The sequence below is a fragment of the Python bivittatus genome, unplaced genomic scaffold (assembly GCF_059951505.1).
Source record: "Python bivittatus isolate LINGU-HERP-01145 unplaced genomic scaffold, Pbiv_v1 ctg000570_np1212, whole genome shotgun sequence".
Lineage (NCBI taxonomy): Eukaryota > Metazoa > Chordata > Lepidosauria > Squamata > Pythonidae > Python > Python bivittatus.
Genome location: NW_028277097.1, coordinates 24,381,680 through 24,503,544, shown reverse-complemented (window position 1 = coordinate 24,503,544; position 121,865 = coordinate 24,381,680). Strand labels below are relative to the sequence as shown.

Here is a 121,865-nt window from a genome sequence, read left to right as displayed (position 1 = left end):
GCCTTGAACGGCCCACTTGATCATTTCCTATACCGAACCGTAACTGGGGGAGGGAGCCCCTGTGTGGGGCCTTGGCCCTATTCCTGGCCACGTGGCTGCCAAGGTCCGCGCTGGCTTCCCTGTTCTAGAACCTGAGCCCCCCCAGCAGGAAGACCCTACGCCTTTCCCTCTCCTCTTCCAGCGGCTGAGAGAGCGGAATCCTGTGGCTGGCGAGCACTTGACCCCTGCCACGATGGCCATTCATGACAGAAGCTGGCTGGCTTGCTGCAAGCCAAACCCTCCTATGGCTTCCCAGGATCCATGTCTGGGCTAAGGAGGCTTTCCAGGCAGCTCTGGTGCAAGCTGCTGGAGTGGGATGCCTAATTCCCGCTTTCAAGGAAGGAAGAACGTTTCTGGGACTGGAAAGCCCCTTTCCTTGGCATCGCTGACACTCATTCTCACAATCTCGCTCTCCCCTCCCCCCCCCCCCCCCGCTTTTCATTCTGCAGCCTTGGGGGAAGCTTGATCAGCAAAAAGCCGAGAGCAGTGAGAGCGTCTCCACTTTCTGTTCCGCTGGCTGCTGACTTAACCATCTGCTGAGATCTGGCTGGGAAAGCAAAACTAAACACCCGGTTCCAGCAAGGGCGGACAACTGGTGCTCCTTCCCCAAATGGCTGCCAGGCTCATTACAAACAGAAGTCGGTCCTAGGGCTCGTGTTCTGCCAAAAGCATGTTAGGGACAGAGGGCAACTGGAGTGAGAATCGCAGCAGCTAGCACGGGGCGCTGCTGCCAAGGTGTGAGCAATCGCCCCGCAGCTGCCAAGGTGTGCCGGGCGAGTCATTGTGGGTCCAGGCATTTGACTGGGGGAGTAGAGCAGTTGCCCTGCAAATTAGGCTTCGGGGTGCCAGAGGCATGATGGAGTTCAGCGCATCAGCTCGGGCGCCCCTCCCTCGTTGTGCTCCTGACGGCGTGAGGCAAAACCACCTCCACAGCTTTTGATGGGAGGAATTGCAGCCTGGCTCTGAAGACTCATCCGGCTTTTGCAAATGAGCCGCACCCCAGACGTGTACTGGAAACAAAGATGGTGCTGGAGATCTGTTCCACCTCCTTTCTGTATGGTCCCTTTTGTTGCTCTGGGCCACTTGTAGCCTGGGGAGGCACCAACCGAAGGTGCTTCTTGCCGTCTTCGATTGGAGGGAGAGCACTGACGGCCCACGGTGGCCTCCGGGGTCAGCGGGAGTGGGTTGACTGGCAGGTCCAGGTCAAGGGCTTTGAAGGGCCTGAGCCCTGGACACGGTGCCGTGTGGAAGTGACCTGAGTCAGAGGAGTCGAGGAGAACATGGCTTCACGCTTGGCCAGTGGGAGGCCTGGAGGCACCTTGTCCTGATGCATCCACTCAGCCTCTTCCTCCAGCCTGAAGCTCTGGATCTGCCAGATGTGCACAGAGGGCCCCGGACTGGGTGGAGTTATTCCAAAATAAAAGATTTTTCTCTCCCCCACCCCCACCCCCACCCCCACCCCAGGCACGTGCTGCTCTTCTGCTGGGGGGGGTCTTCCTTGCTCCACTGACGTTTGATTTCGAGGCTGCTTTGGAAAGCCGTAAGAGTCTGCGCAAGGGAACCAGATCAGTGCTTTCCCAGCACGGTTTCTTCCACGCGCTGAAACGCAGCCACACGTATCTCAAGAAAGAAATGCCCGCTCATTCCCATCTGAATTAGGAGAAGGGACTTCAGCTTCCTTTCTCCCCAACTCCACCCACCTCTGGCGCAGCAGCTACCCCAAAGCACGTGCGGACGTTGCTCTGGAGCAGAGAAGAGTTCTGCCCACGCTTTACTGGCTGGATAACGTTTTTCTTTTCTTTGCATTTCACTGCCCTTGGTCCAGCCAAGGGCTGAGGCCGTTATCCTTGGGTGGACATGAAAAAGTCTTTCCCGCCCCAGAGCACTTTCCTCTCCCTATGTCTGCAATTCCCAAGCCAGGTAGGGGGAGGAGGGAGGGCAGGAATGGAATGGAATGGAATGGGCGGCCTCCACGCAGCCATGTGTGGGGCAGCTCCTGGTCCCCCTTTATGCGCTCCGAGAGGCACACCAGGAAGGCTGGATTTCTTGGAGGGGAAGGATGTGCACCCCGTGGGGTGGATGGATCAGCAGGGCTGGAAACCAGATCTCACCGCTAAACCCTCCACCACATGGTCTCCCTGTGCTGGGGGTCTTTTTAAATTTTTCTTTATTTTCTTCAGAATGAAAGCGTAGTCCCGTTAACTCAGGATCCATTGGTTTTGCTCCCAGCATCACTCTCCTGATTTGGAAAGTCAACCCAGAGGTCTCACTCAAGGCCCAAATGGCCAGGCTCAAATTATCCTGCTGCAGACACGTTATACGAAGAAGACCCAGCTCTCGGGAGGGGCTCTGATGCTGGAAGGGTGGAAGGAGAGGGAAGGAGGGGACCACCGGCGGCCAGGGGGACAGACTCGGTGGCAGCCGCAACGAATGCGCCGCTGGAAGATCCGAGGCAGACGATTTTTGTTTTTTTGTTTTCCCAGAGAGAAAAAAGTGACTACGGCACTGTACCTCTTTCCCTTGTTACTAACTATGAAGGGTGGCACATTCACAGTCTGAATTTAAACTTTTTTTTTTACTTCGCTGCCAACAAACCATAGAGAAACGGATAGAAGTACAAATGGATGAACTCTTGTGTAGGTTTGCTTAATTCCTAAGATTAGTTATCAAGCGTACAAAAGTTCAGCATGCTGGCACCTGCTAAAGCTGCAGTCCTCGTGCAGAAAAAATCCCATAAAACAAATGCAAAGCTATCAGAATTAAACCAATCTGAGACTGCTGTTCCCTGCATAACCCCACAGCTTTAGTTCTGGATTGCAGAAGTCTACCCTCCCCCCTGTTTCCCCAGGTGGAAAGCTCTAATCTGGGTGCCAAAGGGTCCTATAAGCATCAGCTGGGCTGGGAAAGGGCCCAGACTGAGAGCTTGCTGAGCCACTGCATGTCGTGGCATCCTGGGGTGGGCCGCCTCACACCATGGGCACAACAAGACCCTTGAACCCATTTGGTGTCCCCATCCAGGGCCAGCTTCAACCACAGTCACTGAGAATCAGCAGCATGGTTTTCTGTCCTGTTGAGTTAAGAAGCATGCGTGGTCAGTCTGAAAACAGGCTAAAGGTTAAAAAGACGCAGCCTATCCTAAAACTCCCCTCCAAAACACAGGAAAAAGCAGAAAATCTTAGCTTTATCCACTGACATGGCAAGGCCTCCCCCACTTGACATCACTGATCTGCCCACGGAGGTCCTTGGTCACCCAGCTCCAGGCCAGACCAGAAGCCCCACTATGGACAGACAGTACCCAATGTCAACTGGTCACCTGGGAAGTTCTGGGAAGAAGCCTGTCCTCCTCCTACAGCCAAATCTTGTCCTGCTATGCAAAGGAGGCCCATCAGCAGCCTTAGAAGGTTGGAAAATGTGTATTATTATTCCCACTGGTCCCAAGGAAGGAAGAGCGCTAATCCAACATTCATCCTGCATTTGTCCTCCTCTAGATTCAGCATGGAAATTATCCACATTTGCTCCTTGCATGGAATTCTTTCCAATTTCTATTAAGGCAGCTTCCTATGCTCCAAATCTAATTGCATTTGAAAAGGTGCTGAACGAAGTTGCTGTTAATTCCAGAGCAGATGGAGGCTCTAAGGAAACCACAAAAGTGCCCATGGAGTCCTAGAGATGGGTCTGGCTGGAGGGCATGAGGCGGGCAGTGGCTGTGGTGGAGAGGTGAATGCAATGGGCCTCCGATGCATCACCAAAGAAGTCAAGCGAGAGGAGATGGCAGGTGGGCAAGACCTGCATTAGATGGGTGTCACTCCTCCTGAAAAAGCAGGTTTTCTCCCTGAGAAGGTCTCTTGCTCCTCAGCTGTCATGGGCGTCGCAGGTGCAGCTGCAGTGAAGAGCACGTTGAATGATTTGTATTTGCTGCCCCAGCTGCACCCCTTCCCAGGGAACCCATCTGGGCCCTGGTTACATCTGTCTTGAATACTGCAGCTTGCTGTATGTGGGCCTACCCTTGGAAAGGGTCCAGATGGAGCCATTGGTCCAAAAGCTGGACTGTTAACTGGGACAAGCTACAGAGATCTCAGGAAGCTTGTCCCAGAAGATCTATGCTGGTTGCCAGTTGCTTATTGGGCCAAATTTAGGGAGCTGGTACTGCCTTTAAAGCCTTAAATTGTTTAGAATAACTAGCTTAGGTCCCTTAGAAGCAACCTAAGGGACCCCTCTCTGCATCTGTCCAGAGGGTCTGGAGAGGGTCTCTTGCAGGTGTCCCAGGGCTGCCTGTCTCTCTGGCACATGGGAGAGGCCTCCTCCCGTTTCACTCCTTGCCACAGAAGGTGACCGCTCAGCAGCTGCGTTGCGCCTGCCCTCCCTCTTAGGGCAGCCTGCACAACTGGATGTCTGTCACCAGGCATGTCATTATTAAATGATTTTAGAATTTATTTTATGTCTAGCGGTGTTACGTTGTGTTGTGTTTTTAAACTTTGTGGTGCCTTGAGTGCTCACTGGAGTGGGAAGCTGGGATGGATATTGAATGAATAAATCGGCCAGAAGAAGCTACTGGGAGTGGAAGAAACAAACAGAAGAAAAAAGAAATGGCAATAAAAGGCAAACTGGGAAAAAAGTGACGTCGTTCCTGCCATAGAACTGGAACTCTGTGCAGAGCGGAAACTCTTGACAATGGAAATGGCAAAATCAACAGGAGGAAAACGAAGCAGGAGGCTCACTCCACGGAGGGAGGGTGAGCACCAGAGAAATTCCGCAAAGGAGCTTCTAGGTCTGCAAGCAAATTGCGGCTTGAGATGGGAGAGGAAATTCCCCCTAGTTTCAGCGTTTGACCCGGAGAGGCGAGAGCAGCTCTTGGAGAATTCAGACGACACAGGGAGGATATCCTTGCGCTGCAGCTGGCGCAAGTGGGAGAAACTGGCGACGCAGGAGATGCCAAGGTTGCATCTCTCCAGAAAGGTGAGGTGATGAGGCTGCAGGAGCCCAGGCCCTGCAGGGGAACTCTTGCAAGCACCGATTTTGCAAAGCCCTTTGGGGTGGCTGAAGCCGCTGTGGCCGCCCCTTCTGAGGCCAGAGGCCCCTGGTTCTTCAGCCGTGGGGCGCCTTGCCTCTCTGCTCGGACCTGAGCTTCGCTGCGGCACAGCCCGGAGGTGCCTTTTGCTCCCTTCAGTTGAGAGACAGCGAGAGGGCCGCTCAGGCGGGAGACCCCCAGGAGGGAGCGCATCTGGCTTCTCCTGCGGGGGCCAAACCAACTCTGCCCCCAGGTTTCTGGGTAGGACATCCTTTGTGGCCTGAGGCTGCAGAGGTGTGAGCAGAGGATGGGGGTCCGGAGCAGCCGTGCTGGTGGCCCATCTCTCTCCAAGGGCGGGTTTCAAGTCCCACATTGCTTTGGCCCCAGCCCCCAAAGGGTGGCCTCCCCCCGCCAGCGTTTTGTCTGTGCCTGTCTTGAGTCCATCTCTCTCCTCCTGCCCTTCCTGACCCCCTGGCTTTTAATTAGCTGCATGATGGTGACGTTTTAATCGTCTGGCTCCCTCTCACTGTCTTGTTCATTTTCATCATTGATGGATGCTTTTCATTGTGTTTTTAAAGTTTATTTTATGAATTTGTAATTAATTGCTGTAAAGGCCAAAATCAGGGCAAATAAAAGCATTTGGAGGGATGTTTGGATTAGGAATTCCCAGATCTGTTTGCACTTCAAGCTTAACCGGGTCAATTAATGATCTTGTGGCCGGCTGTGCAAGTTGAAGAGAACCCTGGTGAATTTTAACCATGGCTGATTCTTTTGTGGCTCAGGGTGTTCCACGAACCCATGTGTTTAGCTGATACTTCAGGGCACTGAGTGAACCCGTAAAATGGCCCGAGAGCAGCCTTTTTTCCCATGCTAGACGAACTGGCAGAAGCCCCCCCTCCATGCTCAGGGAGAGGTTAGACCAGCAAGATGGTGGTAGAGAGAATATGAGAAACTTCCCATATGGTATTTGGGGGATTGTTAAGTTATGTTGTATGGAAACAATGGCACAGAAAACTCTTTTTCTCTTTTTAAAAAGGACCTCCATTTGAAGACTTGGAGAAAAGGTAGAGAGCTAAGCCGCTCACCAAATATCCCTATTCAAGCTTGGAATTGTGGGGTTTTGAACCCAACTGATCTGGAGGGCACCAAGTTGGAGAGCTCTGTTGCAGAACCAGGTGCCAGAAAATAAGACTCCGGGGCTTGCTTCCCGTGGGCCGGTGGGCCTAGAGCCCGCGGGGAGAGGGTCAGCTGAGCAAGAGAGCAGGCGTGGGAAGGTGCCAGGCCAAGCAAAGGGAATGCCCAGGGCAGCGCCAAAGAAGGATGCCAGCCTGCCTGGGCCATGAGGCTGTCTGTGCTGCTGGAGTGCCCGTCCCACTCCCAAGGCTGAAGTCAGCGTCGCGTTCCTGCTCAGAAGAGGAGCTCCTCTCCCCTCCAGCCAGCCAACTTTGGAAGATCCCATCTGCTCTCCAGCTATCTTAGAATCTGAGGAGGGGATGGAGAGGAGGAGAAGCTGCATCCCTTGGAATCTGGATCGTTTCTTTTTAGGACTGAAATGATGGTATTTACTAGAATCAACAATTAACATTGAATAAATAAGCACAATAAATTATGGTAAGAAGACATCGGCTTTGGCAGCTGCACAAAGTATCTGGTGGTTTTCCCAAGAGTAGCAGGACAGTGCCAGGAATCCTCTCCATCCTCCCACCCCAACGCAGTACACAAACTGGCAGGAAGGAACTGGCCCGCTGCCAAGGGAAGGGAAAAAGGGAAGTGAAAGGAGGCCGGGCGGTATATAGGGAGCTGCAGAAGACAGGAGGAGGCAGTCCAGCTCTCCTGACAACCCTCGGAAGACCCAGCCCCTGACTTCTGCCCAGGATGATTCTCGGTCTGCGGCTTGCCCTCTGCCTCCTGGCTGCTGGTCTCAGCATCCTCCAAGCCCAAGGTATGTGACCTCACCCCCGTGCCCGGGCAGGGCTCTCTCCGTGTGCAGGCATAACGCTTAGCGCCTCGCAAAGTAGGCTAGAGCTGAAGCGGGTCTGGCAGAAGCAGGTGAGTCAGACACGAGGGCTGGGATAGGAATTGCTTCGATTTGCATCTTAATATGGAACAACTTCCTTCACTCTTGCCAAAGAGATGGGAAAAAGAACAGCCTTTTCCTTTTTTTTAGACTTTTGCAACTCCTCCAAATTTTCCACTATTCCAGAAACATGCTCTAAAATGCAGGCATTAAAGAAAATAGAATGCAGCATATATACCACTGGGAAAACGGGCTGCAAAAACGCACACATGGCATTGTGCAAAATTAAGTACAAAATTACTCTCCCTGTCATTGTCAGGTGTGTGTTTACGATAGCGCACTTGGAAGTGCAGTGCCCACTTAGAGCCTGAACTCTCCCCTGCAAATGATGCCCCGTCCCAGCAGCTGGGTGGGCCGCACTGAGGGCAGCCAAAACAGCTCTCTGGAAATGGAGGTGCAGGTTTGCCAGGCCATCCTCAGCTCTGTGCTCCTTCTGCCAAATGCTTGTTTTGGCATCCTGCATCTGAGACTGAACACTGTTTTCAGCCCAGATCTGGTCAGCTTCTGCCTCGGTGCAACAGAAATTTAGTTGCCACCTTTTAGGACTGAATTTGCGTTATTTAATTTAGGATTAAAACATAACCCACCTTAGCAGGTTCATTGTCCTTAGCAAAGGGCAGCAACAAGCAACCCCTTCCCTTCTCGCTCTTCCTGCAAACGTCCACTCTCTTTTCGTCACGGGCACCCTGGGTGCTGAAGCCTTCGCCCTGGGGATCTTCCCCCAAAGCTTTTGCAATGCCCTTGGAGGGGTACCTGGGGGTAGGTTGATCTGAGCCCTGCCTGCGGCAAAGATTCAGAGGGACCTTGGACATCTGGCCCCCACTCAGCATAGGACCTGCCTTGCAGGGGCAGGTGAACCCCCCTGGCAAGTCGCTCCTTGGCCTCTGCTTCCCCTTAGACAGAAGTTATTGTGAGGACATCTCTCTTCTAACCATCTCCAAACTTCTTCTCCCCGCCCGCTGAAATAATAGAGGAGAACAAGGCAGCTTGACCTGGGTACCTGCTGGGCGCTGGAGAAATGGCCTCAGGTTGCCCCTTGATCCCCGTCTTCCTCGGAGCCTATTTTCAGCTCCTTCAGCCTGCTCCGGTCCGCCTCTCCCGGAGCCCTTTTCCGAAATGATTTGCGGCTCCAGCCCATTCAGAGGGGCAAAATTACCTCCTCTGCTCCGGACGGGGACTGCTGCTCATGCAGCCGAAGGGGATGCTTGCCTCCTCAGGTGCTTGCCCAGGGCCCAGCTTGGGATTCGCTGGGGCACTTGAATCTGTCTAAGGCAATGTTTCTCAACCTGATGGGTGGACTTCAACTCCCAGATGCTGGCTGGAGAATTCTGGGAGTTGAAGTCCACCCAACTTAACGTTCCTGAGGTTGAGAAACGCTGGTCTAAGGATTTCCTTCTCCCGAGCGGCATCATTCCCACCCTACTCTTGTGCCTGTGACTGCCTGTCCTGAAAAGCAGGGCACCCCATTTCCTTGGGCTGATTCCTCTTCTGCCGGTGCCAGTCCAGACTTACAAAGCCCTTTTGAACCATGGTTTTATGGCTTAGGGTTTTATAATATGTTCCAGCTGTAAAACTGATAGCCACCTCTTTCTGAAATACATTTTGAACCTCTCGCTGCATTTCCATGGACACAGTCAGACTTCATGATACCTCTTTTGCAAAGGGATGAAGTTAAAGCCAAAAAGAACAAGGAAACTGATCCAATTCAAACCTAAACGGTGATCTAGACCAAGATCTCCAAAGCCATTGCAGAGCAAACCCAGGGTCTTTTGCAAGCTGTCTGCTGCTTCCCTGGCTGCCAAAAGCTTTCCTGAAAGTGCCACATGTTCTCCTTGGAATAACATCTGCCCCTCCTTTCCCGTTTCCAGGCACTTTGAATAATGCTCTGGACTGCTGTGAGTCAACCCGCGACACACCTCTCTCCATCAGAAAGTTGCCGCTATTCCTGCGCTATGAAATCCAGGAGCCGAACAGAGGGTGTTCCATCAAGGCATTTGTGTGAGTATCCAAAATTGGGAAAGCCACAGGTCCTTGTAGAAGTGATACGGTGCTGGCAGGGCAGTCACATGGCACCAGCCGTGGGGACAAAGTCACCATTTGCCTTTACAGCGGAGGCGACCTTGTTTGGGATGGACTCTGGTTCCCGCTGCATTCACACAACACACTTATCCTGGTTATTGAGTTATTGAGTTAAGCCATTTGTCTGGATTTGAAGCCTATGTTAATTGCATGGGCTGGGTTCAGACAACATGGTAAGCTACAGAAAAGCTACAAATCAAACTCAGTATGTTGTGTGAATGAAGCCACTCAGTCACAACATGATCTGGGGTGTGCTGTGTGAACACTTACTCCAGAAGACAAAGCCTGCTGTCTTGAGCCACTCCTTCCTTCTGTGTGTCTCAGATTCAGCCTGTCCCTGCCAGAAGTTAAATCCTGGTGCTCCCAGTCTTTGAAGCAAACCAACCGTCTTGAGTTCAGTTCCTCATTTTATCAACTTGAATAAAGATTTAGGTTTTAGACCCTGGAGTTTTCTTTTGAAAGACAGCCTGCATCTTTGTCTTCTTGATCAGATATCGTTAGGAAGGCCAGGCTGAGAGTCAGGTTTCACCTATTTATGAAAACTGGAGAACAAGGAAATAGGATGCCCAACATGACAGATCTTGAAAGACACGGTATCTGTGACCTGGGGAAAACCCTGTGAGGAATTTGGGCACAAAGGTGTTGAGGTGTTGGGCTAGAACGAGTGAGAAAAGGTTGGCTAGGTGGAAATCCCCAGTTTGATATCTTCCATGAAATTGAACACGGGGAGATGAGAGGCCAGCTGAAGCAAATACATTTTCACCCAGCATGTGGTTCACCTGCGGAGCCCGATGCCAACAGTTGTGGTGATGGGGGCCAGCTGAGATGGTTTGGAAAGAGGCTGGACAGGATCATGGAAGATCAGCCCCCCAAGAGCTACAACCATTTTTTCCCACCTCCTGAATTGCCCCCAAGCAGCCCCCTCCTGTGTGCTGACCTTGGATGTTTCTTGCTTTACTAAGGAACATCAGCAGATGAAGGCCCAAAAGAAGGGCCTGGAGCACCAGTGGAGGAAGACCAGAGCAAATTGGACTGGAATGAGTGCGAGCTCACAGGTGGGGCTCCCCCGTGGCCATAAGGGCAGCAATAAGGGCTGACTTCTCTGCTCTTACTGCATCTGCAGACTGCCCTGGCAGCCCTCTTCAGGGTTACTTCTCCTTGTTGGAGAGCAGGAGACAGGAAGAACTATCAGAGGGCCAGGCTGTGCTCTTGGGGCAACCCTTCAGATAAAATGGCTTGCATTAGCTGTGGCTTGGGCTTATAGCTGGATGTGAGATTCCTGGCCCAGCATTTACTGACTTGTGATGGCAGTGATGGTTCTGTGGAGCAGAAGATAGTGGACAGATGGCTCAAACGCTATTCTGCATCTTCTCCTGACTCAGGCTAATCACCAGACATGGACGTGGACTTTGCTACCCTCCTGAATCCAAGGTGGCTGCGGTCTTTAAGAAGGGTCTGGATGAAAGGAAGGGCCGGAAACAGAAGAAGAGCATGGCATAAGAGGTAGGTAGGTGGTATCATCACCATCATCCCCATCTTTTTCAGATATATCCCACTTTTCTTCCAGGCGCTCGAGGCGATATATAAGTAGTTTTCCCTCCTCCATTTTCCCTTCACATCAACAAACTTGGGAGGTAGACTGGGCTGAGAGACAATGACTGGTTCAAAGTCAAACAACAGGCCAACCTTGGTTAATCCTCCCCTCCATTTTAGTGTGGCTTAGTATGTTGTACAGACTGAGAGAGCAGCGATATTCGGTGGTGCCATTCTCTGTGCGTGTAAGCCCAGAAAATGGGCTTGCGTGCTGGACAGGCACAAGGATTGTATTTCGGTTCTCTTATTGGTGCAGTCCTAAGCAGACTTACGTGAAAGTAAATTCCAGGAGTGTTACTTCCATGTAAATGAACTTAACGAGAACCAGACATTCATGTGAGCTTGTTGGTTTATTTTGTCCCGATGACATACATCAGGTCCCCTCTAGATATGAAGAAGAATAACTCCCAACATTTATTAATTGATTTATTTAAAATAACTTATATGACCGCCCATCTCACAACAGTGACTCTGGGCAGCTACAAAGACTAAAACCCCACAATTAAAACAATAACTCTTGGCACCCCGGGTAAATGACACCTTCCACTCATAAAAACACATCAACAACAGAGCCAGCCTGGTCCTAGCCTAAAGCCAGGAGAAGCAGCAAAAGGCTAATGGGATTGGGCCATCCAGATCTCCAAGGGGATGCTGTTCCACAAGTCAGGTGCTGGCAGAGAAGGCACACTCCGGGGTCCAGCAAGATGACATTGTTTTATACGGAAGGCCCTAGAGGAGACCCAAAGTGTGTCCCATCTACTAGATCTGGTGGGGTGAACAGAAACAATGGGAGGAAAGCGGTCTCACAAGTGGCCTGACCCTAGGCCATGGAGGGTATTATAGGTGACAGCTGGTGGGCAAGGATAGTTCTAGACCGTTGAAAGACCCCTATGGTATTCAAATGGATGGCAACTTGACCAGGATGGCCATTCAGCTGATGAGCTCGTAAGGTACGGGTCTTTCAAGGCCTGTTTGAGCTAAACTCTTTCAAAGGGGTTGAAGACTGATGTTCTCCAGATGTGTGGATTTCAATACCCAGGCACTGCTTAGGGCACCAGGTTAGGGAAGGGTGCTCTAGATCCACAGGTTCTCCCTGGACATCATGAAAAGGCTTTCTCAGGGCAAGCTGGCACGTGCTGGAGATGCAGCTGCTCCGTGTGCCCAGGTGGGCTGTCCATGTTTTCAATGGCTGCAGTGGGTACCACCAAGGTTGATAAACTCTGCCTCAGCCAGTGAGAAGCCATCTCCCAAATCCCCTAGAGCTGACACAGCAATTTGGGGTCTCTTAATTTTCAAAAAGGGATATGGTCCCAGTTGACTCTGTAAGATGATGGGTGCTGATGTCCACCGTGGGCCTGGGGGTGTGAAGTCTTCACTGATTCCAACCCATTTTAGTAACCTGTCTGATTTCTCTGAAAGTATTCTCCCTGCTTTTCCCTTCTGTGACAGCAGAGCATCATTCCAAAACCGGATCCTTCCCAGACTGAGCTCTGAAGGAAGTTCATCGGCAGAGAACAGAAACGAAGACAGTTGGAATCTCAGAGCGGTGGGCCTGGGTGTGGGAAGGAGCCCTACTAATTATTCTCTCAGGTTCAGTTTGCATATTTTGCCTCCTCCAAGAACTCCCCCCGCCTTTCCGTCCAGGGGCCCGGAGCTGAAATGCCAACCTGCCTCCTCCCCGGAAGCTGTGCTGCTCGGCCACACGGTGAGCTTCTCCTGCCACCAGAAGGGCCCCCGGGTCTCCCGCCAGCCAAGAGCGCGTCTCGGAGGCTCTTCCTGATGCGCCAGGCATTCCCCACAGCCGTCCGCAAGAGGAAGCCTCATCCACAGCCTAGACCAAAGCCCGCCTCCGACATGGGGAGGGCTTGGAAGACAACGAGGGGCTGGTCGGCCAGCCCCTTCTTGAAAATGCCAGTTGCTTTGGCTTTTGATCATGAAGCTCTGAAAACGTTGACAGTATAGATCTCTGTAACATTATACTGCCAATAAATGATGTATAAGTCACATTTCTTGCTTGGCTGTTACTATATAAAATACCTGTGCTGCCACACGCTTAATTAAAAAGGTGTTTTTAAGTAAAGCTGACTGGACTGTTTCATTCGTTCTCTTGACCCCGTGATCCCGTTCCGAGCGCCAGCCGGCGTTCTACAAGGGAGGGCGTATCAGGGCTTACTGTTTAAGCGACTCCTGCCCCATCATCATGCCAGCTTGATCCTAAACTGGCTTACCAAATCACGTCCTGACACTTTGGCCGCAGCTTGCAAGTCGCTCAGTCCAGACAGCAGGCTACCCCATCGAACCCCTAGACAACTCCTGTGCTGCTCTGCCCCCACCCCCAACCCCCTTCTCCTCAGGAAAGCAGGGCCAACTGCTTTGTTTCTTTGTGGGCGGGTCTTCCTGGACATATGTACATGGGTGTGTGTCTGTGTGTATCTCTATACCTTTATTTTCACACATAGTCTGCCCGTGTGTGTGTGTGTGTGTGTGAGAGAGAGATACTGTATATGCATCAAAATGCTCATTCATACAGCCCCAGCAAGCACCTTGAACAAGCAAACCTTCTTTACTGTCTGTGGCTTTCTCATATCCATTAACATGAATGCTGCAACAGGGCAATCATTAAAGAATTTAGTCTGTAAACAGGAGGTTGCAGGTTTGAAATGGGAAGGAACTGTTTTGTTTTTTTTAAATATTTTTCTTTCTATAAGCTTCCTATTTTTCCCTGTGCTTTTTTTTTTTCTAAGTCCAGCACAGGATCCTTTCTTCATTTTTCCAGTCACTCCAGGTAGAGGGGCTCCATCCCCATCATGGGCTATTTAGGACCTGAGTGTGAAACACCAAGGCCCCAGGCTTCTGTCAGATTTAAAACCGGCAACCTTCATTTTTCACAGCAGGAGTTATAGCCATGGTGGTCTTACACCACTCGTGCTAAGGGCAACGTAGAAAGGTACTACGGACAAGGGCAAGCGCTTACTCATTGGAAGGAGTGCTCCTGCTCCAGCAAAGTGGCCAATGAACTGTAAGTGTAACTGTAAGGAGTTTGCCCACAACCCTCCGAAGTGCGCTTCCTGAAACAGCTGGGAGTGCTTGCGACGACATTTCGTGTAAAGGGCACTTTGGAAGTGGTGCAGAGGTTGTGTGGATGGCGCTGGTGGGGTTCAGCAGACGGCCACTTTGTCTGTTTCTGCCCCCCAGTAGGAGGTGTGGTGAAAACATCACCTGTTTCTGAAGAAAGAATGCTTCATTCTTTCTTCAAAGACGAATTCAGGGCTGTAAGATGATGATGTACTACTCTCCCATTCTGTAGGACTTCTTGTCCTTTTTCCAAAACGGCCTTTGGCCGGTAGGACTTATGTAAGGCAAGGGCTGTGATTATACTCCAAATAAGTGGCTCTAAGAAGAGACTCCTGAACTGGGATCTCATCAGCAGATGAACCTCCCGGCCGCTTCATGGCTGTGCTGGGTGGGGATGGAGAGCCGGAGGAGGGGGATTCTTCTGTCCTGGGTCAGCCAGCTGGAAGTGCGAGCTTTGCCTCCATCAGCCAAAAAGCCCGTGGCTCTGAAGAAGATGGGCGGCATCTATTTAGGGCCTTCGCCAGATGCTGCATCCTCACGTGGATGGGCAACCTCGGCAGTGCCTTGCAAGTTGCAGGGCCTTTGTGCACCATTGCATTGAAATGCTGGAGAAACTAGCCATGGCCGGCTGGTGGGCGGACTCCAGGACTCCAAACAGCTGGGCTACATAAAATAAAGGATGATGAAGCAGCGAGGAAACGCCAAGCCCTGTGACAAGAAGCCTCTTCACTCCCCTGCCTGCTTCCCAGGGAAATGAGACGTTCCTCAGGGTCATTCCTACATGTGACCCTTTCTTCTGAAGAGGCAGGCTCTGGCCTGGAGTGTCCTGGGAGAGATGGAAGGAGAAGGAGAGGAGTGGTGGGAACACTGATCCCTCCCCACGGAGAGGCAAGTCCCAGCCGGACCCTCTGCTGTTTGCTCACCTTCCAGCCTCAGCAACCCGCTATTCCGCTCCCAGCCTGTCCACATTTTGGGGAGCCAGGCTGGAGAAGAGGATGCAACGGCAGTTGGATCAGGAGCCTGATGGCTTCTCAGCTGGTGCTTTCCAGGTCACCCCTGGCCAGGACAAAGGATGATGGGTGGTTGGTGGGTCTCTTCCCCATACTTAATTTAATTTAAATCCTTTAAAATTAAGGATTTATAGCACCAGCATCAGTTCTGTGCTTTTCTCTGGGAGGGGGCATTTAGTCCTGATTTCAGTTCAGAGCCCAACAAGGCCTTTCTCACTCTTGTCTCTCTCCCAGTAGCAGCAGTGAGTGACACAATGCAGAGACAACAAACTCAGGGTTAAATAATGTAGACAAGCACTGGTAATTAGCAAAAGATTTATCTGACCAAAGATATGAGCTGGTTGCAGAAATCAGGAAGTCTTCTCTAAGGACGTGTGAAGGAATGGCTTGATGAAGGCCGCGCTCGGGGAGATAAGCATTTCCTTAGCCCCCAACAGGAGCGTGGGAAGGTTAAGAGGATGAGACTGGCACCACCCTAAGGAATTTGCGGTGTTGTGGCTTGCTGGCTTGGGAAGTTTAGATTCAGTCTGGAGAGATTTCTGTCTTTGAGGTGGAAGCTAATAAACGCAACAGAACTGTATCTGTACTGTCTTGTGGAGTTCTTTGGGCTGAACCTGACAGGACATTTCCATTTCACATCAAAATTCTTTGGTTGGACAGTATGGCTTCCTTCCTAAACAGTGAGACCGCTTCCCCCATCTGGTTCCCTCCAGATGTGCTGGACTAAAACTCCAAGCATCCTGATCCTTCAGCTACGTGCTGAGTGCCAACTATGGGAATGTAGTCCAAGACATCTGGAAGCACTGGGTGGATGAAGTCTGTAGTAAGGGACGAAGGGTGCTCTCTCCTTCCATCCAGATGATCTTTGGACGACCTCATCTTTTTCTGGTCTCCTGTCATCTTTTGCAATACATAATGAACAAGATGTTCCTGGAGGTAGTAGCTCACCCTTCTCCTAGAAAGAGACTGATGGCTGGTGAGAATCAAAGCCACCAACAAGAGTCACCTCTAACATGTAAGGTTTGCCCCGTTCGACAGAGAAACTCCCGTGACACGTGTGGTTCACAAAAGAGGTTTACTCATGCGTAACGTAGCAGTCACAAGCAAAGCCAGGACTGGCTTGGTACAATTGCATCACTCGTTATATTCCCCCCTTCCCGCGCTTTTTCCACCCCGCGATCGCGTTACTGCTGCGGATTATCGGCCCCCCAATAATCCCTCTTTATTGTCCATGATGGCAGGTTCAGTCAGGGTCCATTGTCCTTGATTGCCAGTCCCCCTCCGGCTTGGGTTGGTCCCTCCCCGTTACGTGCAAGCCTGCGGGTTCTGTGCTGCGTTGCGATCTTGTTTCGCTGCCTGCGGCCCCGTTCATTGTTGGCTCGCGCCGTTATCAGTGTAGAGTTAAAACTTCCGCTGCGGTTTTCCTGTTTGGCTGGGCGCAGGTGGCCCGTTAATTAGCGGCGCTTTCAGTTCCTCTTTTCCTCGCTAGCTGCCGCCGGTGGAGTTCGCGTGGTCTGGCTGCGAGCTTCCCCGAAGCCCCGTGCTGACCGAACCTGACATACCGCCCCCCTGAAGACAACTCCCCCCCCGACTTTATTTCGGTTTCCCGGGATATTTGTTGTAAAAGTCCCGCACTAGGTCCGGCGCTCTTATGTGGGTTTTGCTTACCCATTCGCTGTGGGACTTGGGGAAATGTTTCCATTGCACTAGGAGCTGGACCTGCCCCTTGTGCCTCCTGGCGTCCAGTATCTGGTTGATCTCGAAATGCTGCTCCCCACCGACCATGATGGGTGGTGGCACCACCTCTGCTTTGTGCCAGGCGTTCCCCGGCTGGTGCAGCTTTAGCAGGCTGCAGTGGAACACCAGGTGGATCTTCCCGAGGCTTTTCGGGAGCGTCAGCCTGACGGTTACTGGATTGATGACCTCTGCGATGGGGAACGGCCCCACAAACCTCGGGCTGAGTTTTTTCGATGTCTGGTGTGTCTTTAGGTTTTTGGTTGACAAATACACCTGGTCCCCCACTTTCTACTGCCCCTCGGGGAGTCTCTTGTGGTCCGCGTGTTTTTTGTAATTGGCTTTGGCTCTTTGCAATGCCGCGTGTGCCGCTCGCCGGGTGGCGTCGATTTGGGCGAACCAGGCGTCCAGAGAGTTGATTTGGGATTCTGGCTGAGGCAACTCCGGCATGGGGACGAAGTCTCTCCCGGTGGCTACTTTGAATGGAGAAAAGCCGGTAGTTTTGTGGACGGCGTTATTGTATGCTACTTCCGCGAATGGCAGTAGCTCCGCCCAATCATCCTGTTGGTGTCCCACGTAGCAGCGTAGGTACTGTTCGAGCCCCCCGTTCAGGCGTTCCGCGGCTCCGTCCGTCTGGGGATGCGCCGCGGAGGAAAGGGCTTGCTTCGTCCCCACCCGCTTCAGGAACTCCCTCCAGAACCGCGCGATGAAGTTGCCACCCCGATCGCTGACGACCCGTCGGGGCGCGCCGTGCAGCCGGTAAATATGTTGCACGAACAGCCTCGCCAACCTCTCTGCCGTGGGGACTCGCCGGCACGCTACAAAGTGCGCTTGTTTGGAGAATAAGTCTGTAACCACCCAAATGGCGGTCTTCCCCTTACTCTCCGGGAGCTCTACTATGAAGTCCATGGCGATCTCTTGCCATGGGCCGTCGGGCTCCACTACCGACTGGAGTAACCCCCTAGGCTTGCCTTTGGCCCCTTTAGCCGTCGCGCACACCGGGCAACCCCCCAAGTATGCCTCCACGTCCTTCCGGAGCGTTGGCCACCAGAACTGCCGCCGAATTAAGTGGAGCGTCTTCACGAAGCCGTAATGCCCCGCGTTCCGGCTGTCGTGGGCTCTTTCCATGACCCCCCATCGGCATCCCTCGGGTACGTACAACTTCCCTTCGTGCCACCACAAACCCTCTTGGCTAGTTAGCGCTTCTCGGTTTTGCTTGAGCCAAGCGTCCCGCTCCGCCGCCTCCGCAAACCCTTGCTTTACCTCAGGCGCCGTGTCCCGTCGCTCCCCCTTGGTCTGGCTCCGGGTCACCGCCTTTGCAGCCAGCCTGCTGGCAGGGATGATGGAGTCCACGATCTCCTCTCGTAGGCTGGCGTGCTGGGGCATGCGAGACAACCCGTCTGCTAGGAAGTTGCGCTTCCCGGGGATGTGTTTTAGGGTGAACCTGAACCTCCCGAAGTATTGGGACCACCGCGCCTGTTTGGGGGATAGCTTACGCGGGGCCTTCAGGGCCTCAAGGTTCTTGTGGTCCGTCCACACCTCAAATGGTTCAGCTGCCCCCTCCAATAGATGCCTCCATGTGGCTAGGGCCCACTTGACGGCGTACGCCTCTTTCTCCCACACCATCCACCTTCTCTCTGTCTCTGTGAATTTGCGGGAGGCGTAGGCACATGGGTGGATGGCCCCCTCCGGGCTGGGCTGGAGCAGGACCGCCCCCGTTGCCACGTCTGACGCGTCTACTTGTATGATAAACCGCCGATCTGGGTCGGGATGGCGCAGGATTGGCTCCGCTGTGAACCGCCGTTTTAGCTCCTCAAACGCCCCCTGGCATTCCGCAGTCCACGCAAGTGTCATGCTGGGCTTGGGGGGTTTTCCAGTGCCCTTGGTTTTTAGCAAGTCTGTCAGGGGAAGGGCGATTTGGGCGAAGTTCGGGATAAACTGTCTGTAGAAGTTCGCAAACCCCAAGAAGCTTTGAAGTTGCCTCCGGGTTCGCGGCGCTTCCCAGCCCAGAACATCTTTTACTTTCGCTGGGTCCATCTCAATTCCCAACTGGATATCCGGTAGCCGAGGTAGTCCAGCTGCTCCCGATGAAACTCGCATTTTGATAGCTTCGCGTACAGCTGCGCCTTCAGCAGTCTCTGGAGCACCGTGCGCACCAGGCTCACGTGCTCCGCCAGGGTTTCGGTGTAGATGAGGATGTCGTCCAGGTAGACCAGGACGCCCCGGTAGAGTAGGTCATGCAACACCTCGTTTATTAGCTGCATAAACACCCCTGGGGCCCCTTTTAATCCGAACGGCATCACGGAAAACTGGTAGCTTCCGAGCGGCGTGTTGAACGCCGTTTTCCACTCATCTTTTGCGCGGATCCTGACCCTAAAGTAAGCTTCGCGCAAGTCCAGTTTTGTGAACACCCTCCCCTTAGATAGGTGCGACATTAAGTCCTTCATCAGGGGGAGGGGGTATTTGTACTCGGTGCTGATTGCGTTCAGCCCCCGGTAGTCCACGCACATCTGGAGCGAGCCATCCTTCTTCTCCCGGAATAGTACCGGGGCCGCTAATGGTGACTTCGCGGGTTGGATGAATCCCCGCGCTGGGTTCTTGTCTATGAACTCCCGCAGAGCCCCCATCTCCCTCATTGACAGGGAGTACATTTTCGGTTTGGGCAGTGTTGCCCCTGGCTCTAACTCGATGGCGCAATCACTGGGTCGGTGTGGAGGGAGCTGGTCGGACTCCTTCTCCCTGAACGCCGCCGCCAGGTCTCGATATTGCCTCGGGATTCCGCCGCTTGTCGTGGGTTCCCCGGACTCTGTCCCTCGTTTTGCAGTTGTTCCGCCAATCGCCGCTGCCTTCCCACGCCTCGGGATCGTTGCGAGTCTCCGGGGTTCCGGCGCTGCTGTTGCTGCTGTTGCCGGCCGGGTCTCGGGCTCCGTCTGCTCTCGTCTCGCCTCCCTGTGCCTTGGATCCTCCACTTGCCCATCTGTGGTTGCGGTCGCGCCCGTCGCCACGGCCTGGTCCCCTCTGCTCTCGCACTCCGCCGGCCTGTCGACCCCGAATTGCACTGCCTCTGCCGTCCAGTCGACCCGTGGGTTCCGTCGCCGCAGCCACGCCAAGCCGAGCACCACCGCGTAGTCGGCCACCGGGACCACCACAAATCTTAGTTCTTCCCAGTGGCTCCCGATCGTCATCTGGACCAGCTCGGTGTAATACTGAGCTGCCCCCCCCCGCCAGCGAGCCGTCTAGCTGGCTGAATGCAATGGGCTCCCGGAGGCGCCTCAGCTGTAGTCCAAGTCCTGAGACCACAGCTGGGTGCATCAAGCAGTGGGTGCAGCCTGAATCCAGCAGCGCCCGCAGCTGTGCCTCCCCTCTGGACCTCACCCCCTGGATGTGTATCCTCACCCGGAACGGAGGGCAGTCCTCATCCCCGATTGGGTCCGCGCGCCTTGGTTCCCCTGCTCGCACTGGGACGCCGTTCAGTGCGAGCGTGCCTCGTTTCCCGCTGGCTCCGAGTCCTCTCCGGAGGACGCCGTCTCCGGGGTCGACCACCCCATCCGTCCTCTTTCGGTCACCGCCGCCACTGCACTCTTCCGTGGTCGGTCGCCGGTCCTTTTCCCGGTAGGACGTGGGGGCTTGACTTCAGGCCGTGGTGAGGCTCCTTCCCGCTCCGTCGGGCACTGTGCCGCTCGGTGGCCTCTGCCTCCGCACCGGAAGCACAGGTTCGGGGTTCTGGTTGCCTCTCACCCCCCGGTGGACTGCCGCCGACTACTCCGCCTTTCCTCTGGGGGTCTCTCCCTCGGCCGGTCCCTCGTCTGGTCCCGTTGCCTCGCGCTTTGTTGAATCTGCCGCCACGCCGATTCCGCCGTTCCGGCCAGCCAGATCCAATCTTTCACTGTGGACGGGTCATCCCGTCCCAGTGCCCGCTCCAGGATCTCCGGATTGAGCCCCCTCTTAAAATACTTCACCCTCAGGGACTCCGGCCAGTCCATGAGCTTCTCTACCAACCTCCGGAACTCCAGGGCGTACTCCGATACCGACTTGTCCCGCTGTCTGAACTGCAGGATGTCATCTTCAGCCCGCTTGGCGCTCAATGTGTCCTCGAATCTGTCCCAGAGCGCCTGCATGAAGTCTGGGAAACTCCGCAGTTCCGCCGCGTTGGCGTCGTATAGTCCGACCACCCAGCTAGCCGCTTGGCTGTCTAACAGCTCGGCCACGTAGGATACTCTATCCTCGTCCCTAGCGAATAGGTGACCACCCCTCTGCATAAAACCCCTGACGTGCATCAAGAAGTGCGGCAGCTGTTCAGGGTCCCCTGAGAACTTCCCGGTGATGCCTCGAAGTCTCAGGGTGTCTGCCGCCCGTCAGTCCACCGACCGGGGCATCGTGGGCGGTGCCGGCTGGGGTACCGGGCTGCCACCCCTGTTGCTCGTGCCATCGCTCACCGCCGATGGTCCCGCTCTCTGTAGCAAGGTCTGGAGCATCGCCTCCACGGCGTCTAGGCGCCGCTCGACCCTCTCCTCTAGTCGGACAAGCTTCTTGTCCCGCTCGCGGTTCCGGGCCCCCGAACCCCGGGTCATCGTGACGCCTGAGCTGTCTGGCCCTTGGTTCACGTACATCGACCACCACTCCGTTGGAGGGTCCCCGGCCCTGGCCGCTGTCCCGTCACTCCCGGGTGGCTCTGACCGTCCCTCCTCGAGTCCGGGTTCCTCGTGCTCCAGCTGACCCATGGATTCCTCGTCGCTGGTCATGCCTGTATTAGAAAGGGAAACGCTCCTCGGTGGCACCGGGTAGCGCTAACGGTGAGTCCTGGCTTTATGTAAGGTTTGCCCCGTTCGACAGAGAAACTCCCGTGACACGTGTGGTTCACAAAAGAGGTTTACTCATGCGTAACGTAGCAGTCACAAGCAAAGCCAGGACTGGCTTGGTACAATTGCATCACTCGTTATATTCCCCCCTTCCCGCGCTTTTTCTGCCCCGCGATCGCGTTACCGCTGCGGATTATCGGCCCCCCAATAATCCCCCTTAATTGTCCATGATGGCAGGTTCGGCCAGGGTCCATTGTCCTTGATTGCCAGTCCCCCTCCGGCTTGGGTTGGTCCCCCCCCGTTACGTGCAAGCCCGAGGGTTCTTTGCTGCGCGCGATCTTGTTTCGCTGCCTGCGGCCCCGTTCATTGTTGGCTCGCGCCGTTATCAGTGTATAGTTAAAACTTCCGCTGCGGTTTTCCTGTTTGGCTGGGCGCAGGTGGCCCATTAATTAGCGGCGCTTTCAGTTCCTCTTTCCCTCGCTAGCTGCCGCCGGTGGAGTTCGCGTGGTCTGGCTGCGAGCTTCCCCGAAGCCCCGTGCTGACCGAACCTGACATAACAGCTATTAGGAATGAAGTCCCTATTTTGCCTCTAAAAAAATTTAGTTCTTCGGCAGCATGCAGTTCTGCACCCAGAGCAGATCCCCATGTTGCCAGTTCTACAACGCAGGGCTAAATTAGAAGCAATTGCCAGCAAAAAGTCCCTTGTGTACGAGGAGTGTACCCGTTTTGTTATTCCACATCCTTCAGTCTGCTGGATGGAATAAGGGAGATCAATAGAGGAGCTGCCTTGGGGATCCCATCATGGTTAGCACATCTAGCATCCCAAAAAGACTCAACCAGGAACAGCCCACGGAAGATGACCAGAGAGGAGGCCAAGGAACTTCTGACTGAATGTTGTGCATGGAGACAAACTAACTCTGGAGCAGCAGCTGCTTCACTTCTTGGCTTTTCTCAGTGTGGGATCTGAACCTGCCTGCTTAGCCATCCTGGTGGTCCCTCCTGGGACTTCAATTCTCCCCTACGCACCTCATGTGTGGTTGTGAACCCGTAGTTCTGGCTGGCCTCTTGTTTTGTTCAATGAATGAGGGCAGTGAAGTGCCCGTTGCAGTTACTGCATATGAAAGAGGCTCTCAGCAGGTCTGTGGGAAGCCCCTCTGCTTTGTTAACAGCCTGGTCCCCTCTGATGCTCAACTAGATAATGTTTGCTTAGGGCAGGAGATGGAGCCACAGCTGGTGTGAAGGACTTTCATGCTCAGGGAAATTTTCAGGGATGGGATATGTTCATCCAATTCCTTAAGACCTTAATGGGAGTCTGATATATGCAACGAAATACCGAATATTGAAATAATGAATAATGAAAAGTTCTTACGCAGACAAACTTTTTACACTTTCTCAAAGAACAACTTGACTCTGGAAACCTCTGCGGTTTGGTACCATGCCAACCTTCTCCATTAAAACATCAACCAAGGGCTATTATCTGAGATGCCACCCCGAGTTTTTTAAACACTGACATGAAGAGGATCATGTATTTATGAGATGAAAACATTGTCTTGCTTTGAGGCGTTGGCTGGCTTAGGAAGAACTGGAACCATCTCGACGTTGGGAGGGTTCGTATTCAGCTGTTTCTTTACAAGCGCCTCCCTTTTGGAACAAAGGTGTTAACTGATACCAGATCCTGAGAAGGAGGACCACACCAGCAACCTCAGACGGCAGCCCCCGGAGCTGGGTTCCCTTCCAGTACTGGGTTTCTTCTTTCATCAGAAATCGTACTAGAGAGGAATGTTAATAGGGTTCCCACTATTTTTCTGAAGAAGAAGAAGAAGAAGAAGAAGAAGAAGAAGAAGAAGAAGAAGAAGAAGAAGAAGAAGAAGAAGAAGAAGAAGAAGAAGAAGAAGAAGAAGAAGAAGAAGAAGGCCAGTTTGTATTCCTTCTGCACATATTACAGTTTGCAGGCTTCCTGCTATCATTCTAGTTCATTGCCTAAGTTTCGTGTAACCGAGATGACGTCCGCGCTCTGTGGCTTGCAATCAAGCATGGCTAAAAGGATTCTGCCTTCCACCTGCGAGCGCTCTATGTTTGTGGTGTACTGCACACAGCCCCTGTCTCTTGTTCATAGACATTTATCTGGCCCACTGCCAAGTCACATAAACCAGAGTGAAAGGACTTGGTAAGACGATATTCTCTTTGGTCAGGTTCATTTAAAAATAAACAAGAAGTTGAATTTCATGGACCATTTCAAGAGGCAGCGAATCTGGAATTCTGTCTGCTGAAGAGTTCCATGTAATTACACAGCTGGAATTCTCCTCTTCAGGTGGATGAAAGAGGGAATTTTGCTCCCCAGGCAACAGGAATCACACGTTGAGCTAAGTTTTGCCATGGTTTCTGAACAAAGCACTGTTTTATTTTTTATTCATTTATTACAGGTACTTTATGGCACTTCTGAGTCAGGCAAATCTGAGTGGATTACAGTAGAACATAAGATATCATTTGTCAAAATAAATACGAATGCAATGCATAAAATCCTAACATTCATTCTAATTAGTTCATAACATCATAATAAATAATAGTGCCACATACCTCCCAAGTATCTAATTAACCTGCAGCCAACACATGGGAACAAGAAGGCACATGGACCAAGATAGCAGAACATAAAGGGAGAATTAAGAGGTCAGGTCTTACAGTTTTGCAGGACAGACACAAGCTGGTGGTATTCAAGACCTCCGATGTTTCTACGGCAATGCACAGAGTATGGGAAATAAACATGGAGGACAAGAACTCTTTGTTCAGGAAGACAAATAAGATGGGATAGGCATCACTGAACTTGATGCAATGATACTCATGATCGTCACATAGCACTGGGAGGCTACCGTTTATTAAAAAGAAGCAGTAGAAAGGGTGGGGGTAAATAAAAAAAAAACTTCTGCAGAAATTCAGGAGTTGGAGCATGGAAACCCTGTTGAAAGCATTTGGGTAGAAATAAAAGAAGAGAGAAACAAAAATGATACCATTGTGGGAATTTATTATAGACCATCTGGGCAGGCAGAAGACACAGAAGAGGTCTTTCTGCATCAGATGACCAGGCTTTGAGAGAGGCATGCAAAATGATATTAGGAGACATCTGCTGGGAATGTAATTGGCACTCTGGAGAAAAATGATCAGATTATCCTCGAATTTGTGATATCCAGAGAAAGAGGAACTGAGAAGAGTCAGACTTGCATGCTGGGCTTCAGAAGAGCAGAGTGCAGTGAACTCTGCAGGAAGGTATATCAAATCCAGTAGTTTGAAATCATTAAGGAGGAAAGTATTCAGGTAGGATGAGAAATCCTATGAAATGAAATAATGAAGGCGCAATCACCAAGAATCATCACAAGGCAAAAAATACTGTGGGAGAAATCTAAAGAGGCCTGCATGGATATATGAGAGCTCACTAAAATGGTGAAGAGAAAAACTGACACATATAAGAAAATGGAAGGCAGGGAACATAACCAGAGAAGAATATAAGGGAGTCTTCGGCACCTCTAGGAACTTGGTCAGAAAGGCTAAAGGTCAGAATGAGTTGGGATTTTGAGATACAACAACAACAACAAAGGTTGTGGAATCCTTGCTGCTCTCTAAGCTTGGTTGTTATATGCAGATGTTTCATTGCCCGACTAGGCAACATCATCAGTGCTGGTAAGTGTGGGAGTTGCTCCCTGTTTATAAGCAGTGGCTCGCCCTGCCAGCGTTGGTGGGGGTGCAGTTTTCTCCTTGGTAGTTCCTTGATTAGGGTATTGTTGATTCTTTGTTGGGTGCTAATCCCTGCTTATCTGGGTGTTGGCTGCTGGAGAGGATGTGTTCTGGTCTTTTTGTTTCCTTCTTAGCTGTCTTATTGTCTCTTTTGAATGGTGTGTCAATGTGGTTTATCTCTATGTGTCTATTGACGGCTGATTGTCTGAATGCCAAGCTTCCTAGCACTTTTGGATTTAGTTTGGTCTAGGATGCTCACAGTTTCCCAGTTAAAACTAGGGTTGAGTCTGTCCATGTGTTGTTAGATTCCTGTTTGGAATTAATCTAAGCCATCAATTAAGGGTTCTACAAAATCCCAACCGCCCTCAGACATGCTGGAGAGCCTCTCAAAGTATGGGTGCAGAACGCCAGTTTAGCCCCTGCTGATTCACATGGGGGGAAGGGGGGGTCCTAAAGAGCAGAACAGACTCTCCAAGAAGAAAGGTTCATGGAGCAGAAAGGAACTCTCCATCTGCCACGCTCTCCAGACCCCCAGCTTGTTCAGAAAGTACCTAGAGACAAGCAATAAGCCCACCATTCACCAGGCAGCTTTGAGACCTCCTGGGGGTCTGGTGAGATCCCAGAAGACTGGAGGAAAGCAAATGTCAGATCATCTTCCAAAAGGGGAGGAGACAGACCCAGGAAATACACACCTGTCCACTTGACATCTATACAGGGCAAGGTCTTAAAAGAAATGATCAAATGTGAGCACTTGGGTAGGCACGCGACAATTAATAGAAGCCAGCACTTGGTCTCTTGCAAGCAAGTTGTGCCAGCCTAGCTTGATCCTCTGTTATGACAGAGTTATTGGCTTAGTAGATCAGGGGAATGCCATAAAAATAGTGTGCCTTGACCTCAGCAAAGCATTTGACAGTCTTGTGATAAAATGGTAGCATATGGGCTAGATGGCCGAATGACCATCCCCAAAGACAGTTCATCAATGGCTCCTCTTCAGCCGGGAGCGAAGTACGGAGTGGAGAGCTGCAGGGCTCTGTGCTTTTCAACGTTTTTATCAATGACTTGGGTTGGAGGAAGAAGTTGAGGGACACCCATGACGTCTGCACACAAGACAAAGCTGGAAGGGATATCTAATATTTTAAAAGAGATTTAAAAACATCTATATAGGCTTCAGCAGATTGAAGCTTCGCCTGGAGAAGAGCAACCACTGATCAGCAAAAAGAAAACAATACCTTGCCAGTGGAGTGAGTAACCTTCTGCTGCTGCTGGATCTGAATGTAACAGAGCCTTATGGCTGGGGCACAAAATTTAGCAATTGTAGAGGTGACTTCAGGGTGCTTATCTTCCAGGAAGAATGCTAAGTACCATTGGTCAGTGCAACTAGGCAGTCTACCTAAGGTCAGATTATATGGGAGCGCCATTCCTGTAAAATCTGCACTTCAGAAAAACACGTTTTAAGGTTCCGTTTCATCAGGGGCACAGGGACACGGAGGATCTGGTTCTACCACCGTCCTTGGTTGCAGAGGGAAGGCCCAGCGATGTTGGGAGATAGCAGGGAAGCCGCAACATGGCTCTGAATCCCTCAGGGTGGGCGGGGGTTCAACTTCATCCTCCCCCTGCTGTCACTGGGTCCCGGTCAAGGTGGCAGAAAAAGATCCCTAACGAATCTGGAATCAGGCAAGTTTTTCAGTATAAACGAAAGGAAAATGAAGGATTAGGAATACCGTATTTGAAATACTCTTTTGATGCATTTCAGCTGAGACAGTTTATGTAATTAGCAAGTCAAAAAATACACAATGCACAATCTGTTGGCCAAGGTCTATTATTCGTTTTGCATTACAGAATGTGATTGTGTTTACATATTTTTGACTTCTAGCTTGTGGCTCAGTGCCCAGAGTCTCTATGGACTGAAGTGGCCTGCAACTATTGTAAAACTTGGCATATCTTTCCATCTTTGATGGCAATCCATCAAACGATTCATCAATGTTTCAGGCTAAACGTTTTCAATTAAATTGAAAATGACTGAAGAACTTTTAAAATGGAATCCTGGCATAGATAAGCTTTCTATATATTTAAAACATATAAAATGCTTCAACAGAAGGAATAAATTCATCTTTTCTTGTTTGCAACCAGACTGTCATTACAAAAATCAGACAACAAAATCACATCTGTCGTCGGATCAGTGGGATTCTGAAATGTGGGAAATTGCTCTGACAGGAAAATCAATTTAGCAACAAAGTGTTTGAGAAATCCTGTAAAAAACACTGGATTTAGCCAAATATGGACACTGCAACTAATGAAGTTACAGCAATAAGGGTTTTTTTTCCCTGATAGCTTGTCCCCATCAGTACTAATTTAATTTTGGATATAAATATTAAAATGTTGAAATGTTTGTGCATTCTTCTGTCATACTGTACATAAACACATAGACACAGACATACATGCTAATAATTCAGTATTCCAGAGATATGTTTTTTCCTTCTTTTTGTTGTTTTCTTTCTTTTTAGTTTTGTAAGGTATCGTTTACAGCTTTATATTTTTTTCGTTGGATCTGCAAAATTATTATTATTACTATTACTTTGAGGTCAAAAGGCTTGTACCATTTGTAATTGGAGCTGTTGGTGTAATTCTAGAAGGATTCACCAAATATTCAGAAATACTGTATTAAACTTACTGAACTTGATACTGCTAATTTTGCAAAAGACTCCCCCTATTTTATGGAGATGTATCTATGACTCTTAGGTCCTTTGCTAAGACAGAATCACTGGAGTCAGTGCCCAGTCAATGGATATTACTACTACTAATTTCCTAATATGATGTGTTTTAACAACCTTTTCTCTTATATACTGCATGTTTCAAGATACTGGCGCCCTTTGGGGAACTTTGAATTTTGAATGATAACCTTCTGTTGGTGTGGGGGCTTGGAAATGCCTAATCAGATGCAGACATTCCCACGCTGCGCCGAAGGGTTTGCTCTGCCTCCCGTGCAAATGCTTGGTGCCCTCCCTGGGACCAGGCCATTCAGTTCGTGGGGCCTGCAGATGAAGGAGAAGTCTCTCTGCTGCGGCCCCACCCAAGGCCACCTGCTTGGTTCGTCACCCAGCTGACGATCACAAAGGTGCTGCAGGGCCCTCCAGCTAGCAGCCTCTGGGAAGGGCACTCTGGGCAGTGCCAGGGCAAGGTCCCCTAGCATGCTTGTTATTTTATTTATTTATTTATTTATTTATTTATCTATCTATCTATCTATCTATCTATCTATCTATCTATCTATCTATCTATCTATCTATTTATTTAATTTATCGTATTTATTTAGCCACTCATCTCACACAAAATGACTCTGGGCGGCGTACAACAATGAAAAAGAATAAATACATAAAAACAATTACAAATAAAAAACTATAAAAGCACCCGAAACAGGAGGGGATAAAATTAATAAGGGAGCCACTGCAAAATCTTCCCGGTCCCCTGGGACCCCCAGGCCTGCTCACCCAGCCAGGTCTTGAGGGACTTGCAGAGTGTCGAGAGGGACGGGGCTAATCTCACTTCTCGAGGGGAGAAGATTCCACAAGCGGGCGCCACGGCAGAGATGCCCGCCTCCTGGCACCCGTCAAATGGAATTCCCTGCCAGACGGGACCCGCAGCATGCCTTCTCTGCCAGACCTGATGGGACAGGCAGATGCAATTGGGCAGAGGCATCAGGTAACCCAGCCCCATGCCATGAAGGGCTGTAAAGATCAAAATCAGCACCTTGAATTAGACCCAGAAGCAAACTGGCAGCCGACACAGCTCACGGAGCAGGGGTGTGGTGTGTACCGCCCTAGGGGTGCACATAACTGCCTGCGCCACTGCATTTTGCGCCAGCTGAAGCTTCCGGATAACAAACTGCTTGTCAGCAATTAGGTGCCAGCAACTCCAGGAAACCAAAGTCTGAGGCTGGCGCAGGATGAGGCCTGGGAAAGAGCGACTGCTCTGCTTTCGGAGGCCGGCCTCTTCTTCTCAAGGGAAGCGATTCTGGCTTGCGAAATATGGCAGCCTCCAGAACCCCAGCCGTAGCATACTGTACAATTACGAGGAACGTAGCAGGTAAACTGAAGCAAAAAGAGACTTTCCCTTGGCACGCAGGTGCCCTGCAATTTGGAGTCAGGCATGCAGTTGGTGCATGAGGAGTAACCCAGGACCCAACTTGGTCTGTCACCCCTCGGTGCGCTTCAGGGGTGCTGCGGCCTCACAGTGACGCAGCTCTCCGTGGTGCTGGGTGGGCGTGGAAGAGGGTGCAAGGTGCCCTGGGCCCCTGCTCTGGCCTGGCCCTGGGCCTCTCTTATTTCCAAGCAGCCTTGCGCGGGGAAGCCAACAGTCCGAGACAGTCTGGCGGAGGAGGGCGAAGGGGGTGGCCCAGGAGTGGGGAGACCCAGGCTCAGCTCCCCCTTGGCCACAAAAGGTCTCCGGGTGACGCTGGACCAGCCACTCTTTTAGCCCAAGCTGCCTCCCAGGGGTGTGACGGGGGAACGGGGGGAGGAGGGGCAGTACTGTCTGCCTTGAACGCTTTCAGGAAACGCGGAGTAGAAACCTCAGCCCTACGGACGTGAAGCCGAGCCTGGCCAGAGAGCCTGTGGTTTAATGCAGCCTCTTCCCCAATGGCCTGCCTGGGTCTCCCGGCTATTTCACTGGCAGGTATGGCCTGTTACTTACAGACATGATTTATATCCCGACTGCTATGATGACAGCAAACTAAATTAAAACCAAAGAGATGAAAACAAGCTTGCCAAATTCACACGTCTCCAGAGAGACCCTTCTAGCAGAATCCAACTGCTCCCGGCTAGTTTGGTGGCCCCAAAGCCTCCCCCGAAAGCAAGATCCAGAGGGGGCGGATCAGATCACCAAGCGCTGACCCACGGCCTTGCACTGAGTTGCCCTCCTCCTGGGGGGCACTTCCCTGCCCTGGGCGCCACCAAGAGCACACCTTCCATGCTCCGAGCGAGGCTATCAGCTGGGTGGAGTCTCTGGAAAGGGTGGTGTGGAGCTGGAGGGGAATTCAAGGAGGTCGCTTGCCCCCCCCCCCCATTCTGGCTTTTCCTCCAAGCAGGGGCCCTGCTGCATCCTCTGGATCCAGGGAAAACGCCTTGCTCAGCATCACCTGCTTCTGCCCAGAGCCACCGTGGCAAAAGCCCCCTGCTTGCTCCTTTCTCCAGTCGCCTGCACTTGGGCCGCTCCCTTTTTCCAGCGTGGGTCTCTTGCCTCTTCGTGGGGGGGGGGGGGCTGGAGGCTGCCTGGGCCTTCCACCAGGGGCCTTCTGAGCCCACAGCCGAGTTGCCAGACAGCCTCGGCTACCATCCGGATCCCACGAAGCCAGCAGTCTGGGCTGCTTCCGACCACTCTTTCCGTGGCAGGTTCAATTCCAGCTTGCTTCCTGGGGGACCCTGAGTGACCGCCACTCCACTCCCATCCTTCCTCCAGGAGGCAAGAGAGGCCTTGCAGACCAACATTTTTGCAAGGGGAGGCTGTTGGCTCAAGAGATGCTAGCCAGGATGGGCTAAGTCGACCGCTTCTGCTGGTTTGTGACCAGCTTCCTCCTCCCAGCGCCCCAGGAGCCCTTCACAGGGTGCGCCTCTGCTCATCAATTTTCCCCCCATCCCTGTCTGGGCAACCCCCTCCCCCAAAGGAGCAGAGGATAGAGGCAGCTCGAGCTTTGGCGGCCCTGGAGATCAAGGGGCTCTTCCGGGAACATCCCCCACCGGATGGCCACATTCTGGGGAACTTTGATTGCCCCAGGTCTTCTGGCAGTCAAAGTAAGGTAACCCCCTGACGCGTCTTGTGGACAGTACGTGCCTTCAGCGTCCACCACGAGCGCCTGCTCCAACCTTCACCGCCTGGTTGTTCTCCAGAGCAGTCGGTTGGTGCTGATGTCCAGCCGGGCTGTCCTCTGCTGACTCAGGGACACGGTTATCCGAGTTGGCTTCGCATTCAGGCATAGCTATGCGAAACAAAAGGATGCCTTCTGTCGCTGCTGCTCCAGGAAAAGAGAAAGGTGTTTTTCTTGGCTGGACCCTAGGTGAAATCACTGCCTGGGACACCTTCCACTCCTGTGGGGACAGCTGATCTCACCTTTGTGTGTGACTCAGCAGGATGGGGCTGATGCTGTGTAGTTTTAGGAATAAACCCACGAAACCCAAATTTGGTGGTGGAAAGTACCTCGTCTCAACTCGCTCGCACACGCCCTTCCTTTTCCTGCACATTCAGGGCAGTGGCAATAATGGTGGAGCAGCAGACACGTACAGTGCACTCCGAAAGTATTCAGACCCCTCCACTTTTTTCAATTTTGTTACGTTGCAGCCTGATACTACAATCATTCAAATTCATTTTTTTCCTCATTAATCTACACTCAGTACCCCATAATGACAAAGTGAAAACAGAATTTTAGAAATGTCTGTAAATTGATTAAAAAGGAAAAACTGAAATATCACGTTGGCATAAGTATTCGGACCCTTTACTCAGTACTTTGCTGAAGCACCTTTGGCAGCAATTACAGCCTCGGGTCTTTTTCGGTATGACGCAATGAGCTTTGCACACCTGGATTGGGGGATTTTCTGCCATTCTTCTTTGCAAATCCTCTCAAGCTCAATCAGGTTGGATGGGGACCGTCGGTGGACAGCCGTTTCCAGGTCTCTCCAGAGATGTTCAATGGGGTTCAAGCCGGGGCTCTGGCTGGGCCACTCTAGGACATTCAGAGTTGTCCCTAAGCCATTCCTGTGTTGTCTTGGCGGTGTGCTTAGGATCGTTGTCATGTTGGAAGGTGAACCTTCGGCCCAGTCCGAGGTCCTGAGCGCTGTGGAACAGGCTTTCATTGAGGAGATCTCTGTCCTTTGCTCCATTCGGCTTTCCCTCAACCCTGACCAGTCTCCCAGTCCCTGCTCCTGACGAACACCCCCACAGCGTGATGCTGCCCCCCCCATGCTTCGCTGCTGGGATGGTCCTGGGCAGGTGATGAGCGGTGCCTGGTTTCCTCCAGACATAATGTTTAGAACTGAGGCCAAACAGTTCGATCTCGGTTTCATCAGACCAGAGAATCTTGTTCCTCACAGTCTGAAGGTGCTTTTTTGCAAACTCCAAGCGGGCTTTCGTGTGTTTTGCACTGAGGAGAGGCTTCCGTCTAGCCACTCCGCCATAAAGCCCAGATCGGTGGAGGGCTGCAGTGATGGTCGTCCTTCTGGAACCGTGTCCCATCTCCACACAGGATCTCTGGAGCTCGGTCAGAGTGACCATCGGGTTCTCGGTCACCTCTCTTACCGAGGCTCCTCTCCCCGATTGCTCAGTGTGGCCGGGCGACCAGCTCTTGGAAGAGTCCTGGTTGTGCCAAACTTCTTCCATTTGAGAATTATGGAGGCTGCTGTGCTCTTGGGAACCGTCAGTGCAGCAGACATTTTTTCGTAGCCTTCCCCGGATCTGCGCCTTGCAATAATCCTGTCTCTGAGCTCCGCAGGCAGTTCCTCTGACCTCATGGCTTTTGCTCTGGTACAGGATGCACTGCCAGCTGTGAGGCCTTCTAAAGAGAGGGGTGTGCCTTTCCAAATCACGTCCAGTCAATTTAATTTACCACAGGTGGACTCCAATCAAGGTGTAGAAACAGCTCAGCAACGATCAAGAGAAATGGGGGCACCTGAGCTAAATTTCAAGTGTGGTTGCAAAGGGTCTGAATACTTATGCCCATGTGATATTTCAGTTTTTCCTTTTTCATACATTTGCAAACATTTCTCAAATTCTGTTTTCACTTTGTCATTATGGGGTACTGAGTGTAGATTAATGAGAAAAAAAATAAATTTGAACTATTGTAGTATCAGGCTGCGACATAACAAAATTGAAAGAGGTGAAGGGGGTCTGACTGAATACTTTCGGAATGCACCGTAACATAGTCTTCCATGCAGTCTCTTTTACCTCCAGGTCCTTCTTGCAAATAAACAGCATCTCATTTTAGAAAACAGTATTTTTGGCTACTGCCATATCCTCCACTTCCGGGTGATCATTTGGGGGTCTCCGTGTCCTGGGATCCAACCCACAAAAGAGGAGCAGTGGGACCTGCATGCCTTCTGAAGGAGGAGAGCACCACTGCCAGGAAAGATGGAATCAGGGCCCGTTTATGGAAAGGGGAGAAAGGAGGTCCCCCTTTCCCCAGAAGGAAATTTGGGGTGTCCTTGCAGGACTAATTGGACTGGCAGGACCTTGATCATCAACTTGATGCCCTCCATATGTCATGGACTTCAGTTTCCATAATCCGTAGAGGCACAGCATTATGGGCTCTTAGGAGCTAGGGATCCACACCGTCCACTATTCCCTGTCAGATGCCTTGGTGAAGCTCACAGGCATGGAGAGAACGGCCCTTGTCCCTTAAATCTGCCCCTGCTGCAGAGGTCACAGAGCGCTGCTGTGACTGGCAGCCACCAATGGCCAGTGCTCCATGAATGGACCCATCTAACCGTCACAGGTTGGAGCAATGAAAAAAGCCCTTCCTTTTTATAATCCTGGATCTCCCCACATTTAGTTTCAGTGGGTGAGTCCAAGTTGTAACTTGAGCCACGACCAGAAATGCTCACGGGATTATTCCAAGTGTGGACCCAGCATATGAGGGCATCTCTATTGGCTGCTTGATATCCAGTTCCACCCCCATATTCAGAAGACGGAATTGGTTATTTTCATAGCAGCTGCACAGTTGCCACATTCACACAACAGACTTCACCTGTTTCTGAATTAACCATTTTGGGGTTTACACAATGCATTGGATTTGGACCATAAATTAACCAAACCAGATGGATTTTGGGTTGAATCACAAAAACCAAAGCCAGCTTTGACACTAATCGGGCTTAACCCACCATGCAAAAGCCAGGGTAGGTCTTTAAAAGATCTGGTTTGGCGCGCAGTGCAAAGACTGCCAGGGAGCTGAGTTTTCATCCTTCGATCTGCCGAGAGTCCAAGTTCTCCACTTATCTGGAGGCTGAGTCATGGCCAGTTGCCATGACAGCCTCCAGATAAGTCCACTTGGATGACAGAATCTTCATCAACAAAGTCTCCACTTGTTCAGGAAAGGAGAGCAGGGATCCCGACCTCGTCAAGAAACAGAAAGAGTAATCTTCTCGTGTGCAAACAAGCCCAAGGACTCTCTCCGGTCAAGCCCCCGGGAGGGAGTTTTTGTCGTTCTGGTGGCCTTAGGGCTTGCGTTTCTGTTCTTCTTTGGGGCACCCACTTTCCCTGAAACCAAAGTGGCCCCCTCAAGGCAAAACGCAGAATGACTAACCCTGATTCAGGCCAGGGAGGGAGAAAAACCTCTGGCTCTGACCAAGACGGTGGCAGGAAATGTCTCCTTTTAGGCTGTCTCGCAGCAGAGAACAGGAACCGGCTGGAAGAAATCAAAACTCTTGCTTGCGGCAGGGCAAGATCGGTGCGGAGGGAGGCTGGGAACAGGGAACCGCAGCCAGAGAACTCGCCCAGCCTTCCCCAAATGATGCCTCCTCTCAGCTGAAGGCCCGGATAACCAGGACAAGCCGTAGCCCTGGGGAAGGGGGGGAGTGACTGTTCCCAAGGGGGCCTTTGCCTTCTGAATAGGTGCATGCGCTCGGTCAAAGGGATGGAGGGCTACTCGGAAAGCCAGGCCTTGCCTTGGCAACTCTGGGGAGACAGGATCTGTGGCTGCTTCCGGATGGGGTGGGGTGGGGGGGCTCCAGAAGCATCGGCCTGAACTCCCAGAGATTCATTCCCTACCTGTCTGGTGGGCAACGGCTTGGGGGCAGCAATTCTAGAGGAGAAGCACTTCCAATGTACCAAAAAGCAGCAGGGAATTGAAAGTTGCCAAGTCAGTTCCCTGGCTGAAAAAGACCCTGTTCTTTCCTATGGCATCCTTGCAGAAGGTTGGACCATCCTGGCCATAGCACGCCCAACCTTTCTGGCATTGAAGGACAGGGGCATAAACTGCCAATGTGGGCTGAGAATCTGGCTGATGGGCAGCACGGGTGGAGATGCTGGTTCTACTATCCTGTCCAATCCTGAGGCGCTGAAGGCGCTCCTCTGTGATGCCCCCTCCTGACCTGGTGGAAAGCAAAAGGATCCAGCGTCCTCCCCCAGGTCAGAAGGGGCTCGTTAACTGGCTGAGTCGCAGTTGCCTCTTGACTGGAGATGCTGCTTTTCTCTTGCCTGCCTGCCTTTCTTTTCTTTTCTTTCCTTCCTTCCTTCCTTCCTTCCTTCCTTCCTTCCTTCCTTCCTTCCTTCCTTCCTTCCTTCCTTCTCTCTCTCTCTCTGTCTCTGTCTCTGTCTCTGTCTCTGTCTCTCTCTGTCTCTCTCTGTCTCTGTCTTTCTTTCTTTCTTTCTTTCTTTCTTTCTTTCTTTCTTTCTTTCTTTCTTTCTTTCTTTTTCTTCTCCTCACCAATCCATACCAATCTCACTACTTTGATGGAAAAAAAGAGGAAGGAATAAAATCCCCATTTGTGCAATTGTGTCAAAGCAAAGGTGGTTTACGAAATGGTGAAGGGAATTCCAGCTCTGGGAAAAAGTCGGCACGGCGGGAGCACGGACTGGCACGAGAGCCAACGGCAGAGCGTTCCTGCTCATGTCTCCGTCAGCAGGAATGAGCGAGGGCACCCATGTTGCCAGGGGGCTTGGCAGAAAGGAAGAGGTTCTGCACATGGGTGTGGCCCATAATGATTGTGCAAATTTGCCATGTTGCCATCAGTGGGTTGGAGTAAGAATTCGGGTTGAATCAATGTGTATATTTACTTTTATAAGGTGAATATTGCTGTGTTAGTCCAGAGTAGCCCCAAATCAGGAGGAGGCTGGTAGCACCTTTTCACACTAGCACGTTTCATTAAAAAGCAGAAGCCTTCGTGAGCTGCTGGTGCCTTTTAATCAGCTTCGTTAGTCAGAAAAGATTATGCCAGGCTCCTTGGTTTTTATGTTCATAAATGTCCTTCCCCGGACCTCTCATGTAACTTCCTGAAGAATGAAATGTTCATTCGGGTGCCAGTCAGTGCCTGTTTGTGACTAACTGGCACAGAACAGAGTTCGTGCCTTGAGAGGGGCGGGGCTCAAGGAGACGGATGGCCACCGCGCTTCCCTCTTCCTGCCGCAAATGCGGGATCAGCGCGTTAAAATAACAGCGAGGGCCTGGACTCGACCCACAGCTCAAAGCTGCTGTGCTGCATCTCTAGCGGGGCGGCTCTAATGTTTCCACCCTGCGAAGGGTGCCCTGGGCTCAGGGCCATCTTGGCTCCTGGTCAGTGGTAAAGCCACTTAGCTGGTGCCTGTACAAGCTGCAGAGGTCTTTGGTCGACTTGTGTAAGACCTTGGCACTTCTGGGTGCAAGTAATCAGGGATCTACTATAATCTGCTGACTTTGGACTAACAAACCATTGTTTGGACCAGTATTCTTCAAACTTGGCAACTTTAAGATGAGTGGACTTCAGCTCCCAGAATTCTGGGAGCTGAAGTCCACCTATCTTTAAGTTGCCAAGGTCGAAAAACACTGGTTTAGACCTTCCCCGGAAGAGATGTCTGCCATGACCCCTTAGAAGGGACTTCATCCTGCTCAGAGCAATGATTTATATGGCACATGAAGGACAAAGATTATATAAATGAAAGAATCGAACAGAGAACACCCAGCTGACTTGGTGCCAGAAGGAAATGCTCATCCCTCTGGATTTGGGCGGCAGCTGGGCTGCCCTTTGCACCAATCTGTAGGTGATCTTTGGGGACCAGCCCTCCAGGTGGCAAATTGCACATCACACAAGTGCCAGCCCGGGCAGGGAAGGAGGGGGACCAGGGGCAGGAAGATGCCCTGTTCAGAAGGGCTCTGAGAAGGAAGCTTACACCTACAGCCCAGCTCTTTCTAAAGGTGATCTGCAAAGAGGGTCCTGCCATTGCACGGGCACTTTGAAGCTTTCTGCGAGGCCTCAGAGGGATGAAACGTCACTTTTAATTCTGGAGGAAATGTGGAGGAACCCCAAGCCAGGGCCCAGCTGCCTGCCAGCTGTTCTCTCTTGGGTCCCCTTCTGGAGAAAGGGCCAGAAACCACTGTGTCTCTCAGTGCACCCAAGCACCCCTGGCTTTTCGTGCATCCAGTGAAAGGGACTGGCACCTTACCCCATCCACCCTCCTGGCTTTGGCCACAACGGCCAAAACGCTGCAGGTTACTGTGGGGTGCGGTTGGATGTGACCTGAGGCCCCAACCGTTCCCAGGGGTTCCTTCTGTGTCTTTGAAAGGAAAACCACGCCAGCTACGCGCCTCCATCCTTCACGGCAGCAGTGGCATTTTCTCTTCTAGCGGCCATTGCCGAAGGGCAAAAAGAACCTTTAAAAGCCAAATCATGAACTACTCAGATCCATCTCTAACTTAGGGGTGATTTTCTAATTACTTCCTACCGATCGTGTGGAAAGGAAAACAGTGAAAGGACCGAGCTGAAAAGGGGCTGGCAGAGAAAGCGTTAAGCACTCTCCTCTCCCTCCCGCCACCCCCCCAGCTTAATTGCAGCCTCCAGCCCCCAAAGGGATCTGCTGGATCTTCCCATCCACGTTATTTATATTGGCAGCAACACGGAAGCATTTGCGTTTGCAACCGAAGGGGGGAAGTGAAGTTACGGGCAATTCTGTGCAACATGTTTGTCTCTGGGATGTTGAACAATTCTTGGATGGGGAAAAGAGGCTCTTCAGCTAACCACCATGAAGCATCTTAATCCTCAGCTGGGCTGTGAGCCAGCCCCACCGCAAACACAGCAGCTCTCTGGAAAGGGGCCAAGGACGGCTCGGGAGGAGAGATGGAGCGCGTGCACACAAAACAATGGCTCCCAGGACCCTGGCCAGCTGTTCCCTACCTCCTGCCCTCCAGAGGTTTTGGACTCTGACTCCCATAATGCCTAAGGTAGCGAGAGCTGGGAGTGGAACTTTTGCACTCCGGGAAGGGAAGCCGGGCTAAACTAGGAGCTGAGCCACAGCCTTGAAAGGGCCCTGGTTCCTACAATGGGGGGCTGGGGGGCTGCCCCCACACGCCTAGCCTGCCTATTTGCACTCCAGCATGGCACAGGACCCACTTTCCTTTTGGCTCCTTCCCCACATTCCCCTCTCAATGGGGCATCTCTAGGGAAATCTTAAAAGTTCAGGTTTCCACACATTCCCACGAGCAGCGCCTTCTCTGCTTTCGACTGAGCCAGGTTCGATCCTTGGAGAGATCCATTGCTGGATCTAGTCAAGGATTTAACTGGGAGGGGTCATGGCCCTTCTCCCGAAGGCCCAGGGCTGTTTCTCCATCCCCACTCGATCCCCACTGAATCAGCCTCCTCAGCTGAGGGCTCAGCCAGCTGTGCTTGACCGAAGACCAGCCCCGCGTGGCCTCCACCAGAAAGGACTGGATCGCATGAATGGGGGGGCACTCCCTCTTTGAGATTTCGATCTGGGGGGGCAGTTGGACAGGTATATCACCAACCCTTATCAATTGACTGCACTCAACTGTTAAGCCCTTGACTGTTAGTGCAAGGGAAGCGTTCATACAAATCGTTACCCCAGGAAAGACACCCTTTGATGATTCTCACACCGTGCCAAGAGAACAGCTACTTCCCACGTGCAAATTCACAGCCCCTCTCTTGCTTGCTCTGGGGTGAGATGCCAGCCCAACCAGCACGGAAGTTATGTGTGGACCACTTGTCCAGCAGTTTTTAAAAAAATATCAACCTTGACTTGTACCCCAAGACAGACCAGTTGGTGAAAGCAGGCTGATCTCGTGCTTTGGGGTGGTGGGTCAAAGCTATGGGTGGAACCAGGATCTGAATCCCCTCTCCCGCCACCGATCACACGACCTCAGCCCCCGCCTCTCCTGGGCCTGGTGGTGCCCAGCCGTGGAACTCTGGGAGAAGTTCCGACGAGGAGAAACGGACGCTGGGAGCCATCTTGGGTTACAGCCCCCCGTGCAGCGTGTTCAGGGTGGGTGGCTGCCCGGTCGGAGCCTTTCCATCGGTGGAGCACCCGAGTCCCCTGGGTCCTTGCCGAAGGAACTGACCGAGTACCTTGGTGGACCAGGTAGATCTGGAGAAGGAGAACTTGGGGGACTGTCAAGAGTGGTCTGAGGAAGTGCCCACTCTGCGGTGCCAGCAGCAGCCTCCCTGGTTAATGGGGTGAGGAGGCAGCCCGGGTGGATTCCTGGAGTCCACTCCAGGAGTTAAAAAGGAGAAAGCTGTTTGTTTCCCAAAGGAGGGCCGGCGTGTTAAACGACCCCATCAGGTGTTTGCTTGCCTTTGGCTTAGCCTGGTCTTCGAACCCAACTCTCGGGATTCAGCTAATACACCATAGTTAGGCCCAATGGGCCAGCCAGGCCGGCATGTGCCCCTTGCCTTGCTACAGCTTAAGATGGTCGTTTCATTATTCTCTCTTCAGCAGTAGTAGTCTGCCCGAGGACCAGAGGCCCATGATATGCAGTCTGCCTTGGTGAAGTAGATTTATCTGTTTTCTGTATTTTTACACCGCCATATTTCTGAAGGACTTGCGCCATGCGCAATTAAACCAGCGCAGTTAAACTGAAGCTCCACAGGTATCCAGCCGGGGGCAATGAGACGGGGAAGGAGGCGAGAAGGTTGGCCGGAGGGTGGGGAGAAGGAGGGGAGTCCGAGCAGCAGCAGCAGCAGCAGCAGCAGCAGCAGCAGCAGCAGCAGCAGCAGCAGCAGCACCAGCGTGGGAGGGCAGCTTAATAGGACTCCCGGGAGCAGGGAAAAATTTTGCTAAAAGGAGATTCTGGAGTCAGACTGGGAGGAGGAAGGGCAGCGTGCCCTCAAGCCAAGCCTGACTCTTGATGACTACACTGAGGTGGCCACATGGTTTTCTTAGCAGCAACCCAGAAAAGGTTTGCTGTTGTTGTCTTCAGTTTATACTTACCAATAAAGCCTTCAGCGCTGAGATCTCCTAGTGGTCTCCCATCCAAGCCCTAACCAAGCCTAACTCTGCTGACTTTCTCAGAACAGATGAGGCTGGCCAACACAGTAGCGAGGGGAGGCCTGGGCAGGCCAGCAAGAAATGTGGTGGGGTTCTGCAGTGGGAAGGTGGCCTTGGACTTTGCCATCTGCTCCTGTGGCCGGCAGGACGGCCCCAAGCCGGTGGTGATTCCCAGATGCTTCTGGAGCCCCACCTCAGGTCTGGCTCCCTGCAGAGCAGGATGGCTGAGCCCTACGGCCACGAGGTCCCTGGAGGAGTCCAGCTGGCAGGGGCTGCAGCTTGTGGGTGCGAGATCCCACCTCGTGGGTGCTGCCAAGCCCAGCCCTGTTGCATTCTCCCCCAGGAGCTCTTGATTCCCGGGCCTCGCAATGGAGCCTCTCCTGACTGAACTGTACGGCCTGAAGGGTGGCCAGGGGCCCCCTGCCCAGGCGATATCTGGCAAGAGAGAGGTGGTGCCCTGGGAGAGAAGGGGGGACAGTCTCCGGGGAGAAGGCCCCTACCAGGTCAGTGTCCCCCCACGGCCCTTCCCCGGCATGGGAGTGGGTCGCCTGCCGGGGCCCCTTTGCCCTGCTCGGGCCAGAAGGCCCGAGCTTTCCCCTTCCTCGGTTATCCAGCCCAGTCGTCTTCGGAAAGAGCACGAGCTGGACCCGAGGAGCCCCCCCGCCCCGCCTGGAGCCCAGCGGGAGGGCTCGGCCGCTCCGCGTCTGGGATGCGCCGCTCTTCCACAGGCACAGCGGCGGCGGGACGCCTCCAGCGGCCGCGAGAGGCTGCTGGAGCCCCCGGGGGTGGGGCAGGGCTCCTGTTCCGGGGGGCACGTCTGCAGGTGGCCTCCCCTGGCACGCACCGCCAGCTCCACGCCCCCCGCCTCACTTCTTCCGGCTGAGGAAGACCCTGCTGCGTGCCCCCCCTCCCCCGCGTCAGCAGAGAGATCCGCTCATCTTCCGCTTCTCCGGCCGTCGGAGTCCCCCGACTTTAAGAGGAGCGGCTTGGCCGGGGGGCTGTGCATGAAGCCCCCTGCTCGGCCAACCCCCCCCCATTTGCACGGTAGAGCTGCTTGCCCCCCCATCCTGAGAGGGAGGGTCCGCTCTCACCCGCCCTCCGGCCGTGTCCTCTTCCTCCTCCGGTCTGCCTCCAGAAGAAGAGCGAACAGCTGGCCCAGCATCTGCTCGAGGCGCGGGTCTGCGAGAAGCCGCCGGCCGAAGGAGCGGAGCGCCCCGGGCAGGTAGGGCCGGCGGCGGGGCGGGGCGGGGCCGGGCCGGCGGGGGCCCCTACGGCTCCGGGCTTCGGGCTCCGACACTGTCCTTCCTCTCGCCCGCAGAGCGGCCGGGCCGGCCAAGAGGCGCCGCAGCAGCAGCCAGCCGGAGGGCGGGAGCAGCAGCGCCGCCTCCAGGCGAGTGGCCCCGCGGGGCCCGCGGGCAGAGAGCCCCCGGCAGGCGCCCCCGGCTCCCGCCGCCCGAATAGCCGCCAGGCGCCCGGGACGCTTTTGCCGCCTGCCTGCATTCTGCTGCGGGATTTCGCCCAGCGCCTGCAGCCCTTCTGCCCCCCCCCCGGTGGAAAATGGCAGGCAGGCCGGGGGGGGGGGGCGTGGGGGGCAAAGGAAGGAGACCCGGGGCAGACTCGGCCCCAGGTCCTTGCCAAGGAGTCTCTGACCCAAGGAATTGGCCGGGATGGGGCTCGTGGAGGCCCCTGGAGGATGTGGGACCCCCGCCCACGGGCCAGAAATGCTGTTCCTCTTGTGCAGGATGGAGTGGGGCTGGAACACAAGGAGGGGCTGCAGCCGGGCAGCTGGAGTCTGGACTTTGAGTCGGAGTCAGCCCACGAGGAGTGAGTACCAACCCAGCTGAGCCAGGGCCCTCTGGGTTCCCCACTTGCCTGCCAGGCCCCGCCCGCAGCTCCTGGACCGGCCTTTGTGGCAGGGGCCAACTGCCCACAAGCAGGCCTGGGGCGGTGGGCGTCTTTCCGGTCCTGGCTCTCCTCTTGCCCCCTGCCCCTCCCCTCTGGACCTCTGCCAAGGGTCACTCTGGGGGGAGCAGCAGGTGAGGGATTCTGGGGGACAAGGCTGTGTCCAGGAGATGGGGGAGCAGAGGGCTACAGCGTTGCGGGTGGGGCCCCCCATCTGCGTAAAGAGACGAAGCCCTCACCGTGGCCTCCTCCTCCCAGGAGCCAGGCAGGCTCTCCCTGGCCGACTCCAGGCTCTGTCAGTCGCAGGACGTCCGCAGCCTCAGCTGCCCCATGGTCACTGCCATCTGGACACTTTGGACCGTACCCTGCAGATGCCCCTGGCTGCAGTGGCCCCTGGGCCCTTTCTGCCGGGTGTATCTGCAGCCCCCAGCCTGAGACCCAGCGAAGCAGAGTGAAGCAGACCGGTTGCCTTCTTTCTGAGGACGCAGGGCTGTCCCCATGACGCTCCCTGCCCCCGTGCCTTGGCTTTCTCACCAAGGGGTGGCGTGGTGGGGGAACTGCCTTCCCCCGCCCCCCCTCTTTTCCAGGATCTACTGGGGCTGCTTCTATTTCTTCCCTTGGCTCCGAATGTGCTGGCGAGACAAAAGGGAGCCGTCCTAATCTGGTAGGTGGGATCAGGGCGTGAGGAATGGCAAAGGGCAGGTGGGGGGGGAGAATGCTTGCCCCTGGGAGTAGCAGAGAAAAGCAGGGGCAGGTACAAACCCAGCACTGGCAGAGGGCCAGGGAGAGGAGGCTCATGGTGCTGGGGGGCATGGGGGCACAGGGGTGCTGGCTAGAGCAGGCTCAGGATCACGGGGATCAACTCACAGATCAAGAAATGCTGAGCAAAGGGGCTGCAAGCTGTGATTCAGCCACAGTGGGGAGGGGGCACTGGGCTGAAGATCTAGCAACAGGCTGAAAGGCTGTGAGTCTGCTCATAGAACCGTAGGGTTGGAAGGGGCCTTCGAGGTCATCTAGCCCACCCCTGCTCGCCTCTAGCCAAGCCACACGAAGGCAGTCGGGGTGCTGGTGGTGGATGTTCACAGCTCGCCTGCAGGTCAGCCTTCCAGCCGTGCTGCTGCGCCACACAGAAAACTCACCCCACGTGCGAGGAAAACGATTGGCGTTAGCCGGAGAAACAGAACTCAATGCTGCTGCTTAAATCTGTTCCAAATTTAGTATAGTTCTGGTCATCCCTTCCCCCCAAATAAAAGCACTGTAAACATAGACGTGGCGTGCCCCACTCTCACACGCTCAAGAACTTTGCTTGGCAAAAATCTTAGCAGGTGCAGGCTTCTAGGTGGAGAAGGACCAACCTGAGAAGGCAAATGAACTTGCAGTGACTCAGGAGACCTTCATTTAAGGAACAACGTGGGAAGCAGGGGATGAGATGCCCCAGCCGGACAGAGGCTCTTACATCAGAGATCAACGATGCCTGCCAAGCCCGCGAGGCCACCCTGAGGCCTGTCATGGGGAGGGGTTGTGCCCTGGGGCACTTTCAACTGGCCTTGCTGCCAGAGACAGAGCCTGGGGCTGTTTGTGTGCAAAGCCACCCTTGGCAGGTCTTGATTCTAAGAATAATGACCAGCTTCAGCTGTGTTAGCCAGGGTTAGAGGGCAGCCAGAGGCAGGAGTGCTGGGCCAGGCTTCAAAGCAGAGCACGCGCCCCTTGCTCGGATCCAGAGCCTCCAGGGTCTGGCTGCAGGTCTGGGACCTGGGCTCGCGGGCGGTCGCTGGGGGCAAGATGTCTCCCCGCGGCTGGATCAAGACAGACATGACCCAGCCTGGGTCGGGGACAGTCACAGTGCTTGGACTGCTTGGCTGTGGCTGGATGGAGCAGAATGCCCACCCTTGCCCAACCCAGTGCCCTCTGGGTTCATTAGACAACAGCTCCCCCCTCTGAAGGCACAGCCACAGTCATCGGGGCGGGGGGGAGGCATGGAGTTGTGACCCTTCCCAGCTGGGTTGGGCTGCTCTGTGCCCGTGGTTGAGGGGTGCCTTGTGCCCTCATCTGTGCCATTTTTCCTCCCTCTGGCTTCTCCCAGGCAGGGGTGGGCTGGGGGCTGCTGGGGCTCATCCTGGGCTGCCCCAGGCTCCCTTGCTCCTGCTTGCCTCATTTTACGTGGATGAGGGGGATGTGCGCCAAGCAGCCACCTGTTTGCCTCAACGCGCCCTGTGCTCCTTCCCCAACTTCGTTTTCCCACTTTGGTTGGACCTTCTCTCCTCTGCCACTAGGGGGCGGTGCATCACAGACCTGAAAGGAGCCTTGATTCCGTGGCAAAACTAGCTTAGGAGTCGCCAGCCTAGACTTAGTTCCCAGCTCTGTCTTTGCCCAGAACTCCCCGTAAAGAGGATGGGGACATTCAGCCCCAAAACTCAGCACGGGAAACACCCCCCCCGCCCCAAGAGCAGGAGCCGGTGCCTCTAACAAAGTACTTGTTTCTACTGAAGAGGCGGCGGCTGGGTGGGCTTCTGTGCCAAGTGAAATGAAAGATCTGCCCAGCGAAGCTGGATTGCATCTGGCTGGCATGTGAGTGCAGAGCCACCAACATCCAGCAGCAGCCTGGGCCCACCGCTTCCCACTTCTCCTTGCATGTGCTTTGGGCAACCCTATTTGACCTTTTGTGTCCCTCCCCCCCTTTCCTTTTTTTACAAGTTTTGCACCAGTAGGGACTGGGGAACTACCAAATGAATTCCGAAATGCCCCAAAGAATCTTCTGCTAATTTCTTTTGTGGGGTGGGGGAGCTGAATGCACGAGCTCTTTATTATGGCCAGTGGCTGGCAGCTGAACATGCCCTGCAAGGATTAAAAAGTCCAGACCACGAAACAACAGACAAGACATAACAAGACATCTATTAGCATAATAAAACATAACCACATAACAGCAGGTGTGTGGGTAGCAGGACTACCTGCTCGGATGGGGACCTTTGTCATCTCTGCGGTTGGAGCTGGCTCTTTGCCCACAACTAGCAGGATGAGCACAAACTCAACTGGGTGGCCAGGGACAGTCGCCAACAGGCAGAATAAGTTTACTGTGCTGACACCTGGAGTATTTGTGGCACAAGAGGACCCACCTGGCTGTTCTGGTGACATGGGCAAGTACGCTCCTAGGAGGGTGTCCTACCAGATCTGCCTTCCCGTAGAGCGGATGGAGGAAGGCTAACTGGGCCGGAGATAAGCCCGTGTGGGCTGTTCCAGAGCGGAGAGGGGCCTGGCTGGCTGCAGCCTCCACTTAGGCTCTGATTTCCAGGACCTGAAGCTGCAAAGAGCTGAGCTCGACTCCTCTGCCGCACCACGCCCAGGCCTTGCTGCTTAGGAAGGTAGAGACAGCAAAGCCTCCCGAGGCGGGGCGTGGGCTGCTCTTTGGCCGGCAATTCCAGCTGAGTGGAGTTTGCCCAAGACCCTTATTTGGACAAACATTAAACATCAACAAAAATGACAAAATGGAAAATAGTATAAGCCTCCACTGTGGATTCCAACTGTGAACACCCTGGGAATTTGGGGTGAAGAGGTTCCAGGAGGCTGCGCTGAGCTATAGACCTCACTGGGCTCCACGAAGGAGTTGGGCTGGTGATGCGGCCTTTATTAATCCGGTAGCAGCAGAGGCAAAACGGTCTCCTCCCGCACAGAGCCACCCGGAGCTCCTCCGTAAATTGCCTGCACCATATTTTCAGTTGGGAGCTCTTATCTGGTGGATTTCTGAAGCATTCAGTGTGGAAGTTCCAAATGTTCATCTCCGGGCAAACACTGCAATCTTCATCTTCTAATAATTAATGAGATTAGTGGTGCAAGACAATGCTCTCCCCAGGACTCTGGGACAAGATCAACAGCACGTCTGCGTAGAGGTGGCGAAGCACTTTCGTTGGCTATCTGAAAGAACGGCTGAGAGAGATAAGTCTTGAGAACTAACTTAGAAGTTAATTTGGAGTTCAAATTCAATTTGAGAATTGAAAGGGCTCGCGCTCCTCCCAGCTAGATGCCATTCTGGGTTAGGATACTGCAAGTTGCCCGAAGGGGTGCATCTTAACTTGCACCTCTGTGTTCAGCTGTTGTACATAAGCAGGAGCAGGTCTTGCTAAGGGAGAGGCCTTAAGCCAAGTGCCTCTCTCAAGACTCCTCTTGAGGTAGAATCAAAGGGGCGCTTGAAACCCATAAATACTACGTTGTGGTGCTCTGGCCTTGTTGGAGTAGTTTTGGGCAAATTCTGGGAGTGGAAGTCCACCCGTCTTAAGCTGCCAAGGTTGAGAAATACTGCTCTAGACGGCTATCATACATTACCAAATTATGTGATACCATCAGCTAGCCCAGACGTGGCATTATGGAGCCAGGCCAGAATCAAAGGCTCCTGGGCACTCTCCCCTGGCACGTCTTGGGAGATAGCATGCAGGCAGCTTATCTTCAAGGGCATAAACTGGGGTGTGCGTGATGCTGTGAAAATCCTATTCCGGCATTGGGATTGTCTTAACAGCCAGAGAGATGGCTAAGCAATGATTAATCTATGTCTTCAAGCCAGCCAGATTTCCTTATTTTGGGGGTGGTATTTGTTTATTGGTGAGGTGTAATCAGCCCTCCCTTCCTCTGTCAGCAAGATGGTAGTGGCATTTAGCTTATCTTGCCAGTTCAAGGTCGGCACTGATCAGCACTAAGATGGGAGGGGATGCCGAGAGGCCCGAGAGGAGGGGCCAGGTGGAACAGTGCAAGAGCCCCTCCCCAGACACTGGGGGTTGCACAGGTGCTCCTCTGCAGGCATTAATGGCTGGACCCCCCACCCACCTTCCAAACCTTGGGGGGTTGGAGCTCCTCCAGTTCCTAACACACCCAGGACTTAAAACACTTCCTCTCCTCTCTGGATCCCAGAAGGAAAAAAAAGTCTGTCCGTCTTTCCCAGGACCAGTCTGTGGCTTTGGTGCAGCCCAGGCCTGCCATACCATGAAATGCACCACCAGTGCGAGTGGGTGGGTGGGTGAGAAGACCATCACCCAGAAGGCAGGAACAGCTTATATCCCACCCCTTCTCCAGAAGCTCAAGGCAACCAGGTTTGCCTTTCATCTTCCCCCCAAACCCACCCAACGCTGCCCACTGGACTGGAAGAGGGAGAAGCTGCCCCAAGCCTCTCTGGCTGCCCGGGGTTCCCCTCCTCCCTCGCTTCAGAGAGCACCCCCCACCCCCAGACTCTGGGTCCCTTCTGCTGCACAGAAGCACAGAAACCTCTCTGAAGGCCGAGCCGAGTTCCCCTTGAGCAGCACGAGCCTCACGCACACCTCCAGGCCAAGGCCCAGGGGCCCTCCTGCCCAGGCTGCATGAAGAAGTCCCGTCCTGCGTCCCAGCCCTCGTTCCTTCCTGGGCAGGACCCAGCGCCCCCTTTCAAGCACCTCCCAAGATGCTCTTCTGGGTCCTCAGAGACCCAGCAGCGCCACCCATTCCAGACGCAGATCCCAGAATCTTCCAATTGCGCACAGCAGAACCACCTTCTCCCACATTCCCAGCTGGAACCTCCAAATGTATGGAGACAAGAAGCCTTTCCACGTGCTAGTTGTTCCCTCCCACCCGTTCCCAGGGAGCCACCAGTTGGTGGGCAGGATGGCCGTGGCCCATGCGAGATTCCTGCCATGGCAGCCTCCCAGCCGGAGAGTCTTCCTGGCTATTTTTAGCCTCTCCTCCCATCTGGCGCTTGCCACCTTCGTCTCAGGAAATTTCCATCCTGCTTTCTGGCATCTCTCCCCACACCACTGAGCTCCCTGGCATCTCTGGACAGCCCCGGCCACTTCGGCACAAGCAGGGCGATGCGTCCCGCTCTCCAGAGGACTCAGACGTTTGGGCCCCCCGGCTGCTCCTGGCTGGCCTCTCCCCAGGGAAAGGGAAGGCAGGCCAGGGCTACCAGCACACCTCCCTAACTAGCCACTGGTGCACTGGGCAGTGCCCACGACTCCTCTGACACAGGAAAGCCTGGAGGCCATTGGCTACCTCCCCTCTGCTGAGCAAGGCGAAGGTTGGACCCTGCAGGTCTGCTGCCCACAAGCCAGAAAAGTAATCTGGCCGAGCATCTTGCTCCTGATGGGACGCCCGCAAGCCAGCAAGTTCTTTATTCGCACATGGTGTCTTAAGTTAAGCTGTTTAACCTGGCCTTAGTCCCAGCCCTGGGCCTCCGGCTGTGGCGCTCCCTGGTCCAATCTCCCCTTCAGAACTGGCTGAAGCAGGGCTCCGGGGGAGAGGAGAGGCAGAGCGTGAAGAAGAAAAGCAGCCCCCCGCCCCCCGTTCCCCATCTTCCGCGCAAGTCGAGTCTGGCTTGCTTTATGGACTTCATGCTGTTGAAGGTGCCTTAAAGGGGTTCAAGGCATTCAGGCCGGAGTCCCATTCCCTGAAGATCTGGCGGTGCCTGAGACAGAGAAGCACCCGTGGGGCAAACCACAATCCAGCCTGCAGGGGCTACCTCCGGTCTTCTGGCCAGCAAGATGAGACTCCAAATGGCCAGGTTGCACACTGACCATCCTCCCCGCCATGGCCAAGACCACCTCCATAGTGGACCCTCGCTTTTGTTGAGAGGTGGCCTTTCTCATGCTGGTCTGGAGGAGAAAGAGCCCCCTGCTCCCCCAGTCCCTGCAGTCACCCTTTGGGAGAGAAGCAAGCAGGGTGCCCAGCAAGCTGCCCCTCCAGCGTGCCAAAGGCCAGGGCTCCTTCAGGGCCCAAAGGTGCCCTCGGGTGCCCATCGACTGCCCTTGGCCCCCACAGGTGGCAGAGTTCCTCCTGTCCTTTGTAGACACGGGCCATCGCAAGAGTCAATGGTGGGTTCTCAGCCAGCCTGGCCAGGGAGCCGCTCTGGCCCAGCTGCCACCTGCGAGGCTCTCTTGGCAGAAAATGAGTCACCTCCTCCAGCGACCACCCATGTGAGGAGGGCTTGCACTGCCGAAGATTCAGTAAAAAAACCCAAAATTTGAAATTTAATACTCTGAACCAAACCAAGCGCAGAGGTTTCTGCGCGCACACAGACACACACACAGCTTCACACACGACTAGCATACAGGGAGATCTCTGCCATTGCCTCTGCTCTGCCAGGCTGTCCTTCCCCCCGTGCCAAGGCAGCTGCCAATTTCCTGCAATGCTGGTCTCTCTCAGCAAGGCTATCCGGGGCTCCCCGCCATGGCCGGGGAGGGGCCTGGTTCCTCCAGTCTGCAGGGCTTTAGCTTCACGGGAGAGACGGGGGTGTGAGGAGCAAGACTCGGCCAGTGCCACCCTCTGCCCCAACCAGCTGCTCCTCAGGTCTGTCTTTCCACAAGGAGTCCCTCGGCCACCGATGAGTCCAAAACCAGCAGCGTCTGGCATCCAGCCCGTTTGTGGCAAAGGAGAGGGGACCGGGCCGAAGCCACTGATGCCAAGGTCCGGTCGATGAGCAGCTTTTCCAAGGGTGGCAGGGAAGGGCGGGGTCATGTCCCTGGAGCATCAACAGGCAGCTGCGGTTGGAGAGGTCCATGGCGCCCTGGGTGGGAGAGGCGGCTGTTCTGCCAGACGGAGGCACAGCTGTGCTACAAGAGCTGGGCTCCTGCAGAGGAAGAGAGAGGCTGGTCAGGACAGGACGGAAGCCAACGTCTGCATCGGAGGCTTGCATCTCACCTAGGACAGAGGGCAGGCCACCGGTTGGACCCCCAGAATTCCCAGCCAGCAGGGACATCCTACTTTAGCTCAGGCTACCATTTGCTTTGCGCAGGGGACATGGGAAACTTCTGGCCACAACCTATCTGGGTACCTGGGAGGCCCTTTGCTTCGGGGCCTTTCCATTCATGTCTGACCTGAGCAGTTCACAGACTCCACAGAATAGCCATGACCCACGGAAGCATTCAACCTCCAGCACCTGAAGGCTGGACCACCCTTCCCATGGATTAGGACCCGCTAAAAGGAGTTGCTCCTACTGTTCAGATTCTACCTCCAGGGTCCTGTGCCCAGGAGGGTCCAAACTGTTGCGTGTGGAGCATCTGAACTGCCTTCTTGAGGGACACACTGATTTAGGGGTGTGTCGCTCTGCCCTCCCCAAAAGGGGCCAGGTGCTGAACTCACTGGGCAAGGCCTTCAGGTGGGTGGCAGCGGCGAGCAGGTCACAGTTTTTGTCGGCTTCTTTGCTCAGCTTCTTTGCACGGATCCTGTCAAGGGAAAGAGAGGGAGAAAAGATGGAGAGGGGTCCTTTGCAGAGGTTGTTCCCACTGGACCAAGGCTCCCTGCTGAGCTCTGCAGGCGAGCAGACATTTCAACCTGGGCATCCATGCCCAGGTTATCCACCTACCACACCAGAAGGGCAAAAAGCAGGAGTGCCACCAGGACAAAGAAGGCGAAGACGCCGAGCGACACCAGCACCGCTACCTTCTCCATGGAGTCACCGTGGCCTGCTGGAGGAGACAGAAGGGGCCCTGAGTGGCTGCACCCTGTGGGCACCTCTGCATAGACATCGCCCTGCCCCCTACAAGTCGAGACAAAGGAGCCTTGGGGGGCCCTTCCATAAGGATCTTTGATGCAATCTTAATTCTTAAAAACAACAATCCTGGGTCTGAAGAGCTAGCATTGGCCCAGCGGCCTTGGTCTCCATGCCGACCTGCGGCTTCTTGCCACCCACGTACCGACTGGCTCATCCTTGGGGGCTGGAGAGGGCTCCTCGGCTGGCGTTTCCAGCTCCGTGATAGCCGTGGCAGCTTCACCGGGCTCATCGATCTGCCCTGTGGGAGGAAGAGAGCAAAATAGGACGGCCTGGGAAAATGTTGGGGATGGGGGCAGCAGGCCTCCCCCACCTGGCCCACGGGCTGTGTGTGTGTGGGGAGGGGCTGGCAAGGCCAGGCAGGCGATCCTGCCAGGCCCAGAATCCCAAGCCCTGTGGCCCCACGGATCTGGAGGGGCCGGGCTCAGGTCCTGCCTCCTGCAACGCTTCATCTCCTTCGGGTTCAAGAACAGCTCTCCCCACATGCTTTCAGCACAAACGGCCGAGGAGAAGGAAGGGGGAGCACCCAGCTGGTGCTAGAGGCCACGGGCTGCATCTTCCAAGGCCCCCATTCTCCAGGTGGAAAAATGCAGGGAAAAGAAACAGAAAAAGGTGCCAGGAGTCCCCCTCCCGCTCCCTCTATTTTTTCTGAAAAACAGAAAGAAATTAAATTTTACAAAGCTGCCCTAATACTTTCTTTTTAAATGACGCATGTGCCATGTGGGTTAGGAAAAGTGTTCCTGTGTAGCTATCCAGCCTTTACTTCCCCAAATGATTTCCCCAAACAGGCGACAAGCAGACTCCCTGGTGGTCAGGCTCCCGGCAGCCTCAGAGCGTTACAGCTCCTGGGCTCGACTCCCAGAGGAGACCCCAGGCCAGCTTCCCACCGCAAGGACGGGGGGCCCAAGAGGAAGAGCTCAGCCCTCGGTTGCTCCTGGGCTCGCCTTCCCTGGAAGCTTTTGATCTAGAAGCCGTGTGTTGTGTGTGTGTGTGCGCGTGGGTGTGGGTCTTCCGGCCCTCCATTAAGCCTTGGAGCCTTGGTGCTAGAAGAAATCCTGGCAGCAGCATTACCCATATCTGCAGATAAGTCTCTCCTATTTTTAAGTCTGCCCAAGCTTCGGTCCCCTTCAGCCCCCGCTTCCAGACCTTTCGCCCTGCGCTGCCCTCCTGTGCTTCTGACCACGGCTCCTCCTCCGCGCGATGCCCTTACCAGCAGCCGGCCAGCCTCGCGCCTCCGGGCTCCAGTCGCTCCAGCTCCCGGCATCCAGGAAGTCCCTGGCGCTCACCTGGACCATGTGCTCCAGGCCCATGAAGGCGTCTGTGATCACCTCGGACACCTTGGCCGTCTCCACCTGCCGGGCCAGGATGCGGCCAGCAGTCAGTCCTTCCCCTGCCCCAGGCCAAGGCTCCGGGCTCCGTACATGCAGGGGGTCTAGAGGCTCAGCAGGACCGACTGCTCCCCTCCACCAGCCACCCCAAATGCCTGGGGCACAACCCTTGTATTTCAGAAAGGGCACAGCGGAGCCACGTGCACGAAAGCAAAGCAGTGGGCCCCGAGAGCCCAGCCCCTGCACTCCCTCGACTCACCACTGACCAGGAGTCGTAAAGGACGGGCCGATACCGCAGCCGGAACCGGAGCTGGAAGGAAGGCTCCTTGGGCCAAGTGGAGGGGTACTCCCAGCTCACGCGCAGCCGCTTGGGGGCCAGGGGCACCGGCTCCACCCGCAGGCCCTCTGGCGGATCTGGTTTGGCTGGAGAGGACGCAGAGGAGGGGAGGGGAATAAGCCCAGGGCCCTCCGTGTCTCCTGCCCTTTCCCCATTATCTGGGCCAAAACCCAGCTTATCTGGGAACGTAGCCCTCTTTCCCAACTTCTCATGAGTCAAGTGTTCCTCTGCCTTGCCTCCATCTGAGTGTCTCCCAGCCTGGAGACACAAGATCTGGGCTGAAAAAATGCAGGGAACCACAAAGGGCAGCAAGACACTTTCGCCCTCCGCATTTCTGCAGCTCAGATGTGGTAGCCCTGTTGCAGCCCTCCAAGCCTTCCCCCTTCAGAGCCAACGAGGGCTGCAACCATCGATCCCATTATCAGCTGGAAAAAACTTCCGATTGGCAACAGGTATGAGAAGAAGCTGCGGAGATGAGGAAGACACAGGCCCAGCTGCTAAAACAGTCATACACGCTGACTGAAAAGGACAAAACCCAATCGATTATGCATTTAGAAAGTCAATCTGCTTCACATGTTGCAGCATCCTCATGGTTTGGAATAATCATTCCCTACTTTTTTTCTTAGAACAGGCTGTCCCACCAAAGTTCAGGAGGCAGCAGGGCAGGAGTTTCGTAAAGAAGGAGTAATCAGAGCCCCAAATCAGCTGCTCCCTGGGACAAAGGAAATTGGCCCTGAATCCCAGGAACTGTTTGGGGAGAAGCTGGGGAGATAAACATGCCTACTGATGTTCTGTCCTGCAGAGGTGCCTTCATCTGCTGGACTGGAGGAACTTGGAAGTTCCAGCCAATAAACACAGGCAGTCCTCATTTAGTGACCATTCACAGTTACGACAGTGATGGAAAAGTAACTTTGCGGCCAATCCTCGTCTTTATGACCTTTGCAGGTCTATAAAGCAAAGGAGAGCTGAAGTCAGATCATAAGCACGGTCGTCGTTTCACTCAGTGACCACTTCGCTTAACGTCCGAGTGACCGGTCCCAATTGTGGTCGCTAAATAAGGACGACCTGTAAATAAAATCCCTTCCCTTCCCAGGCAGCCAGGATGCTCCTCTTCCAAAGGGCAGGACTTACTGATGGTTTGCACAGTGATGTCCAGGAGACTGAAGCTGGATCCCAGGGGGTTCACCTCGGTCACGTTCACACGGTAAGAGCTCCAGAACTGGGACTTGCTGACTGTGCAGGAGAGAGGTAGGGCAGGATCCTGGACACACAGCCCCACACCGTTGACTGGGGGCCTGCTTACACGAAAGCAAGAGAAAGCACTCACCTCGCAAAGCTCTCACAAAGGAGAGAGCGGCCCACCCTTCTGCAGAAAGAGGACCAAAATCCAGTGCCCCCAAAATCCCCAACGTATCTGGAAAGAAGTCGGGGGGCGCTAATCTACACAGGCTGATGACGTTACCGGGCTTGGCAATAAGCGTCTACAGGAAAACCACCGAGCTCCGCGAACACCAAGAACCCCACAGTCCAGCCCAGAGCTCTGGATATGCTCCACTCCTGATGCCTTTTGCATCCAAGCGTGTAAAGGAATCGCAAGCTCTTTATACTTGGGAAATGAGACAATGGAGCTGAGGAGACTCCCTCACTCCCTGAGATGCTAACTCTCCACATGCAGGAGACGGTTTTAATTAATGACAGAGAATTTAGCTTTCTCTTGCAAACAGGGACCCTCCCAAAGGGCTGTTCTGAGCACCTCCCTGGCTGAGCAAAGGGCTCCTCGTAGGTAACCCCTCGCTCATCCCGTTCAGTCACTCACTCCCATCCTAAAGTGGTGGGGAGGGCTTATGTGCGGCGTACACAAAAAGCAGGCAGAGCTTCGACCGCAGTTGTGGCCACCATCTTGACTTTTTTGACCATGCACTGCAGACGCTTCTGCCTACAGGGAAGTGCCAGAAGAACTGGCTTCAAGGAAGAAACAGATCCTCCCTCGTGCTGGGAGCAGGGAGAGATGCTCATCCATGTGTCCTCATTCCTCCAGCCTACCGACTGAGAAGAGAAAGCTGCAGCTCTCGGAGGAGGAGGAGGAGGAGGAGGAGGAGGAGGAGGAGGAGGAGGAGGAGGAGGAGGAGGAAGGAAACGAGCACAGAGAATCAACACGGCAGTAGCTGGAGACAGAGGGATCAAGGAGGAAGTACCAGAAAAAACAGGGAGATGTGAAGACCTTCAAATGGAGAGGGAGTGAATGTGGGAAAAGAGAGTTGTAGTGGTGGGTGCACTGGGCGCCGCCCCAAAAGTTCTGGAAAAGCTCTTGGAGCCGGTAGGAATGGACAGAACCTCAACTCTTCAACTACTAAAGGCTGCTTTGTCTGGAACGGTGGAGGCATTATGACAATATCATTAACTATCTTAGATCCTTGGGAGGAATCCAATAGTCAGAAGCATCAAATCCAGTCAGAACTATTTGCTGGAGGGTGTAAATAGCAATTCCAGCAACCACAGTAATAATAATACATAGTAATATATCGTCGTTCGATCTGTATCCTGGCTTTCTCCCTAACGGTCGCGATTCATGCCAGTTTCCCCTTATAAAAGAAATGGAAAAGTCCACTGACTGAGGGGTGTCCCGAGTTTATTACGCATGATGCTCTGAGCCCGTGACCCGCCCCTTGGGTCGGTGCAGCAATCTGTATGTGAAGCAGGAAACGTGGGCGGGGGGCGGGGGGCGTGCGGGATGCATGTGGGCCAAGAAAAAGTCAGACCAACATTTCTGGGCAAGATGCGAACTGCAAAAGGACAGGACGTACCTCTGCTGGTCAGTTCCGGCCGGCTGTTTTTTCCTAGGAAATGAGGAAGAGGCCGGTGAACTGAGAGAGCCAACTTTATCACGCCCCCCCCCCCGGCCTCAAGAGGAAAGGGCAAGACCCGCTCCCAGGAGGCCGACCGCCCAGCTGCGATTTCGAGCAACACCAGCCCCAGCCCGGAGGCCAAGACGAGGCCGAGAGAGGGCCAGCCGTGGCCTCCGACTGGCTTGCAAGCAGTCAGGCTGCTGCCCTCTCCTTTGGCTGGTTTAGCTCCCCCGGCACAGGAGGAGTGGGAAGCACAATGCTTGCGCACCTGGGGAAGAACTGGGGTGGCGGGTGGCGGGTGGGCCTTTGAGGAATCTGGCAATGCTACGGAGGTTGGACAGAAGACGAGTTCCTTCTCCTCCCCTTTGCCTATCTGTGAGTATATGCCCTGTATGTATGTTTTTCCCTCTTTCTTTAGCCTTTTCTTCCCCTCTTTTATGATTTTGTGAATACTTTTTCTTTTCTGTATTTAGCTAATTAAAAAAAGTTCCAAAAAAAGAGAGTTTTTCTCCTCCCCTGCAGCCGGACAGCGGGAGGATCACAGTGCAAGAAACAGAGGGAGGCAAAGGGACCCCAGGGGAGAGCAGCCCCCTTCTCGGCCCCCAGCTCCCCTCCAATATTCCCGTTGCCTTGTTGATCTCGACCCAGCATGGCCTCCCCTCCCCTCCCCTCTGCGGACCCCCACGGAGCCCTTCCCAGACCTCTTCAGCTACGTTGGCCGTGGTACGGTCCAGCACAGACTCACAGACGTACTGGTAGGTGGCGACGTATCTGGTGGGCAGAAGTGTCTCCACGCTGGGAGTCCAGAAGCAGGAAAAGTTCTCGTAGTTGGACGCTCTGCAGGAGACGGAGGGCAGCCCGGGGAGCCCTGCGGGCGAGGGAGTGAGCTACTTGGAGGGAAGCGCCCCGAGGTCGGAGCCCCTCCAGCCCCGCGTGTGCTTCCCCCACCTCGCTGCAGCTCACCACCCCGTGGCTTCCTTAACCCTGGAGAAGGCAGGTCTCATTCCCTCCCCCACAAGACCCACACTTACGGCCAACGCGAAGGGCCACGGAGCCCAGAAGAAGCCCGCTGCCATCGTAGCAGCTGTAGGTGCCTTCGGAGGAGAGCTCCACATGGGGCAGGAGAAGCTGGCCCTGCTGGGCGCTGGAGTCCTTGGGCAGCCCCGAGCGCCCGTCCCGCTGCCATTCCATCGTGGAACTGAGGGCAGAAGAGCTGCCGTAAGACCAGGGGAGACCACTGGCAGGAGAGGGCTCTTCTGGAGACCAAGGGGGGGTCCATCCCACTTTCTCAAAATACCTAAGGAGGAGACGCTGCAAGGTCCCCTCAGTTGACTGCCACTCTCTGAACAGAGCCCCCAACAACTGCCACCGATTCCTCCCGCCAATGCATTGCTGCTGGACCCCACAGTGAGGCCCTCCTCTGTGGCTGCCCTCAAGAGCAAGCTGAAATGCCAGCGTTCAGCAGAACTACACAAAACGCAGCGTCCCTTTGCAGCTGTCAGGTTGGAAGGCAGGGGGCAATGCCAGGAAGGGAGCTTCTTTCGGGGATGGGGGGCAGAAATGGAGGACACCAAGTTCAGGAGAAACAAAAGGAGAGTAGGAAGCGACCAAGGGCTTTTGCTGCGGGACAGCTTCTGTTGGCCTGCGGGTGCCAACAGTTGCGAAACAGGGGTGCAAGGACAAGGTGGCCCGCTGTTTTCCTTGTGGGTTTCCCATGTGGAAAGCTGGTTTTCCACCACAGGAATGAACGGCGTGCTAGGCCAGGCATGCCCCAGGCTGATCCAGATTGTGGGAATTTTCGTCTATACTTGAAATATAATGTTATTTTAGAAAGTTTAAAACTGGAATGTAGGGTTTTTTTTACCCCCCCCCCCAATGGTTTGTATAAAACAAAAAATCTTGAGGGATGCTTTAAAAAAGACGGACGTGCCTTTTTGAAAACACACTTTGAGACAACAGCAGGAGCTCAAACCTTGCAGGTCTGGGGAAGAAGATCGAAAGGCTTCCTTTTACAGAAGAGAATCTCCGTGGCTCAGGGCTGAACCGCGGAGCCCTTGGGGCTCTCTGAGCTTGGCTGTTTGCTTGCAGACGTTTCATTCCCCGACTAGGTCACATCATCAGTGCGAGGGAGGGTGGGCTTTGCTCCCTGCTTATACAGTGGAACCTCGGTTTACGAACTTAATTCGTTCCGTGACTCTGGTCGCACCCCGAATTGGTCTCAACCCAAAGGAAATTTCCCCATAAGGTTCAATGTAATTACCGTTATTCCGTTCTGGCGTGGAGGACAGGGAGGCGGCTATTGCTTGGAGGGAGAGTCCCCCTCCCTACGACCACGTGTCAGGGGCGGAAAATGGCCGCGGACCACGTGTCAGGGGCAGAAAAATGGCCGCGGACCGTGTCACAGGAGGGAAAATGGCCGCGTATCCTGCTCGTACCCCGAGGCGGAGTTCGCAAACCGAAGTAAATTTTTGCGGCCGGAGCTGGTCGTAACCCGAAAAGTTCGTTAACAGAGGCGTTCGTAACCCGAGATACCACTGTATACACTGGCTTGCCCTGCCAGTGTTGGTGGGGGTATACACCCCCAAATGCTACATAATTCCTGGAAGCTTGGCACTCAGATGAATCCGCCACTAATAGTCCCACAGAGGTAAACCACATTTACACACCGTTCGAAAGAGACAATTAAAAAAACCTAGGTAGGGAACAAAAAGACCAGAACACCCCTCCAGCAGCCCAATACAGATAAGCAGGGATTAACACCAGACAAACCACCAAAACAATAATCAAGGAACCACCAAGGAGGAAACTACGCCCCCACCCAAAGTGGCAGGGCAGCCTCCTGCATAGAACAGAGAGCAACCCCCCCGCCCCCGCGCGGATGAAGCTCCCCTGTTGGGTGATGAAACGTCTGCAAGCAACCCCCCAGGCTCAGAGAGCACAAGGGCTCCCAGGCTTCCTTCTGCTGGGCCTCCGGCCTCTTAAGAAGCAAAGGGATGTTAAGGGCGGGGGGTCTGGGACAGACCCGGTGCAGGATGCTGCATCGCAGGCAGCTGCAGTTTGTCAGCAAGGCACCCACAACTGCCTTAGGGATCACCTCGGGGAACCTCCAGCCCTCTGCTGTACAGACCTGGGCACGACTGCCCAGATGGGAGCAGGATCCGGCCTGCCCAAGCACCTACCTCGGACTTGCTCCGGGACATGTCAGGGCCATGTCGCTCCCCAGCTCGCCATACGTCACCCCTGGAAGAGAAGCCCCAGAGCGTGAGATTTGGCGCGGGGCTGCTTTCTGGGTCCCGAGGCTGCCGGAGGAGGCGCAGCCACGTCTTTGGCCCTACGCCTGGGGCCCTGCAGGCCCTGCCCAGAGAACCCCCCCTCCTCGTTACGGGGGGGGGCGTTGTTTCTGCCAGAAGGCAGCCGGGCGACTTAATGAGGCAAGAAGCGTCTTGGTCCCCACATGACACTCAATGTCAGCCCCACCGAGTAAGCCAGAACAGGAAGGCAACTCCACCAGAAGGCGGAAGCTCCTTTTGCTGAGATTGGTCATAACGGCAGAATCGTGCAAGTCTGATTGTGCTGCTCCTCCCCTGCTTCAGTGAACTGGGGAGGCGTCTGCCTGGGCCGCTTCCGAAGGTTATCTCCTTTCTCAGACTTAGCAACATTGCAGCCCCTTTGCCCAGGTAATGGTTCTTGCCTATTTCCACCAGGCTCGTCACACCTCGGACAGTGCTGGCAAACAGGGAAAAAGCCCTTCAACCTTGGGGCCAGTTGACAGCTCTGGCCCAATTCGGGCACCTGCTCCCCAACCTGAGCCGCCCCGATGCTCATAGCGCATCCGTGTCCACTCCAGACGGCTCACCCGCTGTGTTGGGAACAAGGAGGCCAGGCAGATTCAGCTGCCCCAACAGGCAAGGTGGGCATCGGTGCCCAAGCCACCCAGTCCAAAGGCTTTGGGCAGCAGTTTGGCCTTTAAGAGGTTGCAAGAACGGGAGGGGAGGGTGGGAGGCTGCAGGGGGGCCCTAATGCCGTCTGGGCTGCCTGTAAAGTTGCAGGTGGAGGCCAGCAGATTCCCTGGCAGCCCCAGACTCTGAGGGCAGAGCTGGGGCACCAGGGCAAAGCCCAAGCCCTGGCCTCCAGCCTCTCTCCTTGGCTTAAGCCCTTGGGAGCAGCAACCGGGATGCTCTTGGCACAGCCTGAAGGGGCCGGGGCGTCGGAGGAAGCGTCGCCAGGGCAGGATCATTAAGGTATTCTATTTGGGGGGATGAATCTGCTCCCTTCCCCCCCCATCTGTAGCCCCAGAAAGATCTGCATCTTGCATCCATGCAGAATGGACTCCCAGCAAGTGACACACATACCCCCTTTGCCCTTGGCAGGCAGCCCCCCCAGCCCTGGCCGAATGCGGGGCTCACCTTTTTCTCCCCACTCTCCTGGCATGGCGATGGATGCGGTTGCGAGCACAGAGGCGAAAAGGACCACCACTCTGCTCACCCAGCCGGTGATGCTCAGCATCTAAGGAACCAAAGGGCGGGGGGGGGGGGGGAGAGAAAAAGAATATCAGGAGGTTAACCCCTAAGCTGGGATGCTGTGGGGTCTCCCTGTTCCAAGCCAGCTGACCATCCAAGTCCCTTCTCCAGGATAATTCCAAGTCCTGGAATGTACAACTCGGCCTCTTGTCAAAAACCCAAAGTGGAAGAAGTGGAACAACTCAAGCGCCCCCCAGGAAAGAATCAGGGGACCAGCTCCAGGGTCTTGGAGGTGAGAACAACCCACCTCTGTGTTCTCTCGAGTCTTTCCTCTCCACCTTGAATCTGGGGTCTAGCAATACCACTGCTCTATTCATCTCTCAGCCCCTCCCGTCCCCTCCCTTCCCCTCCCCTCCCCTTCCAGATGAGAGGGTGAAGAGACCCACCCAAATGATCAGAGAGGACTATATTGTCCAAGGCACAAGTGGCCTGGCTCGCCAAAAGATGCAAGCTTTTAGCTGACTACAGTTCATGGAAAACCAAACAGCTGCTCCCCCGGGCAAATACTGGCACCAGCAGAAATCAGCGGCAGGAATGGAAACAAAGGTGCCCCTCCTCTCTCTGTGCAGGTGTCATACATGGACATGAGGGGGGCTTTGCCTTGAGGAGAGGGGTCTTCCCAAGCTGGCATTTGCACCTGGACACAGAAGGGCGGGAAGGGGGGCAGCGCAGCAAACTCTGAGGGACCGGGCACGTGCTGCTGGCAGAGATCCAGATCTGCCCCCCATCCATGTTGCCCGAGCAGAACTGCCGTGTTCCCTTTGCCTGTTTAGCCACTTTGCCACCATTCCTTGATGACTGAAGTCATGCACAAAACTTAGAAACAAAATAAGCCTATGCTAAAGAGGCAGCAACTTGGACTTCCTGGTCTGCATCTCCTCCTTCCAGCCCTCCCCGTCCCAGCTCCTGAAATCCGACGCACAACCTCCCCACCCCAGCTGGGATGTCAGGCCCCCCCTCCCCAGACCTAAGAGCTAGGGCGAGCAGCCTTGCAGCAGGGCGGATTTTCCTCTGGAAGCCCCCCACCACAACGTGCGCTCATGGAGACCCCAGTGCCAGAAATGCAGGCTGCAGTGACAGCAGGGACCGTTTGGATGATCTCGCGGCACCGATGCTGGAGGAGACGCACTGCAGGCAGGTAATGGTCCCAAAGACAAACGATGCTATCGCAGCCATCCCGCCTGGAACAGAGGAGGCCCGCTACTTTGAAGACCCAGAGGCAATCAGCGTCCACCGCCTGGGCCACTTTCCTTCTCCTCCCCCCGTGGAATTTAGGGCTATCCTGCACACACGTTAAACACTCGGGAGAGCTAAAGGCATTTGTATTTCCTGCAAAGCATCTGTCATTCGTCAGAAGTGGCGTGGCTGTTCAGATCCAGCAGCATCTTCAGGGGAGGCCAGAGAAGGACAGCAAAGAGCTCACCCCCCTCCTCTGATCCTGCAACCCCCCATTTCTTTTTGAGGACTACCTATTTCTCCGACTTTAGCCTCTGATCAGAGCCAGAGGCGTGAGTGGCTCCTTTCTCCCCTCCAGAATGCTGCTCCCACAGGGTGACAGTCTTGCCCCGCAGCCCCCTTGGCATGTTACAGCCGGCTGAGTTCTGCACTGCTCCACATCTACTCTGGCTTTCCTACGAGGACCCCTTCCTCCAAGTGGCAAGCAACCCAGCCCCTGATGTCCCGGCATAAACCGCTGAGCCCCGCAGGTACGCCCCGGTCCTCAGTGCCAATTCTGTGCACGCTCCAGGAACCGTGCACAGAACGAGGCACCAGGGTGGCGCCGTGGGGGATTGCAAAGATCGCTGTAGTAAACAAATAGAAGGTTTCGTGTTCAACAAGATGAACCAGAGAAAGGACTCTGGAGCAGGAAATGGAAATATTTCTGTAATTAGCTGGCTCTTGCCTGGGACTAAAGCTGAATTGTTCTGCCTTAATCATCTGCCCTGGATCCAAACGCTTTATTTTTTCGTCAATCGCAACACCAGACTAAGCACTGCTCTGGCCTGGAACTCCCCGGCCCCTCCCGAACCCCCAAACCACAGCGAGATCAGCCTGTGGGTCTCACTCTATCCCCCCAGGCAGTGAGAGGGAGACTAAACCCTTTTAAGCCTCTTTTTGCTGCTCCTCCCAAACCAGGCAGAAAGATTTTGGTGAACCAAGATGTCTGGAATCGTTTGACATGGAAAAAACAACACGTCTTCAGCCCATAATGGATTGGCGTGTTTATTTAGACGGAGATTCCACAGGCTGCCTGGAGTGGAGGCATGCAAAAAGCAGAAAATCCAAACGGGCAAAGGGCAGGCCAGCCTCCCGGCCCGCTGCTTCTCTCTTCAGAGACCATGCGGGGGGACTCAGAAGTAGGTGAGGCCAAAATGTTCTTTTCCCCAAATGCAGGCAGACGCCTAGGCATTCGCACAGCCGCAAAGCAGACCAAGGCTGGAGCCAGCCAGGGAGAGGCTGCAGGCCATCCGAACTGCCGCACCTCTGCGTCCACTGCAAGCTTGAGAGTCAGTCTGGATGCAGCTGCCAAGCGTACATGCCACAGCAACGGCCTGGCAGTAGCACCGCGATCTCCTGGGCCAAGGTGCCTGTGTAGCAGCAGGACCTGTGCTACAAAGTTTGCCTCTGCAGGTTACAATGGCTCTGCTTGCTCAATATCATCCTTGTGGCTCTAGAGGGGACAGGCAACATGGCTCACTTTCTTCTTATTGAGCTTTCTTCACCCCACGGGCAGTCAGGTTAAACACCTGTTTGTTTGTTTGAATGATTATTATCATAATGACGCAGGCGCATGAAGCAGGGAAATTAAAGCAGGGGCATTTTCAGAGCCCCATGAAAACACAAGGAGGGAACCACTTTGGGAGACCCCAGTGAGCAACCCAGGCATGTCCAGGGCTGGTCACCTGATTCCTGGGGGCACAGCTTTCACAAGAAATATTCTTCCCATCCATTCCTTTATTGCTCGGTATTGTCTCTGTTGACATTAAGCATGTTAATGTAATATCTTAATGATGTTCATTATCTGAATCAGCTCTCCGGATGCTGCCTTGTTCACACTTCTGTCCGAGACTGCCTTTTGGGCAACATATTATCTGAAGGCCAAATCAAACAAAGAAGAGACCACTCTAATGAAAACCAAATGTGGTTTCGCTTGGATCGCTTTCATACCTCTCAGGACCATAAATCACAGAACCAAACTGTCTAGCTGTTTTCTCACAGAGTTGGCAGCTCCGTTTGGCAGCTGCAGGACTCTGGAACTCAGTGCCACATGACACAGCTGGGCTAAGTCCAAATGTCTGGCTGGTTTCCCTGGGAGAATGAGACTGCATTAGGCAAGAAAGGTTTCCAAATAAACCATGTATCCCATTCAATTATTACTTAATGTATTAATAATGAACTGAATCCAAAACACAGGCCCAGCAAAGGGGGCTGAATCTTGCAGGAACAATTCCTTAGAAGAATTCACCCCCTCTCAGAAGCTAAATCCGCACTACTTATTCTGTGCTTGAGTCAAGATTCTCTCACCCAGGCAGCAGCTCCACCGAGCCTGGAAACTTCCTAGAAATTAATCTGCAAAAGTCAGGCTAACAAGAGCCAGGGCAGAGACCTTTTTAAGCTCCTTGTGAAGAAAAGGCACCAAGAGCTACTTGCAGAAGGAGCCGTCAGGCGCAGCCTTCAAAAGGCTTTTGCAGAAAAGGTCCCCAATGCCTCATGGGGAAACTTAGCTGCCCAGGAGCGTGGCCCCAGATGGAGGGGGCTGGATCTGGGGAGGCCTCTGCCAAGGACACGCATCCAGATGGTGACCTGGATGGATCTGGATCTGGCGCAAGGCAGCCAGCGTTGTTGATTGTCCCACGTGGCTCAGGGTGGGAGGGGCAGTGAGGAGCCCCCACCCCAAGGACCGCTTCAAGATTTGGCAGAAGAGGCTCTCTGTATGTTGGGCACAGATGGGGTCTGAGCTGGGGTGACCTGGAGTGAAAGTGGCCCTTCCACGCTCAGAACTGTTGCAGGGGACCTGAAGGTAATTTGCCAATATCGGAAATCTATTATGGGCCCATGCCTGGCATACTCTGTAAGTCTGGCCAGAGAAAGTGGAAAAGAACTACAAAATTATTCATTTTTAATTCTATGCGTTTCATTTTTTGAACTGATTTTTTGGCCGTGGAACAGAAACAAAAACAGAAAAGTACAATTCAAACGTTAAACTCGCTGGAGCAACTGCCTAAAGAAGAAAGATTACTGGACTTGGGGCTCCCCCACCAAAGCCAGAGAGGAACATATTAGGGGAGTATAAAATAATTCCTAAACTGCCCAACTTCTTATTAACGTGCTCCAAGAAAGCACATTCTACATCTTGGAGCGCTTGAGTTCTTCCTGATTTCCCTCCCTCCATCTCTCATGTGTTTTAAATCGATGTGCTTCGATTTTTAAGTCATTTTTCCATACAGCTTTTTTCTGAGACTTCTCGTGTGTTTGGCTGGACAGCACCACCAGTCCGATCCCAGCCCCTCAAGCAGGAGAAATGGCCTCGTTCCAAGACATAATTTCTGTCTCTGTTTCTGAATGGATTTTCAGAGGACAAGGAAAGAGAGAAGGGAAAAACGAGAGGGAGAGGCCAGACCAAGAATGGTCAGCCAGCTGGGGAAAGCCAGGAAAATGAGCCCCCCACTCCCCAACCCATCCTCCTCAGAGCCAGGGCAACAGCCCCCAACTCTGCCCCCATCATCCTCACTCCCGGCTCCAACTTTTCGGATAAGGTCTGGAACACATTTCTTCTGCCTGGTTATCTTGGGTTATGAGTCCCATCCTCCCCGGCCAGCCTATTATCTAACTCATCTGCCGAGAAATGGGCTGGGAAGCCTGGCAAGACTCTTCCGAGACAGGCAAGAAACGGAGGCCGCCTTGGACTCCGACTGCCAGGTCTGGGAGGGCAGCAAGAGACACACGCCCAAGGGCTGGGAAGTCCCGGGGGATTCTGGGGGCCCCTTCTGGGGGCTGGAAAGTCCAGCCATGCGGGGGAGACCATGTGCCTCCCCCTCCCTTCTCATGTTGGGCACGGCTGGCACTGCACCCGACTGGTCCCTGTCCCCCTTCCTTAGCAGCGCCAGCTTCGTTCCTTTTCCTGCCAGTGTCTCGTCCAGCTCCACGGAGAAATACCGGGCTATAAATCCTTGGCCTCCGCTTGCTTTGTCCATTCAAAGACATGAAAAACCCATTACTCTCCAGGGTTCACCCAATAAAAGTAAAATATTCTTGTTCGCTGCAACATTAACTAGCCAGCTTCTGCACTGAACTGTAACCCTGAAAGGAAAACTTTTGCATTCTTTAAATGGTGAGTTTTATTCCTCGAACTTCTCGAAAGCCAAAAAGCAGGCTGGAGAAGAATAACTGCCAAGAGGGGCTGCGGGAACCTTGCTGGGGGGGGGGGATGTGGGGCGACTGCAGGCTTCGGAGGCTCAGGCAAAGAGCTCGGCCCTGCACGGCAGGAGGATTCGGAGCTGGGCTCTTAGGAAGGAAGGAAGGAAAGGGGCGGCTTTTCCGCAGCGAAGGGGCCTGGCTTCCTGGAAAACAGCATCTTGGTCAGCTGCTCCGCAAGACAGGGAGGGTCTTCCAGCTTAGAAGCTAGGAGAGAAGGGGGACTTCTGAAATTCCTGGGGATATTCTCTACCTTGGCTGACACAATTTGGCTTAGACCTGGAATCCTTAAAATGATTCCCATTATTTTGCATTTTGAGTCCAGACAGAAATAATGACCCTGCTGGGATGTTCTTGGTTCTTGGGCTGGAAAAACTGAATTCAGGGCCCTCCCTGCCCAGTGGAAAAACCCAGCAACCGACCTTGCAGAAACCTGAGACCCGCTCCCGAGACAGACACCTTGAGACTGGGCTGCCTGGCCAGCACCAGGCCCCTCTGGCCTCAGAACTAACTTTCACCAGATTTCGCTCGCTCAGCCGATCAACTTGAGTGAATGACCGCAAACTATTCCCTAATTCCCTTGAAGGTTTTCAAATAATTTGCAGCGACTAACCTAGTCTCTTTGCAGTCCCTGCCCTGGAGCCACGCCGTCGCCCCCTTGGGTTATCCGCCTGGCTCAAAGGAATTGGCAAAGGGGGAACCTTTTGCTGCTGCGGGCAAAGCCTGCCCACCCGGCTGGCGCCCGCTCTGCTGCTCAGAGGCAGGGTGAGGCTAAACCTGGGTTTTCACCTGGGAGGGGTTTTGCTCAACGAACGGCCTCCGGAGCCACATCTCTGACGTGAAGCCCCCCTGTGTGATTTTGATCCCGATGGAGCTGAAGTCGGGCGCTGCGGTTCTAATACCATTCTTGTAACTGGCGGTTTTACTCTTGGTCTTTATTTTACTTTTATTTTTTTGGTATCGCAAACTGCTGCAGGCTGGTTTTACCAGGAGTGAAGATAGGCAGGACAAACGAATGAGACAGTAAAGGAAATGAGCCCCAGGCTTGGCCTCAAATTATTACAAAATCCCTTGAATATTAGCAGAGGGAGAGGGACGGCGAGGACTGCCTCTCTCGTTGACCCACCTGGCTCCGGTGCCCTGCTGATGCCCATCGCTCTTAGACACATCCATGAGCACTGGGGGGCTGGGGGCACCTGCTTGTCTGAGCTTCTGCCTCCTACTGACTGGCCCTCCCCTGGTCTCGGCAGGCGCTGGGTGGAAGAGCCTCCTCCGCAGGGTCAGGCAGGGCGTCCTCCGCTCCTTCGGGCGTTAGGATTCAGACGCCCTCAATCAGGTAACAGGTGGAAACCCCTTAAGAAGCCCCCCTTCTCTCTCACCCGGGGGGGCAGGGAGGAGGCCTCCCTTTGCTAAAGAGCTGCTGCTGCTGCTGCTTGGATGAAACGTTAAATAATCTGAGGCTTCTAACTCTGATATCCTAAACGGCAAGTAGTACTGAAAGAATTTGTACTTTTCTCCTTCTACATTCAACACTTTAAGCTTTTTAAATAATAGAATATTGATTGTTTTTAATCCTATGGAAAAAAACATCACTGCTCTGAAATCTGCATCGAAAAAGTACAATTTGTCCTGTTTTACAACATTACAATAAAAGGAAGAGAAAAAGCCGCCGCTGTGGCCTGTGCTCAGCCCCGTGCGCCCAAACGCGCCTCTGGCTGGGGAAGCACAAGATCCACCTGAACAGGGAACGTGCGCGATCAGCCCTCGTGCAGTTACAGTTGCTTTTAACCGTCTTGCAGCCCTGGTTAACTGTCGAGGCTCCCAGGAAAGGTTCGTGGCTGGGGGAGGCGGTGACTCTCGAGATGGGGTTAAAACGCGCCAGCAAAGAAGAGGGTCGGGCAGGAACGCCGGATGCCCGGGTCAGGTCGCCAAGTGCAAGGCTGTGCTCCCCAAAGCAGCAAAGGCCAGCGGGGCTTAAGCGGACGGCCTGCTTCGTGCAACCTGCGCTAAGACAACGGCCGGGTGCCCACAACGCACGAAGCCCCCATCCCTGGCCTCTGCCAACACAGCCAGTTGGGGATGGGGGTGAGGAGGGTGAGCTTTGCCGGGTCCAGCAATCCCATCTGTCGCGTCAGGGACGAGACATTTGTGCTTCTAAGCACCGGCCTCTTTTGAAGAGACGCGGGCCTCCAACCCCCTCGCCTCCCAAGACCTCTGTGCCCCCTCCCACCCCCTCCATCTTTCCTCTGATGGGAGGTCAAGGCTGCCCGTGCCGGGCTCCCTCCCCCTCCTGTTGGCTGGACAGAAGAGACCCCAGGTGGGCAGGACTGCAGTGGCCTTCCCACCAGGCTCACCCCTCCACCGAGACCCCTTCCTCACCATGGTGCCTGGTGGGACATTCCCTGAAAGCAGTCCGGGGCCAGAGAGGCTGGGAACAAGAGGGGCACCTCAAGGCTGCCTGCCACGCTGGACCCAGCCGTCCCTTCACGGGCCGGTGGCTGCAGAGGGCTCCATCCAGCCCCTCCAACCTGCACCCTTTTAGGAATGCTCCAGGAGAAGTTCCCAGCCCCAAATGCTGGGAGAATGTGGTGCTCACCGGGAGCAATCTGCTACTTTCAGCTCTTGGGGGTCTTGCCCGCGAGAGGTGCACTGCTGGACCCAAGCACAGCCTTGAAGGAAGCTGCAAGCCCCTTTCGTGAATAGCCCAACAACAAATAATTGCAGGTCATGAATGGCCACCGAGGGCCTCCTTCGGAACAGCTTCCCACTCGTCCCTAGCAGTTCAAAGCGCGCCAGTGTGTTTACTAGACTCAAAGGAGTCTGCGCAAACAGAAGCAGAGGCACGAGTGCTCATGAGTGGGGATTTGCCCATCAAAAAGGTCTAAGAAAATCTCTTTCTTACGGAGCATCAAGACCACTGAAGGCCTCTTTCAGTGGAGGCGGAACTGGGCTGACCGGAGGCAGGAACCATGTTTATGCGCCTCCGCACGAACAATCTCTCTCCTCCTGGGCACTGCCAGGGCCACCTCTCTGGTTAGTTGTCTGTATTTTAAATTGTGCCGGAGATATAACAGGGAGTAAATGTCTTCAGGAACAGAAAGTACGCCAAGCTGCCTCCTACGAGGCCCGGAAAGTAAGCATGAGGACTAGCGCCACTGCACGCTACAGAAGCCAGGCAGCTTCCCTTCAAGGCCGCGAACCTGTCTCGGGCAGGGGAGCGACGCTCTGCAGAGAAGCCAGGAGTCCTCGTCCTCGAAGCTCCTGAGGAAGATGCCGTCAGCCTTCCCTGCCCGGGGTGGCCCCTCCCTTGCCCACCGCTTAGAGGCAAAAGGGCCCAGGTAGAAACTATGAGAGGTGGAGCCGGCAATCGGAGCCTCCCCCTCCCATCCGGCAGACCCCCTCCCCGGGCAATCAAGCCACTCGACAGCATGCAGAGAAAGCAGCAGAAGGGAAAACGCCAGAGTGGAAAATGAGGCCAGGGTGCCAGCTCTGAATCCAGTAAACAACTTGCCTTTTTTAAAACAAAACCAGAAAACCGAGTGGGAACAGCCAAGGCCGTGCAGACGCAACTGCCGGGGCCGACCGCATCTCTGACCCTGGCCCCGATCAGAAGGCAAAGCAGCCCTCTGCGCAGACCTGTCCCCCTCCAGACCCTGACCCCCATGCCCTTCCTCTGGCCGGGGGGAGCTCCTATGCCCTCCTGCACCCTTTGCCCTGAATGCTTGATTTACCCAGAGGAACTCTGCTCATCAGCTGAGCCACAGCAGGGCCCTGCCAATGCTCCCCCCCACGTGCTGCTTAGGACCCATTACAGAGGGAAATGCCTGATGCTCCGTGGGGGTGCTGGGAAGAGATCCCCGCCGTGGCATGGCTCTGCAAATGCCTGCATAGAGCGGCCAGGGAGCTTCTGGTGAAATGCGCGTCCTGCAGGTGCAAGCGTCCCGGGAAGGGTCAGATGGCGCTCCTGCAGCGACCATGTCCCCCTCCCAGGGAGAAGAGAAACAGCCCTGCTCCCCCCCCCCCGTCTGTGCCCTGCTCATCCGCCTGCGGCTCCCGCCTGGTTTGGTACAGGGCCTGGCACACTGCCGTGGCCAAGGCCCTCCCCTCAGTTTTCCTGCCAGTGCCCGTTCTCCCTGGAGCAGCATCTGGGCTTTGGACCCGCTCAGCTCAGCGCCCCGCTCTCCTAGGCTGGAGGAGCCGGCACAGGGCGGGCGGGTTCCTGGAGGGAGGGTCTGGTCGTTGGGTTTCCCATGGGGGGGCTCCTGAGGGGCACCAAGGCTTCAGGAAGACCCTGTGCCAACAGGCACCTACTGCCCCGGACCACAGCTGCTCTGCGGGCTTCAGCCTTGGCGTGGGGAGTGTGGGCAGAATTACAGGATTCAGCAGCCAAAAAGACTTGAATTTGCCTCCAGTTTCTGCTCCATCTGAGAAATACCTCCAGAGGACCCACAGCAATACTGGGCAGATTTAGGGGGGACCAGTCCAGTCTGGGCCTCCCCCCCGCCCCAGTCTGAAGCTCGGCACTCCCTTTGCAGGCCAGAGCTGCTCCCACTGGAGCATCTGCAGGAAAGAGGAGGGCTGGGATGATGGGGAAGATCTGGGTGGCTCAGATTGTGTCATGAGCCACAGTTCAGAGCCTGACTCTGATTTGCTCCAGCTGAACCCGCGGAGCGTCAGCCTCAGGAATCGTTGAGCCGGGGTGCATCTGAGGCTGATCAGCCACAGGCCTCTCCTGATCGGCTGGAGCAGTCAGATGAGGCGGCGTGACCCCCAAGCCCCAAATCCAGATGCAGGCAGAGGCGAGCAGAGCAGCGTCAATCAAGGAGACTCCTCGCGAGGCAAAGGGGGAGGCCAGAATCGTTGCAGCCAGCCGCCCGCAGGGATTTACGTAGCTTGCTTTGCCTTCACCCTCCCAGAAACAAGAGTTTGGAAATCTAGCTTGTGTCCCTGGGTATCCTGCTCTTGCATTCCTGCCTTCTGGACCGGCTGATTACCCGATTTGGCTTTGTGACTTTTGGCAACATGACTAGACTGCTCTTTTGCTGCCTGGACTGCAAACGATACTTTGCTTTGCTAAGCCTTCGATTTACAACTTGTCTGCCCTTATCTGCTTCTGCTCCTTGGCAACTCTTAGCTGTCTGCTACCTTGAAACAGAACAGACTGAATCCCACCAAGACGGGGCTGCTGGTCCTAGGAAACGTCTGGGCACCACAATCACGCCAGTCCCAGTAGTTAGTCTGGGTGGCGGCAGCTGTGACCCGGGGCTCCTCCCAGACTCTCGGCCGCCGCTCAGCCCATGGGTGGCAAGCACGCCCGGGGGAGTCCTCGCCAGCTTCGCCTGGACCGGAGTGCCCTGATCACCTCCTGGCCGGTCTCCTGCAGCCTGTTCTACGTGGGGCTGCCTTTGGAGACAGCCCAGAAGCTGCAGCTGGCACAAAATAGGGGAGCAAGACCGCGGGTGGAAGAGCCCTGCCCGCCACCAAAAGGACCGATGTTCCAGACTCCGCATTGGTTGCCTCTCGGTTTCTGGGAGAATTCAAAGGGTTGGTTATGCACAAATGCCATCAGCAGCCCCTTGGCAGGAGCAAACCTGCCCACCTGGACCAGTCATCTAGAGAGGGGTGGCTGAGAATGGATGGGCCAGACTAAGTGGCAGGCCTTCTCTGTGCCCCCCCCCTTTGGACACCGGCCCAGGCGCAGGCACGGCCCATTCCCTGGAGCTTTCTATATACACTGAAAGCTCTTCAGGTTTGAGGTCCCCGAGGGCTGGCCCCTACAATAAGTGTTAATCTGGACATTTATACTGTTGAATTCATAATTTGTAATTTAATCAAATAATCAATTTAATTACAGTGGTGCCTCGGGTTACAAACGCCTCTGCTTACAAACTTTTCGGGTTGCGACCAGCTCCGGCCGCAAAAATTTACCTTGGTTTGCGAACTCCACCTCGGGGTACGAACCGGATCCGCGGCCATTTTCCGCCCATGCCACGTGGTCCGCGGCCATTTTTCCCCCCTTGACGGGTGGTCCGCGGATGCCGGAACGGATTAACGGTAATTACATTGAACCTTATGGGAAAATTTGCTTCGGGTTGCGAACAAATCGGGTTGCGACCAGAGTCACGGAACGGATTAAATTTGTAATACCACTGTATTTAAATTTCATTTCATTTAAGCCAGTTTACTTAACCCTCCTAAGCATTTCCCCATCAACCGCAGCTTCTGGCGCCATTGGGGGACGCTTGCACCTTCAGCTGCGCTCCTGGCTGGGAGGCTTCTGGGCCTTTGGCTGATGGGGAATGGGAACCGGTGCCCCCCCAACAACCTAAGTGCCCAACCCCTGCAAGTACGGGCACACACTCCTAGACCCTCAGCCGTGGCTTTGCTCTGTCTCATCAAAGGTTTTGCAAATGGTTGGAGAGGATCAAGACCCCTTCAAAAACAGAAAACATCTGGGTGCTCAGCACTGCCCCAGAAATGGGGGGCGGGTGACACTTCCATGCTTCTGAAAAGAGGGAGATTAATTTAATGGACTCTGGAAAACCCACCCTAGTTCTGCCCACAGAGCCAACCCCTGATTTTTCTTGTTGGCAATCCTAGTGCTGAATTTGAGACAAAGCACACAGCCATTCTGATTTAGCTGGTGGCCGGCTTCAGCAACAGAAGACCCCAGATAAAAACTCGGCTGGGATACGAGATCTGACCAAAATGCTGAGGCTCAGCCCCAAAGAGCTCTTCTGAGATTCTTTTTCCCTTGGGGGGTTGGGAGCATGTAAGAAACAAACCATGATGAAACCTCTTAATTTGCTATAGAAACTGTAGATCTCAAACTTCTGTGAAATCCACAAACGATGCATAAAGATAAACACAACATCGACTACCTCTTTGCAAGGTTTGGAAATTTGTGTCTCCTAGAGTATGTTGATTTCTGATGAAAATTCATCAGAAAATAGTATTTTGTGTTTATTGGACCCTTCAAAGAATGTTTAAAAAGAGATGGCTGTTAAATTTTTTGTGTTGGTGGTTCTGTAAGAAATCTGAAAGTCCCTTAACTCCTGTCTTGTCCAGCTATAGCCTTGTTTTGGTTTCAAAACACTACGTACAATCTTGGGAAGGCATATGATAGCTAAGGACCTTAATGTGAATGCTGAACTATATTCCTGAAACATGGAATTCTTCATCTCATGAAGAGCTTTGCTTCCATCCAGCCCAGGGCACAGCAAAGAGAGCAATTTTACATAATTGTAAAGAAACTTACCCTCCTCATTTTAAACCACGGGCCCAGGATATGAGTTTGTAATTTATTTTTGAAAAGTTTCTGGATTCTAAAAATGAAAGGACAATCCATTTGTCTCTGTGTCATCTACATTTAAGGATCAGTTTAAGGATTGGATTAATTTTATACCATTATATGTGGTTACTATATGGATCTTTTTTCCCCCTAGTTTATGTCAGTCACTATAATACCCTTAAGATTTCTTTTTTTCACTGTATAATCACTACCTTTCTGGTGGGGTATTGTATTTCACTATTAAATACACAGACACCCACAAACAAACACACTTTTTGAAAATCTTGTGTTTTTTTTAAAGGCCACCAAAAAAAAAAAAAGCAAAACCTGAATTTAAAACATTTAGCTTGAGTAAAGTACAAAGGTGGATACATAAGATAAACAGTAATTCTCATGGTATGCAGAAAGTCATTACAGATGGCATTTGTGTAAATACATCCTTCTGGAGAGGGATCAGAATTCAGAAGTATCGCATAAGTGCAAAATCTACCGCCTTTACGATCTGGTGGTGGGCCTGATCCACCTAATCCGCTGAATGCAACAGGGGATCCAGTCAGCGCCTGGGCGAAAGTTCACCTGCGCAGCCCCCTCTCCCACCCCGACTTTCCCAAGAGCAGAAAAGGCACAATGCAGGCAAGATAAACTCCCCGAGGTGCCCCAGCCTTGAGCATGGGCCGTGCCAGGCTGCAGCCCCCAGAGATCCTCTCTTGGCACACAGCAACTTCTTCTCTTTCCGTCTGAGCCACACGTGGCGGAGGGAGGGGGCAAAGGAGCCAGGCAAACAGAAAGCCCTTTTGGGAAACCGTTGCACGGCCCCCCAGAGCTGAGCTCTGACATCAGACGCCAGCCTGGCCCGGAAGCCCCGCTGGGCGGCTCGAACGGGAAAGAGAGAGGGGATTCTTGTCGTTCAGCCCAGATGGCTGGGAGAATGCCAGGTTGCACGGAACTAGAAATGGCCACTGGGTGACTGGGGGTGTTGTCCACCAAAGTTTCCGCCTGCACCAAAAGAGCACACGACCGTTTGACAACACGGCAGGAAATACCTGGCCTTGCTCAGAACTGCCTTCGTGACATCATCATCCTCCGATCGCTTCTCTACCCTTGCTCCGAAGGGCAGGACGATTATCCTTGCTTTGATGTCTTTCCTAACAGCGTCACAGCCCAGCGTTTCTCCATCTCCGCAACTTTAAGACGTGTGGACTTCAACTCCCAGAATTCCCCATGCTGGCTGGGGAATTCTGGGAGTTGAAGTCCACTCGTCTTAAAGTTGCGGAGATGGAGAAACGCTGACTTAACCACCCAGGATGGATTACGTGGCACTGAGAGAGCACGTAAGGAAGATATCTGACTGGCCGGATCGTTCTGTGAATGAGAAGCGCCAAGCCGAAGCAGGGAACAGATTTAAGGGCTCCCTTCCACAAAGCCTGCATGAAAAGCAGGTCCCTGCGGGGAAGGGCTCCTTTTTCCCACAGCTGCGAACGCAGTAGTAACCGTGCAGCAGCCCGGGGCCTGGTCAAGGCTTACGCAGAAAGGGGGAAGGAGGTCGCCCTTCGGGCCCAACGGCCCTCCCTCCTGCCCCGGGAACCTGCCAGAGACGGCCTTGAGCAGAGAGCCTGCTGGGGGTGGGGCGGCTCTTACGCCCCAGAAGCGTCCAGGCCTGGAGCCACTCGACAGCAAGCCTTGCGGTTCTTGGAATTATTTTTCCCATCATATTCTTTGTGGTGAGCACTGTTTTCCTTGGGTGTTTCCTTGGGTGGACAGCCAAGTTGCAACTCTGGTCTGCTGTGACTTTTTCCATCCCTAACAAACTCAAAGAGTGTGCACAGGTGAGGAGTGGGGAGAACTAAGCTGCAGCCACCTGCCTAGAAAGCGCGCGAGCAAAACCGCGACAGAAGGCACGAGGCAGACGCAACGGATACGGCCAGATCCTGAATTACACAATGGCTCTCTGGGCCCTCTCCGTTTCCTCGACTGGCAAGAGGCAGCGGGCTCACAGTGGGGAGGAAGGCGGGTGGGCTGGCTGCCCGCCTTAGGGACACGTCTGTGCCCAAGAAGCACATGCCTACACGCTTCCCCCTCCCCAGGGCAGAAAGCTCCCCGGGGAGGCCACCACCTCCAGCAACGTGGGCTTCTGTTGTTATGGCTGGCGCTTCCCTTTTCAAGTTGGAAGCCCTGCACTCAGGGAAGAGCACAGGAACGGGGACAAAGATGGCGAGGGGCCTGGGGAATAGGTCCTGTGAAGAACATTCCATCATTCCTATTCACATGCTTTCTCTAAGTCAACACATGTGAAATTAAGTTTATTTGTCACTGTCATATATTTCTCAGTGTGCTCTGAGAAGATGAAGAGCAAAAAAGAAAAAAGAAAAAAAAGAAGAGGCAGCTGTGGAAGAACTGTCAGAGAAGACCAATAAAGATGATGAAAGGCTCGGAGGCCAAATCCTACAAACAGCAATTAAAGGAAATGGGCGTGTTCAGTTTTCTTTGAGAAGGCCAAGGGGAGACAGGATAGCTGTCCTCCAATACACGGAGGGCTGTTGCTGAGAAGAGGCTGTGGATGCCTTCTCCATCATGTCTGAAGGTAGGACAAGAAGCAACAGGTGGAAGCCTTCCAGAGGGCGATCCAAACTCAAAATGAGGGATTTCCAGACCGTGAGAGCTATTCGGCAGGGGAACAGTCTCCCTCCTGGAGTCACGGAAGCTCCATCGCTGAAGGTTTTCAAGCAAAGGCTGGACAGCCATGTATCTGGGATGGTCTGAGGATTCCTGCTCTAGGCAGAAGTTGGCCTGGAAGACCTCCAAGATGCCTCCCAACCCTTGGATTCTAAGAAATGCCCCCTCTGAAGATTCGAAAAGTCGAAAGGTTCCTTTGCCCTCCCATATCCAAGATCTGCTTCCCCCTTGGAGTCCCAGGAGCAGCTCCCTGCCTGAGCCAGCAAGCATTCCTAGCCAGCCTCCAGCACCTCATGTCATCTCCATCCTGAGAGGTCTGGCCAAGTCCAGGGGGCCAGGGAAGCTGGAGAGCAGGGCCACCACACAGGAGTCTGGGCAAAGAGTAGGGGTGGCTGGCAAGCTCTCCGCCCTGCCTCTCCAAGCTCTTGCTGTTCTGCCATATTTCAAAATCTGGTTTCCCAAAGAGAAATTCCATCCCAGTCCCACTTCTTGAGAAGGCGCCAAACAGTTGGTGGAGCAGCCTGGATTTCAGAGCCACAGAAGGGACAGGACTCCGGAGGGTGTTCCGGCCTTAGCAACGGCGGACGGGGCTTCAGGACTAAGGGGAGGGGGAAGGGGCAGGTACCTCACAGCTCCTGCCTGAATTACTGTTCATCGTTTAGCACATTCTTTCTTCACCGGAACTGCTGCAGAAGAGTTCTTAATTGCAACCTCGGTAGCACATGAGAAACCAAACCCCAAATCTTTTGCGCAACGGCTCCCTGCTGCAGGGCACAACAGGGGGCTTTTGGAAACTTGGCACGAGACAAAACTATCCCAAATGGTTAGCTGTGGCAGTTGAACAGAGCCTCCATGCTCAGCGACGGTGTTCCTAAAAGAGAAGCAGATGGCCTGCAAGGGGAGAGACCCGCTACTGCTGGGCGGGCTGGCGCCGAATGAGGATGGAGGACGTCAGAGTCTTGTTGCGACCGCCTGCTGCGATTTCAGGCCAAAGTTCAAAGAAGTGACTAAGTGAAACTTGAGGCCAGGGAGATGGGTCCCCAAGGACCATTTCATCCAAGACCCCTTCCCTGGGCTGGGCATTATGACAGCAGGAGGCTGAAGGCCAAGATGACTGCCTGATACCAGCCAGAGGGAAAACCACTTCCAGGTAGCAAGCAGGGAACTATGCCCACTCCGGACTCCATGCCATAGAGGTTCTGTCACCAACTTTCTGGTTGGGCAATTTGTCTGTCATGAAACGTTCCCAAGGATTTCAACAGAGGCAGGTGCTAGAGGGGCAGATCTTCTCACTCAGTGGATGTGGGTGGTGAAACTGAACATCCGTTCCTGTCTATATCCAGGCATCTCCATTGTTTTCCTTCCCCCTGAAAATGCTCTGTGTGTGTCTGTGTGTCTGTGTGTAAGGCGTCAGCTTTTGTGGGCTGCATCTCACTTCGTCAGAGCAATGGAGTGTAGGATTTAAATTGGGAGGCTAGGAAGAAAGTGGCTTTGTAGATGCAGGTGACGTGCGAGGCAGACGACCAGCAGATCCTTAACAATGAACACCTATAATGAGCTAAAACCCCATGGGGTTTGGGGAGACCTTCTGAGATAGCCTGACATCTTTGGGTGACGTATGGGCTACGCCACCCAAGAATAAGGGGCAGCCTCTCTCACAGAGAGAAAACAGACTGGGGGGAGCTGAGCTACATCCACTTCTTCTCCTCTGTCCCCCTCCCATAAATACATTCTCCACATCAGGAAAAAGAGACCCCATGGGGAAGATTTGCTGCTGAGCTTCCTCCTCCAAAACACCGGCTTGAACTCCTGGCACATTTCTCTTTCCTGGGAGGGTACTCCACTGCAGCGCCAAGCAGCGTGTTCCACAACATGACTTCACCACCTCACCTGCTTTTGCAAGATTCATGGTTACAAGAGGGCAAGAAAACAGTCTGGCGTGTTGCCATAAGTTGGGTTATACCGGAATATCCAGAACCAGGAACGTTTCTTGGGAGCCCGCCAGCTCCTGCAGAAATCAAGGTGCCCGTCAGCCGAGAGTCCTGGCTCCACCCTTGACAGATGCCAGCCTCTCCTCCTTTTGTCACATCTGCCTCAGCAAATCAAAAGCCGCGGAAGGAGCAGGGCCTTTAAACTCCCTGCCTTTGAAACATCTCTTGCCCTTCTGCTAAAGGCTGCCAAGATGCCATTTCCTCTCCTTCGGTATTCTTGGAAAGTTACCTCATGGCGAATGCCAAATTTGCAAGTCGTTTCTGACACCAGAAGCCCTGCTCAAGCAGGGGACCCCACGGGGCAGCAGACTGCGGACCCCAGAATTCTGGGACTTCTATGCTGATATGTTTTAGACCACCAGGTTGTGGGAGAATCTGACTAGGATGTGCTCACAAACAAAGCACTGACATTCTGAACCCACAAAATAACGTCATGTAGAATTTGGGCACATATTGTGGCATTGGGTGCATTAAGTACCCTCCGGGAGAAAGATGGGATAGAAATTGAATACGCAAATAAATATTAACAGAGTCAGAGCAAACATGCTTCAGTTCCTGTCTCCAGAAGCCTGAGATACCTTAGCAACATACTTATTTTCTGAACTCAGGGACAAGCAGCCCCAGAAAACTCCACCTTTCACTACCTCTTCACCTGAGCTAAATCCACCCATTCAGCAAAGAGGCTAACTTTCTGGCCACTATTGGAAAAAAACACAGCAATGGAAGCATCACTTTACATAGGAAACCAGCTGACTTGACTGTTCTGGTGGGTCCTGGTATTTCCCCAGGACACACCACAAAACCCATTATTTACAGCTAGGACCTACAATGTATTTGCATCTGTTCAGGTCTATTTGATTGGCACGCCACCAAAATATCTATGCTGGCCATTTCTCAAACCACTGTACCTACTGGAAGAAGAAAAAGCAAATTAACAGGGCCACAAGGCCCCCCAGGGATATGCAAAGGAAACCTGGCCCCACCCGCCCCTTCTTCTCGCCGTCAACAAGCCCTGCTTATTCACTGCAGGTCACTGAGGGTTCCACAGAAGATCCCCTCTGCTCACACCTCCGTTTCTCACAAATATGCAAATTTCCGAACATTTTGTCGCAAAACAAAAAAGGAAAGAAAAACTAGAGTGTTTTAAAGGCATTTTAATGACTAACACAGAACACAGCCAACAGAAGCCTCTGCTAAATTATGGGCGCTGTCTTGAACATGCCACTGGCAGGAGACGCTACAGTTGGCTAACCGTATCTGATCTCAAAACAGCTTAGGGTCAGGCCGCTCAGTATTTGGATGAGAGGCCAACAGGGATTCCTAGGGCTGTAGGCTACTCTGAGAAACACAACAAAACAATTCCTAGGCAACCCACTTCCACTCCTTTACTCAGGAAACTACATGGACGTGTCCATCTGATCATCACCAGAAGCCAAGCGCAGTTGAAGGGAGTCTTCATCTTTTATCCTGAAGGCTCCTCGTGACTCTGGGTTGATTTAGTAAGAAAAAGCTAACTAAACATGGACCACTTTCCTACCACCACGTAGGAGGAGAGCCCTGTTACCCTATGGAGGAAGGAAGTCAGAGGGAGTCTGGTAGCCCTTTTTCCGACTTACAAACTGCAGCTGATGCCTTTGAATAAAATTCGTTAGTCGGAAAACGGACTACCAGACTCCCTCTGACTTCCTTCCTACCACAGGAAAGTGCAGTGACCACAGTTAAGTGGCTGCATTCAGACAAATGCTACTTTCTAAATTGCTTTTGTCCACGGTAGCCTGGTTCCAGCTCCAAGGCTTACATCTTCTGCGGCCTACAGCAAAGAGGCCATGTGGTCGCATAGCATCATGAGGACCAAGTTATGGCTGGACATGGAGGTAAGACTCTATCCCAGTGTTTCTCAACCCTGGCAACTTTAAGATACGTGGTCTTCAACTCCCAGAATTCAGTTCTGGGGATTGAAGTCCATGCACTGTATCTTAAAGTTGCCAAGGTTGAGAAACACTGCTTTATCCCATCAACTCCAAAGGACCATCTGAATGATCAAAATAAACTGTGATAAAACCGTATCTGTGGTGCAAGAAAATATACTTCCTAAACTGTAACCTGCCTCCTACTCTATGTCCTTGAGCCTCTTTTCCTTTTCACACAACCACACAGGGGTTTTAGAGGGAGGGAAGAGAGTTTACCACAACTCCCCCTCCCCCCCCGTTGCTGTCTGGCACACACTGACGCCCCCCGCCCTCTGCAAAGGAACCAGGGACCGCACAGGGGTGGGCGTAGGGCCATCAGAAGGGTCACCAACCCAAGCCAGCCCTTGGGATCCCAGCTGGTCTTGCTAGCAAGGCTTCTTCCTAACAGCCAAAATGAATTAACCGAATTTCTCTGCAGATGCTCCATTAATCTTTCCTTTCATTTGTAAGGTCAAGAACAGCTGACGTGAACATGCAGGAACGAGGCGCAGCTGAGCACAGTTGGAGTTTGTAAGGAAGCCACGCCGTGCGTCCCATTCAAGGCAGGGCAGCTCGGTATGGGTACTGTGGTGCCCCACAGCGCTTTCCACCCCCTCACCCCCGGGCCCTTAATCTCTGCGGAAAGCAAGTCCAGCATAAGCTCTGCAAGGGCGCTCTAATCCTCCCGCCAGTAAGCAGGCCGGTATTTCTCGATCAAGGGTCAGACTTCTTTGGAAATTCTTATCAGATTCATGCGGCCACATTTCAAGGAGAGAGGCAGGGAAGGAACTGAAGCAAGGAAACGCCAGAAGTTTCAAGGGTCTCTGGATTCTTCCGGGGGCTGCGAAACGTCTCCCTGCGAACCCTCCCCAGTCAATGTATCTGTTGTAGCTGCAGTGGCTTCTGGCCAGTACCTAAACGTTTCCAGGCTGCAGATCGGTTAGGACCCGGGATCAAGAGGCCAAGTCCCAGCGATCGAAAATGGGCTGCGTCAAAGGCCCGCTGGTGGGGGCGGCACTGCCCTTTGTCTCTCACGGAGCGCCGCCAAGGTTTCATGGAACCTCTAGGGCAGGGTTTCTTGAAGTGTGGCCCGAGGACCCCTGGGGGTTCCCAGGGCCCTCTCGAGGGTCCGCAAAATCAAAATTATTTGCCGTATGTTACAGGTGTTTTGCAAAAATTTAAAACCGTGTCACTCTTCTCATTATAAAGAGTCACCTTGTGTGAGATGGGCGGCTATATAAATATGATAAATAAATAAATATTTTAAAATGTTATTTAAAATATAGGGTTTTTTCATGAAAATATTTTATTTGTTACTATGTAATGGGTCTAGTATTGTTGTTTTTACATGATTCAGTAAATAAATATTCCAAGAATGCGTCAATTTTAATTTTTAATACCGTAAATGATGGGTTTATAGCATGGGTTATATTTGGGGGTCCTCCATAATTTTTAAAAGTGAGAAGGGGTCCTGAGAGCAAAACGTTTAAGCAACACTGCTCTAGGGCAACCACCCAGCCCTGCAGAGCGTTGGGGTAACTCTACGGTATATGAACTGCCAAAATGTTCCCCTGCACCATGTAGGCAAAAATAAATAAATAAATAAATAAATAAATAAATAAATAAATAAATAAATAAATAAATAAATAAAAAACAGGTGTCTGGTAGCACTTTTTCAATTAAAAGTTTTTATTGAAGGGCATAAGCTTTCATGTGGAAAAGGAGCAGCCAGACTCCTGATTTTTTGCCACTGCAGACTAACAGTTCTCCTCCTCCTCCGAGGCACCAAGTAGGAAGTGAGCTTAAGTGGACAAGTCATATTTTTAGGAAAGCCCGTCTCCCCGGCTGCTCTTTCCCCCACAGTCCTTGAGACATTTCTAAGAAACCCAGAGATTCCCCAGGACAACGTTCGTGCAACGCTGCCTCAGCCCGTTTTCAAACCGCCAGTAAATCAGCTATATTTCCTCCGGTGGCATGCAGCTGTAATTCAAACTGAAGGGGAAAAGCCCTGTCTCAGTTAAGGCACATGCTCCAGGGGTCTTTCCATGCCGTCACAGCCTGCCCAGCGGGGACACCATTCCCCCAGTCCTCAGACGCTGCCCGAGAACGCCAAGGGAGGCGAGCGGAGGCACCGCCTGGAAGGAACTTTCCCCGCCGCTTCAGAGCCCGGCAGCGGACCGTCCCCGAGCCAGACCGGCGTCCCCAGCAGGAGCCCGCCAGGAGGGCAGGACAATGGACGGAAGCGAGCCGAAGCCACCCACCGGGTTAACTGAGGAACGGCTACAGAAGAGCAGCGGAGGGCGCAGCCCCGGAGCCCGGAGCCGCCGGGCAGCTGAGAGATTCGAAGCAACGACCGACAGTCCAAGCCGTACAACTCAGCGGCCCTTCGCTCCGCGACCTCCCGCCCGCTTCTCCGCGCCGGCACATCGCTGCCCGGACAGTAAGAGCCTTCCCGGCCCCGGCCCAAGCCCCCGACGGACCCCCGCCGCGTAGACGCCTGCTCCGGGCCAGCCCCCAGCCCGCCCGAGAGCGGGCCGCTTAGCCCGCCTGGCCTGCCGCGGAAGGGCCGGCTCTGGCCCGCCGACCCTGGAAGCAGCGGCCGGAGCGCATCTGGAGGGCGCCGCTGGGGAGGGCCGAGGAAGGACCGCCGGCTCCGATGCGCCGGGGCCGGGGTTGCGCAAGAGGGCTGGCGGGGGGCGCCTCCGCTCCCCGGCCCCGCGGGAGGAGCCCCACCCGCCTTGGCAGCCGCGCATCTCCGACGAGCAGCGGCCCGCGAGAACTGCCGCCCCCCCCCGCCCCGGGAGGCTGCAACTTTTCCGCCGCAACGGGGCGGCAGGAAAGGGCCCGGCGGGTCGTGGGGAGGCTGAGTCCCCCCGCGCGGACGGCTGCCCGCCCAGCCAGCCCCGGGAAGCCCCGGGAAGCCCCGAGCGCCGCGAGCCGAAGGAGGGGCCGGCTGGCGGGCAAGGCGACGGTCCGCCCCCGCCCGCCCCACCTGGCCGCCCCGCCGCGTACCTTCAGGTCCGGCTGCTCCGGCTCCTGCCTCCGCGGCTCTCCATGGCCCGCGCCCGCCGGGAGAAGGGCGGCTCTCCCGCTGGCCGCCCCGGCGCCCCGAACGCGCCCAGCCCGCCTCGGCTCCGGGGCGCCCACGCGCAGCAGCCCGGCAGCGCGGAGGAGGCAGCCCCGCGCTCGCTCGAAGCCGGCGGCGGCGGCGGCTTGGCTGCCCGGCGCGGCGCGGGGCGAGACGAGGCGAGGCGGGGCGGGGCGGGGCGAGACGCAGGCGGGCGCCGGGCAACCCGGCCTCGGCTGGCGCGAAGGGGCCCCGCCGCTGAAGCTCCGGGCAGCGCGAAGCGTCGGGCTCTCGAGGCGAGCGGGGCTCGGCTCTGCTCCGCTCCAGGCAACGTTTCCCGTCCCAGCGCCGCAAAGCGCTCCAAGCCGGCGGTGACCCTCCTTCCGCCGCCCCCTTGGATGGCGGGGAGGAGCCAGCGGGGCTTCTCCGCCGGGCGGGGGGAGCGCCGACGTTGGCAGGCACAGCGCCCCCTCCCCCTCCTCCCCCTCCCCCCCCGGCCGGCCGCTCCTGGAGCAGCCAAACTTCCCCGGCCTTTCCGCGCGGAGAGAAACGGCCGCCGCCGCCGCCGCCGCCGCCGCCGCTCGGGAGAGCCCCGCTCCTCAGCCGCCACGCCGAGCGGGGCAGGGCGCGGGTGTGCTCGGGTCGCTGCGGCCAGAGCCTGGGCCGGGGAGGCCCGCGTCCCGTTGCGAGCTGGAAAATCCGAGCCGGGCGGCTTGGACAGGGATTCAGAAGACGCCTGTGACCAGAAGGCTTCAGGTCCAGTCCGAGGGTTCGGACTGCCGGTAAAATCTACCGCGTGCCCCGAAGTCAGGGCAGGAGCCCTGCACTCCTGCCGAGGATCAAAATCCTCCCACCGAGCGCCCCTCGTACTGCACGTCCCAAATGGACGTGTTGCCTTTGGGGCCACGCCGCACCAAAGCCAGGCGAAAAACAGCCTCGGTGCCCAGGCCGTGCCACTCGCGGGGAAAACCAGGATGCCAGATTGGTGCAGTTGCTGTGCATAGAAAGCTCTAGTTTCCTCTCATTCCTGCAGGAATCCAAGTCACGGGCATCCTAAGCTCCTTAGGATCTGCACGCCACACACGCAGCGGAATAGTGGGACCTCGGTTCCTAAGGATGCTCAACAGCCAGACACAGGATGCTAGTCTCAGGGGGGGGGGAAGGGGATTCTGCGGCAAACTCGGCCAACACCAGCCCCAGCCTTACAAGTATCGGGACGCTTCTTGGAGCGCGGCAGGCGGGCGTGCAGAGAAGGATCCCGAGGACAGCTCAGGAGATCCTTGACTCTACATGGGAGGCCTGGGAAATCATACGGAGGACAGAGGGAGAAATGTAGGGACTGTGTTCAGGTACTGGAAAGGCCGTCTTTTGGCCTCCTGCAGTAAGTGGCCCACCGGTACGCACTATCTGCACGTGGTCCCCGTAGCATTTAAAGTGTTTATCACCTGCTGGCTATATTCCCACAACACGGTTAACCGGGTCAGAGAAGGTCCTTGCAGATGCATTCACACAACACGTGAGGCTGGTTTAGTCCTGACCCTGGTTCGTTTTCCTTGTGGTTTAGCATGTTATGCTGACTCGCCCTGTTTGGTTAGGTTATGACTCAGTGTACTGTGTGGATCCGGAAAACAGGATAATTCAGCAGGCAACTTAAGTGCGCTTTGCAAAGGCAGCTATTGGATTACTTTAATCTTTACAAGCAGGCCTGCAAAGGTCAGTGTCCTTAATCCTGAAAGGAGCTTCCAAAATCCATGCTGTAGACAAAGCAGGCCATAAACCCACAGCCTCAGACTTCAAAGGAAGCCCTGCGACGCTCCCTCAGCGCCTGGCATAGTCCAGGGGCCGTGCAACACCATGCGCTTATTCAGGGCAGTTAAAGACCCAGCGGTGCTAGTTACACATGCTGCGTGTGGTTAGGCTTCTTTGTGCCTTCCCGTTTTGGTGGAAGCACCCTATTTGGCCAGAAGGGGGTCACTCCTGGAAAATGCAGTGCGGTGTTGACCCAGGCAAATAGCCACCAGCCAACTCAGGAGGGCAATATACTTCCACGGTTTTTGTGTTGGTTTGGAATGCTCCGAGCAGGAGATCCTCTCTTTGGGCACAAGGATAGACCTGAGTTTGGGGGTCTCTCCTGAGATACCTCTGAAATAGGGCAGGGTGTGAATCTCAGAGCTCTTGACAACCTCAGGAAGTGTGGCACTTGAGTGGCCAGGACAGCGAGCCACAGCTGGCCTTGGACCTGAGGCCCCCTCTCGGCACCAGGGAGGGCGCAACCCCGGCCCCCTTCCCAGGCAGCGGGCCACCTCCAAAGCAAACAGCCCACTGTCACTCCTGCATTCCAGCAGCGCACAACAGCCTCTGCAGCGTGCAGAGAGCCTGCTGTGCAGACAAAGGCCCCTTTGGTCTCCTTGGGATTCCAAGGGAACGTTGGCAGGAAAACCGGCCTGAAAAGGTGGGGAGGCGGAACGGGTTCAGGGATCTCCAGGGAGGAGAGGGCCGTTTAACCTCTTCACTCCCAAGCCCAGAAAGCAAAGCCTTGCGGAGGAAGAGGGGGATGCAGGATCCCTTCCCTCCCCAGCCGTAAATCTCTGTCTGCCCAGATCTGCCCTCGCCAAGCCGTGTGGTAGCCATCACCACAGCAACTCCTGTCAGAAACAAAATCACAGGCAGAAATAGGTGGCTTGTGCCCCAGCACCCCTGGCAATTAAGAGGCAGAAGCTTTCAGGAGTTTTCCTATTGAAGTAAATGAAAGCATTTCCAAAATCACTTTTATTTATAACTTGGCAAAAATATAGTTAGTCATACAAGGGCTACATTGTGAAGCACAATGGGTTTTTAATACATTTCAGTTGTTAACTGATAAGGTGCCAGTCATCTGCCTCCCATGTGGCCTGCATCTGCCTCACCGGCCTGTCTTCTCTCCCTCCACCCCCACCCAACGCATCAGTGAGCCGTCTCTGTGCCTGGCGAAGGGAGGCGCAGCCCACAAAAACTGATGCCTCTGAATAAAATGCCTGAGTCGGAAAAGGGGCTACCCGATTCCTCCTAATTTCCCCCCCAAGAGCCCAGGTACTTTGACCCATCCTGGCCCACCTTCTGAAGATAGGCAACTGAGTCATACCTCAGCCTACGCGATGACCCATCCTCTGCTGGAAAGATAATCAGCCCTAACTGATTTCATCTGCCCGTCCTACCAGATCTGGCAGAGAGGGCACGTTACGGGTTCCGACACCCAGGGAGCTATGTTTGGCAGGCCCCGGGCGGCGGCCTTTTCTGCTGTGGTGCCCGCGCTGTGGAATCTTCTCCCCCCGAGGCGAGGTTGGCCTTGTCATTGTGGGGCTTCTGGAGGTCCCTCAAGACTTGGTTGTGCCATCAGGCCTGACGGGCGATCTAGTGAGGTGGCTCCATTATTTTTAACATCTCTTCGCTTATTATCTTTGTTTTAGTTTGGTTTTTATATTTTTATACTTTTTAATGTATTTATTGATTGTTTTTTAACCTTGTTGTACGCCGCCTAACGTCACTTGGAAAAAGTGAGATGGGTGGCTAATAAATTGTGTAAATAAATAAAAATAAACAAACTGACCTCAGCTCATTAGTACAGGGGTGAGAGACCTGGCCTCCCCACCTCCCCCTATGGCTGGATTGCAACTCCATCTGTTTGGCCAATGTTAGCTTAATAAATTATTATTACTATGCTTGGTCACGCAATCAGCCAGATGTTTAGACTGGATCTGGCATTTTTATCCACCTATCGAGTCCTTCCCAACCCTAACCCTAACCCTAACCAAACTCTGGGTGGCTTGCAAACCAAAAATAAAAACAATATATATCAGCAGTGATATATAAACAAAACTTAAAACAAAAAAGACCTCATCCCAGAATACCAGGGCCGTCATTCAGCAAATCTGGGAGGGTCCCAGCCCCACTGCCCAGTGCATTATGGGAGTTCAGCTTGAGAATTTTGCCTCTGACATAAAGAAGAGGAGAAAGCTGGAAGTCAGGAGCTAACAGTAGCAGACTGAGGCAGGAATGAACGGAGGTCAAGCTGACCCCCGCTCTCCCCCAAATACCCAGAATTTGGATGCACCCCCTTCCTCTTCTGTGCTGCCTCCCTTTGCAAGCTGGAGGGCTGAATGCTCCGTGCTCTTCCTGCCCAGCATCTGGCTCCAACACAGAGCAGCCTTCATGGGGTACAGCTGGCAGCATGGTGCTGGCATGCCTCCCTCCCCTCCCTCCCTCCCTCCCTCCCTGCCAGCAGAATTGGAGCCAAGGATCCAGCCCTTCCCCTCCCAGCCCACTGCCCCAAAGGTAAGAGGCCATTTTCGGAGCTGGCCTGGCAGGGAGAACTGTAAAACAAGATCCCCTCAGGTGCATTTCCCTCAGCCAGGGCTCAAGTCCCGCCGGTTACAGCTGCTAAGAAAACATGCATTTAAAAACCAATGGAAGAAAATCATCTTTGCTGGATCGAACGGTGCGTGTGTTTATTTTATCAAACCCAGATGCTGAAGGCGCGGAAGCCAGGGAAGGAGGGCACAAAGCGCAGGATGGGGCAGGAGGGGAGAATAAAAGGGAAGCTTGTCTGAGGCAGGCCTGGGGAGCTGGCTCCTGAATTGGGGGCGGGGGCAGGAAAGGCGAGGGGCCTGGTGCAGGGAAAACAGTAGGTGCTGAAGGGAGGCTGTTTCTCACTTTGGAAACTTGAAGCTGGTCCAGAAGGCTGTTGCAAGAACAGAGTGTCGACAGCGTCCCGGGAAAAGAGGGGCCGGATTCCTTGTGTTCCCTGCTTACCCACATGGCAGCCTTCGCAGTGGTGATGCAGCTGCATGCAGACATTGAGGCACCTCTGTATCGATGAATCCCTAAACAAGCAAGCTGACACCACCTCTGCATGGCATGAAGTTAAGCAGAATATCTTTCTGCACGTGCAACCATGCATTTATGTGCAGTAGTTTACAGATTCAGAATATGAAAACAGTGAATGTGGCAGGTGCGGAAATCTGGATTCCCTTTTTGCCACTATTTTGTAACACGTCCTTTGGCAGATATAAGAGCTTCCAATATTTCCCATAGTCAGCTAAAGGTCCTTCTATTCTTGCTTGTGGATTTTTTCCCCACTCTTCCTTGCAGAATTCTTCTAGCTCAGAAATATTCTTAGGTCTCCTTGCAGGCACCCCACGGCTGAGATTTCCCCACTCATTTTCATGGCTGTGGACTGTGAAGGCCATTCCAAAACCTTTATCCTTCTTTTCTGTAAGTACTTCATGGTTGATTTGGAGGTATATTTTGGATCTTGTCTTGCTGAACTATCTAGTTTCATTTCAGCATCAATTTCTTCACTACCAGGAAACATCACTTTCTAGGAAGCGTTGATAATGACTCGAATCCATTCTTTCTTCCACTCTCCCAGGTATCCTGGGCCACTGGCTGACACGCAGTCTCAGGGTGTGAGAGAGCCACCCCATGCTTGACGGTGGCTTCTTTTCTGCAAATATTTCACCCTCTTTTCTCCAAATGTGTCTCGTGTGGCTGTGGCTGAAGAGTTCCCTTTTTGTCTCATGTGTCAGGTTTATCGAGGTTTTCTTTGGCATACTTAGGCAATCACTTGGTTTCCCTCTGACAATGATCCCACGCAGGTCATTGCCGTCTAAGCAACGGTGTGCTGCGGGGCGTGGACAACTCCTCCAGCATCAGCTCCACTTTTCAGCCGGCCGTTAGCAGTCATCTGTGCCTCCGTTCTGCAGACCTGGACAGCTCTAGCAGAGGTGGCTCTTGGCCTTCCAGATCTGGCCTTCTCTTCAACGGTCCACACACGTTCTGCTTCTTAACGATGCTTCTCCCAGTTGCGATGGCTAGCTGGGAGCCTGTGTAAGAGCGAGTGGTCTTCATGGGAAGGTGCTCAGGCTGCTGCTTAGAGGAGCCCACGGTGGTTGAAAGCAGATAGAACAACAGTCACAACCTGAGAGTCAGAAGGGTCAGAGTATTTGTTCCCCTGTGGAATTGCCTTCTCCTGGGTAAATGTAGGCCCAATGAGTCAGTCGCTATTTGGACTTTATTAAGAACTTTGCAGTAAAAATAATAGTGCCGAGCCTCTCCCGATCATATTGGCTGTCAGTCTGCTTCTGGGTTCAATCCGAGGTGCTGATTATGACCTATAAAGCCCTACCTGGAATGGGGCCAGGTTATTTGAGGGACTGCCTCTCCCCAGTTACATCTCCCCAGCTCATCAGATTCAGCAAGAGGGGCATGTTATGGGTCCAGGAGGAGAGCATTTTCTGCCGTGGCGATCCCCCCCTTTGGAACATCATCTCCCCTGAGGTTAGATTGGCCCCAGTCCGTCAGGCCTGGGGATCCTGTGGAGGTGTGGAACCTGCAAGATGGCTGTATTGTTCGTAAGCTGTTGGTTGGCACTCTCCCGCGTTTTATGTTTCTGATTAATTTGTTTTAATTATGCCCACTTCTGAATTGTTTTTATTTCTATGAGTTTTGGTTTTTTGTTATTTTAATTCATGAGCCGCCCAGAGTCACGTAAAAGAGTTGGGCAGTTATATAAAGTGGACGAAATAAACAAATAAATATTCATGTTTTCTTATTCTGAATCAATAAACAGCTGCACACAAATACCGAGTACCATCCAATTGTCCAGAAAGACATTGTGATTTGGTACCACGTAAAGGCTGTGCACGTCAGCTTCTTTCACTAAGGGGCTCCTTGAAGTGGACACCCTGGCCGGGGGCGCCCACACTTCAGCATCCCATCAGCGAACCTGGCCAGAAGGGAGGCTGCCCCACAGCAACAAAGCCCAGATCGTGAAGCACAACTGGATGAAGTGTTTAAGCAAGCCGTAACCTTAGATATGACCTAATACCCAGGTTTGTTAAATATAACCATATTACCTATCACAAAGTCGCCAAATTAAACATTAACTAGATTCACATCAAGTGATAAATAATTTGGATCAACAAGGCCTCCTGTGATAATGATGGGATGCTTCTGCCAAGATTAAGAGCAGCCCATCTTCGAAGGAGAACACAGGTGTGGAGAGGGACCACAGCAGATGTCAACTTTCTGGCCTGAAGGGGACTGGAGAAGACTTTGGTTCAATCCAGCTTTAAGGCTCTTCTTACCTTCTTAAAACAAGATTAGTTGATGACTCACCATCACTAGATCCCTTTTTGCTACATTTTCATCCCAACGGCCTTGACAGTGAACTTCCACAAAGAACAATCATTCTGGCTGCGAATTCTGAAAGTTGTAGAACCAATATATCTGGAGAGAAACAAATATCCACACATTAACTTTCCACCCATATGACCACACTTTAAGGCCTTTCCCCACCTGCACTTAGCCCCGGCACGACAGTGCCCTGCAGCCTCTTTTCTCTCCCGGGTCTCCAGGCCGTCCCCTCCATCTCACCGCCAGTCCGCGAGTCAGACAGGTGAAGCCATCTTGAGCTGGACCAGCTGAAAACAGGGCTTCCCCCTTCCCCAAACTTTCTTTTTTAGCCGGAGGTCGAGGAAGGACGCGAGAGATGATGGACGCGGCCCCACAGCCCGACCTGCCCCATTCCTGCTGCAGCCGTGTGAGCGGAGGAGGCTCCCTGGGCCAGCAGCGGCCATGCTGAAGCGGGAGGGCGGCAGAGCCAGGGGGCTCGGCCAATCTCTTTGCTTATCACGCACTGCACACACCGAGTCGGGACAGGCCATTTGGCTGTGATTCAGAACAGAAACTTTAATTGACAGGCAAGCAATTGGCAATGAGGGTAGCAAATGTCATGCTGGAAGAGCACTGGGTCTCTAGAGATCATCTCCCACCAGCAAATTCCTTTGGAGGACGTACCATATCAGACTGAGCTAAAGAAAGGCCACGTCCCACCCAAGGGCCATGAGAGGGAAAGGTGGAGAAGTTTGGGGGTTTAAATAAGGAACCTAGTTACTCAATGACAAGGAAACATCCCTGTTGACAATGCAAAGAAATGAAGTCTTAGTTAATAAATTTTAGCGAACTCTTTAAATAAAAGAAGGATAAGTTATTCCCTCCCTCCCCAAACTTAACCCTCCTTTGGGGTCTTAAATGGAGATCCAATAAGCAGATGGTTATGGGTTCTGGCAGGACTCATGTCTCCAACAGGCCCTCAGCCTGAGGTACCTGCCGTCTTCTTACTGTTTGCATGTTGACTTTTTTGGTGAGCAAATGTCTATTTACCTAGTCTGAGGATAATAGAGTGTAAGCGTTGGCTTCCTATGACTAAGTCTGGATGCAAAAGATATGTGTGCAGGTTAACTCTTTCCACCCACCCTTAAACTCTTGGAAATGTGGCCGTGCTTAGCTGGGAACATGGAACGGGAAGGGGGCATCAGGCCTTCAGGGGTCCCACCGGCCATTCCGTAGAAATCATCCTCTTTTCCCTCCCTCCGTATTCACTAAACATCCTTTCTTTGCATTGTCTGTTGGCTGGGAAGAGGAGCCACTGCGAGTTCAAAGAAGGGTTGGCAGCTTCTCCTGCGGCCAGGCTTGGTCAGACCGCCAAGGCGGCATTCCTGCTTCTGTCAGCACAGCCTAGTTTCTCTGAAGGCACCCCATCCCGCGCGGACCAGCCGATCCCAGGGTCTGGCACTGCTCTGCTGTGGTTGCACCAGGGGCGCTCCAGAGAGCCAGCGGAGCCCCTTGAACGATCTCGACCCTTTCTAAGCCAGCCCAGCTTCGTGGCTTGCTCCGTCTCAAGGCACGCCAGCAGCTGGGACGGGTAGACGGAGGCCCCACAGCCACACGCCGCCCAGGAACTTCTTTCTGGGAGCTGTTGATTATTAACCAAAAATGTTTATAGCCCACCCGTAGGATCTTGCGGCAGGCTGACCCCGTGTGGATCGTTTTATTTTAAGCGTTGCGTGTGGTACGTCACCCAGAGTTGTAACGGAGTTGGGCAGCTTATGAATTCAATAAAATAAATAAATAAACTTAAGAAAAACCCAACTGCCCAGAATTGATGAAAGATCAATTTGAGGATGGAAATATTGAGAAACTGCTGCATACATTCTGCATTTTTATTTTATTTAGTTACAGGGCTTCTAGACTGCCCCAATCATCCAATTCTGAGTAGTGTACAATTCCCCAAATCCATTACTTGGGTTAAAACAGGTTACAAAATAGACTAAATCAATGCAATATTGTCAGTTACAAAATCAAATCAAAACTAAAACTCTTACATTACAGCCATAGAAAATCTAAACACTGAAACCCAAAGTAACATGAGTTCAACCCTGCCGGAAGGCTTGATGAAACAGCCGAGTCTTTACAGGCTTTCTGGAAGAGAGAGGGAGGGAGAGGGAGGGAGGGAGGGGGAGAGAGGGAGAGAGGGAGGGAGAGAGGGAGGGAGGGAGAGAGAGGGAGGGAGGGAGAGAGGGAGGGAGGGAGAGGGAGAGAGAGGGAGGGAGAGGGAGGGAGGGAGGGGGAGAGAGGGAGAGAGGGGAGAGAGGGAAGGAGGAAGGGAGGGAGGGGGAGAGAGGGAGGGAGGGAGGGAGAGAGGGAGAGAGAGGGAGGGAGAGGAGAGGGAGGGAGGGAGAGGGAGGGAGGGAGGGAGGGAGAGGGAGAGAGAGGGAGGGAGGGAGAGGGAGAGAGGGAGGGAGAGAGGGAGGGAGAGAGGGAGGGAGAAGGGGAGGGAGGGAGAGAGAGGGAGGGAGAGGGGAGGGAGGGAGGGAGAGAGGGAGGGAGAGAGGAGAGGGAGGGAGAGGGAGGGAGAGGGAGGGAGGGAGGGAGAGAGGGAGGGAGGGAGGGAGAGAGGGAGAGAGAGGGAGGGAGGGAGAGGGAGGGAGGGAGGAGAGGGAGAGGGAGGGAGGGAGGAAGGGAGGGAGGGGGAGAGAGGAGGGAGGGAGAGGGAGAGAGAGGGAGGGAGAGGGAGGGAGGGGGAGAGAGGGAGAGAGGGAGGGAGAGAGGGAGGGAGGAAGGGAGGGAGGGGAGAGAGAGAGAGGGAGGGAGGGAGAGAGGGAGAGAGAGGGAAGGAGAGAGGGAGGGAGAGGGAGGGAGGGAGGGAGGGGGAGAGAGAGAGGGAGGGAGAGAGGGAGGGAGGGAGAGGGAGAGAGAATTTCACTGTTTTTTGCTTTGTTTTTTTAGCCAAGAAAAAGTTCCACAGCACCGTTCCAAACCGATGGCCAAATTCAAATCCCAGGCCTGGCCCGGCCATCCCCATTTGCTTCATTTCTTGCCACCCTGAGTCCCCCCACGCCTACAAAGGTGCAGCCCCCCAAAGCTTTGTCTGTTGGACCCTCCTGCCCGGCTGTGGGTTCCAGCCCGGAAGAGAGGGGGGCCAGCGATGCCTACCCCACATGCAGTTTCAGAATCCTCGGCCCCCTCCTCCTTGCTTTTTCTGAAGCCCCCCAAGTTTATTTTATTTATTTATTTATTTATTTATTTAGTGGACTTGTCCCCGCCCATCTCCCCACAATGGGGGACTCTGGGCAGCTTACATCAAATTAAAATCATAAATACATGATTAAAAGTTATAAAAAGAACCACACTTACAGAGATAGAAAAAAGATTAAAAGATCCAAGAGGCCAATAGAGGCCACACAGTTGTCTCCAAGGAAGGTGCCGCTGGCCCCTCTGGCCCCCTCCCTCAATTCACAATGACGAAGGGGGTCTGGGCAGGGGACCTTCTCCCCCAGCCTCACTTTCCCGTCTGAAACGCGGCGAGGGAGGCGAGGCAAGGCGGACAACAGCTTTGCAAATGTCAGCAGCCCCAGACACAGCTGGGCTTCCCCGGCCTCCCCTGCCCTGCGGCTCCCCACGGGTCAGGCTTGTCCAGCCGCTCTCCTCGGCCCCCTCTCCCCCGCCCGCCCCGCCAAGACTTCCTTCCTGCAAAAGGCCGCTCCTGGCCGGCTTCTGATTGCCCGGCTGGAAGGGCTCAAGGGGCTGCCCTCCGCAAAGGGCGCGAGAGACTCAAGCAGCTGGAGACGAACAAATGCAGCCCCCCCCCCGCAAGAACTTGGCACAGCAGGGGGGTTCCTCCGGTCCGTGGCAGGGAGACTCCGCTGCCCCCCCCGCCATGCACTCAAACACAGAATGCTGACGTGCAACACGCCCGTATTTCCTCTGATAGCTTAAAACATTGCTCAGGGAAAGGAAACATCTCCTAATTCTGCAGCAGCAAGTCAAGTATTCCCTCTGGTGCCGCAAATTAAGGCCACAAAGTGCCTCCCCGGTAGAGAATAACAGACCTCCACATAATGACCAACTTGTGCACGATAATCCGTGCGGTATACGGATAATCTTCTTCCGCCTGACCCGTCAAATAAATTGCAACTGCAACTCCCAGAATTCCCAAGAAGCAGGCTGGGGATTCTGGGAACTGTGATCCCAGCACGGCGGGAGGGCGTCAGGCAGGCTGGGAAGATTTTGCAGAAGAGGAAGGAAACGGAGCAGAGCAGCCCCCGGCCTCTCACTTCCGCAGCAGGAAGGGAAGCCGGCCCGGGATGATGGGGGGGGGGCAGCTCCTGGCCACGTCGTGCCCCTCGGTGGTGTGGGGGAGGGGGAGCGTGACCCCTTTCCCTGGGCCCTGTAGCCCCCCAAAGGCGCACGAGGCCAAGAGCCGTGCAGCGCCGCCCTCTGCCCATCCTGGCTGCATCCCTTCGCTCAGCTGGGGGGTTCCTCGGGGTGGGGAGAGGGTGTCCGTCTGGATGCGGACTGCAAAGCGCCTCCCCTGCCCTCACGGAATATCCGTCGTAAATCAATGAAACCATGGAAGGTGGCTGGGCATGGGAGGGTCTGGCACTGCCTGTCCCCCCTTATAATGGGAGGGCGAGCCCCCATCTCACCTGGAGGAGCCTGGCCGGTCAGAGGCCATGGACACCCAGGGGCCGCAGAGGGGGCGCTGCAGAGCCCCAGGGGTTCTTTTCCTTTTCGGGCAGGGGGAAAGGCAGGAGCAAAATGCACAAAGGGAAACCCAGGGGCAGGGTGGGGTGGGGCGGGGCGGGGCCCTCTGGGTCCCCCTCCTGCCCTGGCACCGGGTCGTGTGAGACTAGCGTGTCCCGTCAGGGTTCGAGGGCGGCTGGCGACATCCCACCTCGCAGCAGCTGCTCCGCCACCTTTGCCCTTGCGTGTTTCCCAGCCGCAGGAAGGACTAACGGGGACGACCAGAGCTTTTGGGGCAGCGGACACCGACCCGTCCTGTAAAAAAGAGGCTTATTTCTGAGAAGACGACCCCCGTGGAGAGCAGCTTTCCTCAAGGTGCAAGGGGTTTCCCAGCCCAGATTCTGGGGAGCAGGCTGTAGTTACTCAGAACAAAGGGCCTGCAGCTCTTATCCCAGCTGCATGCCAACGTTTGGGCACCTCTGGGGACACTGTGTGTCTCAAGGAACCCCTTCAAACTTGGCCACTTGAAGATGCGTGGGCTTCGTTCCCCAACATGCTGGCTGGGGAATTCTGGGAGTTGAAGTCCACGCATCTCCGAGTGGCCAAGTTTGGAAAACATTGCCCTAAGAGAACAGCAGCTGTTACAGCTTCCACGTGGTCCCAGCATCTCCCTGCAGATCCAAATGCCGCTTGCTATTTCTGGTGCCCGGCGTTCAGCGGCAGGGAGACCCAGCGGGTGGTCCCGCTGCCTGATCCCCGGCTGGCACCTCTTCCCAGAATCCACTCGCTCCCCTGGGGAGAGAAAGTCTCGGCGCAGCGAAAAGGCCTCTGACCTTCTGTGGGGGAGCGAAGGCCACCTGGGAGGGGCAGCCCCAGCCCTCACTTGAGCTTGTTTAGCTCCCGGCCTCCCGTGCGCTCCTGGGCTCGGCGGCCACCTTATCTGGCGCCCTTTCATCTGAGCCACTTTACAAGCTGTGAGGATTGGGACTGCTGAGTGGAGAACGTGGGGGAGGAGTGGGGCTGGGGGCTGGTTTTAGACTCTGCAAAGATCCGGCTTACGTTTCAGGCGGTTCGGGCACACCATCCACCAGGTCTGATTGACCGTTTGCCCTCCTACAGAGGAATACACAGACTGAAGTTTGCACAGTTTTTTCCCCTATATACTGGACAACCAAACATGGTGTTTGCTGTGACTTCTACATCTCTTCCTTCTAGACTCTTCTCAGTATTTAGCAAAATAAATAAATACATAAATAAAAAATTCCCTCCAGTCTGCCATTCTTTACTGCAGCCTGGCAAGCAATCAGTCAAGATAAAGTATTACTTTCTCAGAAGTAAACATTTGCAAAGCAGATAACTCGGGAAGAAAACATTTAGCACTCAAAGCAGCCCCAGATGGAATTCCTCATTAAGGATGCTGCAGAAAAGCACCGCCCGGCCTTCTGCCTCATTACGCGCCAAAGGGAAGCACCCAGGGGTCTGCAGGGGAGTCAAAGCCCGGCCCGTGCAAGAGTGCCCCAAGCGTTCTGGATACCCACAGGCCTCCCTCCCAACCCAAATGGTCCAGGCCACCAGAGCTGACCTCCAAGAAAATTGGTCCACGAGGTTTTTGCGGGGGCTGTGGAAAGACAAGGAAGTTCCTGCGTGTCCGACAGAAAAGTAAGAGCTGATTCATCTGCACTGAATTACTGATTGGCAGAAAATCAATTTAGTTAGGATATCAGGTCTTTGTCCTTGTCCCCCACAACCAGCCCTCAGCTCCTGCAAGAGCACATAATAGGTCCTGCTGCTTTAGCAGAACAGAAGCAAACGGCCCTTTGCAGACCCCTCTTACGCCACTGCGCTCCGTGCCTGCCCTCTCCAGCTCTTCTGTGTTTCCTTCATGGAAAACACACCAGTCCCAACACATCGCCCGCCAGATGTGTCACGCTGGCTGTCGAGGCTGCCCAGAGCGCGCTGGGCTGGCGAAGACAGGCTTCGGGCAATGGCTCTGCCCTGGCTCCCGCAGGAAGGCGGGGGGGGGAGTTGGTTGGCCATCGAGAGCGGCTGGAGGACGCCCTGCTGCTCTGCCCCAGGGCCCCCATGCCGAAGCAGGCAGGCCTGGACGACCGCAGGCACTCTCGGGCCATTCCAGGAAGCACCCCTTCCTTGCCCAAGGCTGGTGGCAGAGGGCAGTTACAGGCCGGCGCCCACGGAGGAGGGAAAACCCCGAGGTGCAGGCAGGGCCTCTGCCGCTCCTTCCCTCTGCCCTAGGGGCGCTGGGCAGAGGCCATGGAGATCCGCGCTCCAGCTTGGCACTTTGGAGGCCAAGCCCTTGACAGGCCAGCTGACAAAGCCGCAGCCCAGCCCCTAAGGGCCCGCGGCGGAGGACAGCAGCACCTGGGCTCTCGAGGCTGCCTGTGCGGTCCCTCGGGCAGGTCGCAGCACCGTTTGGTGCCTCCCGCCAAACTCCTCCCCTCCTCCCCGTCCTGCAGTGCCTGGTGAAGCAAAGGGAAGGGACCCGGGGCCACCGCGGCTATTTCCATGCAAGAAAGGAAGCGCAGCACTTCTCCCTTTCCTCTCCCGCCCTCCCTCTGGCCCAGCTGCTCTGAATGAGCCGCCGGGTGATAAAAGAGGCGGGGACAGGCCAGAATCTCCCCCGGGGCTCCTTGGAGGAAAGCTGGGGGCCAACAGCCGGGCAGGGCACGCATGGCCACCCGGGACGTGGCGCAAGCGCTTCTTTCGCTAAAGGGCGCGCGTTCGTGTGCGTGGGCGGTGCGCTTGCAGGGAAAGGGCCCGAAGCAGCCCAAGGCCGCTGGAGTCAAGGAAGGCCTCCTCTAGATCCCATGATGCAACCCTTAGAGGCCCCCTCCCAAAACAGGGCTCCGTGCCACAAGTCACCTACCAAAATCACACCCCTGCTTGTTTCTCCACTAACCCTGAACGCTTGCACGGTTCCTCCCAGCCATGCACGCTCCCACGCGCAGCAAGGATGGTGTTTGGAGGTCCCCTTGTCCAAACAGGGAACAGTTTAGCCCAGAGACCGCCTGCTGATTAACTCTGGGCTTAAGCCCCCCCGCCGACCCTCCTGTTCTTGCCTCATCGCAAATCAACTGCCAGGAGCCACATCCATTGCTCAGGTTTGGGGGAGGTGGAAGGACCGTAAATTCTGTCCTCGGAGGATGTGCTGGGCGCCCAAGACAGGCAGAGGTGGGAGGTTTTCCCTGCCTTGGCCCCATGTCCAGCCCCCCTACCGCCACCCCAGAGTCTGGAGGCAAAACTGCCAACAATTACACGGGGAAGCGTCTTTTTCCTGCAGATATTTTGGAATGGGGGGTTCAAAGGGTGCCTATCAAAAGATGGAGGAAACAGTGGGAAGGGACCAGGGCCGCCCGGTGGAAGGGGCCACCCGAGTCCCCCCATCTTCCCCCTCAAGGTCCGGCCCAGAGGCAGCCCCTCTCCGCACCCATGGAGAGTGCAGCCCCCCAGCCTCTGCTCATGTGACCAGCGTCCAGCTTCTGTGCCTGGCGGGAGGAGGAGGCAACGCAGCTGCCTGAGGCTGAAAGTGCCAGCCGGAGGGGTTGGCAAACAGCTGCAGCCTCCCTGCCCCCCCCCCACCACCAGCAGCACAGGAGTCAAAACCCAAGCAGCCTGGAGAGCAGCAATTGGGGGGGGGGGGGTCCTTTCCCTGCTTCCTTGTCCAGTCACTTTCTCCAGTTCATTAGAAATTTGTTAACGGCCTAAAATAAGAAAACAGAAGCGGGGGGGGGGGGCAGAACTGAGGCATTGAGGTACTGTGCCCCCCCCCACACAAACAGACAGTGTGAAGCCTGCAAATCTGGCAAGTGACAGGCAGGGCAGGGAGGTGGGGAGGAGAAAGGGAAAGAGAGGAGATGGCCCAAAGGAATTGGGAGGGAGGGACACCTAGCCAGCTAACGGCGAAGCCTGGCAGCAGAGCTCAGGTGCCACAAGGCCCCCGGGGGCTTTCTCGGAAAGAAAAGAGGCTCAACCCACACACCACTCAGTTATGGCGATATTACCCGGCTCCAGATGGCCCTTCCCTCCCTCATGCAGGCTCCTGACTTTGCGCAACCGCCGAACAAGGACCCTCTTTGTGCCTGGATCAGCCAGAAGGGCGACCCGTGGCCACGGCCGCTGCAGCCGTCCTCGGCTGGGATGCCAAGGCATGGACTGAGGGAGCCGAACCTGCTAATGCAATAACCGCCCTAGCTGGGGACGATGGGAGTTGAGACAGGGCACCTGATCCAGAGCTTCTAGGAACCGTGGCGCTTTCCCACCGCCTGCTTTGCTCCCAGGGTCCCTCTGCTGCCTCTCCGCGGCTTCTCCCTTGCCCGGGAGCCTCCTGGGTCGGGCCGACTGAATGCCCTCCTCAGCCCAGTGTCGGCTGACTCTATCCCTACCGCACCGTCCCCAGCCAAGCCCCTTCCCCATTTTCTGATGCTCGCTGCCCCTCTGCTCCCCACCTAGCCTTTGGGGCAGAGGGATCTGTGGGGTATGGTAAAAGAAGTCAAGAGGGGGCAATCAACCCCTCCCCGGCCAGGGTCCACATCAAATCTACAGCCTGGACAGAGCCCCACATTCACTCTGGGTGCAAAATAATTTTACAGCCCCAGTGGTGGTTCTGCTGCCGAGACTGGAGCAGGACCCTCTAACTCCCCAAAATCCTCCGGACTTCAAAAGACTCTCAGGAGAAGGGACGGTGCACGAGGCATCCGACAGTGATTCATCCCACCATTTCATAGGCGCCTGTGGTCGTGTGTGTGCATGGGGGGGGGGTGCGTGTGCAGATTTCTACACCAAAGCCCACCAATTCTGCAATCAGAATGAAGATAGGAAAATTGCTTCCCCCCCCCTCTAGATTATTTCCAGATGCAACATATGGATTTCTGCAAATGTTTGGCAGATGCGGGAGTTGGAGAGGGGGAAACTCTCTGAAGCATGTGGGTAAAATCCATGGCAGGCGGGTTCAAAGTCTGGGGGCTACAAGGGGGAACAGGCAACTGCTGCCAGAACAAGCCTATTGTAGAAGCTGAAGGGGACTGAAAGGCTTCCAGGGCAGTTGACAGAAACAGTCCCTCTTCCCATACCAGGAAGCCCCTTGGCTCATCCAATCGACCCCCCAACCCAGTCTGGGTTTATAAGCCCCAAAGAGATGCTGATCTTTTCCAAGCTTCCAGGAGGCCCAACCACTTCTTGCACAGATCCTGTCCACTCCAGCAGTCTCAAAAAGCAGAATTCTGCTCTTTCTTTTATTTTAAATGCGCTACGTTCTTCCTGGTCTTTTCCCACAAGGCCCTTTACCACACTGCAGAGAGTGGTGCAAAGGGCCACAAGTGCACCAAGCCAGAGAGCCACTCCCTGATCTCCCTCCGCCAAACCGAGCAACCAAACAGCCCTCAAGCCCACTTCCTGATCCTTCCCCCCCGGCCCCAGAGATCCCAGGCAATCAAGCTCCATCATGCAAGAATATCAGCCAACCACAAGCAGAAACTCTGTGGGGATCTGGGCAGTGTCTCCACCCTCTCCAGACCTCAGGAGATACCTGCAGTCATCTCACCAAAAAGCCACTGCAGAGAGAAGAGGAGGAAGAAGCCAGCATCTTCTCTCCCCCAGCGTCCCCCCAGCTCAAAAAGCAACCCTTGTTCCTTGGCGGCCTGTTCTCTGTTCCCATTCAAACTTGGCAGCTGGAAGATGTGTGGACTTCAACGCCCAGAATTCCCCAGCCAGCAACCTTACAGCTTGGCTACCATCTTTGTCACCCCTCGGGGAAGGCAAAATGGTCTGAGATACGACAGCATCTGAATAACTGCCCACCGCCCGCCTCCTACCCGACTGCATGCAGAGAAAGAAGGACTGCAGCAGGAGAACGCGATCGGGGCTTTTGCGATGCTTGGCTGGATGCCTCTCAACCCACAACAGGCCTTTGGGAGCGACGCAGATCCACCTGCACTTTTTTAAAGGGAGAGAACGCACAATGGCCTCTTCACGCACCCCCGGTGTTCCAGCCCGCTGCCCAATCTTGGGAGGGAAGGCTGCGCATGGTGGTTTCCTCGCTGGCATCTTAAAAGCCTGTGAGGAGTTGCGAGGGCCTGTGGGCAGAGCAGAGCCAAGTCAGAGGGGCGGCCCTCTTGGGAGGAAGCCTGGGCTGCAACTGCAGCAGCTCCAGAGAGGTCCGCCGCTGGCCAAACAGGCTTGGAAGCTTGTGACCAGCCTTCTCTAGCCTGGCAGCTCCCAGCATGTGTTGGCCGGGGCTGATGGGCATTGTCGCTCAACCCGGAGAGGCCAGGTCGATGGAGAGCTGCCTTTGCCTTCCTCTCCCTGCACTTTCATTGTCCACACGAGCTTCCTGAGGTCCCACCAGACCCTTGGCTCCAACCATCTGGGATCCTTTGACTGTCAATCCTGAATCCTGGGACCTTCACTCTGTGGGCTCTTCTGGAAGAGAGGGCAGAGAGACTGCTTCTTCCCCCAAAGCCAAGAGCCAAGGGGCATTGGTTCACTGAAGGCCAAATTTCAGATAGGGTCCTCCAGAGGTCAGCTGGTCCCATCCTGGTGCAGGGGATGTCCTCTCCAGAATTCCCTGTTCTCTGCTTAACGAACTTCGAGGAGGAAGATCACGTCCCTTTCAAAGCAGTTGATCCATAACATCAGAAAAAAAGTTCTGTGGGGCCTTGTCGAGCCCCCTCCCTGGTCAGCCAGCTGCCATGGCATCTCCTGACTCAGCTGCCTCGCATCTGGAGCAGTGCCAAGGGCTCTTCTTCGAGGAGACACCGGCCCAGGTGCAGCACCGGGGCCACCAACTTGGCCACAGCCACTGCACTAAATCAGCTCCAGCACTTTCCGGTGTGACTCTGGATGCTATTCCAAACCCCGAACGCTCGGGCCAGAACGCACGGAGGACCTCTTCTCCCAAGCCACCCTGCCTGCCCAGCTCTCAGGTGTGTTCACACAACACACTTAACCGGGTCAGCCAAAGCCCAGAACTTGCATCGGCACAGCAGGAGCAGGCTGGTTTCTTCAATACATTTTGAAGGTTTTTGGGTGGCTTTGCATGTTGTGGGAATCCAACCAGTGGGGTAGTTGCTGGTTCACTGCATGGGGTGAATCCAGGAAAAAGGTTCCTTTGGAAGCCAGGTCACGCAGGTGGTATATGGGCAGAGTCCCAGGAATTAGAACTTGAGGTCACGCCTCTGGCCTTTCTTTCCGAGGACAGATCTGGCCACCCGCAGATTTCCTTTTTAGGAAGATCTTGGCAATCTGGGAGTTAATGCCCTATTCAGAGTGGTGTTTAGCTCTCCGAGGTTTTAAAAATAATATATGCTACGGTGTTCGGTTATTTCTGCTGTCGACTGGACATTTTATTTTACAGTACATATTTTAAGCAGTGATTTAAACTGAACTCATTGCTGTAATGCGAAGAGAGGAGTCTTTGGAAAAGACCCTGATGCTGGGAAAGATGGAAGGCAAGAGGAGAAGAGGACGGCAGAGGATGAGATGGTTAGATAGCATCACTGAAGCAATGAGCATGAAACTGAGCCAACTCAAGGAGGCAGTGAAGGACAGGAAGGCCTGGCGCAATATGGTTCATGGGGTCACGAAGAGTCGGACACGACTTAACGACTAAACAACATTGCTGTAAAATGCCTTGAAACCTTAGAAGGCAAATTAGAATATTAACGGATGAAGGAAAGAGGCTGCATTCACACAAAAGGTCTAACGCTGTTACTCATACAGGTAGCCCTTGCTTAACCACTGTTTGTTTAGTGACTGTTTGAAGTTACGACGGTGCTAAAAAAGTGACTTATGATCGGTGCCTGAAGTTACAACTGTTGCAGCACCCCTGCAGTCACATGATTGTGATCCGGGCGCTTGGCAACCAGCTTGCACTTACGACGGTTGAAGCGTCCCGGGATCATGTGATCACCATTTGCAACCTTCCCAGCCGGCTTCTGGCAAGCTAAATCAATGGAGAACCACGTGACTCACTTAACGACCGCATGTTTTGCTTAACAACCACATGGTTCACTTGATGACTGTGGTGATTTGCTTAACAAGCGCCACACGAAAAGTCATAAAATCGGGTCCAGTCACATGATGATTCATGTAACAACCGTATCACTTAGTGACCTAGCTTCCGGTCCCAATTGTGGTTGTTAAGCAAAGACTACCTGTAAGGGTATCAGCAAGGTATAGTCAAAAAAGTCAAGATGGCAATTGTGAGATCAAAGCTCTGCCTGGTATTTGTGTGTGGCACATTAAGGACATTTTATGACACGCATGAAACTCAGGTGGCAATTCAACTATACCATCTAGACCTTTTTGACCACACCCTGCAGACACCTCTGACTTACCCTTTATTTATTTGTTTCTTTGGTGGTTTTAATTTTTTTTGTAATTTTGCATAATACACTGAATCACAAAGTTGCCCAATTCATTTGTATAACATGCCCAGCCCCTCCCTGCCCCTGCTCCCATTATCCAAAGCTAACAGTGACCAACTTTTGCATAGGGCGTGAGTGCAACAGGCAAATAGGTCTATTTCCCCACTCAGGGAGGGAGGAAAGCAGGAAAGGAGCCCTTCTGAGAAAGACGCCGGAGAACGCTTGCCCGGGTGTGCAGAACGCATTGAATCGTAAATTTGCCGAGTGGGTTGGGCACTACGCTGCAGCAACCTAACCAAGGTTAACCCTGTGCCAGCCTGCCTTTGCACGAGTGGCTGAAGAACGCTTTGGGGATACAGGCTTCCTCCCACTTCACCCCACGCCTTTCGGAAGAGGGCGCACCCAGCCAAGCTGTTCAGCCCCCCGAAGGTCCAGCCCAGGTCTGTCCCCTGGGGACCCCCTCTCTTCCGAGGGGCACATTTCGGTCTGCACAGGGGGCCAAGCTCTTCCTTCCCTCGCGGCCCTTGAGCCCAGATCCCGGCTGCGATTCCGTGACCAGGCAGAGGAGGCCCCACCCTGCCTTGTTCCCTGCCCGGCTGGGAGGCTCCCGAAGGAGCAGTCTGGCTTTGCGTGGCTCTTCATGCAAACACTTCACAGGGCAAGCGGTAAATCTTCTGCCGGCAGGAATTCTGCCCAACCCCTCCGCGCTGAAAGTCTGGCAGCGCTCCCAGGGGCCTCCTTTGGCTTTCAATGAGCCCCACTGTAACCCGAGTAGTCAAGCGTTGCCTCCCCGCTCTGCCCCCCAGCCAGGATGCGCTGCAGGAAGCAAGCCAAGCCAAGCCAAGCCCCCCCCGCCCCACTTCTCTCTCGGTTTGCGCAGGGGTCCCTGCTGAAGTGCAAACTGAGGATTCAGCCCCTCCGGCAAGGCCGTCCCAGCATCTTCAGCTGCTGCCAGCGAAGTAGAAACAGGGACCCCGCTGGAGGCTGCTCACTGGAGCTCTCCTCTGTTCAGGCGGGCAGAGGGGGGAGAGGAGGGTTCTTCGCTGCCCGCCCCGTTTCCAAATGTTTTCTGAGTTAGGTCAGCATTGCTGGGGAGTCTCCCAGGGCAACACAGGCACGCATCTTGCACTGGCTACAGCGACTGGCGGCCACCCGTGATTTTCAAAGCCCGGGGAATCAAGTTCACGCAAGCCGAACAGCACCAGCAAAAGGGGCTGCGGGGCTTTCTCAACTGCGAAGGTGCAGAGAATCCCTTCCCTTCCCTTCCCTTCCCTTCCCTTCCCTTCCCTTCCCTTCCCTTCCCTTCCCTTCCCTTCCCTTCCCTTCCCTTCCCTTCCCTTCCCTCCTTCCTTCCTTCCTTCCTTCCTTCCTTCCTTCCTTCCTTCCTTCCTTCCTTCCTTCCTTCCTTCCTTCCTTCCTTCCACTGGCTGGTTGGTGCTCAGCCAAGCAACCTAACGCCTGCTGCCCCGGAGGAAGAGGCCCCCACGGTCTAGACAGAAACACCTGATGCCCAGAGACCCCGCCAGCATCTCTGGCCTTCTAACCTTTTCTTCACTTGGGAAAATCTACTTTCAGAAGTTGTTTTAAAAGAATGAATGCAAGATACTTACGCATACCCTTCTAAAACACGGTAGCATTTCGTCTTTTTAAAATTATTATTACATTCCCAGTCCTTTCTAGCTCTGAATTCAGCGGGGCCAGAAGTAAAGCGCTCATGCCAAATTAGTGGTTCCTACTGAGGTCCAATGCTGCCCTGAAGAAACCTGGCTCACTGGGCAAACCCCGCCCTTGTAGCGAAGAGGCCATGGGCTACGGCCCACTAGCAAGAAGAACAACTGGCAAGAGGAGCCGGTGACCTGGGAGGTCCTTGGGAGGCTCCCGTTAGATGCATTCAGGCAGACATCTGCCAAGGATGCTTGGGCTGGGTCTGGGGTCCTGCAGAGCAAGGAGCTGATTCCATAACTTTATTCCCTTTGAGCACCAGGATTCTGCGATCCACACTGTTCTTCTCTGCCTTCCTTTTAAAAAACGAATTCAAATTCTGTGGATTATCTTGAAAGTCCTGCCTTACCCCTGGCCCAGAAGACTAATCTTCCCATTCCCCAGATGCTAAAATGAATGGAGTGACCTGGATTAGCTTTCTGGCCACTCCCCCGCCCCCGCCCTCAAGTCTTTGGCTCTCTAACCTTTCCTTCCCCTGGGAAAATCCACTCTCAGAAGTTGTTTTTTTAAATTATCCTATGATATTTATGCACAGCAGCATCTCATGCCAAACAGATCCACTTCCAGGAAAGACTCTCTGGCTGGAACGTATTGCCCTATTCTGGGACTGTCTTGCCTCCTATTTTGCCGGGGGACCCCCGTGCTGCCAGGGCCCTTCCAGTCTCGTGGGGCTGAAAGTGGCATGCCGGGAAAGCCCGCATCCTACTGTCTTCTTTCCATCTGCGCGGCTCCTGCAATCCACGGAACCGCAAAGGAAGCGAAGCCTGTAAGCACCCACGTCAAGAATTAACATGCCACCAAGCCAGCTGGTCTCGTGGCGAAGGCCCCAGGCTACAAGGCAGGAGACGCTGAGTTCTCATCCTGCCTGAGGCACGAAAGCCGGCTGGGGGACTTTGGGCCAGTCCTTCTCTCTCAGCCAACCCACCTCACAGGGTTGTTGTTATGGGGAAAATAAGAGGAGGAGGAGGAAGGGGTTTTAGGTATGTTCGCCACCTTGGGTTATTTATAAAAATAATAAAGGTGGGATAAAAAAAACCTTAAAAAGCTGGGTAAAACCGTAGAAGAATCAGCATGCGCTGAAAATCCATATATTGAGCAATCAGACCAAGAATCAAACTAGCAGCTCTGGGAAACTGCAGGAGGGCCACACGGTCAGTCACGCGTGGCTTGGCCCAGCCCGTCAACGGAGAAGCAGGGAATGAGGAAGGGTTAGTCACTGGCATCTTCAAGGAGATTGGGGAAGGAGCAAAGGACAAATATTTTCCTAACCCAGCGCAAAGATCTGGGCAAGCGGAAAACCCTTCCCCAAACTCTCCGGGGGAGGGGGGTCTGCTTTTGCTCTTTCGAAAGAGCCTGGCTTAGCGGGATTATTCAGGAAGCCTGGCCAGTAGCTGGGCCGGTGCTGAGATCCTGTGGGGCAGAGGGAAGGCAGAGCTGGGCTCAAGGGGGAAGGCAGCTCTCTGCAGCCCAGAGCTCGCCGAGCCCAAGGCCTAGGTGCTAGTGCGCGTGTGTGATTGCTCTGTGCCCCCAGCAAACCTGGGCTTTGCTGCGTTTGGAGAGGAGCAGCTGGGACTGCAGTGACAACACCCCGGCTGCTGGTGCCCAGGTCTTGGCGAGGAAAGGAGCAATTCCCGAGTCCCCTTTGGCTGACTCGGCCCTCCTGCGTGGCTGCTCCCTTCGCACAGCCTGCTCGCCCTGGTGAGGTAAAGGTCCAGCGAGGTCGTTGGTACAGAAGCAGGCTTGGATGAAAGGGATGGGCGCAAATAATTCGCAGCTCCGCTCACAGCCCAGGCCTAACCAGAGTGGCTGCGTCCCACACTGTCTCCAGTTACGGTTCAAGGCAGACCCAGGACACAGATTAAGTCCGCAAGCATAGAGGGCCAGGAAGATGACCTTGACGGAGGCGTGCAGGCCCCAAGGGGTAAGGCACGTTTTAAGTCCAGGACATGCGGATAACACTCGGAAGCGGCTCAGAGAGGAACCTCCTTAATTCACATGGATGTAAGGAGGGGAAGACCGGCAAGATTTGGCTGCTGTAGCCAATCTCAATAAGAGTGGTTTTAGCCATCCTGGAAAGTTAATTTCTTGGTCTGGTGCACTGGGGGGTGGGGTGGGGGGCTGACAATAACCACGCCAAGGCCATTAATTGAACATGACGTTATGCCGGGACAGGAATCATGGGCAACGTTCTTTTTAGTCTGATGGGGATATGGCAGAATTGCAGATTTGATGTCGCCTTTTCCAGCCTGCAGTTCCCACCATTCCCCAAACCAAATCTGATTGCAGCCTGAGGGCAGCATGCTTAGGCCCAGCATCAGACGAACAAGACATCGGAGCAGCCCTACACCTATCCTTCGAAAAGACAGATTATGATTAAAATGAAAATACTAGTGAGAATCTTAATTTTTCTGCTACAGACTCGTCACGCCTTGTTCACCTCCAGTTTTACACTTCCCGGCCTCACCGTCACTCTGCCACCTCCTTCTGCCCGATCCGGTCCCACCCGAGGGGCGAAGACATGAGCCGGGCCCCCAGCATCATCCCAGACGGAGGGGGCGGCAGGGAGAAGCCTCCTCCTCCTCCTCCTCCCGAGGGCAGGGCAGAGGACAAACCTGCAGGTGGCCCTGGCCCCCCTGCTCTGCGTCTGGAGGAAATTCATGGGCGGGGGGCGAGAAGGGCACCCGAGCTGCTCCGTGGCATTCCGCACAGGAGCTGCTTCTTTATCTTCCCTGTAAATCTTTTATGATGAGCTTTGACGCGCTGAGAGGAAGAGGAGGAGGAGGAGGAAGTCTGCTTCCCTGGGGACGACCAAGGTGGCCTTGCCCACCCCTTCCTTTCTTTTGTCCGCTGGGGCTGTCGGCCTCCTCCAGGAGTGCCTCTCGCTCTCCTTCCAGGGCAAGTGGTAAAGAGGTGCCCTGCGCAGCCTTGAGGAAACCGAACGGCCAGCATAAATGAGGCCCCCTCCCGCCAGGTGGAAGTGCGAATTGTCGCCCTTATCATGCCCATAATGCCAGGGTAGGGGTCCTTGCTACAAAGGAAGGGGGCCTGGGGCCTGGCGCTTGCCTGGGGCCTGGCGCTTGCCTGCCTTATAAGCCCACCCAAGGCTGCTGCCCTGCATTCCCGCTGTGGCCCCACCAGGCAGCAATTCCATCTGGAAAAACTGAGATGGTCCAGTGGAAATCCCCTTTGGAGCATTTTCCACGGAGGTTGAGCTGCAAGATCACACTGAGCTCATTCCTATTTGGGACTGCTCCCTCCAAAATGGTGGTGGAGAGGAGCACAGAGTTGACCTTGGAGAAACATTAGGAAAACCGGAGCTCAGTCTGGGAAAACAGGAAGGTGTGAGAAAGAAACTCAAGACTGCCCCGCTTTGACTCTGTTTGGTATAAGAGGAAGGAAAGGGGTTTCCTGATTCTGTGATGGTTACAGCCTATATCAGTAAAGTTCTAGGACTGCCTGTGATGTCTGTTTCCTCACCTGGCCTACCTCAAAGGGCTGGTAGGCAACTTGGAACAATCCTGCTTTGGTGAACCCCCTGACTTTCAGACTTCCCCAACGTGCTTCTCCAGACAGGAAACGTGAGTGTGAGTGTGAGTGTGTGTGAGTGTGTCTCAGAATGGAGCTCCCAATGGTGAGACTTCGGGGCTTAACCATATCATCATCCCCTTAGCATGACCAGACTTTGCCAAAGACCACATGGCTGAGCCAGGCCTCAACGGCATCTCCAACCCCGGCGATGCAAGGGTTAAGGAGGCCCTGGGAGAGAGGGTCTTGTGGGGGGCGCTATTCCGCACTGGCTGCTCCCTCCCTCCTGCATGCTGCCCACTGAGGAAAGCAACAGGTGCCTAGTTCTGGGCTGAGCAGTCACACCGTAGCAAGTTGCAACTGGGTGAATGACGAGGTGTAACTCAGAAGCTAAGCAGGCAGGCAAAATCTTGGCTGAGCAGATGCAACCAACTTCCAGGGGAAATGCAGAGTGGCTGAGGTCTTGCCTGGTAGCCGGGCTCAGGGCCAGGGATGCCAGCGTGGGTTGAAGCCAAGGGGTCCAGCAGCCAGAGCTCCACAGAGCCCCATCCAGATCGTGGGGACAAGGGCAGGGCTAGAAGAGGGGCAGCCCACGGCACGTGGCTGTTGGGAAGAACAGGGTGAGGCAATGGCAGGGAGGGCAGGGCAAGAAGAGCGGTCTGGGCCAGTCCACATCCCAAGTTCCACCAGCCAGTCTGAGTCGTAAAGCCTTGACTCTGAGAGCAGAGCTGGGGCCAGGAGAGGGGCCGGCAGCTCCAAGCTTGGGGAGCTGTCCCAAGGGGCCCAGTGTCCTGGAGGCTGCAGGTGGGACTCCGTTAGGGGCTCAGTCACCCCTGCTTCCTGAGGAGCCCGCCAATCACCTTGCCAGCGGATTCTGGGGCTCAGTGTCATGCCAGGATGTGGCCCTTATTACCCGAGTTGCCCGCACCTGCTCCTGCTGATGGCTGCCCAGATCAGTCGGCGCCTGGTGGCCTCTGCGTTCAGTGAGTCACAACCGGCTCCCTGGCCTGCTTCCGGGACGGACGCCTGCCAGCTCCTGAGGCTGGGGGCTCGTTGGATCAGGCCCCTCTGACCCCGTAGCAGAACGAAGCGCCTCCTTTCCCCTTCCCCTTGCTTACGGTGGTCCAGGCAGAGGCAGCATTGGCTACAAGGCCCCCTTTCCCTTCTCTTTCCCAAATCTCTCACAGAAGCACTCTGGCAGGTGTGGCGGCCTCCAGGGACAGACGTGCCGCTGCCGAGTCACAGGAAACACTGTTCCCTTTGATCCTGGCTCGGGCAGAGCCAGCGGTGTGCTGGAAAATGTTTAAGAAGCGGCTCTACTGGCTCCACTGCCGCAGCCGCACCACACTGCGCACCGCAGAACAGCTGATTGGCATGCCAGGCTTAGCGGCTCGGCTCCGCTCTCAACTGGCTCGCAAAATCCCAGAACATTTACAGGTGGTTCTTGCGAACTGGCGCGAGCTGGCTCCAGCACACGACCAGGCAGAGGCCACCCCAAGGACAGGGCCCAGTTCTGGGCATCCCCTTTCAGAAGGACTCAGAGAAACTGGAAGAGGTTCACAGCAGACGATGAAGAGGATCAGGTGGCCAGAAACTACGCCTGAGGCACAGCCTTGAGAAGACTGGAAGCTATGGCACCCTTTTCAAACACCTGAGCAGATTCACAGGGAAGGGCAAGACTGGTTCTCTGTCTTCCAAAGTGCAGGTGAGGGACCAGGGGTGAAGCTGCAGACAGGCAGGATCTGACCAAATGTTAAAAAAACTTCCGCTCATTAGGGCAGAGAGGTGGGAGGTTCTCCTTCGTTGGATGTGCGCAACTGGAGGCTGGACAGACCTTTGGGGGGGGGCTGAGTTTAGATTCCTGCCCTGAGTGTTGGGGGTGGCTCAAGGGCCACAGGGGCCCCTCCCCACCTGGCTTCTCTGTGGGAATCCTCCATCCCCTGAGAACACAGACAAGTAGGAACGTGGGAGGGAATCACCGTGGCGACTTCACCCAGCGGCTGCACCGGAGTCGCAAGGCTTCTGCTGAGACTGGGACCGTTATCCTCCCTCCGGAGCAGCTCTGTCATGGGAAAGAGCAATTTGCTGCGCTTTCAGAAGGTATTTCTAAACACACCCACCAGAAATACGGTTTGGTTTTTAACATGCACGTTTAATAGCTGTCAGGGAAGCCTGGCAAAGCCCAGCAGAGACGCTCAGAGGGGCCAGGCTCTCATCGCTGCAGAAGAGGGCAGAGGTGAGAGTCTATCTTGTCAAAGGATCTGCAAATATTTGCCAGGCGTGACAGATCCCCGGCATCCGGCTGAACAGCGTGCGTGTGATGGAGATGGAATCGGTGCTTCTCGATCAGCAGTGACACTTACAGGAGGATAAAGCTGACAGGGAACATCAGAAATGGATTTGCACAAGAAAAATGAGGGACTCTTTTCAGGGCGCACCCATCGTTAGAAAGATAAAGCAGAGAAGGCAGAACCAGCACGTCGGGGGAAAAGATAAGGTACAGCATCCTCTGGAGCATCTCTGGGCACACCAGCCAGCCTTACAGAACGTGCTAGTGCCATCCTGACCAGGAGAAGCTGGCAGGGCCACTGAAGCGCACACTGGAAGGGAGCGCATCAGTATGGCCCCGTGCACAAAACCCACTGCAGACAAACTGCTCTCTGGCTTCCCTCTTATCTAAGATCAACGTCTGGAATTTTGATTACACGTTTCTCACAAAGCCTTTGTGCTTTCAGAGGACCACCCACCTAGTTCATTGTGGCTGAACTAAGGTGTGGCTCACCTTAAGCCTGGGTGAGCAAAAGGCAACAGCTATGTTCACACAACACATTAGGGCTGAACAAGTAAACCTTACAAGGGTTTCCCATGATGGTTCCCTCCACAGCGAAGACCAGGGCTGTGTGTGTGTGTTTGACTGACTGACTGACTGACTGGCTGACTGATTGATTGATTGATTGATTGATTGGCGTCCCATCTTTCACTTCTGGTGAGAACCCACCATCTTCCCATTCCACACTACCAGCCTCCCGTCTCCATCTTGGCCTACTTGGGTTTGTGGCACAAAGCCACAACATGCACATGAAATATGTTAAAAGAAACGCCACGAATGGGCTGCCAGTGCAGGACCAGAACCAGAGGTGCCCAAATTAAAGTCCAGCTCTAGCCATGGAAGCCTACTGGGTGAATTTAGTTCAGCTGACCCTACAGGGTTGTTGTTTGGGGGCGTTAAATCTGGAGGAGGCAGCATAACGGGCAGACTCTTAAATAAAGGCATTCTGAAAAAAGCTCCAGCTGCCTAGTCATGTCTCTGCATCACCACGACCCGTGCAGGGGGGAAGAGACCTTGTACAACTTTGGGTGCTGGCTGCAGAGAGGCCCGGTGTGATATCCCCACATCAAGCAGAGTAAACAAGCCAACGGTAGGTCTTATTTGGAGTCCTGTTTGGCGACGGTGCTGGGAAGGGCAATGAGGAAGGTCGGGGAAATGAGACCAAGCAGCCACAGGCGCTGCTGATTACTTATCACTCACAAACTGGGGCTGTCGGGAGCGCAGAAATCCTTGTGCCGGCACGGTCATTCATTCATAAAACAATCAAGCCCTGACTTCAGGGCTCGGACACGGGGCAACCGAGTGTTCCCGGACTCTGGAAAATTCAGCGGCAAAGCAGAACTGCAGCAGGCCGTTTCCGTGCCAAGGCCCTCTGTCCCCTTGAGGAGAGACCCGCCCCACATGCTTCCAGGCCCGGTGAGGCAGGATTCCAGGACGTGCCTTTCCAGCTGTGCCAGAGGGGCACGTCCCTGCGCATGGACCTTCTTCAGGAGAGCAGCAGGCGCCCCGAGGGTTCCCTCCCAGCCTGGCCAGCGAAGAGATCTGCTCTTCCTTCCAGGCAAAGCAGGGCACCTTCCCGCCTTCAGCGCAGCTGCACCCAGGGCGCCCTGGGGCCACAGCACTTCCCCCCACGAGGGGTCCCAACGTAACCCAGGAATTCATGGCAGGTCACCAAGCAGAAGCTGCCCCCCAGCCCTTTCCCCAACCCAGGGACAGACCACCCAATTATTTGCAGTTATCAATTCCAGGGTTGGGGAGGGGGCAAAGGGGTTTGAGCCAGCTATCAGCCCCCCCCAGCCCCAGAAGTTCACCCAGCGGCTCGGGCCGGCATCCTTTCTCCACTTGGCCTCCCTTATAGGGATGGTGTCATGGGGAAAGTTTGCAGGAAGGAGAGGTTCTGAGCTCCCGGGAGAAGGGGGGGGGGACAGAAATCAAAACAAACAATAGAACACCTTTATGTTTTCATCCCTCCCCAGTACACATGGTTTGTCACTCTCTTATTTCCGATCGCTCAGTCTGTCTGACTATCTATCACAGCTTGCTTGAATTTTACGCCCAGGAAGTTCCACACAGGAAGGACTCCTTTGAATCACCTGATTCCTCAGGGACACTTTGGCAACCGTCACTTTCGTCCATCGCCCTGCCTTCTTCCAGGACACCAGCTGGACTTCCCAGTCTCGCCTGTTGGTCTCCCACCCAATTTCCAGCCGGGGCCATGGAAGAGAGAATGCATCACACCCCCAAAGTCTCAAATTCAGAACTGCTGACCCAGAGCTCAGAGAGAGGTGACCCTGGGCCCCAGAGAAACAGCTCTTTCTCTGGGGGGGCACCACTCCGTAGCCCCCGCGGTCTGGAGCGGCTCTCTGTGCCATGGGGATGCGCCTGTGGTCAGCCGCCCTCCGGCCCTCGGAGAGGAAAACCTCTCTGTGCAGGAATCCAGCCTGCTGGAACGGCGCCGTAAACAGTCTCAGCCTTCCGGACACCAAGTGGCCCCGGCCCAGAGTTTGTTTAAAATCTGGATCATCCCCTAACCACCGCCGGGGCTTCTGTAATCAAGGCCGAGCGCCTGGCCTTGAAATAATGACAGGTTCTATTCCTGCACGGCCCCCTTTCTGCCCTCCTCCCTCGTTTCCCGTGGTCTGTTTTAACCCACTGATGGTAAGATACCTGCATGGGTCCCATCAAGAGGACTCACAATAAATCACATCCGCACTCCTCCCACAAAGCAGCTGGCAGTGACAACCGTGGGGAGGGGGAGGCAAAACTGCAGGGGGGTCTCGGGGGGGATCTTCGCCTGGCTTCCTCCTGCTCCATGGGCAGTGCTCCAGAAGGGCCACATCCTAGGAACTGGCATTGGGAAGGGTCCCCAGGCCCTCCTCTCCACCCCCATCTCCCACTATCCAGATGACAGAATCCCAGACGGATGACTGTGGAGCCTCCACTTTACCAGATGTGTGCTGCTGCAGCCCACCCCACCCGCAGCCCCACTCTGGGTCACTGGATGCTGTGATCAACCCCTTTTGGAATCAGCCTGCCTGTCCCGAACACCCATAGCTCCACGTCCTCACTCTGAGATGATGCATAAAGGCCTAGAGCTTCTTCGGCATGACCCTCCTTCAAGTGTTTCAAAGTGGGATAATGTTCCCCCTCAGCTGACTTTCCCTAAGGCTAAATATATCCGTTTTCCTTAGTCTCCTCTTAAAAGTTTCCAGCAACCCCTTCTGCTTCCCTGAACTAGTCAACCATGAGAACTGTTAAGCAGCGGAACAGCCAGCCCCCCGGAGTTGTGGGTGCCCTACTGCTCCAGGTATTCAGACAAAGACAGGACAACCCTTGGTCGGAGATGGCATGAGGACCCCTGCCTTGGGCAGGGGGCTGGACTAGAAGACCTCCAACCCTGGGATTCTACGATTCTATGTTTGTCTGGATCTTCAGGGTGGGATCTAGAACTGGATCCAACAGTCAAGGCGGGGTCTGAGTAACACAGACCAAAGTGGAACCATGACTTTCCTTGTTCTGAAAATAATGCAACTGGTGCAGCCTAAAATTGCATCTGCCCCGTTTTGCAGCCACCTGCAGGGACACCCCGACTCTTATTCAACTTGCAAGTAACTCCTATTCTGGGATGGGGCGCGGAGATGGCCTTGGAGAAGGTGTGCGGCAGCTGTTGGGAAAACATCAGCTTAGCTCAGAAAGAGAGGAGGGTGAGGAAGAAAGAGATGACCCTCTTTGTTGTAAGAGTGGGCGGGGGTGTGTGTGCGTGCCAGGCTTTCGAGATTCCATTATGATGTCTCGCAACCAGAAAGCAGAGTTCCAGTTTCTTGACCTGCCCCACCTCAGAGCCGATACATTACAAGACCTTTTTCACAGGGCTGAAACTAAGTCAGGTGTCCCAATCCTGTACTTGAACACTTGATTTCTGTTTCCTAAATGCAGAACTCTGCCCATGTCGCCGTGACTTCCAGTCCATTTTTCCAACGGAGATAGTTTTGAATTTACTTTCTAACTTCTGAGATGTTAGCTATCCCATGACTTTTGAAATGCAGTATGCGCCCTCTTCACGGCTTCCTCCAAGTCATTAATCAAGACACTGAAGGGCAGGGGGGATCTGGTCCTTGTGGCACCGTCCTGACACCGCTCTCCAACTGAAGGAGGAACCGCTCTTCAGCACAAAACGAGAACCACCGGCAGCCCCCACTGGTCCTGCCATCCAGACCCCATTCAACCAGCTTGCTAATCAGCACACGGGGGGGGGGAGGGGGCTTTGTACTGAATGTGCACTAGCCTTGAAAGAAGATTGGATCCAGATAAATTGGAGATGTCACCAAGGCCATAAACAACCACTGCTTGCACACAATTTCACAGCCAACTCGGCACAACAACATCTTACTTTATGCAGAAATGTCCAAGCTGGCAGAGCAGCAGGCAATGCAGAAGGTTACTGATTTTGATTTTGGAATTCGCTCAATGCATTAGAGGGGAAGAATTGTGCAGGAGAATGAGTGTGAAAGAAACAAAGAACTTGTCATGGTGTTTGCTTAAAATAAATGGCCCTTTTTTTTTTTTTTTTTTTTACAAATGTAAGCTGTTTTTAGAGGAAGAACTGTAAGAGGTTTGAGGGGATCCACCTGATTCGTATCTTCATTCATCAGACACCTGGAGTCAGGGGTCACACAAATCTGATAAATAGATGAATGAATGAATGAACGATTGAAATTAAATGGCAGTATTTCAGAGCAGGTGATATATACTAAAGACATTTCCTTGGACTTAATATAACACAGATAATGTTTTCTACTGAGTCCACTTGAGGAAGTCCATTAACGGGCACTTTTTGATTGAATGCCAATGCGTGCCAGCACCCTGCAGGGATAACCTGGAGAACCCCAAGCCAAGTCCTCCTCCTTAAGCCTTCTGCACGCAAACAGGTTTGTCTGCTGCTGTGTTCTGCTGAGCCACGTGGCAGGAGCGATAGGAACTACAGTCACATCTTCAACCATCTTCCTGCACAAGCACCCATGGTGGAAAGAACTTGTGAACTGGGACTCTCCATTTTCCTGTCTACTAGATATGAAAGAGCCTATAAAAGTGCTGATCCAGAGAAGCATTGCGTGCACCCAGGCCTTGCAATCTGGGATCTGAAGTCCCAACAGTTCTGGAAGACACCAAGCTGGTGACGGTTGCAGAGCAAAGGGCAGACAGACACACGTCAGCCTGAGACACGCATTTCCCAGACACACGTTGGAAAAGACGGAGTTCCTACAGTGCACAAACTTCCCCTTGCTCGTTATTTACCTCCTCATACAGTCCTGCCACCTTCTCCGAACTCTGGCGTTTTCCAGAAGGATCCCTTTGAGTGAAATTACACCCACTCCTCATTTAGCGACCAAGTTTCATTCCAACGACTAAGTCATTAAGCAGAATGGTCACTATGTGAACACGTGACTTCACAATCGCTGGTTGCTGCCATCTCATTCAGATCAAGTTCTGTGGTACAGTACATTATTCTCACTCCAGCATGCATTGTTGTCAGGCTCACGAAATTTGGTTATAAATGTGCACATTGATAGGAAAATGAATTTTTTATTACCGTCGCACTTGCGAAGGGTCACTAACTGAGATAGTCACTAAATGAGAAGTGGGTGTAATTCAGAAATCTGAAGGTTAAAACTAGTTTCACAACGCATCCTACCATGAACTTCCACATTCCCCACATCTTTGCAATGATGTCCAAGAATTCAGGGTACTTACTTGGAATGCTTCACACAATACACTTAATCTGGTTACTGAATTAAACCATTTTATCAATTCACACAATACATTGAAATTCAAACCAACCAAGGGGGCAGGGATTGACAACACACTCAGACATGCGCTCAAGGTGTTGAACTGACCTGGGTCAGCATGTGTGAACACAGCTGCAGTGTAACAGCCCTGTGTTAACACCATGATGCAAGTGTACCCATCAAAGACCCCCAATTGGCCATGGCTCCTTGTTGAGCAAACTGTTCCTGGTGAATCTGGGTTTGCTGTCATGGTTTGTGGGAGAGAGGATGAGCATGTGCACATTCCCTAACGCAGGAGAGGCTTAGACCAGCATCTTCTCATGGCAACCCTGTTTCCTGCTTCTGTCACTTCAGCATTTCTAAAGACGTTTCCAACCCAGTAAACCAAGTAGCTGAGGCGGAGAAAGGATGCCAAAAGCTCGTCCTTTAATCTGTGCTGCCTCGCCAGCGGTTGCAGCGCTCTTCTCCCCGTCAAGGCGCTTTCCCTTCATGCGCCCCCCCTCCCGCCTTCCTGCTGCCCAGAAGGGTCTCCCCTGCAGCCCTTCCCGCACGGGGCCGCGCATGCCCTGGCTGGAACGCCTCAGCCGTCCCCTGGCTTGAAGGACACTGACCACAAAGGACAGCCAGCCGGCAGACGGGCCATAAATCACGGTGGGAAGGTTTCCGATAAGGCTGCGGGCCCCAAAGGGGCCGGCTGGGCCGCTTCCAAAAGGATTCAGGTTCCGCAGCGGGGGCGGGCAGGGGGCGGCACTGACGCAGCTGAGTCACCCGCTGGCTTGTTCATTCACTCCTTGATTCATTCATGCTTCAGCAGAGAAGCCACACACGGTCTCTTTGCTTCAGCTGCCCTCCGGGGGGGCTTCATTCAAGTGGCGGGCACCAAGAGCCTGGAACCCTCAGATTTTCTCGTGACTGGGAAAGCCCCCTCCCCAGGCAGCCGCCCTCTAAGAAAATTGGCTCTGCTGCCGGAGAGATCCGACCCCTCTCCCCACCGCCTCGAAGCACACTTTCTGCGACTTCCTTCAGATGGGCAGCTGCCAAAATCTCACGGGAGAAATCCCTCCTCCTTTGCCCTGCAGCCTCCGTCTGTCTCTAAAGCACCCACCGGTTCCAGGGCTCCCCGCCCCATGAGGAGGGGCTGGCTGGCTGCCAAGTTTACTCTGGGGGGTAAAGGACCCCAGACTTTGGGTGCAAAGCAACCAAAAGACCCCCAGGGAAAGGGTCCAAAGACCCAAGGCTCTCCAGGTATATTTGACTGACTAGAACTCCCATTATCCCCACAGTACCACCTCTGAAAGAGAGATTGGGCGAGGCGCTAAATGCACATGTCTCCAAATTGCACAGGCTGGTAAACTTTAAACCAGCCTGAATTGCTTGCAGAAATCCAGCAGGAGGCCGAGCCCCTCCCCTCCCCTCCCCTCCCCTCCCCTCCCTCTTCTGCAACAAACACAGTCCATGTTCCGAATTACTGAAGGCTGGTGTGGGGCAAGAAAAGGGTTTATGAAAAGGACAAGATGTGAAAGCACAGAAGTCTGGCGAGCAGCTGCTTAATGTTTTAACACTTACTGAATGTCCATTCAACAGCACATGCACAAGTTTTGTTCCATTTCTTTCCAGCTCAGTCACAAAAGAGCCTTGTGTCCGGCTCCCTTTCAAGAAGCAGCAGAGAAATCCCCTCCCCTACCCGCCACCGATCAAGCTGTGGACACATCAGATCTGCCTGCCCGCTTAGGTCAAGCCCCGTCACATCTGGCCTCCTTGGCCAGTGGGAGGCTCACGGGGTCTGCAGGGTGTGGTCAAAAAAGTCAAGGCAGCAGCCACCCACACATGATGCCCATAAAAGTCCGGCGGGGCTTCAGTCACGCCGCTGTGGCCACCATCTTGATGGTTTTGACCACCCCTGCAGACGTTCTTAGAAAGCTCACCGGCAGAGCAGGACAAAGGCGGCCGCCTCCCGAGGGTTCCCTGCCTCCCAGGCCAACTAAGCTGCCTCTGAATGTGGAGGCTCCATGGAGCATTAGCATGTTATAAATCTCTCAGCTACATTCCTTCTACCGCATCCAATGCTGCTTAAACACTTGGACCGTGCCAGACTTTGGAGCAAGAACCAAAAAAGCCACTTGTGTAAGGCACTAAGCTTCAGACATGCATTTTCGCTCGTTGGCCCAGAATTAGATTTCCTGAGACACAGAATGGCAAGGAGCACAGATGTCCACTTCTTGGCATCGCTTTACGAACCAAACGGGATTCGTGCAATGAGATAATGCGTGTGAGCAGCACCAGGGTCCTGAAATCTCACCAACTGCCATGATGCTCCCTAAATTCCCTGTGGACGCAGGGCAGGCGGGGGGGGGCAATACCTACCCTCCTCCCCAGCAGCCCCCTCATCATAAGCATGCCTGGCATACCCAGCAGCCATGAAAGCAGAGGTCATTCATACCGGCACAGTCAGGAAGGATGGCCCTCCTGCACCACCAGCAGGCCACTGCTGGTCTTCTCAGGCCAGGCACCCAAAGAGGCCCTCCAGCTTTGGTCCCCTGGAGAGCCGCATGGAGCTTTTCTGGTTGGTCACTGTGGCCACCAGCTCTGGGCTTTGCATGGAAGAAACGGTGGCACAGGAGGAGGCCCAAATGACGAGGCTGAGGGCCCACCAAGTGCCCATGGCGTCAGCCACTGCCCAAGATCGTGGGGGACAGGACTGGCTGTGCGCGAGGCCAGCTGGCAGGGAAGGCCTTCGCCCTGGGTGCTTCATGAATAATAGGATTCTTCCTGCCTTTCGCAAAGCCCTTCCTGGCCAGGCCCTCACGGACACTCCCAACTTAGTAAGGGGTGAAAGAACCACCTTGTTCAGAATCCGAGCGCCAGCAGCCCTTGACGGGCCCAAGCCTTCAGAAGGGTTTCCTTGGCCTGTTAGTGAGATCCGCAGACCTCACTTCCTTCGTCAGATGTATACGGCCACCCCATCCTGCCAAGCGACTAACACACTAGTTTACAGGCTAAAACATCTGTATCAAACACCCCAGAGCATAAGCACGTAGAAAGGAAGCACTGAGCAGAAAGGAAAACTGGCAACAGAGGGCGGGCCATCCGCAGCAAATTCACCCAGCCCCTGAGCTCGGCTAGCGCCAACCCCCACGCCTGGGAGACAGGCCAGATCTGTGTTGCTTTGCGAAAGGCCGGCAGGGAGAGGCCCCTCCGACCTCAGGGAAGGCGGTTCCAGAAAGCAGGCTTCCTGGGTGTCGCCAGATGACCCGCTACGCGACCGGGCACGGAGCTCTGCCCTCCCACCAGACCTGACGGGATGGGCAGAAACCGTCAGAGAGAAGCGGTCCCTCAGACAGCCCAGCCCCACGCCCGGGTTTGTGCAGTGGGGAGTTCTGAAGGGCAGAAAAACACTGCGCCCAGAAGTCAATGCGGTCATTGTGCCCGTGTGTGTCCTGCTGAAGGCTGCTGCGGGGCAAGCGGGGGGGGGGGCAGCAGGCACACCCAGGCAACCCAGACCCTGCGGCCGAGCGAGAGCCTCTCCCGGCCCCCCCGGCGCCAGGAAGAGCCTCTCCTTACGCCAGCCGGTCCCGACAAACGCGCTTCCTTCAGGCGCGCACAGCGGCTCGGGGGCCCCTGCAACGGGCTGCCGGCGGACCTGCCCCTCTCCGCGCGGCATCCTCAAGCGCTTCGCCGGCCTCCCGGAGCCCGCCTGTGCCGGGCGTGCCGGAAAGCCCGCCGTGGGCCCCGCCGCCGCCGTGGGCCCCGCCGGGCCCTCGGGGACCCTGAGGAGCAGCGCAGCAGTCCACAGGAGGGGGAGCCCTGAGCCGCGGAGCCGAGTCCTGATCCGCGCCGGGCGGGGCGGGGCGGGGCGGGGCGAGCGAACCGTCCCGCCGGCCGCCGCTTGTCAAAGTCACCTTCTGGGTTCACTCCGGAGCCTCCCCCGAGTCATGCTCGCCCCCCCAGCCCTCCTGGCCCCTTCCAGAGGTCCCGGACCTCTGCCCGCGCGGGGGGGCGCGCGCTGGGAAGAGGCGGCGAGGGCGGCCAGCGTGCCCGGCTGGAGGGCCGCGGGGCAGCTGCGGCTGGGATGCCCGCGACGAAGTTCCCGTGCGCCCTCTCCTGGGGCGGGGGCAGGGGCCAGCGGCGGTCGCAGCCTGGGCAGCGGCGCCCGCCTCCAGGGGCCTTCCGCGGCTCCTCCAGCCTGCCCGGTGCCAGGCGGGTGGGCAGCGGCCCGCCTTCGCCTCCTCCCGCTGCGGGCTCCCTCCGCGCCCCCGCCCCGAAGGGCAGAGCCCCTCGGCGGCGGCCCTCCCCGGCTTGGCGCGCGGGGGGCGCGCGGGCTGGGCCAGGGGGGTCCCGTCCCGCCCCGGCCGAGGAGCTCCGCGAAAGTTCCTCCCGGGATGGGGCCTGGCAGGGGGTGGGCGCGAGGCCGCCGGGCGCCGCGGCTCTTACCTCCTCGGCCGGGCGAGGCGAGGCGAGGCGAGGCGAGGCGCGGCTCCTGCTCCCGCTCCCGCTCCTCTCCCTCTCCCTCTCCCTCTCCCTCTGCTGGGCTGCGGGCGCCCGGCCGGCCCTCCCGCGGCTGCCCGGCGAGCGAGGGAACCACGTCCGGCTGCCGGGGGAGGGAGGGGGAGGGGGAGGGGGCTGCCCAGAGCTGCTTCGCCGCGCGAGAGGCGCGCGCCCGGCCAGCGGGTCCGCGTCCCGCCGCGGGAAGGGCTCGCCCAGCGCCGCTCGCCGCCCTGCGCTGACCGCCCGCCCGCTCGCCCGGGTGCCCTTCGCCTGCCAGAGGCGCGACGAAGGCAGCGGAGCAAAGGCCACCGCCGCGCCAGGCGTGAAGCCGAAGACCCCGGAGCTAGTCGCTGCGGAATAGAAGCGGCGCCCCCCCCCCCGCCACTGTCCTGTTTTCAGCATCTTTCTGAAGGCGCCCGGGAGGGGGCCGGCCTGAGCCCCCCGCCCCGCGGAGACCGTCCCAGAGCCGCAGCGCTGCCCCTCCCGGCCTCCGCCCCCTCCCCCTCGGTGCCCCCGGAGGCCGGGCGCCTCTGCCGGGGCAGGCGCGCCGTGGGCACCGCGGGACCAGCCCGCCGCCCTTTGCCCTGCCCGCCGAGGCTCACTGGTAGCCGGACAATCCCCCCCACCGACCAACTGGGGCTGCGGCACGGTGGAGCCGCAGCGCTTCCTGAGGTGGAAGTTCCGTCTTTGGGGAATGGAGTCCAGCCTCCCCTTCAGGCCCTTCGCCTGCCCGAGGCCGGAGCGGTCCCAAGAGGTGCGACGGAAACCAACGCCGGGCCGCAGCCGGACAAGGCCAGATCTGGGAGTTCAGAACCTCCCGCTTTCTCACGGACCGCCAGCACAAAGCCCTGAATGTCCACCCCTTTTTGAGCATTCTTTGAGGGTCCAACAAAAATGAAATAATATGTTCTGATGAATAAGTGACTTTTAAATAATGAAAAGTATATGTTACATTTCTTGACACTTGGACTCATTGATCCTCCACAATTCCAGCTGGAATATATAATACTAATGTTCATTGTTTAAAAATGCTTGATAAGATGGAATTGTGGGTTCTGTTCAAACACTGCGTTGCTCAAGGATCTTAAAATTGCAGGTACCTCGGAGGCTGCTGGAGCGTCTGGGCCATGCGGTTCGATCAGTACATGTACGTATTGCCAGGCAACTATGAGAGGTAAGCCATATTCAGCACACAGCCTCTCAAGGACTTCGAAACAACATGGATCCCACCGCTTGGCCCAACCATTCCAATAAAACATCTTCTCTGCTATTTCAAATGTGGGCTATTCCAAAGTGCCAGTTTCCCATGTGATTTGGATCAAAGATTAACAGTTGACCTATCAATAACCAGAAGTGCCTGGCAGCTCTGAGCTTTCAGAGACGACACACGTTTACTCTGGAAGCAGAGGGAAGAAGAGGACGGCCAGCAGCCGGGGATGGGGGCACCATTGGAAGACCCGAAGAACCAAGTTAGGACAGATCACCATGGAGAAAGTCTATGTGATCGCTAACAGTTGACACCAATTTGGAGGCACATAATCAAATCACACACGTCTCTCCAAATAGGCCAAAAAAGGGGGAATATTCCTGTAAGGCCTCATTCCAAAATAACAGAGATATTAAAATCAAAACGCAATGGTATGGTGAAAATCTGGTGGCTGGGAGTCTCCTTTATCATAAAGTAACCTCAGTTTGGCCAAAGATATTCAAGGAATTTTAACCTCTTGGAAATGAGTTCTTATTACCTCATGAACTCGTTAACAAGGACTCCACAGTTCAGCCCTGAGCTACATATATTCTGTCCTCTTCTGTTGGCTCTCATTAACTGATCTATCTGTGTAAAGAATGTAATGTGGATTAACATTAGAACCCCCCTTAAAATATTCATTAA

At 54.5% G+C, this 121,865-nt stretch overlaps 2 protein-coding genes across 10 annotated transcripts; one reads left to right on the top strand and one right to left on the bottom strand.

The window, feature by feature from the left end:
• The first annotated feature begins 6,880 nt into the window (after positions 1-6,880).
• CCL19 (C-C motif chemokine ligand 19) lies at positions 6,881-12,858 on the top strand. 2 transcript variants are annotated; one of them, XM_088152828.1, is made up of 4 exons: positions 6,881-6,989; positions 8,993-9,122; positions 10,586-10,706; positions 12,249-12,858. In XM_088152828.1, exons 1-3 carry the CDS (start codon positions 6,923-6,925, stop codon positions 10,701-10,703), a joined length of 315 nt encoding a protein of 104 aa, XP_088008954.1. In that variant the 5' UTR covers positions 6,881-6,922; the 3' UTR covers positions 10,704-10,706; positions 12,249-12,858. The 2 variants fall into 2 exon arrangements, with proteins under 2 accessions (XP_088008954.1, XP_088008953.1); XM_088152827.1 differs by having other exon boundaries at positions 12,246-12,858.
• A 36,084-nt stretch (positions 12,859-48,942) lies between these two features.
• IL11RA (interleukin 11 receptor subunit alpha) lies at positions 48,943-120,096 on the bottom strand. 8 transcript variants are annotated; one of them, XM_088152838.1, is made up of 15 exons: positions 119,921-120,044; positions 91,106-91,202; positions 89,058-89,168; positions 59,403-59,502; positions 58,176-58,236; positions 56,028-56,194; positions 55,750-55,864; positions 54,955-54,987; positions 53,282-53,448; positions 52,073-52,236; positions 51,696-51,837; positions 50,631-50,726; positions 50,300-50,402; positions 50,077-50,159; positions 48,943-49,564 (listed from the first exon to the last, which is right to left on the bottom strand). In XM_088152838.1, exons 3-15 carry the CDS (start codon positions 89,058-89,060, stop codon positions 49,548-49,550), a joined length of 1,251 nt encoding a protein of 416 aa, XP_088008964.1. In that variant the 5' UTR covers positions 89,061-89,168; positions 91,106-91,202; positions 119,921-120,044; the 3' UTR covers positions 48,943-49,547. The 8 variants fall into 8 exon arrangements, with proteins under 8 accessions (XP_088008964.1, XP_088008963.1, XP_088008961.1 ...); XM_088152837.1 differs by lacking the exon at positions 91,106-91,202 and having other exon boundaries at positions 119,921-120,061; XM_088152835.1 differs by lacking the exons at positions 89,058-89,168; positions 91,106-91,202 and having other exon boundaries at positions 50,300-50,399; positions 119,921-120,096.
• Positions 120,097-121,865: the final 1,769 nt, after the last annotated feature.

Coding starts and splice junctions, on each gene's coding strand:
- IL11RA (XM_088152837.1), bottom strand. Junction 56,195..58,175: donor TGTCCCGGAGCAAGTCCGAG/GTAGGTGCTTGG, acceptor TTCTGCCCTCAG/TTCCACGATGGAATGGCAGC. Junction 51,838..52,072: donor TTTACGACTCCTGGTCAGTG/GTGAGTCGAGGG, acceptor CTGGCCCGGCAG/GTGGAGACGGCCAAGGTGTC.
- CCL19 (XM_088152828.1), top strand. CDS start 6,923: ATGATTCTCGGTCTGCGGCTTGCCCTCTGCCTCCTGGCTGCTGGTCTC. Junction 6,990..8,992: donor CAGCATCCTCCAAGCCCAAG/GTATGTGACCTC, acceptor TCCCGTTTCCAG/GCACTTTGAATAATGCTCTG. Junction 9,123..10,585: donor TGTTCCATCAAGGCATTTGT/GTGAGTATCCAA, acceptor CTCCTGACTCAG/GCTAATCACCAGACATGGAC.